The sequence below is a fragment of the Apus apus genome, chromosome Z, assembly GCF_020740795.1.
Source record: "Apus apus isolate bApuApu2 chromosome Z, bApuApu2.pri.cur, whole genome shotgun sequence".
Taxonomy (NCBI): Eukaryota; Metazoa; Chordata; class Aves; order Apodiformes; family Apodidae; genus Apus; species Apus apus.
The window spans coordinates 62,659,859-62,804,037 of record NC_067312.1 but is presented as its reverse complement, the minus strand read 5'-3'; the positions used below and the strand labels follow the sequence as shown (position 1 = coordinate 62,804,037).

The 144,179-nt window shown below is 37.5% G+C and overlaps 1 protein-coding gene across 5 annotated transcripts; it reads right to left on the bottom strand.

The window, feature by feature from the left end:
• Positions 1–55,206: 55,206 nt before the first annotated feature.
• CSNK1G3 (casein kinase 1 gamma 3) lies at positions 55,207–126,327 on the bottom strand. Of its 5 annotated transcripts, XM_051642111.1 has the most exons (15): positions 126,118–126,327; positions 104,838–105,254; positions 101,070–101,110; positions 93,735–93,804; positions 86,475–86,623; positions 84,942–85,176; positions 75,833–75,918; positions 75,617–75,701; positions 70,359–70,507; positions 69,279–69,374; positions 68,532–68,627; positions 61,557–61,663; positions 61,159–61,182; positions 56,620–56,712; positions 55,304–55,347 (listed from the first exon to the last, which is right to left on the bottom strand). In XM_051642111.1, the coding sequence occupies exons 2-14, from the start codon at positions 105,013–105,015 to the stop codon at positions 56,655–56,657; spliced, it is 1,374 nt and encodes a 457-aa protein (XP_051498071.1). In that variant the 5' UTR covers positions 105,016–105,254; positions 126,118–126,327; the 3' UTR covers positions 55,304–55,347; positions 56,620–56,654. The 5 variants fall into 5 exon arrangements, with proteins under 5 accessions (XP_051498072.1, XP_051498073.1, XP_051498071.1 ...); XM_051642112.1 differs by lacking the exon at positions 56,620–56,712 and having other exon boundaries at positions 55,207–55,347; positions 126,118–126,326; XM_051642113.1 differs by lacking the exons at positions 56,620–56,712; positions 61,159–61,182 and having other exon boundaries at positions 55,207–55,347; positions 126,118–126,325.
• Positions 126,328–144,179: the final 17,852 nt, after the last annotated feature.

The window sequence follows — 144,179 nt, the reverse complement described above, 5'->3', positions numbered from 1 at the left end:
TCAAGCAAAACATCCTGCACTTGGGTTGGGGGAATCCTCAGAATCAGTACAGACTGGTGTATGAAGGTGTCCTGGTTTGAGCCAGGATGAAGCCAATTATGTTTTTAACATTTTTTTTTTTCTTCAGTGAACTCCTTTTAAGCAGCACACGTTTTCCAGCTACTGGACTGATAACACTTAATGTTTATAGTTATATGCCAAGAGACCAAGGACACTTTGCTCTGCTTGTTAAATCTACTGCTTTGGACAATAAAGCAGCAGAAGAGTCTTATCTACAACCCTCCTCTAGGGAGGAGCAGACAAGATAGATGGAAAACCTAGCCAAAGAGAGTATTCCAACCCATATCTAAAGTCAGGGATTATAGAAGTCAAGCCCATTCCTCTTTCTTCCTCTCCCTTCTCTTCCATTCATGGCCAGCACCTGGGGAGAACTCTGTCCATCCATAACCATTGATCCCCAGGCCCATGCATTCCTGACCCTCATCACTCTGCCCTCAGCTCCTGTCTGCTCTGCCGCTCTTTCCGGCAGCTCCGGGACATTTTCGGACTGCTCACAGCTCAGGAGATGCTGTGAGAGCTGCTGGGGGTGGAGGGAGGCAATAAGGTTTTGCACATTCCTGAACATACTTGTATATAATAGTTCATATTTTCTTTTATTAGTAGTATTTAATTAAAGCTGTCTAGTTTAATTTTAAATCCAGAAAGTCTTTCTTCTTGCTCTCTCTCTCCTTTCCCTAGCTGGGTGGGAGGGGGAGGGGATCAAGAGCAGTGTTGTAGCTGGTTTAATCGCTGATCCTGAGTCAAACCATGACAGAAGGGATTGAGAGAAGAGAAGGAGAAGGGCTTGAGTACACCAGTGGACAAAATATTGGACATAAGCCAGCAACGTGTGCTTGCAGCTGGGAAAGCCAACCATAATCTGGGGTACATAAAAAGAAGCATGACCAACAGGTAGAGGAAGGTGATTCTTCCCCTTCTACTCTGCTCTTGTAAGACCCCACCAGGAGTACTGGCTCCAAGTCTGGGGCCTACAGTACAAGAGACACTTGAACCTGTTAGAGTGGGTCCAGAGTAGGGCCACAAAAATAAGCAGATGGCTGGAATATCTCTCCCATGAAGACAGGCTGAAAAAGTTTGGTATGTTCAGCCTGGAGAAGAGAAGGCTCTGGAGAGACTTTATTGTAGCCTTTCAATACATAAAGGAGGCCTATAAGAAATAAGGAGAAAGACTTTTTACCTAGGCCTGTAGTGACAGAACAAGGGATAACACTTTTAAGCTGAAAGAGGATAGATTTAAATTAGATGTAAGGAAGATTTTTTTTTTTAATGTGGGCATGACAAGACCCTGGAACAAGTTGCCTAAGGAAGTTGTGGATGCGCTATCACTGGAAGTGTTCAAAATCAGGTTGAAAGGGGCTTTGCACAACCTGATCTAGTGAAAGGTTTCCATACCCATGTCCAGCGGGTTGGACTAGATCTTGTTTGGACATCCCTTTAAACATAAAGCATTTTGTGGTTCTATGAGTTTCCTAGATATCTTCAGATCTGCTTTATGAAAGTCACAGTTAACAACTGGGAAGCTCAAGTCACTCACAGGGGCAAGGGCAACAGATTTAGAGGGTTAATTCACTCTAGACGAGTACATCAGTGTCATCCTCCTGGCTGGGTGATCTATAGCAGGATCCCAGAAGATCTGCTTTATTAGCTTTTCCCCTAATCCTCATTGAGAGACTCTCAACCATAACTTCCCCAACTGCAAGCACTATGCAGCCCTACCCTTCCTTTACACACAGGGCTACCCCCTCTGACTCACCTGTCCTGCCTGTGTCTCCAGAAGAGCCTATAACCCTATACAAGACCCTTTCCACCAGGCCTTGCTTAGGCCAACATAGTCATAGCACTGGGACTGAGATGAAACTTCCAGTTCCTCTTGCTTGAGTCAGGTCTCAGCCTGACCTTGGCTAGGGGCTTCTACTGCTGTGCCACAAGCAGGTAAATCCATAGCTGAGGACAGCTTTGCCTGTACTCTCAGCCTGGAGGAGTCCAGCAAAGTCCTTCCCTGCTAGGACCTGGGGAGACCCCTTCAGCACAGGGATCAGGGACTCCTTCTGCAAGCCACGCTCCCTTCCTATGACAGACACCATCATCCAAGGATTTGCCAAGACTGAATCTTTGTAGTCATTGCCTGATCCCCTTGTCCTGCTCACAGAACCATAGAATCACAGAATCATTTAGGTTGGAAAAGACTCTTGAGATTGAGTCCAACAGTAAGCCTAACACTGCCAAGTCTGCTGCTAAACCATGTCCCTAAGCACCAAAACATAAAGCTCAGTGCTTGGCCCGGGAGCATAGGAAACACCCTGTCCTGCCTCACACCTCCCCAGAATCAGCTTCCCAAACAATGACCACAGCTGGGCTTCTGCATTAGACAGCAGCCAGAGCCTCTGGCACATGAAGGGCTGCTACACTTCAGTGCAACACTTCCAGCAACAGAGCACAGGACGTGCCACTGCACTGAACCTTCATGCTGTGGACACAGACGAGACCTTGGTCCTTGGGAAGAAAAGCTGTTCTGAGAAGGCAGGCCTGCCCCTTTCCTGACTGTCACCTTGAACCAGGTGGCACAGATGGGGTCAGACTCATGTTTATGGGGGATGTCCCTTGTCATCATTGCACAAAAAACATCCTGAGTGCTTGAAGACAGAGAAGTCATGGGGATGTCTCTTACATGTTTCCCTCTCTACTCCCCTGCAAGCTGTGAGTGGCACAGGAGCAGGGACTGTCTCAGGGCAGAGTTGGAAGTGTGGAGGAGAAAGAGGATGAGAATCTGACGTGGAGTAGGGCTTTGCCCATTCCCCTTGTGCACCATACAAATATCTAAGCAGACCTGAATGGGAAGAAGTACAGCCATGTGTAACATTAGCTGACCAGAGTTTTTTTGCTTTCCTCTCTAGTATGGACAATGGCACCTTGCCAGAACTCCTCTGAGCCATTTTTTTGTGTACTTCAGGTTGGAAAGGACAAAAAATAGGGATATATTCTCTGGATCCACAATCACAAGTATTCATTGAATAGGAAAATACAGAGATGACAGATGTGACTTCAGTCCATATATCTTGTATCCATATCACATCCATGAATGTGTACCACCTTCCCAGCAAGGTAAATCAGTAGCATCCTATCCACTTACCCACTTCAAGTGATCATGTCCATGTCACATCCTTAACTGTGAGAACCAAGTCTTCTCTTCCTACCTCTACTCCCAATCCTTGTCTTGTTTTTCATTTTTTTAATAAATTCCAGTTTTAAAAAAAAAAAAAAGTTTCTGTAAAAACAACTGGGAAACACTTTAAAAGTGCTTATGCGAAGTGGGAGTCTCCCACAGTCATGTTTGTTTTTATAAAGTACTTTTCACTCAGAAAGTCAGATGATGTAACGACTGTTCCCTGTTCTTTCTGTAGGGAAACATAAGTCATTTTCTCCATTATTTATAAAATGATAGAATGACCTGCAGACATACAATTCATACAATGAAGTAAATTCAGAATTCAGTGCTCAGCAACTACTACCATCTGGTAAATTTTCACTTGCACTTTTCCTGAGCTGCTGCTGAACACATCACCATTCCAAAGAGGGTGCTTTGTTCAAAGTGCTGACTTGCAGCATTTCCAGTTTTATGCTGGGCAGGGAAAATATAAATACACTCCATTCCCTCATCTTTCTATAGTCCTCAGACTTCCATTTGTGACTGTTCATAGTGTTCTTGAAAATGGGGCATAAGTGCTGGCTGAAAAATAAATGTCTTAAGTGAAGTCAGATAATTCTTTATGACATAAGAGCAGGATCTAATGCAGAGTAGTCAGAGGCTTCACTAAAAATGGAGCCCCACAGTAAAGGGATATGCAACACTGATAGCACCAGGATCTGCAGCTTACTGGCTAGATTAGAGAGCCATTATCCCTTAAGGCAACGGCCCACTGTTGTTTTGTTTCCCTAAAGGTTTTCCAGCATTGACCACAGCACAGGATATTAAAATTACGAATAAAGGCTGCCAAATAAAGCAGACTAGCTCAGAGTATGTTGTTAGCCATAGGTATTTTTTACCCATGTGTCAGCCTAACTGGCAACTAGAGCTGTGTCCTTTCTCTTCCAGTGTTGCAGAGAAAAAGTCACTGCCAATACAATGACAGAGCATTTATCATTATTATTTCTGGTCATCTTTCTTTCTACAGTACAAAGACTCATTACTTCAGATACCTGAATATGTATTTCATGACTATACATTTTTTGATCAGAAATCATGGTACTCAAGGCTACCAATCTACAGAGACTAATTATCTTTCCATTTTCTTTTACCTATTTCAGGAAAAAAATACAGCCAGATTGCACTGTGATCTTGCACCACAGGAGCCCCAGTGGCAGCAAACATTGCAGTCTGGAACCCATGGCAGATAATCACATATTCATTTCCACACCCACAGTAGAAAGTGGACTACCTCAGTCAAACATATTTCAATGCCTGGTGACTGAACAGAAAATAGGTAACTGAAGATGATTAGAAGTTTGGAGAAGTACAAATCAGCTGTGTTATAAATGGCCTCTTCTGATTACCGGGAAGAAAATCTCACTGGGTAAGAATGAGTACAACTGTAACATTCAGATAACCAACACCAAATATCTGAATTAGCATTTCTTTAGTTTTGTTTTGTTTTGTTTTGTTTTCTCTTCCCTCCTCCTTTTCAAGGAGGAAGAGCTATGAAGCAGCTGTACAGGAGGGTAATCACTGTCAGGACAAAACACTTTTCCTTCCATTTAGTATAATGAGGAATATATAACACTTTCTGTCTGGGACACTGCCATAATGCTAGAAGCGTTACAGTTGTAAATGCAGTTCATATATATTTAGCTATGTATTTATGCTTCTGCTAAACCTGTAACCTCAGCTTTAAGTAAGCTTGTTAGGAGCAACCAGTTAAATCTTTGCTAGAATAAATCACTAGTTGCCAGTTTACTACCATTGCACAGACACTTCCCCTAGATATGTTACTTGGAAAATGGTAGCAGAATTGATTAATGCAACAGGAATCCCAGACCAGAAAAAGTACTCTGAAACTAAAACTGCATTGGTCATAAACCTGTGAATCCCTAAGGTCTTTCTCCCCAAAATTTATTTTCAGTCTTTTATCCAAGAACAGTATTAGCTCTGGTCTAATCCTGGAAATTAACATCTCTGAGATGTTTATAATATAATTTTTTGAGGTCATTCAGACATCTGCTGTGACAGTCTGATTTAAAATACGAATTTCAGAAACAGAGTTTTTTAAAAAATAAATAAAACTTCTGTTTCACTAACTTGGCAGCTGAGGTACACAGCTCTGTTCCTGGGTTATGTGAAAGTCCTTGTAGTAGGCCAGATCAACAGGGAACTACCATTGTGCTGTTGTCAACATCTTTCACTTTGATCTGGGTCTTACTGACTCACTTTCTATGTGCCCTTCAGAGGCAAAAAACGTGTTCAGTGTTAAAGGACTAGACAGCTTTCTAGAGGTCATTTAAGGCATCTTTCTAACCAAGAAGCAATGACGCATTTTGTGTTCAAGCTCAGCTGGATGATGCAGTGTAGAAACGCTGCACACCATGCAAAATGCAAACACTGAATGCTTGTCTCTATAGGCTGATGGGTCTCTGTGGTATAGAAGGGAAGTAGAGCACTGGAGTCGATATGCCACAGTCTTGCTAAATCCTGTAATGAATGTAGAATACAACAGTATAAGATTAGATAAAACAGGTAGATGAGAAAACATGAGCTGATTTCACTTGGATTGCCAAACATATAGGAACAACACAGGAAACAAGCAATGTCTAGCCAGTTAGGAGCAGCTTCTGCTTTCCATCTCGGTGAAAAATGCAATGACAGCAAAGTTACACCTGGTTAAATGTCAGATGGATCTGTAAAAATAGCTTAGCAAGAAGAGGAGGTAGGTTATACAAAAAATTTCATTAAGCAAACAAGGCATATTTTCATTATGCATAATTTACCTTTATACTGTGTAGAAATGCATATAAACATGTTAGCACACAACCACCCACAGATCTGTCAGTTTGTGCTGGAGTTTTATCTTCTGATGCTGCACAAAGGAGAAAATGATACAACTTCCCACACACAGAATGGACTCTTAGCTGTCCTGCAGACTGCCTGAGCTCCTGTTTATCAAAAACTTCCTACAGTTAATCATACCAGATCTGACATGTTTTGAAATTCCTCCCTAACCTATGATTTTTTAAGATATGGATATACTCAAGGTAACCTAAAACAAGGCAAAAGGGTATTGACTGAATTACAGCTCTGCAGCCAGTTTGCTTATTTGAAAAACAAATTCAGAGAACTTTAAGTCATCATTTTCCCTTTGCATTTCTTTGTTCTCCATTAAGCAGATGGAAAATGTTGACACCCCCAGCACAGCAGGACATGGAGCTGTTAGACTGAATGCAGAGGAGGACCATAAAGACGGTAAGAGGGCTGGAGCACCTCTGCTACAAAGACAGACTGAGAGAGTTAAGCTTGTTCAGCTCAGGGAGAACTTACAGTAGCCTTCCAGTACCCTAAGTGGCTAAAGGAAAGATGGGGTGGGGCTTTTTAAAAGGGTGTGTAGTGGTAGACGAGAGGTAACAGTTTCATGGTTTTCTACCCATAAAAGAGGGTAGATTTATATCAGATATTAGGATGAAATTCTCCAGTTTGAGGGTAGTAAGACACTGGAACAGGTTGCCCAGGGAAGTTGTGGAAGCCCCGTCAAGGCCAGGCTGGATGGGATTTTGAGCAACCTGGTCTAGTGGGAGGTGTCCCTGCCCATGCAGGAGGGTTGAAATGCCGTGATCTTTAAGGTCCCTTCCAACCTAACCCAAACTTCATACAATTGACCTTCACAAAGAGCAAACATTTACTTTGAACTGCAGTTATCCAAGTTTAAGTGGAAAGAACAAGTGGTATGAGAGAGAAAACACTAAACAATTTCTAAATCAGCTTTCACCAAACTGAAGATTGCTTCCCATTCCTGCATAGTGAGGGTCATTTAAATGTAAAAATATCATATTAAAGAACAGAATGTTACAACATGATGGTACAACTAAGTACATTATTAAAAAAAAAAATCTTAGCTGAGGTATCAGGTATCCTCACATCAGGACTTTTTGCAGTGCTGCCCTTCAAACAGAGCTGAAACTCAATAAAACTTTGACACTGAAAACAGCACACAGTGGTTTCTGCTGAGAGTGCATTATGCTCACCATTTTGGACCTACAATCACTGTCCATGAATTTACAGGTGAATTTCAAGTGTTATTTTATCTATACATTTTGGAATGTTTATCAGCACCTCAGAACAAACCTATTTTTTTCTGTTTCCATTTGGCATACCTTTCCAATAAGGTAAGTAGTACTTTACAATTTCTACAAGAGGAGTTAGGAGCCTTTCATTTGTTTTTGTTTGTTTAAATAAAACTCTGTTGATTAATTTCTTTGCAATAGTGCTTCATTACTGGTGTCTTCAAAAAAGCCACCCTGTTAGGATGCTGAAAATCCCACCTTTCAGGCTATCAAGGATCAAATGGAATAACTCAGCAAAGTGTAGCACTGATGTATTTGTCAGCTGATAAAGATGTTGCTTGAGAGATTAAAAAAAAAAACAAAACAACAACAAGTTGTGGTGGTAATAAATAAAATAATTATAAAGCCTAACGTGTAAGTTCAATGTTGTCTTCCATTACACAAAACGCATGATACCATTCATTAAAACTATAAGCAATAAAAAAGCTCTCTTACAATCGTCTTTGAAAAAAATGAAAGTCTGCTGCTCATTAAAGATGCACATATAGAGTATGAAAATGGAAAGCTATTAGTTCATATGACATTATAATATCTTTCAAAGTACATAATCAGAAATGCATTTTGTATGGAAATAAAATATCTACATTCAAGGCTCATTGCCTGTAAGAAAAAATTTCCTCTGTAAGAAAAAATATTTATGCCTACAGTCTTTCACCTCTCCTCCTCCCACAAATAAAAAGACCACCTGAAATAATTTGTCCAACAGTAAAAAAATGCAATGAGTCACAAACCAGGTTTCAGTAGAATGCATTTTTAAATGGCTGAGTTATAAAGCCCTTGAAATCAAGTTTTAGAATGGAATGCTAATAGACCCTTACCTTTAATGGCTCTTCCAAGTGCTTCTAGAGCAGGCATTACTTACAATGTCGTAAAGTGAAGTCTAAAACACTATAGAATTTTCTCAAGGCAGATAAGCAGGTGTTTGAAAGGGCAGCACTATTTAAACCTCACTGATTTATGGGACATACTGCATGAAAGGCAAATAAGTTTTATGGAAGCTTACCACAGAATCTCCAGACTTTAGCGGACACAGTACCACCATTGTCTGAAGATGACCACTACATATTAATTTCCACATTGTAATATTTAAGCTCCTGCATTTTGTACATGTTACCAATAGTGAAATATATGCCACACCTCACAGGGTAGGGCTCTTTTTTACTGGTATATACTTTTCATAGATTATTGCATGTAATAAAATCCATTGCTCAGCTACTTCATCATACACTGTAGTGAGTTACCTGGTACTTAGATCTCTTACTGTTATTCTAGCAACACCATTTCTAATGTCATTAGGAACTGAGCCACTTCCCTCGGATTTCTTTGAGCAGAATTAAAAGCAGAAGATACATGGAAGTTTATCTGCCCTATTACCCAGTGGTCAAAATCATCATCCTGTAAGTCATTTCTCTATCAGAAAAACAACCAATAAGCCATCAAGCAACTGAAATAATTGATTAGCATTTTCTACTTGTTGTTAACACACACACACACAAACCAGTAACCTGGCTATAGGATGCAGTGTTAATGCTTTAGTGAGAGTACTTCCCTCCAGGCAAGAAACAAACAAAAAAAATCAAGCAAAAAAGCCACTATTAGTTCTCTACAATAAACTCTGTTAAATAAAAATATTAGGAGAGGAAAAGACCATTACTGCTTAGGCTGTAGTTAATGCTACAATACTTGATATGGAAACTTATTTCCACTTTCTTTACAAAGAACCAAAGCAACAAGCTCTTGCTGCACACTCCCCTTATATTTCTGGTGCTACATGAGAGAATGCCATCTGATCCACACTGGTACATGTGCTAGATATATATTAACTGAAAAGTTCAGAGAGAAAAAGAACTAGATTATGATCTAAGCCAATTTTCCTTCAAAGTAAATATGAGTGCATTTCTTATTTCTTTTTTTTTCTTTCTTTTTTTTAAAAATCAACTTAACTGTATATTGATACAATTTTAAGAAACCTAGACAAGGTCATGTGAGAATTGCAAAGAATATGCATGAATATAGGCCAGATACCTAGTACACAGGAGTTACACTGAAAATCACAACACATTCTTTACTCCCTTTTGACCCATTACTGATTGACTTTATACACTACTAGACAATGGGCAGCTTACACAGTATTAGCACAGGTAAAATGTAGATAATATGTACACATGCAGCAACTATATTTACTTTAATACTATAATCAAACCGTGTTTTTCAGTTAGAGCCTGCAAGTCAAATTTCAGATTTCTCTCACATATATGATATTACCTGGGAAATATTTGTGCAAGCAGAGAGATAAGAATCACAGGAAGTAGGACATCCTGCCTAACTGTTGCAAGCCAATGCCAGGGACTTCTGGTGCTGCAGCAGGGTCTCCTCCCGGGCAGGCAGAGAGCCTCAGGCCTGCAGATCTTGCCCTCTTTTATAGATCAGAAATCATTGTTCGAGTAAAGTACCACTATTCAGATTAGCCAATTAGCACTGGCAAGGTAAGTACTCTGTCAGGGGCATCTTTTACCTGTTGTCCATTTTTCTGCCAGTTATCATAACCCTTATGCTCTTCTCTTGTGGACTTGCCTGGTAGAGCAAGGGGCCTGTTCCACTCTGTCCTTGGCTAAATCAGCAAAAAGACGCTGATCTTGCTTTGCTGGCTTGAAAGGCATTTTGTTTAGTCTTATATGGGGGGAGAGAAGATGGACCATTCCCCACACCTTACTTAACAATATTTAATGAACTGCTATACAAAGAACATACAGTTTAAGTCTATCACGAAACTCTAATTATAGCCTTCATTTTGTTTGATGAGGTCACCACCAACTATGCTTTGTCATAAGCAAAGTTCAGCACTAGCAGATATACAATAAATCTAAGGTTCCTTGATTACTATTTTTTATTCATCAGTACAGAAAATAAAACTAAAAAAAGCAGCCCTCAGAGTAATTATCGTCTTTTGATATTGGGCTGAACATTCTTCCCATAACCTTCCTTATTTGACATACTGACTTGGTGGCCATAAAGAAACATTCCTGATTTGTGTTAAACTCCCCTGTTCTCCAGGTACCATGTAATGCACCTGAAGGTTATACAGAGAAATGTTTAAAATTCTTCTGCAAGGCTGAAACCTAAGACTACAATAGATGTAGACAAAAGTAAACTGATGAGAGTTAAGAACTGAGATAGTGCTTCAGTGTTGTTTTCCTTCATGACCCAATGTACAGGTCATTCACATGAACATAGTTTTTTTCTTTTTTTTACAAATTAAAAGAATTATAAGTCCATGGTTGGGATCCAAAGGAAGATCTGTTAACAAATGCCGAGTTTTCTGGACCTTACTGTGAAGAATAATTTCAGATAAAACAACTGTAAAACTATAAAGAAGTCTATGTTTTATTGTTGGGGTTTTTTTTGCCTATGTAGCTGGAGAGGTTGCAAGCTTACTCAGATCTTTTATCACAAGCAATCTGATCTTCGTCCGTAGCATAACAGCAAGGAAGCAATCTTTGAGCTTTTTTAGGTTTCACTGTGGGTTTTTTTCTGATTTATTTTCTTCCCAACTTCTCAATACTTTTTTTCTCATCAGTCCTGAAAAAATACATTTCCTTTTTGTAACAATGAAGGGTAAGGAAGGCAGAAGCAAGAACAGAAGTTCTTTTGCACTGACCTAGAGAAAGAGTCACAATAATGTTAACATTACAGATCCTTTAAAAGGTGATCAAACAACCATCCAGAGCACAGAGGTTTGATACAATCATGAGTTGTTGTACTGCTACTCTGCTCTTCTTTTCCATCCTTTTTTTCATGTCAGCCGGAAACAGAAATCACGTGATTGTAACCCTCTGAACACATCAGTAAGTTATAGTCTGGTTCTTTTCAGTCTCCCACTGGTTCAAGAGACAGGAACCAATAGAAAGGATAGTTCAAAGATCTTATGAGTGACTGCAACAAATCCAGAATCCTTGAGGTGGTTGTTGGATACCCTGCACCAACAATCTTAACACAGTTGCAATATCCTTCAGGATTTTCACATTCTTGACAGAATTTAAGAATAAATCTTCTTTATTTTCCCTCTGAGTGAACAAGTGAAAACTGAGAGAGGAGGAATCTAGAGTGTGGTTACTCATCCTTAGGGGGTATAAAATTCCCTTTGTTATTTGCCCCTCCTACCCCTCCTGCCAGCTTGGCATTTTAGGGTTTAGACAAATCATAAATAGAAAGTAGTCTCTAAACTCAAAGAAAACGAGTTTTTTTCTGCTTCGTCTGCATAGTTTTAATACAAGTAAACATTGTTCTATCAACAAAGCATACGTCCTTGTGGCAACCCTCAATATCTTCTCTAATCCTTCACTCTTCCTTCTCTTACCTCTGACACATAGTAAACACCCATAACGCATTTTGTCTGCAGAGGAGCAAAATCCATAGCAACCTTTACATCCCAACACATTCACTTTACCAGTAACTCGGCTGCAGTATTTTGCTTATTTCAACTATGTTTAAGAAAATATTTTGAGCGTAGAAGAGCTGCATAATACCTCAAAGAGATTGTTGTAAGAGTTCATTGGGAAAATTTTCATCTGAGTTTTATTCACAAAATGTCAGAGTGTTCTGCCAATTATCATAGCAGATCAGCAGAAAGCTCTTTAGCACAGGTGTGTTCAGGACTGGAAATTGTTAGAAAAAATTACTGTTTAACAGCTTATGGCCCTTTTAAAGCCAAAATGGTCTCTAACATTTTCAAGATCCTTTTCAAAATACCTGTATATTTCTTATAGAGGCACTTTGCCACAGATCTGATGAGCTGAAAATCAATGCAAATAACATTGTGTAATGTTTCTGCTTCTAAAGAGTACTTTATCTTATGGGTTCTCATTTATTGTACTCATACATTTGACAGTCAGATAGTATAATCTTTAATCACACCTTTTATAATCAAATATATAGGGATGTTGGAGTACTGTGATGGGGACATATTCCTTCAAAAGCAGAAGTCCAACAATCTTATTTTAGTTCATTTTAACACACCATTCCCACTGACTTATTGGCAGTTCTAAGAGTTACCACAGCACTGCTTAATTAAATGTGTGGTTTCTGACGTTTATTTATAGTATACTAAACCCAAAATCAGGCTGGGTGGTAAGAGTTTTAGACCACCTGAGACGTCTTTAAATGTGCAGCACATGTTTAACTGCATCAAGACCAGCAATAATGCCAAATATGCAGTCATCACACTATTGGCTGATTACCCTTTGAAGTTATAGATTCATGTCAGGAAAATATTTTTTCCATGTGTCCCTTCAAAAAATAAAAATTATTTGTTGTAAGTCTTTTTATCAGTTAAATGATGAAGAAATATTTTGAAAGACAACAGCAATTTTTAAAGCAAGGTCATTTCTTCACAGTAAATTCACTGACTTTCTGAAATTAATTCAGAATTTTTTCTTTCATTCTCTTCTTTGCCTTGCATGAAACAAGAACTGTATATTTAGTGTGAGACAGCATTGATTGTTTGTTTAGTTTTATCAATGTGTAGCTGATAGTTTCAGATGTGATTCATGCTGAAAATATTTTAGAAAAACTATACTCATTTTGGAAATTTTCTTTCAAGAAGCACTTCCAAAGTATCTGAATGGTATTTTATATTGGTAATGAGGTGACAGAGTAAGCAACACCACTGGGACAAATCAGTCTCTCTTCCTCTAATATACTGTCATTTGAAGTGAAGGACACCCTTTGTCCCCTGTCCAGCAAAGCGCTTAAACATTTGTGGTCTCCTTGAATTCAATAGTATTATTCATGGGCCCAAAGAGAAACATGTTTAAGTGCTTTGGTGGATCAGTGTTGTAGAGCAAGGGCAGCAAAGCAAACCTAACACAGAGAGTCTCTAGTGCTGGAAATGCTGCAATAATAATAGTATAGGTTTTCAGGAATAATGGCTTTTGAATTTTTAAAAATAAATTTGAATGCAAAGGAAATTGTGGAATAAATCACTTTGCTATTAAAAATAATTGAAATAAAAGGAATATTATGATAAAAAATTAAAAATTTAAAATTATAATATGTTTAAAAGCAGAGAAAACAACATTGAAAAGTTAAGTGTGCTTGCTTGTCTTTGTTAGACAAGATGAAAAGAAGGAAAAGCATATTCATTAAGGACATTAATTCAATAAATCTGTGGGATTTACTTTCGTTTGTTAGTTTGTGTGTTTATTTTTTTTAATTTAGCTTAATTTTAGGAATGTAATCACAGAAGACAATAATGAAGGCCAAATCAGAATAACCTCAGAGGTAAAGAACTGTCTAAACTCATGTTTTTCATGCAAGACAGTTATAGTCACTACTATTATCAGAGAAACAGAGATTACATTAGTGCATCTGTGAGAACTGCTCTTAAAAAAAAATCCTGTACTTTTCGTACAAGAACCTTATTTTTAATCAAATACACTTTAATCTTCAAGCAGGAAGCCAATTTTCTATTGCAAATGTTTTTACAAAGTAATGGAATGTGTAGTCATGCATCAGCAGTTGAATCCTGAGATTCAGTTTATTCATGCTAGGCAGGAAAAAGCTTTTGGGTGCAAGCATACACTATATTACAGGGGGAAGCACTTAAATACATGAGGAGGCCATGCATTTTATTTCAGGAGACTGAAATACGTCTTGCTACATGGGGCTTTGATGTTATTCATATGCTAACAATATACCATTTCCTCCAAGTGCTCAATACATTGGAATAAAAAGATATAATTTGCTGACATTGTGCTGAACACTTCCTGTCCAGAATACTGATCTATTGTCATTCAGCTTCCAAGGCTAATCCACCCAAAACAGCTCTCAACATAACCTTTGAATTATTCTTTTAACACTTTAAAATTCCAGTTAAAATAATTTACCATTTTACAGAATAAAATGATGAAACAAAGACCATAACTGTATTTTCACTCAGCTTCTAAAATGCAGTTCTAGTGCCCCAGGGACTCCTTTCATCTATTGTAAGTGCTGGCATATGATGTGATTGTTAACATAGCTGGCCACCAGATGAAATGAATTATCTAAACTGCCAAGGTTCCTACTTTCATTCCAATTTAAACATCAGTTTAGCACAGAAACTGAAGAGTATTATGAAAGCTTTAATATGAACCATTTCAGACATGAAAAAGAAATAGAAGGATTTTTCAAACAACCAAACCAAACAAATACATAATACATTGAACCTGAAGATGAGATGGAAAATGATCAGTGTGCAAAGGTATGTCTGCCTAGCTCCCCATGTTGATAAATCACTGCAGTACACTCTGGGAACCTTGCAAAAAATGAATTTTCTCACTCTGATCAGTGTCATACCCACTAGGCTTGTGAGTCCTTTAATACAGCAACTCTCTTTACACAGCACAATGCAGTTGCCTCATAACTAAGGTACTGAGGCATCATTAGACAGAAAAACCACATGCAGTATTAATCAGCTTTCCATGCACTATGAAGATGTTCTAGTCTCAAAGCATGTGAGAAAATTCTCTGAACAGAAGTTCTGGGGCAAATGAGAGAAAGACCCACAACTTCATGGATTTATGTGACTAGCCAGTGGTTTAAAAGGAATGGCTAGTGTGAAGATGTGTTTGGTTGTAGACAGTTTGCTTGGAGAACAAAAATAAATTAAATCAAAAAAGGTAAGCCGTAAGTCTCATACCGCTTCCTCCAGTGTACTCCAAAGTACTACTTGGAGTACTCCTGCAGAGTGCTACAAAACATGTTAACATGAGAAGAAGCTGTTTCTAATGAGGCTAATCACAAATCCAAGCTTATTGCCTACTAGAATAAATTACCTTTAGCCACTTAGTGGAAAGAAAAGTTCTTTCTGCCTTATACTTGAACAATAAAAGTTTACCAGTGAATAAGACTAAAAAATTACCAAAGGGAAGGACAGCCTTTGAAGGAAATGGAAATATGGTTGCTGAGTTCAGGCATTAATGAGACTACACTGGATTTACTTTACCCATTTTGGTCAATACATTATAAAAATAATAAGAAGATTGAAAATGCTCCTATATTTATTCAAGAATTTGAGGATACAAGTTGGCCTCTAAAATTAAGGGGAAAAGAAACAAGTGAAAAAATTCATAAGAATACTTAGAGCCAGCAATAGGGCACAGTGATATCCTATACTATGTATCATCTATTTCTGCTACTTATTGTAAAAGATATAAACAAATTAGACATGTTACTGTTTTGGCTTTCTTATCAATGTGTTTCCTCCTCACTTCACACTCTTAATGAACTAGTTAGTATTTTACCATTAGTTTGCACACACATAAAATTCCACAGAGATGGAATAAAATTGTAGTGTTCTTAATACAGTCTTCATTCTTTGTGCACTTCCATCCTGCTTTGTCTGAATTCCAAGCTTGTATGAATTACTTTTTTTAGTAATTTTTTTTCTTTGTTGTTTGGTTTTTGTTTGTTTGTTGTGTTTGGGTTTTTTTGTTATTGTTGTTGGTAGTGCTGGTGGTTTGGGGTTTTTTGTTTGTTTGGGTTTTTTTAAGGGAAAGTGAAGTCACACAAAACTGGGACCAGTGTTGTTTAATACCTTCATTAATGATATTGACAGTGGCACTGAAAACACCCTCAGCAAGTTTGCTGGTGACACCAAGCTGGGTGGTGTGGTCTATATGCCAGAGGGATGGGATGCCATCCAGAGGGACCTGGACAAGCTAGAGAAGTGGACCCAGGTGAACCTCATGAGGTTCAACAAGGCCAAGTGCAGGGTCCTGCACCTCGGTTGGGACAACCAGAGATATTAATACAGGCTGGGGGAAGATACACTGAAGAGCAGCTCTGTGGAAAAAGACCTGGGGATAGTAGTGGATCAAAAGCTGGACATGAGCAACTAATGTGCAATTGCAGCCCAGAAGGTCAACTGCATCCTGGGCTGCATCAAAAGAAATGTGGCCAGCAGATCAAGAGAGGTGATTCTGTCCCTCTACTCTGCCCTGGTGAGATCTCATCTGGAGTGCTGTGTCCAGCTCTGGAGCCCCCAACATAAGAAGGAGGTGGACCTGTTGGAGTATGTCCAGAGGAGGGAAACAAAATTCAGCAGAGAGTCAGAGCACCTCCCTTACGAAGACAGGCAGAGGAAGTTGAGGTTGTTCAGCGCGAAGAAGAGAAGACTCTGGGAGGACCTTATAGCAACCTTCAGATACCTGAAAAGAGCCTATAAGAAGGTTGAGGAAGACCTGTTTATTACAGCATGTAATGATAGGACAAAGGGTAATGGTTTAAAGCTAGAGAAGGGTAAATTGAGGTTGGACATTAGGAAAATGTTCTTTTATATGGGGGTGGTGGATCACTGGAATTGGTTGCCTAGAGAAGAGGGGGGGGCACATCCCTGGAGACATTGAAGATCAGGCTTGATGAGGCTCTGAGCAATCTCTTCTGGTGTGAGATGTCCCTGCTTATTTTAGGGGGGTTGGACTAGATGACCTTTAGAGGTCCCTTCCAACCCAAGACATACCATGATTCTATGATTCTATGAAACAAGCACATTTTCTGGACATGCAAATACAACACAAGCAATACTTGTCAAGTGTGGAAAGGTAGGTACAACCAAAATACATATAAAAGTACAAAAGATGCTTCCTCTCTTGCACTGCTTTTTAACTTTCTGAACTTGGACATTCTGCTAAAGGATCAAGACCATTTATAGTAGTTCCAAAATGCTGACTTTGTTAATGCACAGACCTCAGCAGGACAAGGAGTGTAGAGAATGATTGATTGAAATTCAGAACATCTTACAAAATGATTTGTTTGACATAGCCAGCAGGGACCTCTTGTTTGTTGAACTTATTACTCATTCATGTATTCATGAAAAAAAATACAATAAAAGCATAATCCCTCCATAGTGCCTGAATGATCACATTGAAATGAACCCAGAGCTTTGCAGTGCTAAGCAAGGTCTTTATTTTGCAACAGAACAGTTTTATATTGCATTATCATTAGCTGAGCCTGGATTTTACATTATGAATCAGCAAGGGAAATTTAACTTGCATCATAATGTAAGGTTATGCTAAAAATCAGATATTAAAAATACACACGTATAATAGCAACTGTTCATGTGACTTTTTAATTTTCTTCTTCCTAAATGATTTACCAATTACAGTGATAAAAGTAACTAAGACTGTGAATCTTTTTGCATTTTGACAACTATAATGTAAGTGAAAAGATATATAGAAACAACAAATAGTCTTTGGTGATTTCAAAGAACTTCTTAGAGTAAACCAGTGCTACAGGAAAAAACATCTGTTATTTGAAAAGTATTACTGAAAATATATAAATCACAGAATCACAGAATCTTAGGGGTTGGAAGGGACCTCGAAAGATCACCTAGTCCAACCCCCTGCCAGAGCAGGGTCACCCAGAGCACATCACACAGGAACGTGTCCAGGGACGTTTTGAATGTCTCCAGTGAAGGAGACTCCACAACCTCTCTGGGCAGCCTGTTTCAGGGCTCTGTCATTCTCACAGGAAAGAAGTTTTTTCTGGTGTTTACATAGAATCTCCTATGTTCCAATTTGCACCCGTTGCCCCTTGTCCTGTCACTGGGTATCACTGAAAACAGCCTGGCTCTGTCCTCCAGACACTCGCCTTTTACCTATTTGTAAACATTGATGAGGTCACCCCTCAGTCTCCTCCAAGCTCCAACCTTGCTCCCTCAGCCTTTTCTTGTAAGGGAGATGTTCCACTCCCTTCATCATCTTTGTGGCTCTGTGCTGGACTCTTTCAAGCAGTTCACTGTTCTTGAACTGAGGGGCCCAAATCAGATTGTGAAAACACTGAGAAAATAAAGGACAACATTTTAAGGAAAAAGTTCTTATCATAATCCCTAGCACTGAACAGTGCTTACATTCACAAATGTGAATGGGATATAAATAATTTTACTGTACTGTAAGACACCATACAATGCTTGATTTTCCATTCCTTAATAAATTTCTCTGCTTTTTTGGATGTTTCTATTCAGCTTGCTCTAGTACTATATTGTATATTAACATCCTGTCTTATCTTGAAGACAAATATATTTACACACTGGGGGCATCAGGTTTTACTTTTGTAATTTCCATAATTTGTTATTTATTTTCAACTACTTGGTAAGGCACTGTTATTGTATCTGACCTTGCTGTTGAACTAAACCAAGAAGGCTTTTAGAAATCATTTTAATTAGTTGTTTCTGCTTGCTTCAAAAAGAATCTCCCCTCTTCTCTGCTAAATGCTTATAATTTGTAATCGAAGAATAAGGAGTCCTTCTTGACTTTGAAAAGTCTGGGTCAGCCTTCCATTGAATATTTTATCAGTTTCTATCAACCAGACCGAAAAGTTGAAAAAGCCTTCAGTTAACATGGTATCTCTGACTGCACTTAAAATAATTAGTTTTTCTAAGGGATGGAGAAAATAATTAGGCCCAATTCAGCCTTCTAAAGCTAAGGCTAACCAGAAGGGTTATCTGTCTTATTTCTCAATATGAAAGTTCCAGGCCTCCTACTTAGCTGACACCTACACTCTTTGCCTTCCAAACAACCTGCTTTCCCTTTCATTAATCTCTATTCCTACTCCTTCAATCAGACAAAAGACTTTAGTCTGTAAAGGTTGTCTGGTTGTTACTTTCACTGTTTGCAAAGAATGTTGATGGATATCAAAAAATTTAAGAATTTTTTAGGAAGAGAAGTCTTCTGCTTCCTGTTCCTGTGATTTAAGAATAGGAATTTTGCATAATGTCATCTGAACTAAGGGAAAAGGTCCAGTGTAATCTCTGAGTTGATGCGCTTTGACACAGTAGGACAACCAAGCCTGTAGTAAGGAAAGGTTTCAGCCTTTCTAAGTATATAGCACATTACTACTTGATCAGAGAGTCACTTATGGTCAGCTTCAAAATAACATCAACAAGATTCTAACACCATGCACAATTTCACTGTGTTTTGTAAAGTGTTGGGGTTTTTTGCTTGAAATTTTTAAAATATTTCTGTTTATCTACAGTCAATGCCACAACCTGTTACTCCTGGTATGCACTTTGCTGTAGACCTGCTGTTACTACTGGTATGCACTTTGTTGTGTTCATACACAGAAAGATGAATATTGATACCTCGAAGACAATAGTGTTATTTTCTAGATAATGGTGAAACAGATTTTAAAATAAAATTTTATTCAACTGGGAAAGAGTGCCAATTTGTTATCAGCTTGTCATCACTTCACCAGCTACTTCAGAAATAAAGTAACTATTTTTGCATTCTTTTCTTTTCCATGTTATTAATAGTTTGAGCTATAAATCAACAGGAAGTCTAAAAATATTACAAGCAACTATACACCAGTTAACAAGACATTCTGCTAACAACTCATTTAACAATAAAGCTTCCGATGCTTCAGGGACATGCAAAAATGTCATTTCATATGCAATATCAACATTACTTCAAATGGTGACTGTGATTTGGGTCAAATTGGAAATTTTCAGAAAAATAAATCAGGTTAACAAGCTCATAAATTGCAGAGCTTAAATTAAAAGGACATTATTTCAGACAAGTAAGAATTGGAAAGTGCTTGCACTAGAATTAAATGGTCAGAAAATGGGAAACAATTTCATTTTCAGAAACATAATTATAGCCTCCTAGGAGAATCTCCTAACAGAACACAAGTGCTTTGCATGATGAGATGGGAGAACCTTTCTTCAGTTCAGCAGTAAAATAAACACCTAAAAAAGTGGCCTCCCCTTCCACTTCTTTTCAGAGATAAGGGGTCTACAAAAAATTGACGAGTTGACAAGTGCCTCTGTATTCTCCTGTCTGTTCTGAGCACGTTGAGGACTCCATTTAATGCTTTGCTAATCTTACAGTAGTTTCAATTAGAAAAATTTAATTTCAGTTATCAACTTTCAGTCTTATGACAAGGTCTTTTTTTTCCAAATCAAGGATACGAAGTTTTCAGGCTAGTCTATACCATGCAAAAAACTATGCTGACGGTATAGCCTACTGTATCTGTAAGGCAGACAATGCTGCTAGGCAGAGATGGTACCTCTGTTTACAAAAGTATAACTGTATTCACGTTGACGAGGATTAACTGGTTAAGTAGTACTGATTAAATAGTATTTATGGCAGCTTTACAGCTTTCAAGACTTTGATTAGCTCACCTGTGTTTACATAACACCACACTGAATTATACATCATAACTTTCCAGAGCCTTTCTACCAGTCCTTCCCCTCAACCAAAGCTCTTGCAACCAGAAGCTACCCAGATGCTTTATCTGGAGGAATCATCTCCTTTCACTCTAAGGCTGCTGAAGCAAGATTTTTGAAGTATAACTCTCTTAAAATCTGGATCCCTCTCTCCTGTCTTAAAGGATGTCCAATATCCATGAGGTAATCACGTGCAAGCTTGTCATCTTCCAAAGAAAATAACCTCCCCCAAAAAAATGAATCTTACTTTCAACTTCACACTGAAGTTGTTTCTAATCCCTGCCTATGGAAAGCTCCAGCTCTTCTCTTGTACCTCACACTCTGTGGTCTTCTTGCTTTCACTTTCACTTTTACTTAATCTAACTAAAGCTACCTTGACTTAATCAGCCTCTACTTCTTAATAATCTATACTAAATATTGCATAAATCCTTTTGCTAATCCATCTTCAATGGTTATTGTATACAATTTCCTGTATCAAATGCTAACACAGTTCTGCTATGACAGCTAGGAACAAGCAACAGGACCAAATCCCAGACAGTAACTGTCACCTATAGGAACCCTCCTAAGGGACACTTTAAAGGCCTTCCTTCCCTCAGACTCTTGATAGAATCTAATTCTTGCATGCCTTTTATTCACAAAATTTATCTGACCTCCCACCATCCTAGTCAGGAAACACCGAGCTGAACCTGCTCTAGCAGAGACTGCTAGATATTTACTGAGAAGGACCACGCATACTGTGACAGCAGCTCAGGAAAACAGCAGAAGTGTGTCTTCTGCTACACTGAAGGCCTGATCAATGGTCAGTTTAAGTCACTGGGAGCCAGTGGGTTTCAAAATCTTGCTCATCCATACTAGGAAAAAAAATACAATTACCCTGTTTAGCATACAGTCATTCATTATATACATAGATTTGCACTCATTATCCACTCCCTATTTAAACATTACTAAATCTCAAAACTTGTTAGAAAATCATTCATAAAAAGTTTTCCATTGACCTTAACACAGAGAGATTAACATTGAAATGTTTGAGAGCAGTAGTCTTTCCTGCTCACGCCCAAGTGTTTTGCTAGCTGATTTCAACAGGGTGTCAAAATGCCTGTGATTAAACAAGTGAAAGCTCTTGTTCTCACATGAAGTTCATTTTAAGATCAAGGCATCAGTCAGTGCAGCTTTAGCAATGGCAATTTTATTGTAGCATGCAAATATCCAAAATGTTACCATGGAACTGAATTAAAAAGACTTTGACAGTCAATTTTTATTATAATAGTTACATGGTCATGACTTAAACTCCACAAATGGTAATTTTCATACACATATTTGAATTAAAGATTTATATGCATTGAGGACAAGTTGTGGTTAGCATTGTAATACCAGTGCAGGCCATTCAGGATATAATTTGCCTCTGTATTCTCACAAATATTTTTCTTGGTTGTTTGTTTTGGTTTTTTTAACCTAGTCAGGTGTCATTCAAAAGGGTAAACTCCTGTCTTTGGAGATAAAAAAACTTAAGGAAATTGCTTTCAATCTGATCCTGAGCAATCAAACATTCAGCTGTTCGATATTTCAGAACATCATCACTACCAATTAGAATTGGCTTTTGTGAAGTAGTTTTTTAAACTGCAGTCAAATAATAGCACAATCTCCCTGTGAGTTGATTTTGGAGTAAAACAGAAGAAAGAGAAAATGAATGGAACAGGATTACCCAAAGACATTTTAAAATATAGGTTTTGTTATTATATTAGAAAGAAAAACAATAACATGTAATTTAATTTTATTTCCTGAATGGTTGGAGAAGCAAGAAGGAGGAGAAAAGAGTGAAATAGCAGACTAAGCAAAATAAACCTCTTTGTAGCAGATATTTCTGAGTGGTTTATCAGGACATACCAAAATACACTTTCTAGTGGTCAGAACCAAATATAATAGCTATGCCAGAGGTAGAGTAGATTTGTGGATTCTGATACGAAAACAAGCATCCGGAATACTCACTTTAGCAGAACAAGTGCAGCCCTAGAATCACACAATCATAGAATGGTTTGGGTTGGAAGGGACCTTAAAGATCAACTACTTCCAACCTCCCTGCCATAGGCAGGGACACCTCCCACTAGACCAGGTTGCTCAAAGTCCTATCCAGCCTGACTTTGAACACTTCCAGGAAGGGGGCATCCACAACTTCTCTGGGCAATTCGCTCCAGGGTGTCACCACTTTCATAAGGAAGAATTTCTTCCTAAAGTCTAACTTAAATTTACACTCTTTCAGTTTAAAGCCATCACCCCTTGTCCTATCACTCCATGCTCTTGTAAAAGGTTCCTATCCACCTTTCCTGTAGGCCTCTGCAGGTGCTGGAAGGCTGCTATAAGGTCTCTCCACAACCCTCTTCCCTGCAGGTTGCACAACTGGAACTCTCCCAGGCCATCCTCACCATCCTTTGATCATGTTTGTGTCCCTCCTCTGGATTCGCTCCCACAACTCCATAGCCTTTTGTGCTGGGGGCTTCTGAACTGGATGCAGTACTCCAGCTGGGTCATCTCATAAGAGTAGAGTGGGAGAATCACCTCCCTTGATCTACTGGCCACACTTCTGAATTAGCTGTGTGTATAAAACACATCACTGGTGTCATGTAATGATACCACTGGTAACTATGATTCCTGGTGATCTTTGATGAGATGAGGGTGATTAGGCTTGAGAGCTCTTTGAGAGGATAAGTCATAAGCACAGTCTTGTTTCTTCTACAGTTTTCCTTACTTGTGCCTGACTTTTTCATGTTACTTGCCACTCTCCTACCCCTTTACATCCTCAGGGGGAGTATAATCTGTTCCTGATACTGCTTATTTGGTGGTGAGGGGGTGTCTTATAGTTATTCTCGTGTATTTGGCAGGAAGTCCTGTGAATTTGTAGTCTCTTATGTTTTTATTATCCTTTGCAATTTGCCTCCTACATGCAACTTTTACCCTTTGGTGGTCACATGATTCATACTTCCGTAAAATAGTTAACAATTGGGTATGGCTCTGCCATCACAGTGTTGCAAAATGCTTACAGACTGGTTTTGGTTACGCTACTTCAATACACTTATATCATAGAATAATAGAATCATAGGGGTTGGAAGGGACCTCTGAGGATCATCAAGTTCAACCCCCCTGCTGCAGCAGGAACATCTAGGGTAGATCACACAGGAACATGTTCAGACAGGTCTTGAAAGTCTCCAGAAAAGGAGACTTCACATCTCTGGGCAGCCTGTTCCAGTGATCCATCAACCTTACAGCAAAGAAGTTTTTCCTCATGTTGAGGTGGAACTTCCTGTGTTGTAGCTTGATATCGTTTCCCCTTGTCCTATCACAAGGCACCACTGAAAAGAGACAGGCCCATTATTGACACCCACCCTTCAGATATTTGTAGACATTAATAAGGTCCCCTCTTAGTCTCTTAGTCTTCTCTTCTCAAGACTAAACTGCCCCAGGTCTCTCAGCCTTTCCTTGTATGACAGATGTTCCAGTCCCTTAATCATCTTTATAGCCCTGCCTTGGCCTCTTTCCAGTATATCCCTGTCCCTCTTGAACTGGGGAGCCCAGAATTGGACACAGTACTCCAGATGTGGTCTCACTAGAGCAGAGTAGAAGGAGAGGAGAACCTCCCTCCTGGACACATTCTTCTTAATACATCCCAGGATACTGTTGGTTCTCTTGGCCACAAGGGCACATTGCTCTCCCGTGGATAACTTGTTGTCCACCAGGACCGCAACATACTTCTCCATGGGCCTGCTTTCTAGCAGGTCAGTCCCTAGTCTATACTGGTGTATGGTGTTTTTTCTCCCCAGGTGCAGAGATCTATGCTCATTCTTGTTGAACCTCATTAGGTTCATCTTTGCCCAGCTCTCCGGTCTGTCCAGATGTCACTGAATGGCTGCACAGTCTTAAGGTGTATCAGCTAATCTTCCCAGATTTGCGTCATCAGCAAACTTGCTGAGGATACACTTTGTCCCCTCATCCCGGTCATTGATGAAGACGTTAAAGAAGACTGGGTCCAGTATTGACCACTGGGGAACACCACTAGTCACAGGTCTCCAACTGGTCTCTGCACCATTGATCACAATCCTCTGGGCTCTACTGTTCAGCCTGTTCTTGATCCATCTCACTGTCTGCTCTTCTAACTCACACTTACTGAGCTTATCCACAAGGATGTTATGAGAGACAGTGTCAAAAGCCTTACTGAAGTTGAGGAAGACTACATCCACTGTTCTCCCCCATCTATTCATGCTGTCACTCCATCATAGAAGGCTATCAGATTAGTCAGACACAATCTTCCTACAATGAATCCATACTGGCTACTCCTGATAACCTTCTTTTCTTCCATGTGTTTAGAAATGACCTCTAGAATTACCTGCTCTATCATCTTTCCAGGGATGGAGATGGGGCTGACCAGTCTGTAGCTACCTGGGTCCCGTTTCTTGCCCTTCTTGAAGACTGGAATGACATTAGTTATCCTCTAGTCCTCAGGCATCTCTCCTATTTTCCTGTTTCACTTCTGCCAGCTCCATCAGAACACATGGGTGCATCTCATCAGGGACCATGGATTTGTAGATGTCCAGTTTCCTTAACTGATCTTCAACCCAATTTTCCTCAATCAAGATAAAGTCTTCCTCACTCCTCACCTCTTCTGTGGTCTGGAAGGTTTGAGAATGCTGAGGGTCAGCCTTAATGGTAAAGACAGAAGCTAAGAAGGCATTAAGTAAATCCGCTTTCTCCATGTCCTCCATCACCAAGTCACTAGCTTCATTCAGCAGTGTGCCCAATTTTCCTCTGGTCTTCTTTTTATCTCCAATGTACTCGAAGAAGCCTTTCTTGTTGTCTTTGACTTCCCTTGCCAGTTTTCATTCTAAGGAGGTGTTATCTTTCCTTGTTGCAGCCCTATGCCCTCTGACCACATTATTGTATTCATCCCAAATGGTCAACCCCTTCTTCCATGAACTATAAAATTATTTCTTTCACTTAAGTTTGTTCAGAAGTTCCCTACTCAGGCATGCAGGTCTCCTGGCTCTCTTACTTGTTTTCTTACTCTTCGGGACATTTTGATCTTGACTTTGGATGAGGTGGTGCTTGAATATTAACCAACTCTCCTGGGCCCCCTTTCCTTCCAGTACCCTATCCCATTGGATTTCTCCAAGCAATTTATTGAGAAAGTCAAAGTTAGCACATCTGAAATCCAGGGTTTTAACCCTGCTAGATGCTCGGTACCGGCTGCACATGATTCTGAAATCTACCATCTCATGGTCACTACAAACAAGGTTTTAATGTCTTCTACCAGTCCCTCTTTGTTTGTCAAACTAGGTCTAGAAGTACACCTCTCCCTGTTGATTCCTCCACCTCCTGAGTCAAAAAGTTATCATCAATGCACTGGAGGAACCTCCTGGACTGCACTTGCCTGGCTGTGTGGTCTTCCCAGCAGATATCAGGGTGATTGAAGTCCCTCTTGAGGACCAAGGTCTGCGATCATGAGGCAACTCGCAGCTTTCTGTAGAAGGCCTCAACAACATTCTCATCCTGATCAGGTGGCCTGTAATAAACACCCCAAACCATGTCCCTCATATTAGCCTGCCGCTTAATCTTGACACATAGGGTCTCAATCTGCTCTTCATCTGCCCCCAGAGACAGCTCAATACGTTCCAGTTGCTCTCTAACATAAAGAGCAATTCCACCCCCTCACCTTGTTGGCCTATCTTTCCTAAAAAGGACATAATGATTCATGACAACATTCCAGTCACGTGAGCTATCCCAACATGTCTCAATGATTGCAATGAGACCATGGCTGTGCAACCGCACACAGTTGTCTAGTTCTTCCTGTTTATTCCCCATGCTGTGTGCATTAGTGTATAAGCATTTCAGAGAGGGAAAAATACTAGCATGCTGCCCCACAAGTGCTGAGCCACAACACTCAGACATCTCTCTAAGATGCCCAGCTGTATTCCCAATCCCCTTCGAATCTGGTTTAAAGCTCTCTGGATGAGCCCTGGTAACTCTTATCCTTTTGTTGCCCCCAGGCTCACTTCCAGTGGGCCTGGTTTTAACCCCTACCCTCTTCAAACCTAGTTTAAAGCCCTCTCAATGAGCCCCACTAACCTCCGGTCAAGAATCTTTTCCCCCTTGTTGATAGTTCTAAATCATTTTTTGCTAGCAGAACTGGTGCCATGTAAACATCTCCATGACCAAAAAACCCAAAGTACATGCAGCAGCATTAGCCTTTAAGCCATTCATTAATCAGCTATGTTTTCCTAACCCTTTCAGCTTTTCCTACCACTGAAGGAACTGAGGAAAAGACCACCTGTGCTTCTGATCCCACAAGAATTTGGCCCAGTTCTCTGAAACCCCTTTTCATCATCCTAGGACTTGCCTTGGTAACCTCATCAGTGCCCACCTTCATGACCACTAGTGGGTAGTAATCAGAGGGCCACACCAGGCGTGGATGATTCTTGGTAGCGTTGTTAATCCAGGCCCCAGGGAGGCAGCAGACCTCCCTGTGGGGTGGTTCTGGCTGGCATATGGAGCCCTCAGTTCCCTTCAAAAGATAATTTTCCACAACAATGACCTTCCTTTTATTCTTAAGAGTGTCCTGGTTTGAACCAAGATGAAGCCAATTTTCCTTTTACTGATTTATTTTTTTTCCTTCTGCAAGCTTTCTTTTAACTAGCAGCAAGTTTTCCAGCTAGTGGACTTGTAACACTGGAATGTTCATGTTACTGCTGAGACTCCATGATCCCTTCTTAGCTCTGCCACCACAGAGGCTACTGAGGCAGAAGAATCGTATCTGTAACTAGACAGACAGCAAAATTGGCCAGAGATATTCCATTCCATATATCTACAAAAACTCAGAGGAAGGTCAGAGATCACAGAAGACAACTTCTTTCTTGCTTCTTCTTCCCTTCTCTTCTGTCCATGGTTGGCATCCAGGCAGGACTCTGTCCGTCCATCACTGTTGACCCCCAGGCTGGAACTCTCCTGATCCTCACCACTCTGCACTCTCTCCAGCAGCTCCAGGACATTTCGGGACTGCTCACAGCTCAGAAGATGCCATGGGAGTTGCTGGGGCTGGGAGGAGGCAATAGGGGTTTGCACATTCCTGAGCACATTTGTATATAATTGTACATATTTTCTTTTATCATTAGTGTTTAATTAAAGCTGTGTTGTTTAGTTTTCAAGCCAAAGTCTCTCTCTCTCATTCTCTATCTCCCTCCCTACCTGGGGGAGAGGATCAAGAGCATTGTTGTCTCTTCTTTAATTGCCGATCCTGAGTAAATCCATGACACAGAGGCAGTCCTAATGCATGCCGCTTACTGCCTTAGCTTTATCAGTAGTCTCAGTTATCTGGTTTTACAGTTTGTTTTGTTCTGTTAGGGCACTTTTGAAGGTGTGGGAGGCCAGGACGGGGTTCCTCTGCTGCCCTGAGCAGGGGCCCGCTTCCAGTTCCCCTCTTCTCTCAAGTCCCCTACTTCTGCCTGGTGACAAGAGGGCAGAGGATCCTCTACTTTTTGTGGAGCCTCCACCTTGTGGCTCTGTATCAAGGATGTCAGGGTGTTACTCCACCAACCTCTCTTTCACACTCCCAGATTCTCCTTAATCTTTCCACCTCCTCTTTCAGCTCAGCCACTAGGCTGAGTAAGCACTCATCTGGTCACCGTGTACGCAGGTGTTCTCTCTGCTATCCTCTGATATGAGTGACAGGCTGAGGCATTCTCTGCAGCCAGACATGGACATCTGCATCTTTGAGAGGGACCTCTGTCTGGGTTGCCACAACCCTTCTAGCAATGGTTTTTGCTCAAGTGAATACCATGGTTAGGTCCTCTTCTGGGGGACGATGACCATGAGTTAGTATTAATTATACCCTGGTCAGTACATTTATTTCTACATGACAGGCCTCTGTTTTGGCTGCAATTAGGTGTTTTGCACTGTCCCTGTGCCTGCTGTGGAACTTACAGGCTTCTCAAAACAAAGCAAAAGCCTCCCCGTATTAGCTATTCAAACTGCATAAAACCTTTCTGGCAAAGGAGGTTCAGGGCAGTAGAAACAGGGTCAGTAGAAACCTCCAACTTCTGGCCTTCTGCCTTGCCATATTTCATACAGTTTAGCAAGACAAATAACAAATGGTCTTGCTTTATGTTAATTATATTTGTCTATAAATGTAAGTTATTTTATTTAGAAATGTAATAATAAACCACATTAACAAAATAACATAAGCATTTCTCCAAACAACATTATGTGAAGGAATCTTATTTTTAGGGACTAAAATGCATGTGATACAGGTTGAGGAGTAAAACCATGTGCAATTCAAACAAATATTCACAAATAATCTATTTTTGCAACTTAACATAAGTTTATTTGTTATTGTTTTAATTGTTTTATTTGGATTGAGTTTTTAAAATATTGTTACTTGTGGTATACCCTCTCCACTAATACTTCAAGATGAGATACTTTGGACCCTAAACATAAGCAGCAACTACTCTCTTGGACAAACAATCAAAGTACACTGAAATGAAAGCAGCAAATTGCTTATTTTGTGCCTTCTGCCATCAACATGACATATACTTGGACAACATAATACACTCATGTTCGTGCTAGAATAGCATGATGGTGTATATTAGTAGCAAGATTCTTTCTGAGAAAGTGGGGTTTTTTTGTAGTTGTTTGAAGATTCCAAATTGCTTACATAATTTCTTGGACGAGTACTATGTCAATTCAGATTTTTATATTCACCTGGAAAACCTAACATATGAAAAGAAAAAAAACCCATAAACCATACAACACCATTACCATTACACATTATGCCTCTGCAAAGCAAAAAATGCCTGTAGTAAAAAGCACCACACTGATTTAAACTCTGCTGTCAAAATTTGCTTCTTTTAGGCCCTAAGGACCAATAGACTCTTACAGGGAAGCAAATCTGGGTCATACAGACAGGCAAAGCTCCTACTACTGATTATTCACAGTCAGGTCCCCAGGAACTCTTACTGCATTTCATATTTTTTCAATTTGAAAGAATGTACTAATCTTGAAACCTCCTTTTTCCCAGAAATGTAATCCATCAATAAAAAAGAAACATCAGCAAAAAAAACCCAAAACCCTGCAGAACTGATATTTGCCTCTGATTTTCCCTTAAGTGTTCAATAAATTAATATATGACTATCCAGCTCAAAAATCATTATCCAACCGTATTGTCCATAATCAGAAAATAATATTCATTGATGTAAAACTAAGTTCAGAGCCTCTGTAGCTAGGCAGAGCTGTGACAGCCATGTTTTTCACAGCCTCCTTTTCCTAATTGCATTTGTATTTTTGTTTCTGGATCAAGCAAATCATACAAGGGAACCAAGTCTGACAGTTATGTTACTGTTACAGTACTTAACCATTCTCTTTTTTTTGCTGTTTTTCCCATCTCCTCGAACTGCACAATGAAAAGTGGTGTCTTAAAAAGTTACTCTTTTACTGAAGTGAGAGAAAAAAAGAGAGGGCTGAAAAAGAAGTAACACTGGCTCAGGAGAAGTGAGAAATTTAGAGACTTGGTTCAGAGACTTGCAGGTGTTGACATATTCCCATCAATGCTATTGTGGTGCACTATCTTTATTCCCCTATCTTTATGATTAACATCCATGTTTACAGTACATAAAAGCAACAGCTTTTGAAAAGCTACTCAAATAACAAGGAGGACAGCAGAGCATATATTTGCAATAAGAATTGTTTTTCAAGTCAAAATATTTTTAACAGATCTCAAAAGAACATCATCGATACATCTGATTTGTACAGAAAAATAACAACTGATTGAAGATTTACTACATTTCACTCATATTACAGCATGTAAAATTTCATTTCTCTACCTAATCTCTTCCTTCATTTCTTTTCACTACCTGTGACCATACTATAAAATATTCAAGAATTTCCCATTATCTAAACATTCAAAACAAGGTTAAAATCATACCTGTGCACCAAGACAGTTAGGTATTTGGATGTAGTTCAGTTTGTCTTCCAGATAGGGACTATATCTGCTTGTGAATTCCTAAATAGTGTTTATATTTTTCCAAGGATACAGTCTTTATTCAACCTTCTCTAACTGTGTGAGAATTACTTGCAGAGACTTCTTTTGAGATATTCATCTGAGTATATCGGGTAGAATGTCATAAAACTTCTAAAACATTATAAAGAGCAGATCCTTCAGATTAGACCACATTCTTTTTCAATCAGATTGAAATGCAAGTAGAACAAGAGATGTCTCCTTACTGAAGATGCAGATGCAAATGCCTTAGATACTGATGCAAATGATAAACTACAAAGAAGGTTTTTCATGGTAACTCTACAACATTAGAACTTTAAATGGAGGGGAGGTGGTAAAGAGGGAAAAAAATGGATATGCTACTTGGATGTGACCATTTTTTTATGTGTATTAAGAGAGAATTTTAAATGGCCATCAGTTAACCTTAAGCTTAAAACCAAAAAGTAGCCCTGTAAAGACCAAAATTCTTGAGACTTTTTGCTTACAGTTTTCTCTGATTTTTCTTTACCAACAACCCTGGTCTTCCTTCCAGTCCCTATGTTTTAACTCCCACAGTAAGGAGGATGTGCTTGCTGAAGCTGGTGCCAAATGAAGGGGGAATGGTTGAGCTCTAAGTGCTGTACTGGACACTGCTCTTTTTTCACTGATTTTCAGGAACCTTGAATAAATGTAATTATCTTGGAGAAATCCAACTTTTTTTCAAAGTTGTTTGGAACTGACCAATTTTTTGATTGATCTACTTCTAGGTCTTTTATAACAGTCACTCATATATATCAAATGATACAGAAGTGTGGATATTAGCTTTTTTCCTCATCTGTTCTTGGTTTCTCAATTTGTTAGGGTGCTCAAATTACCTATGCTGGCACCTACTCTAAGATACAACTTTTGCTACTATTACTTGAAGGGATGAAGTTATTTATTTAGTTTGCACTGAGTTTTAGTTCAAAATCATTTTGAACTAAACATATTTCAAAAATCTATTTATAAGAAGCAGGATCATCTAAATCATAGAATCATAGCATTGTAGACTCACAGAATGGTTTGGGTTGGAAGGGACCTTAAAGGTCATCTAGTTTCAATCCCCCTGCATAGTCAGGGACACCTTTCACTAGACCAGGTTGCTCAAAGCCCATCCAACCTAAATATACAAGTAACACATTCCAACTGCATTATGTGCATGAAAAACAATGAAAAATACACTAGTTTGCGTAAGTGTATTCAGTTCAGGTGTTTATGCTTCAAAATACGTGTATAATACTGCATGTTCAGGTTTTCTTGACACATTTGTTATATTCAAAGGACTCATTTTTAAGAAATCTCAAGAGTAGCACTATATGGAGTACTGTTAACAGAAATAGTGTATTTAAGATGGAAAGAAAACAGGACAACACTAGGAAAAATTTTCATGAGAAAGGCGACAAATGTATCTCGATTTAAACTCTCTCTAAACTGGCAAATCTGAGAAACACGGCATCACATTTTCAAGCATAATCAATTAGACATACTTGAACACACCTACACAGTCATTCTAACCTTGTACATTTCAGTAGCAAGTGGACTGATTTGCTACCCGTTCTGTAGATTCAGGTGCATATTTACAGTCACAAAAATATATATTAAAAAAAGGCAACAAAATTGAACTATATCGACTCATCAGCTTCAGAAATTGCCAAATCCTTCAAGTAAACTAATTTCTTTTCAAAGATTTTACTGTGTTATGGTATTTTACTCTTCATAAGGAAAGCTTTCAATTTTATGAAAAGTACATGTTTTCCCTACCATGAACACATGCATTAAAATGCAAGGTTTTTATTATGAAAGCTATAGAAAAACATAAAAAATTAGCCTAACCAAAGTAAGCTAAAAAACCCCAAACATTTATTTGGGTATGACAGTTTAAAAGCTATGTTTGGGTCCAAACAAGTTTTATGGTCAGAGATTACCTCTTACATCAAAGGACATAAAAAATTACCAATACTCAACAAACACCGTGGGTTCCTTAACTTTTTGTACCCTAAACCTTTGTCAGCTCTCAAAATTGCTCATAATTTTTCTTTTTTACATGCAAATATTGGAAATGCAAGGTTATTTCCTAGGATGAACTGAAGCCTGCCCTTGAAGGCCAGCTGTACATACATGACCTTGAAGACTACTATCTTATTAAGAACGCCTACAAGAAAAGAAAAACAAGTTTAAAAAATAGTAACCATAAAAACATTAGGTACTGACCATGGTTTGAAACTGATTAAAAAATGTGTTCACATTTGGATTTGATAATACTGAAACCACAATACTGTAGGTCAAAGCTGCAGAACTGTTTTCAGATTTCAAGAGCTTCCTTTTGACTAGTTTTACCTGAGGTGAAATGATATAAGAATATTTTGGGGTTTCTGTTGATTTTGGCAATTAAATTAGTAATAAAAAAATAAGCACATTACACATCAAAGTACAATCAACAGCTACAAGGAACCCTATTAAACCTTCAAATTCAGTATCTACCCATTAAAATTCAGTTTTCCCAGAATAAACTGCTGAAATAGCAGCATGGAAAAGCCATTTCAGTACACACATGCAACTATTGCATAATAAGTTCAATTAATAAAAAAAAATGCCTGGTCTGAGGTATTATTTGTCTTTTGAGATACAATTACTTGTATCTCAGAATAACAAAGATGTTAGCAAAATATTTCGCTCATACCTTCCAAATTTCACTACTTTAAATTGCTCCAACTTAACCACATTTTAAACACAATAAAACTCAGCAACTATAATCTAAATAATACACTTACCACTCTTTTACTTATAAGCCTTGAAGCCTGAAAGTTACCATGGAAACAAATTCTATATTTCCACAAATTGAAAGAGCCAATTTAAAACAAACAAACAAAACAATGAAGTGAAACAAAAAAAAACCACACACACAAAAATAACTCATTGCTAACTACCCCTTATTCAATGTGTCAAGATGACAATGGCTGACCAGCTTGTAAGCAGTCAAGAATAATGACAGTGACACCCTCATTAATGAGTTAATTATTCGGGGATCCAAAGTAGCCTGATGTCAGAAGACCTTCTTAAAAAAAAAATAATAAAAAAAAGGATGCTGTTTCTTCCAAGAAGCATCTTTGCAGGGTATTTACTACATGTTAATGTGTGATAAGAGTGCCACTAAACCACAAATTAGCCTGTAACCCAAGTGGAGGCAGAACAGCTGGCTAAAGCTTCAAGAAGCATATCATCAAAGTGTTGCCTACATGAGAGAATTACAGAGAGATTTAATCTCTCACAGCTTTGGTTTCCTGCCTATAAATTGGAGATGGCAATGCTTGTAACTACAGATAATACTCGAGAAAGGTATTGCTTGTGTTTATCTACATGGTATTTAATCATGCAACACCACACAATTGCCATGTTGTGCTTTATTTATATTCTATAATGTTTATCTATGATCTTGAGCAACACAAAGACACTGCAACTCCTGAGGTCATCTCTCATGTCTATAGAGGTGAACAGATGCATCTCCTGATACCTATTTTATACCAAAGTCTGATAAATTTCAGATTATACATTATCTAAAAGCATCAAAACACAAGGGCTAGAAGCCATGAACATGCACTACTAGGGATCAGCTATCGTTGTTGGACCTAAGTCCATGGAATTTCTACTATTGGACAAATTGGAACTGGAATTCTTGGTTTTCCAGAAGTCCTTTTCTTATTCATAGGACATAAAAACAGTCACAAATGGTTCTGATATGGGAAGTTGATTGCAAAGTCTCCTGCTTCTGGGTGATACTACTCTCAAAATATCTAAGGCTGAGAGGCCATCTTCTTCCCATTCAGTTTGACATCAAATTTATCCTCTAAAATTTCATCATTCATTTTAACCTTGTTTAATCATTATATTGATCTTAAACATTGTGTCTTCTGAGAATGCCAACAAATGAAACAGTTCTGACAACAGCTTATGTCTTGAGGACACCTGTCAATTTTAAACCAGTTTCAAAGCACTAATGACACAGAAATACCTCAGACAGTAGCTGTTCTTAACCTAAACTGGATTTGAAAACACAATGTAGAACAGTTGTATTCAGGTTTTTCCACCTTTTTTTGAGTAGGTATTTCTGAGAGATCTCTGAAAAGTGGCAAGCCATTCATTAGGAATTTTGAACTCATACAACAGACTCACATACACTTAAAAAGTTTAAAATCAGGTATCATCTAGGAGTCAATATAAAATGCATTACATCTCTACCCTCATTACATAATAAAAAAATATAAAATATTTCTGCTTCTATTTTTTATTATTATTCTTTAATTCTCATAGTTTAGAAAGTTTCTTATTAAAAAAAAGTATTTTCTTCAGACTTAATTATAAAATAATAAAGCTGTGGAAAAGAAAGCAAGTAACTAAAGAATCTCTACATTTCTTTACTTAAAGTAAAATGTAAGCAATGTTACAGGGAATTAGTTTGTTTACTTTTAATTGTGATGAGACATAGACTAACTTTTTCCAGTTCTCTTAAAAAATAAATATGGCTACCATGGGAGTTGTTAAATCCTCAGTATTATTCCTCCATGCTGCTTCAATGAAAAAGTGAAATTATCTTTTAAAATTCAAACCACTCTTCTAAGTGGCACATAGTTAAATCAAAACTATTGTTAAATATAGATTTATTCTTCTTTTGTCCTAAAAAAAAAATTCCCTGATGAAAACCGATTAGGTATGTTATTTTTGCTATAAAAACGCAAATTGGCAAAAAATGCTACATGCTAGTTTTGGCTTTGTAAAGACCATTTATAATTTAAAAAAAAAAGTATCAATTTTCCTAGCACTGTCTGCACAGCATAAACATTCACTACTCTTTCTTAGAGTCCTCTTTCAGCATTTCAAGATGAGAAAAATCAGGTGTACATACCTCTCTAAGACATCCATCCTGTTTCAGATTTGCTGTTGTCTCTAGTCATTGAAGGAAAGTCAGTGACAGAGCTTGTAAGTAATAAGCATAATAAAAGAAAAAAGTAATAGATAAAGGAAAGAGGGGAGAGATGGGCAGGTTGGACTGAGCAACATGATCTAGGGTGAAGTGTCCCTGCACATGCAGGAGGGGTTGGAAGTAGATGATCTTCTACATCCCTTCCAAGTCACCCCATTCTATGGTTCTATGATTCTGACTGTGAGAGGGAATTGAATGTTTCTCCAGAGATGAAGCACAGAGGATGCTGATTAACTAATACCATCTAAACCAAAATATTTTTGGGGTGTTACATGTCAGCCAGAGCTTTAACAAGCAGAGTAACTTCATTTCTTTCTCTGTTAAAAAATATACAGTGATGATCATTGAAAAAAACAACAAAACAAACAAACAAAACCAACAAAAAACAGACCAAAAAAAAACCCACCAAAAAAAAACCCAAACCAAACAAAAAACATCACAGTCTCTGATTCAACTTTCTTTGTTTTATAAATCCTAGAAACCCCTCTGTATCTTGAGTCCATTCTCCTTATGTGGTTTGATCACCTCTAACCCTGTTCTCTTTCTGAGGCTGGAGCCTCAAAATCTATTTTTCTCTACATCTTTTGTCAAATAGAAAATTTTTTTTTCAAAATCTTCCATGATCTTTGCTTTTATAAAGTGACTACTGTATAACTTTGAAAGCATTGCTGCTTTTTGTAAAGTTTTTTTTCACATAGCAGTAGGGTTCACACACACTTGACCCAATATTAAATAGGATATACTTTAGCTATTCATTTCAAGCCATCCGTATTGTGCCCATTATCTGCCATGACAATTGTGTACTGTCTAGCAATTAGTATACATAAAAGTGTACAACACTATTTGTGGTTGAAGAATAATAATCTAGAGTTAACAAAATCTTTACTTTTCTAAGAAACAAATCTTTTCCATTTTTTTCCTAAAGTTACCTCACACTTCTTTTCATTTATAGTATCATCCCTAGTCTGCAACTTTATTGTGTTTCTTCAGAGTTTCCTTGATCTTTGCTTCAAGCTAATTTACTTTGCCTGTAGAAATCATGTTACTCTCCACTAACATAAACACGTTAATTTTACCACAATTTTTACCCAGAAACACTTTGCAGTTATTTCAAATAGCCAATTATAAGACATACTCTCATGCACAAGGAGTTAAACAATAAAGTTTCCATTTAGGATACTATAATCATAAGTTCTACTCTTGATTATCCTACTACCTGCCTAAAATTATTTCTTTGCAGAAAGAGCTTCCACAATTTAATATTTCCTTCCTTGGAAAAGCATCCACTAGGCAGAGTATACACACGTTTTAATCACTAAAAATATAATACCATTTGAAAAGAAATTGAATCAGAAAATTCTGTAGGAAAAAAATCAGATAACAAAATCTAACAAATATAAATACAGTTATAGATTGAACTGACTTTTTCTGTTGGTACCCTGTGAAATGTTTAACCATTGCCAGAATATTATCTTTGCCATTTTATTAATTTTATCTGCAGTGTTGTGTTCCCAGGCTACTACAAACACTGCACAAAGCCTTGTCTATAACATAAATAAGGTCTATATCTGGTTACCTAGCCATGACACAAACCATTTTCTATGAACAAAATGCAAAATTAAACATTAAAAAATTGCAAACCCTATGGAAAAGACAACTAAGGAGTTTTGCCAGTATATATATTATTTATATTTAACATCGATATTCTCCTGTCAAATTTTCAAGCAATGAAAGTGAACAATATTTAGGGTAATTTAATTTTGAATCTTATGCTAATTGTTAATGACCTTTGAACCTTGGAAGTAGTGCCACCATCCACATGGCAAATGTAATTATGGAATTTTATTTCCTATATGTTTTAAGCAATGGAACTGCTTTAATTGACACTGATATATATTTGTAATAACTTCTGTGTAAATTAAAAATCAATGCCAATTTTAGCTCCCTAGATAGTATTTTTATCGAACTAGTTACTTCTTTAGAACTGGAGACAAGAAGAAGCAAACATTTTGCAGAACGTACAATGTATGGTTTAAATCCCAGTGTAGTTTGCATGCACCTCATTTATGTTTAAACTTGTGTATCTCACACTTACATACACACAGACAAATCCCATCAGACCTAGGCTGCCTTCTGGAGTCTTTGCTTCCAGCTGATTTTTGACTGATTAAGCGTGCTTCACAATAACTAAATGGGATGGCATTGTACTATCTGTTATCAATGCTGCAGTGCACCATAGAGCTCCAAAACAGGAGTACACAAGAAACTAAAAGTAGCATTTATCACTTTATTTTTTTTTTAACTTTTTTTTTTTTTCAGTTTTTATAGGGCAATCTAGATTTATTAAACCATTCAACCTTGTTGTGTTTTCAAATAAATACTTTGCAAACACTGATAATTTGTTTCCTTCTTATTTATATTTTTTTTCTTTGTCACCAGACTTGCTGGTTAAATTCTGGAAAGCAAATTACATATATAAATATATAAAGGAAAGATACAACTTTCTATCAAGGAGGGTGGTTTTGTTTGATGTCAATAAAAATATCTTGCCATCTGGAAACAAGTATTCTTTACAAACTCAAATAAATTTCAGGCTAGGCTTTGAAATAGTCACAATAGCTACTATGAGGAGCGGAAGGTGTTTTTTGTGGCGTCAGCCCCAAAATTGTGTGAAATATTTTTCTATTGCCATAAAAATCACAGTAACTTATAATGTTTCGCTGAAAGTAAAAAGGATAGAGTATATTTTGAAATTACCTTCTACATTTAAATAGTCTTAACCATATAAACTGCGTACAAAATAAAGATGAATTGAGGAACAATGAAGAGATTAAGAATATGCACAGCTCAAAGGTCTTGCTCTCACACACAGCACAGGGCCACATTTGATCTCACAGTAGTTTATCCTGCTGTGACTATATAGACTTCACTATACTTCATCCTTTATATAAACACAAATACATACATAGAAAGCAAAGAGTTGCATAAATTTTACACTAGAAAAGAGAAAGAGATGGGAGATCTTAATTAGGAAGCACCCAGCTCTGTTCCAGTTCTGTTTGCAGAGGCTGTTTGTTCATATCATATTCCTTAGCAAGAAAGTTACTTTACATCATAACTGCAAAGCAGCAAAAACAGTACAATATTATAAAACATGAAAGCAATTTTTGCCTTTCAAAGAAATAGCATCTCTAACCTGTAATGGAAAATCACCCTAACCTAAATTAGCTGTTTAAATTAGAAGCATTAAACCATACAATTCCTTTATAATAATTTATTTTTGCTCCATGTCAAGTTGAGAACTCTCTTCTCTCTTGGATGCTTTCCTGGTCTAGTCACTCATCAGGATGTACACAGGACTCACGTTCAACAACGAGAAACATTTAACAGCCCTCTCGCTCCAGGCTCTTTTCAGCAAACTGGATTTGGGAAGACAGGAAACTAGCAAAAAAACAGACAACTTCAAAACATAATTGATTTCTGTTAGCTCACAAAAAGAACAGTTTTTATAATCCATTATTTAATTGTAAGGAACTTCTCATTAATCCCCTTTAAAAATATAAGAATGAGAAGAAAAAATTTCTAAGCTAGATTTTGTAAAGGCCACAGAGGCCCAAGCATAACCCAACACACCTGTAGTTATATTTTACTCACCAAACCTCGGACTTGTAATTTTCTCCTGATGTAGCCTAAAAGCACTTTATTATATTAAAGCTTATTGATGCCTGTAAGGCGCTTTTACCTACAGCCATTCCAAACGTAGTGAAATAATGCAACACTAATCTCTAAGACTTTTATTCCATAATAGATGTTTTTCTCACTAAATCAATTCAAAGGCTAATTGGGGTGGAAGGTGACTATCTCTAGTGGTTATAAATACATTTGCATTGCTATCAATCTTATACACGACCGATGTTTAACGAGGCTGAACAAAAGCTCAGCCCAGACTTAGAACAGCAAAACTCGGTCAAACATGCAGTCAATGCTGCCATCAAGTGTCAAAGCTCGCAGCTGCAGGACCCTCGCATCTCAGGCTGCCTCGCACACCTACCCAAGAGGAGGAGCACGACAAGATGTCAGGGGGGCGAGGTTATTTCGCTCAGCTCCATATCTGCCCTGTGGATTCCAACGCCGGAGCAGATCCTGCAGCAAGCCGATATTGTTTACCCAAGTTCCCTCCGTTCTTTTGAGCTCCTGAAGCTCAACGTGTTACCAGCTGCCACAGGTCAGGGGTGTAACAAAAAGCAGCAAACATCCCGTGACTATTTAAACCACAGAAGCCTCACCTCAAGGTCTAGACAGGCCAGAAAACGTTATTGATTCCTTTGATCTATCTTGGGCCATGTCTATATCCACACAGTCTAAGTCTTTCAAAGCAGTCACAAGTACATTTCATCCTCCTGGCCAATGAAGAGTCTCTTGTGATTTCCAAAATAGGCTTGCTCTCACACACAACCCAGAAAAAAAAGAAAGAAAAAAAAAAAAGGCAAACACTTAGCAGTTGTATTGGGCACATAATTTAAGGTGCTATATATAAGCCGCAATTTCCAGGTGTGAGAGACACAAGGACCCTCAATGCTCACCACATGACCATCTCCAAAAATTTACAAGCAAGGCTCTTAACAATATTCCTGAATAGGTAGAACAGGACATCCAAAACAAATAAATCCAGTTTACCTTCCAAAAAATCCCCAAGTTTGTCTGAAACAGGTCATAAGACTCTCTTCCTTAGACAACAAACAAATAAAAAACTGGGGGCTGAAGAATGTTTAAAAACATTTTTACAGCTCTTGCCTAATGAGAAATACAGAGCTATGAGAAAGAAAGCAGCTGTTCTTCCACCAGAAGAGTTATTTGAAGAAAGAACTATTTTGTTTACTTAGTTTGCCTGTAAAACAGTCAGATAATCTAAGTGAACTCAGTGACTCTTTCATCCATGCATAATTTCTGCATGCACAGCTTGCAATGAAGTCTATCTTCTTGAGGACAGGGTAATCTAAACCAACTGTTTTGCATACACCTGAAACTTTTACCCCTCAGCTAGACTGATAAAAGTATTATCCATGGAAGGATCATACCACATGAATGGCAAATATATGGAGTAAGCAGCCAATACAACCTTTATGAAGACACAGTGTAACTAGGTTCACTCCCCAGTTTTACAGCCAGAAAAAGCAGCCAATTGCTGATATGACAGAAGACTGGATTTACTGAAGCCAGATACTATGATTCAGGAATTTTGTTTTCATGTGCCTTAATGTTGCAGCAAACAGTTCATAAACTGCAAGTTATGATGTTAAGGCAACAGGCAAAAAATTTGAATTCTGTCCATTATTACTGAGGATTTGTACATATGTTGTCAGAAGACAGTATTTTCTCTGAAAATATTAATAGTGTAGCATGATTCATTACATTGCAAGTAAAAACAAGCTTGTCTCTCAATGAATACACAGGCTAAAACAAGTACTGAAATAGAAGTCAAAGCCTGAGGGAAAATAGCATCATGAAGAAAATGAACAGATTAAAGTTAGGATCAGTTAGAGACACAAATGCAGCATGGTAGTTAATAGCACTTTCTCTAACTACTGTGTCAATTTACACTGTTGTTTAAAAGGTATTAGGGGATACACTTGCCAGATGGTCAGAAAAAAATATATTTAAAAAGGTTTCTCTAAACTTAGGTAAAGAATTCAGGAGAAATGCAGAATTTAGGAGGCCGGCAGTTAAAAAGGGGAAGAAAATTACAAACAAAACCAAAATCCCCTCAAATGTGGTGTATTACCAGTTTCTTCATACAGTAGAACTAATGCACATTCTCAGAAGTTAAAATAAGAAAGACTAGGTTTTGGATAAGCAGTGTAAAACTAAGCTAGGAAGGTTAACAGCAAGATTTCCCAGTCATCAAGGGTATAAAGAGGTATGTGATAATTAATCCAGTGTAGAACATGGAAGTCAGTGTCAAACATGTTCTGGATACATGTAGATGTTTGTGTTCAGAAAGCTACTGGCAGCTTAAAAGAAGAAAAAGTAAAATTCACTGAGGTTATTAAACTGATAAATATTGCTTGTGACTGAGAAAGTTCCTGAACTATGGAATGCTAAGAGAGGTGATTACTGGGCTAAGCACTACTAAAGCTTTAATTTTCTCATATTATTTTTTAAGTATCTGATAGTTATGACTATCTGACCGTGACTCTGCTAAATATACATTCAGACTGCTGTAACATTGCTGTTCTTGTACTGTGACTTTCAAAACTTTATCTGTTTTCACTCTTAACATGAATTAAGCATATTTTGAATAAATACATTCGAAAAAAGTCACAAAAAATTATTAGAAATTTCCTTGTAATCACCTGTGCTGAGATTGCTTATCACTGATGATGAGCCATCTTTGTTTCAATACACTTCATTAAAAGCTTCACAGATGTTAGGTCAGACAACCTTCTATCTTCACATGAAACACTGACTAGAAGTGTTCTGCTGAGTTTCTATGCAAACTAATCTACTGCCTTTAGCTCTGCACCTTCTTTCATAGGTTATGATGGCTCACTGCTGCACTGTACTTACATTAGTGTGCTTGCTAAAGGTAAGGTATTAACAAGCACTAATAATTTACTTACACTAATAAGGACTGTTTAAATTTAAATCACTAAAACACTTCAGCAAAGTTCAGTGAGTGTGCATTTTAAAGTTGAAAATTATAATCACTGGTTCTTTTTCTATGCATTTTTTAATTTTGTTTTGATGTAAGAGCCACATTCATGTTTTAAAATAAACAGGTTTTGTTGCATGGAAAGATCATCCACATAAAAGCAGATGCAGTTTTTCTGCAGAATGAGGCCCTAGTTTGTATCACATTTTATCCAGCAGAAATGCCTTAGTTTTGTTACCGTGTATTAAAACAAAACTGGAGTCTTTTCAACCCAACAGCTTTCCTTAAAAGACTCTTATAGGTAAGTTTGACCTTTACATTATGAATTTCATTTCATTGTAAGCTCTTACATTTATAGTACTGCTTAAAATGAAGTCTCACTGAAATGTGACCTGGCAATTTCTGTCTACATTTACACACGTTAAGCTTTCTGCTGAACAGCAATCAGGCTTAAAGTGTAGTATAGTCAATGTAGAAATAGTATTTCTACATATTGCAGACAATGAAGGTCACACCAGCTTCACATAAAATGAAATGTAATTTTTCATGTTTTTCAATTGTGGCATACATTTGAAATTTCTTGTTACAATCCCTTGTAACACAGTGTTTGCCAAAATTGCATTTTAGCCCAACTCCCTTTCTCTCTTTTAAGTAAGGCATATAGTTTATTATCAGCACTTCCCCACCTCAGGATAAAAATACCAAATACACAGATTCAAAACATACTGAGCAATACAGTTGAGAAAAAACCCAGATCAAAACAACTAACCTCAGCCCTGTCTGTCCCCCATGCATTCTTATCCCATTGGAAAAATAATTTTACCTTCATAGAGTATGCATTCAACGAAAGGATCCCAAAGAGGTCTGTACGCTGTTAAGCTTCATGTTCTTATTGAACCAGATCAATAAAAATATCTGCACAAGTCTAGTTCTATGATGACAGATGTGGTTGTGCTCTAATTCAGCTTTCTGGACACTAGTACCTCAGCATACAATAGTCTTAAAAAATTACTGGAAGACTGACAATTTTAAATGCATTTTTCTAGTTAAAAACATCAGTTGCTTTTTTAATTAAGCAGATAAATATATTGATAAATATGCAGATATCATTAGTTGTATTCTGTAAGTATGCTTCTATTTTCACAAAAAATGCTCTATTGTACAATTTAATACAATGTAATTTCAACAAGTTGTAAAATATACAAATATTTATAAGCTAGTTCTAAAAAAACCCACATTTATAGCCTTTTTTGTAGACTAGTTACATGAGACTCCTACTGAACAGTCATAGGGTGTCACCAATTACAGAATTATTGAACATATTGAACACAAGATCAGTAATTAGGTTGGGGTTTTGTGTGTTTGCATTTTGGTTTTTTTAAGCAAAATATTTTAGCAAGAAAATGGAGCACATTCTGAAGCACTTGCTCCATTCCTGGTTACAGTTCCCAATAAACCATATTTTATTTGGAAATACCTAACAATTTTAGTCACAAAGCTCATACAGTAAAAATTTTCAAATGTCCACTCTATGTGGCAGCATTGCAGCACAGTTGAAATGCTAGTTTTGTATTGACAAAATGAGTACAAGATATTTTGGCTCAGAGCTCCTTCACTCCCTCAAAAGCTCCATGACAGTAATTCTAGACAGCCCAACTTCTGTCTCACAATCCTTACCCCTTACTCCTTCCTTCCCACACTGAATTAACTCTGGAAATATACCTGCTATGCAGTTAGCTTGGGAAAGAGAGGGAAATATTTATATGAGTGTCTGGTGAAGGTGGTTGTACAAATGCTTACTGTAAAGGAGTTACACATACAATGATGGGGACCAGCTGAGGCAGATAATGTATTTGTGAAAATACAGAACTCAATAGTAACAACTTCAACATTAACAGCAATCCAACCAAAGCATGTCAGCTGTATCCAATGGAATTCAGTTATGTCAATTTAATAAACTGTAGTACACTGACCAAAGAAAAGACATTACATGGAGATGGGGGTGGGGTCATTATTTTGGCAGCAGAGACACAAATTGCAACTAGTTACAGAACAGTATTGCCCATTATTGCACTTATATGCAATCTATAATTATGATAATTGAAAATGTAACTCACAATCCTGAATGCATAGTACTTTCAGCCCATACTCATCTTTTAAGCTATAAGCTCCAGTACAAAATCCCTCAAAAGCTGCATCTAAAAACCTGCTAGCACACTAACCATGAAACTCAATGCTAATACTGACTCATACATCCAAGATATAGATATTCACAGTTTTGTAAGTTCTTTGTAGACTTCAATATTGAGATGCAGTATTACAGAATGGTTATAGTGTGCACCAAACAGGACTAGACAAACAGACACAAGACAAAACAGTTTAGCTGCTACTGGCATGTATCTTGGCAAGGTTAAACTTTGCCTCATGGACCAAATTCAACACAGGCATTAGTATAGTAACTCTTCTTTAGACTGTGTCACTCCAAAATTATTTCCCTTTGGAATAATGCGGACCACTGAGTTCTATATGCTATTCTTTGCATAAATGACCTGATGTATAGCAATTCCAACATGAAATCAGGTATCATTGTGAAGTACCTCTGATATGCTCTCTGTATTGAAAATATAGCAGTTGCATATGACTCTTAGAAGAACTTCTATTGTACTTTTTAGTTTGCTAATAAGTCATCTAAGTTCATTTATGAAGGAAGTGCCACAAAGAAAATCTTCCCTGCCAGAGGTCTGAATAAAATTATCTTAATCAGAACACAAAATTATCGATCAACAGAAATCAGTCTAAAATGGTTGACCTTTCATAGCACTCCTAAAAATACAGTACTGAATTGGCTTAGTTTCTTGAATCATTCAAATGAACACCAGAAAATATTGTGTTGTTTTGTAAAGTACATATATAAGGATTGTGGGTTTTTTCTTCTTTTAAATATCTCAAAGTCTAGTGGGCTTTTAACCCACTGCCTTTTAATTTTTCCTCTCATATTCCTTTACACAGAGTATGCTTAACTCAGTAAGTTTCATACAACGACCACATCAAAGCATAGGGAAGGAGTTTCAGCTTTGAAGGACCAATAACTTTGTGTTATGTGTACACAGGTGTTAAGTTTAAAATCTGGCTTTCATCACAAAGTGTTGGATGCACTCATCTCTAAAGTGTGGCAGCAGTGTAGGAGAGGAATCAATTTGTAGTCCCTATTATAAAGTCAGGACTTTCTAAGATACTGGAACCATGAAATATAATTCAGATCCCAGAACTGACACACACTGTAGCTACCAATTTATCTACTACACAGACAAGATGTACTGTTAATTAGGTAAAACTTCCAGATATAAATTTTATATGTTTATGATTAATAAAGATATTTAACTATCAGATTTACTAAAATTGTCTCAATGCATCATTACACATTCTCATTAGGTTAAAGAAAAAGCTGAACTGTTAAGTCGTGCAGTGCTTGTAGTGAATACAGAACACACAGCAAGTACTAATTCAAGAATATGGCTTCCTCACTGAGGCTCAACTCTTCTTCAGAATGTCATTTTGGCTGGGGAACAGTCTTAAGACTAATCCATGTGGTCTGTATTTGTTTATTATATTTTATAAATACTACTCTTTACAAAAAATGAGGAGTTCATATCTCTGTTAGGAGAGTTTTGTACTCTAGCAATCTTAGCATTAAAACCATTAATCTGATTTTCACTAATAATAGGACAAACGAATCTAAAAAGGTTCTATGCTACTTATTATTCAATCCTTTATTCACTACTGTTCTCTAACAGCTCAAAGATTAAATGGGTCACTTCCACGCTGATCAAATTAAGTTCATATAAGCAACTGCTAACTTTTGAACTGACCAAACTGATCAATGAAGCAAATCAGAGTAACAGCAAAAGTAAGCAGAAAATACTGTGCACATTTTAACTATAAATATCCATTTTGCTTTAATACAGGCATAAACAATTTAAAGCAACACTGAAATAAAATAACACATTTTAATAGGAACTTTCTTAAGTTATGCCAAAAATTGATTCAAGTAAAGTCAGATGAGCATACTGTTGGTCTCCATTGAGTTGATTTAATTATCCATAGCTATAAAGTAAAACATATTAATATTACTCAAAAATATTTTATTTAAAATATATTTTTAAAAACCATTCTTTATACAACGGTCCTCTGAGCAAACTAGAGGTTTATACCAAGACCTGGTAACAATCACTGAACTGTTCTCTTTGGAAGTTCTAGCTTGTTAGTTGTTACAACTACCTACAAAATGTATCAGATTTGTGAGCACTGACAAAAAAACCTCCACAGATTGAGTACCTTGTAGTAAAAATGAAACTCCATGACACTAAAGAAAAACCTTTGTATTGCCCATCTGTAGAGAGAATTTTACATTGTGTTAATATATTTGCTAAAAGGAAATATCTGGCAGATTGAGAGTTTTCTCAAAACTGGCAGCTGTTTTTCTAAAAGGCATTTGGTAATTGCTTTGTAAAACAATATGGCTTTTATAAAATCTGACATCTCACCTGTCATTTTGATGTCAAAATACTTTTTCTCAATAGTTATTGCAATTGTTTCAAAAGTTACAGCATATATTCTTAAAAGGTGAACTAAAATAAAAAAAGATACAAAACCAAAATAATCAAGCATGTAAAGTATATGCATAGCTCCTAAAAGAATAACTACAAGATATCTGAAAAGACAATGCAAAATTAGTTTATCATTAATATAAATGTCCCAGAATTGAGACTGGACGCTTCCATTTCTCTTTTCAGGAGACCTAGCTAGCTGCTATTGCAAACAGGAAATTAAGAACCCCATAAGCACAGACTCTGAACCATCAGCTGTGAAACAGAACTTTGAGCCCTAAATTTCACAGAACCATAGAATTGTTTGGGTTGGAAAGATGACCTAGACCATCTCCCTCATGAAGGGTGGGAACATTTTTCACCAGATCAGGTTGCCTAAAGTCCGGTCCAACCTGGCATTGAACACTTCCAGCGAAAGGACATCCACAACTTCCCTGGGCCACCTGTTCCAGTGTCTCACCACCCTCTCACCAAAGAATTTCTTCCTAATGCCTAGCCTAAATCTACCCTCTTCTAGTTGAAAGCTATTACCCCTTGTCCTATGACTACAATGTCCTTGTAAAAAGTCCGTTCCCAGCTTTTCTGTAGCCCCTTCAAGGTACTGGAAGGCCACTGTAAGATCTCCCTGGAGCCTTGTCTTCTCCAGGTTGAAGAACCCTAACTCTTAGGCCTGTCTTGTTCACATTTCCCCAATTTAAAGACAAGATTGTCTTACAGGGCAGTGTCAAATGCTTTGCACAAGTCCAGGTAGAAGACATCTGTTGCTCTTCCATTACCCACCAACACTGTAACCCCATCATAGAAGGCCACCAAGTTTGTTAGGGATGATTTGCCCTTAGTAAAGCCATGTTGGCATGCTATCTTATCACTAGAGGCTTTGGTGAGAAGTCCGTTTCCATATTTTTTACAAGTGCACTGTATATAATGCAAGGCCTCAACAAGTTATGCACTTTCTCCTCTTGAGGCTGAACAACCCCAAGTCTCTCAGTCCTTCTTCATAGCAGAGGTCGTCATCACCTTTCTTCTCCTGCTTTTTTTCTTCCTTCTTCTTTGTACTTACACAGGGATCAGAGTAAATAATTTATACAGAGATGGGGGAAATTGAGCCAGGATCAGGTTGGAGTGATTTGCAGAGGGATCAAAGAAAATAATCAAGAAGGTCGTTTCATTGACTCACAAGATTTAGAATGGACCCCTTGCTTTCTAAGCTCCTCAGAGAGGTGTCTAGGTGTGGCTGAATCCAGACTTAGTCTCATACTTGGTTTATGACTAAAGGATTTAGATGTAGGGATTTTACTGTAGTGTTTTAACAAATAATTATGGGTCTGGTGAGATAATGGAATATCAGTAATTTGAGATTGCCTAACACTATTATAATGAATCACAAAACTGAATTACATGATTTCTAGCAACACTTAGTAATCAACATTATAATCAAGTATAGAGGTTGAATGAAAGATTTAACAAAGTTCCTGAGCTAAACTGTGCTCACACACACAACATAGAGATGCAGACCTTAACCTATATTAAGATGTTAAATTTTGGTACCTAATGACCATTGAACTGCACAAAAAGAAGTCACAATAAAATATCACTGTGATACATCTGTGAGGCAGAATTATAGTAAATTACTATAATTTAATCTATTTTCAGTAAAATGAGAAGCAGTGGACTACTTTTTTCCAATGGATTGACCAACTTCCTTCATGGGGTGGCAGCATTCTGCTGCAATCCCAGAGAGCCTCAAAGGGCCTCATTGCAGTATCAATATTAATTTCATAATATAATTACCAGATTTTGGTCCGTACTTTTCCACAATGGCCACAATTTTAATTAGTTCTCCTTTGACAATTTTCTGAGTGGGCTTGTGGTCCAAGCAGGAGGGTTCTCCGGTATGTTTCCCAGACAAGAGAGATCCAGGTGTGGTTAGGGAGTGCCTGATTACCCCAGATCACTGTATTTGCACTAGGACAAGAAGGCACCAAATTGTTCCAACCTGCTGCTCCAGTAAGTAAGGTCAGAAAGTGCAAGATTGTGTCAGTCTACTGCACTTGCTATTGAAACAAGAACCATGCTGGGCCCACCACCCTTGTAACTAAAGCAAGAACAATGTTGGCTGGTGTTGACACTACAATGTGGCTCAGTGACCAGGCGCTCTGCACCACCACACCTTCCTAAACCCCTTCCTCTTACTGGGAGGAGAGAAGACTACCTTTGCTCCTGATCATTTTAACATTATTCCAAGAGATGAACAGTGTCTTTGGACAGTTCTAAGTTTCTTCATCACAATACCATTGGAGCCTATGTAGAATAGTAGGAGCAGATGGTAGGTAGTCTGTGGGGTTCATGAAGCTTAGCAGCCTCTCGGTGACACTGTGAAGCCAAGCTCCTGATGCGCAGCTGACTTCCCTAGAGAAGTTGTTTGGACAGCAAATGGATGATTTGGTGCCTCTCAGTAAGGACTCTTCAATTACTAATACTTCACATGCTTGTCTGGTGGCATTGGTTCTAACATGTAGATCTCCTCTCATTCCCAGATGCAGTGCTGCCTGCTGAGCTATTCCGGTAACACAGCTTCTTGTTTGAAAAGTACCAGCTAGGAATACTCCCAGCTATGATATCCACTGCTGCCTTCAGGTCCTAGGGGGAATTCCAGATGCTGGAGCCCCATCCAAACTATGGTCTGGACAGTCATTTGGTCCTTGGGAGTTGTAAGTAGAGACAATAGCATTGGTGATAGGCAGTAGACCTTCTGTCTGAGTTTCAGACTCAGCCTTTCAACTGTGGCAGGTGGAGATAATTTTTTTGTCAGCAGGACACAGTCTCCTTGTAGTTCTCAAGAAAATGGCCCACCTACTTATAAAATGATAATTCTTTTGAAGTATGTCAACCTTCTAAGCCTAATCCTCCCAGAGACCTCAAAATTCTGGGTAGGCTTGAACAGCCACCAGTTACTTTGAGTGACTAATGTGGCTGCAGCCTAAGCCCATGAGGAGAACAGGATCATCATCTGTTTCTGCTCTGAACAAGCTTATTGAAGCAACAGACTCAACTTCTCTCCCTCCAGAATGGGACAAAAGGAGAAAATTAGGAGACAAAGCCCAACTAGAACTTAATCCAGCTACTGCTGTAGAAGACAATAAAAAAATGTTTATATAAATCCACGAACAACAAAAGGAGGGTTACAGGGAACCTTCATCCTTTACTGGATATGGGAAGCTGGTGGAAGTTCTCCCCAAGCCACATTCCATCATGTATCAGCAGTCTTGACCAACTCGGGAAGTCCCAGTTGACTGGAGGTTAACAAATATGATGTCCAACTAGAAGGACCAGAAGGAGGCTTGTAGTTCCCTGGATCCTATCAGTCTGCCTAGGATGCTGGCCCCTAGGCAGTCCCTTTGCTCAGGGCCAGGGACTGTTCTTGCCCTTGGTGGCCATGCACTGGATAAAGCTTAGACAACCTGCTGAGCTCCCTCCCTGTGATCCTATGCAGGCTCCCAGTGTCACCACAGGATGACCAAGAATCAGGTCCCTGCCTGGCCTTGGCTAGGGGCTTCTACTGCTGTGCCACAAGCAGGTAAATCCATAGCTGAGGACAGCTTTGCCTGTGCTCTCAGCCTGGAGGAGTCCAGCAAAGTCCTTCCGTGCTAGGACCTGGGGAGACCCCTTCAGCACAGGGATCAGGGACTCCTTCTGCAAGCCACGCTCCCTTCCTATGACAGACACCATCATCCAAGGATTTGTCAAGACTATGAATCTTTGTAGTCATTGCCTGATCCCCTTGTCCTGCTCACGGAACCATAGAATCACAGAATCATTTAGGTTGGAAAAGACTCTTGAGATTGAGTCCAACAGTAAGCCTAACACTGCCAAGTCTGCTGCTAAACCATGTCCCTAAGCACCAAAACATAAAGCTCAGTGCTTGGCCCGGGAGCATAGGAAACACCCTGTCCTGCCTCACACCTCCCCAGAATCAGCTTCCCAAACAATGACCACAGCTGGGCTTCTGCAGGAGACAGCAGCCAGAGCCTCTGGCACATGGAGGGCTGCTACACTTCAGTGCAACACTTCCAGCAACAGAGCACAGGACGTGCCACTGCACTGAACCTTCATGCTGTGGACACAGACGAGACCTTGGTCCTTGGGAAGAAAAGCTGTTCTGAGAAGGCAGGCCTGCCCCTTTCCTGACTGTCACCTTGAACCAGGTGGCACAGATGGAGTTAGGCTCATTTTTGTTCAGGCTCCCACTTCACTCCATTGCATAAACACCTCTTTGAGATGGCCTTCGACAAGAAGACACATAAGTCCTTCTCAGTTCACAAAGAACAAGTCCAGCAGTGTGCCTTCCTCCCTAGTTGGCTCCCTCACCAGCTGTGTCAGTTTTCTTCCACACACTTCAGGAACCTCCTAGACTGTTTCCACTGCATTTTATATCCAGCAGACATCTGGGAAGTTGAAGTCTCCAATAAGGACAAGGGCTAGTGACTGAGACTTATCCCAGCTCCACAGAGAGTATTTAATCTGCTTCTTCACCCTGCTTGGGTGGTCCGTAACAAGACTTGCACCACGGCATCCACTTTGTTGGCTTTCTCCAACCCTCTTCCATAAACACTCAACAATTTCAACATCATTATCATTGTCATCATCATCAAGCTCTAGACAGTCAAAATACTTCCTAACATGCAGAGCTACTCCACTGTCTCCCCTTCCTTCCTAACCCTTCTGAAGAGTTTATAGTCATCTATTAAAGCACTCATACTCAATGTTCTTGAATGCTCTTGGGAGATCCAGAAGATTCAGCACTCTATTCACATTCAAAAGGCAGAAACCTTTCAGCACGCTATTTTCAGTTCAATGTCATGAACTTAGGGTGATTTTTCAAAGCCTGAAAGTAGTTAGAGCACAGTCCAGGGTTTAAAAACCCTGATTCAACTCTTTAATTCTCAAACTTTTTCAGAAATAAATAAAACACAGTTTATGAATCAACAAAAAACAAACTTGATAAAACAATCTTTACTTGCAATTGTTCTGTGGATCTGTAAGAGCACAAGCAAATGAAAGCATCTCCTTCTTAAGGAAAATGCTAGGGAACTTAACCAGACATCTAATAACTAGTTTTGCCTGGTAGTATTGTTCTCAAGTAAATATGAGCTTGTTTATATGGTATCACAGAATGGTTTTGGCTGGAAGGGACCTTAAAGATGATCTAGTTCCAACCTCCCTGCATGGGCATACTAGACCAGCCATTAGCCCTCGACCTCTCATTATAAATCCTTGTAAAAATTCCCTCCCCAGCTTTCCTGTAAGTCCCTTCAAGTACTGAGAGGCCACTGTAAGGTCTCAGTGGATCTTTGTCTTCTCCAGGTTGAAAAACCCCAACTCTCTAAGCCTGTCTTCATAGGAGAGGTGCTCCAGCCATCTGATAATTTTCATGTTCTCCTCCAGACTTGCTGCATCAGTTCCATTTCTTGCTTTTGCTGGGAGCTCCAGAACTGGACACAGTGCTACAGGTTGGCTCACAAAGAGTGGAGTAGAGGGGAAGAATCATCTCCCTTGACCTGCTGGCCACACTTTGTGTGATGCAGCTCAGGACACTGTAGGCTTTCTGGGCTGCAAGCACAGACGGCTGGCTCATGCTGAGCTTCTAATCAACCAACACTTTCACGTCCTTCTCCTCGAAGCTGCTTTCAATACTTTCTCCACCCAAATTGTATTTGTATCAAATGCTCTGTAGCACTCTGTAGCTAAGAAAAATAATCTTAAAAGGTTGTGACTGAAGAACTAATTAAAAATCTTCCTTTTCTAGATAACTACAAGGCAAATTAAAGATACATTTATTCCGTATGTCACAATGTTTTTAATGATTTTTATTCTAGGTGGCACGTACAGCATAGACTTTCATCCATGGAGACCCTGAGTAATTTCCCAGTTACAAATGTTCATTGAAGTCTCTTCACTCTATTGTTATCATTAGGTGTACTAAAGCATGTAACGATAACACCTATTAACTAAGCAAACATAACTATAACTGCTATGTTGAGGTAGCATTTCAAGTAACATGCTTTCAAATCCCTTGCTGCCCAAAATGATTAAAACTGTTCACAATTCTTAATAACAGCTTCCATTATTTCATCAAAGACTAGCAAATGGGAAAAAAAGGCAAATTAAAAAAAAACTATCTTTATTATTCTGTCTTACATTTAAACAGGGCTGTATTTCATTTTCAGACATCCAGCCAATGTTGACTTCACTAGTTCAGACATGAAAAAAGAGGATAAAAATGCACATCATATTGGCATAACCTGAACACACCCACATTAGTAGTGACAGCTCTGCTTTGCTAGAAGAAAACCTTCAGCATCAAAATCAAGCACTTAAGAAACATTGTTGAAAAGCCAGTGCCTAGATACTGGTAATTTAAACAACTATAGAGTTTTAGTATGTTCAAATATTTTAAGTCCTTAATATACACACGTTTCTGTTATGTGTATGGAGTTCAGCTCATACAAATACTGTACAGGTCAAAAACCTCTGAGAATAAAACTAGTCAAGTGTGTGAGAAATACACATGCCACACAAACTTACAAATCTTACAAAGCAACAAATTTGGTCAAATATTACAAAGAAGGATGTGTTCATATGAGAATGCTCAAATAACATCCTACGTTTTCAGCTCAAATAAAAACAAAGTACCTTCATGAGTTTGAGATAATCAGTAACAAACTGGTGGAGTGGTAACTTAGGACCTATTACACAGTATGTTTTTGTAGGCCAAGCTCAGGTTTGTTAAAACAGAAACTTATGATCATGAACAGTAATAATGACAAAGATCAAAGTATACATATGAGCATATAATGCAAATAATAAAACACACTTTTGACTGTTGAGGAAAAATAAATTAAAAAATACAACTGAAATCCTTGTAAATTAAATCATTAATTCAAAGGTGTGCATTTATTTTAACATACATTTGAAATGCTTCCACAAAACAAAAATAAATAAGTATGCCAAAAAGCATGTGTGGATAGAAAAAAATGCTAATTATCTCTAGAAGGATTATAAAAAATTGAGATAATCTGAGTTTTGGTCAAAAACATCTGTATAGTCACTTCCATATTTCAGACCTCTTCTTTAAGTATCTGGCAGCTAACCATGACAAAAGTACATCTCTGTCATTATGGCTTTAAAAGAAACATGTATTTTCTGAAGAAAATATAAAATGGGGTACCTTGTCTAAAGAACTGCTGGTTTGTTCATATTGCAGTCACTTAATTGGACCATACAGAAGTACCTGACACATCATTGCTATCCTGCTATAACAGTGACATTACACTGAAATCCAAGACATTTCCAGGAAAAAAAATAATAATCTTGGTAAGTTTTGGGTACTATGGGCCAGTATGCAGAGATAGGACAGGGCTAACCCACCTGCATTGCATTTGTTTTCTAAAATAACTGTAAAATAATTAACAAACAGATCCCCAACATTACATGGCACATCTATATTTTCAAGTTAAAGATGCAGTCAACCACCCATTAATTTAGCGAACGTATAGGCTTTTATACTGATTCCACTTCAATCACATTCACATTTATTCTTTTATAATTCATCTGTAGATCATCTTTGGAAGGTGTTTCTACTTCACTAACATTGCTGGAAGCACAACTTAAATTGTACAAAATTCTGTATTCTTTGCACAAGCACTCTTGCCATTTCCACTGTACTGAAATTCCATTGTAGGCATAATAAAATCAGGTCTCCATACTCAGAGGCTACTGGAAATACTTTCTGTTCAGTAGTACCCCAACACTATGGTACTACTGTCAACAGTTAAATCAGCCTCCTCAAGTATCTCTGGAAAGTGACTGCACCATGCTATTACAGACAAGGTTCAGTGCTGATACAATTTGACTAAACTATCACCAGTAACACTGAGAGAAAAGAAAATCACTGTAGGTATCAGAAAAGAAATCTTAAGATTTTATTATTTTTCTACAATGGCTGTGCACCTGTATTTTTCTTCCATGTTTTTAAGATACACTACTACGAACTCAAATAACAGTTTTATGACATCTGTGTTCAGCTTAGACACTGCAAATATTTCACAGGGCAGTAAAAATACCTTTCAAGTTTAGTTTTGCTGAAGATATTGTTCATTTGTACCATTTCATTGGTCCATTCCTTGGTGGTCAAAGAAGCACTCACATTTGACAAAATCTTAAAGCTTTCAGAATAGATGAATTGAAGAAACAGAAGATGGATGCAGGAGAACCATATCAAAGCACACAGGCATGATACTGCTCCTAAGAAGTCCTTAGAAAATGTGTGGCCATTACCGAGGTTGATTTTTGGGTTTTTTTAAGAGCACAAGAGAACAGTTGAACAAATGAGCAATTTCCCATGTTCTGCTTGGCTCTAGTCATTTGTGGCGCTGAATGGTTTTCCTTTTTCTCCGCTTGAAAAAACAGCAGCACCTGTAGGTGTGACACAAATTACAAACAATAAAAAAAAACAAATAATGAAACTAAACTATTTATTTGTTTCACTTTAAGTATGTAGTTTAGGCATAGCTAGCATCACAAAGAACACATTAAGCTCTGTTGCAGGTGATTGATTTATTAGTGGAAGAAACTAGAGCAGAGATATATTTACATACTTGAAGTTGTTTTATTTTAAAAAGTAATAGATGAAAAAAGCTGTAATAAATACAGCATTGTTTGAGGGTATCAAAAGTATACATTATAGGGTGACTTATAAATTTATTTTAACAATCAAGAATGTTCCATGACCCGAGTACTATTTCACATGAACTGGTAATATGCCAAATAGAAGCCTGAGCTTAAGATTTTGTCACCTGAACTGTGCACTTAAAACACTACTATTGTTAATAAAATAAAATAATATGAGCTTCCTTTGTCAACCAGAACTTGGAAAAAACTACCCCAAAGGTATTCCTCAAAGTATTTTAGATGAAAATGTTAATGAAAAATATAATTAAAGTTCTGATTCAGTGCTGTGATGACATTACTACAGTGAGAAATCACAGCTTTAAGTATATTAAAGTAAACTGACATACTCTCTTCTGGTTTATTGCATACTACATGAAGGAAATTAAAATTGACAAATACTGTGGATTTCTCTTAGCAAATAGAGACAATCTGAAAGTAACTGAAAAACACACTACAGAAGGAAATAGAATTAGGGGGAGTTAGACATAGATAATACAGAGGAGGACTGCAGAAGTCCAGGAAGTATTTTTGAAAATAAAGAGGAAGCAATGAAAACACAAAGAAAACTCTTTCATTTGCATGTAATGTTGATGTCTTATTTTAAGCAACTCCCAGCTCCTGGGTCTCCTGGAACACCTTTAAAATTAAATTTCCCCTTAGCAAATTATGTACAGTTTGCAATCAAAAGCAAACATGCAAGAACATATCTACCTCAACAGAGCCTGCCCCATGGAGTTCTGCAGTTTGGTTACTGAATTCTCACTTGCAGTGTTAAATATTCAACAGTCTTTCTTAAAACATGAAGTACAACAGAAGTGAATATATAGATGTACTATCAGTAAGTTCTTAAGTTCACCAAGCATTTTATGTCACTAAAATTCAAGAAGAATCTTCCTGATTTAGTTTGGAATATGGGAAATAGGGAAAGCATTTGAAAACCAGGGAGAACAAGGGTCTAAAAACAAGGTTCTAGAAGGGGTGAGAAAAACATTCAAAGTAAGGGGAAAAAGAAGTTACCTTCTCAAAATATCCAAGGACACCCTGTTGCTCAGTCACTGAAAAAGTAGCAGTGGGCATAGGCAGACCAGAGCTGCTCTGAGAGTTAGATAACTTTCAGCAGAAAAAAACATTGGTTATTTACAGAGAGGAAGCCTCAAACTAAAATTCAATAGGGGAAACTACATAGGTAAATATATTTACAGCTAGCAGAGATATCATACTATTTTAGTTAGCTTTAAAATACTTCTAAAAGAGACAGAACTCTTTCAGAAGGCTAGTAGCTACCAATTGCAACTGGAATTCCCCCATAACTACTAATACATTTTCCTTATCTGTCTGCAACCACTGAAGTCCATTATTACTTGAGCTTGGAATTTACATGCAGATGTATGGAGTCCAATTTAGTTGAATCCTTCTTTCACCCCAATCTTTTCCCAAGTATTTTATTCATGTATATACAACAAACATGTCAAACCAAAGAATTTTACAGTGGTTCCTCTGTTTCAACACGGATTAACCTATCATTCTATAAATAAGGAAATCCTCCTATGGACTATGATAGTAGATCCCTTTTGTAACTGTTTCAGATTAAAGGGCCTACAAGAAAACTTACAGAAAAGTTTTGTCTCGATTCATAGTTTTAGTATATAGAGAACACGATACATAAGTAATTGCACAAAGATGAAAGGGTGGCAGAAAATACTGAATTTTAACTCTTCACTGTTAGCTACATTTTGCTTATACTGAGTATGCCTCAAGAACAGCAGATCACACTCCTTAAATGTTCAGAACTGCTGGGATCCTCTGTGAAATTAAAAGACACTCGATCTTTTTGCTCTCCTTCCCAGAATATTTTTACCCATCCTTGCTGCAAATCCCGTACTGTCCTTTATTCCTTCTCAATAGTCTATTTAGTTTGCTTCTTCTCTATCAACCAGAGAAGAGCATTATATTCAAGAGTTCTATCCTGAACCAACATAAAACATTGGGGATTTTTTCATCTCCTGTTATTCTGGAGTTGCATAATACTATTACAAATACTGTAATTTCTATTAAGAGGTTTTGTGTTCTGTTTTGTTTATTAACTGTAAGAACTATTCAACTGATTCTAGTTCAGGGAAGTTCACTAAATGCTGAAGACTGATTTGGTGCACGAAAAAATCCCATATTTTTTATATATATATATAAAATGTGTTAAAGGAACTGAAAGCCTTGTAAATCACAGCACTGGCTAGGAAACTTACTGAAATGTGTATTTATCAGCCTAGAAGTGCTAGATGTATCAAACCTTCCAAGACAAAAAGAAATGTCATTTTAAAATATATGCACATGTGCATGGGAATAAGAGAGGTCAGACTACATTGCCTGAAAATAAACTATATGAAAGAAATGTAACCCTGAAATTCAGAGATCTATAGTGCATATTCTCTTGAAGAGTATAATTTATAATAAAAATGCAGACATGTTCTTAAGAATGTTGTCACTAGAGGGTGCCATTATCACTTTTATGTGTATATACATATATATTGCATTGCTTGACGCGATATTTAAAGCTACAGATGACACATTCTTAATGCGCATTAAACCACAAATTTATCATATTCAATATGTATGCAAAATGCATATTGAATAGGTATGCTTTGAAAATTCCTAACTCTAGGAAAGGAACTTCTCTTTAAAGAAAGCACTTAAGATAGCCTCTTCCTCTGTACAATATGAAACATTTCTACAGCACACATTATAAACCATTTTACAAAACAATCTAGTGTGTTCTTTCAAATATTATCTAAGGTAGCAATCTCAGCATTATGTTTATAAAGATTTATCCTACTTAAAACACTGATTCCTTTTTTCTGTTAAATATTCCTTCTATCACTTGAGCAGTCCCTTGGCACAACACACTAAAGCAACTTCAGCTCTCATTTGTGTTCAGAGAGCTGACTTTTTATATAGCACGTGGCAGCACTTTCTGCAGGATTAGTAACAGTGGCAAACAGAATGCAAGATCCAAAAAGGACAGATCTCATCATCTTTTCTTGCTTGTCCTTTTGGTTATCCAAGTTACACATGCCTCATAGAAGCAACTGTTCTCACTGCTAGCAAAGAGGAAAGTAAGTCTAATTGCTCAGTGATAACTGGCAGACCATCTGTCAAAGATAAGGTCTACAAGTGTCAGGGCAGAATGGTTAGGGTTACACCACAAGTAACAACTGAAATAGGACTGCAAGCTACTTTTAAAAAAAAGCCCAAAACAAACAAAAAACCAACCAAACAAACAACTGAAACCCCCCCCCGCCACCCCAATAACAACAACAAAAAAACAAACCAGCATAAACCAAAAAACACCAACCTAACCCATGCTTGCTGCACAGCAACACCTGAGTGAGCACGAAGATGACAAGACGTAAGATTTAGAAAATATTACTGCATGTGAGTACATAAGTAAGGAAGTGTTGGATAAATGTCTCAAAATGATAAAATGCTTACTGAAAAAATATTTATACTTTCTGATTTACAGAATACCACTGAAATGGTAACAGAAGATCTAATACTCAGCTAAACTGTATTTGTGTTCATAGTTAAAACAATATGGCACCCTTTAAACTTTTAAACAAAGATAAAGTCATGCTAAGCTTCTAACACTATGAAAACACCTAGAACAAAGAGAGAAGTGTTTCTAAATTATATTGAAGTTTGTCTCCTCAGAGTATGAGGAAATTTTACAAACATAAGATATCAACAAGATGTCAAAGTTGTTTGTATTTCCAGCTGGAGAAAAGAAGATGAAAGGGGTACAAAGTGAGAGTCTTTTGATAAAACAATGTCTCCTTAAAACTAAAAATGTCTACATCACAGATTTGAAAGATACTGATACTTGCATTTCCTTACATTCTTCAGCAGTGTAAAATCTGTAAATGGATGTTTAAAGGTCTCACGATATCTTTTGATATTAAGCTTTTAGCTATAATGTTCAAACATGTAAAATTACCTAAACCTTCTTTGTTACTGAGAAAAGACATATACCTATACACCGATGTCTGATATTGATGCTGGGGAGGGGATGTGAGTGGGGCCATGCATGTTTTTCATTAATAACTGCCAAAATATAAACCAACTTCAAGTCACAAAAAAATAGTGAATGAGGAAACTGCAGCTTAAATAGGCACGACTGGAAAACTAATTTGTGTATTTTGTATTGAAAAATTGAGATTAATCTAAAGAGCAGGATACCAAGACTAATTTGTCTGTAACAAAACCAGTAAAGACTAGGCCAAAAAGATCAAGGATTACCTATTTCCCACTGATTATTTATATCAGAGGAAATGAACTTCTACACTACAGCTTGGCTTCTGAGAATTCTCTAACTTTCTGTAGATTACTACACATAGGTTTAACTGTGCTAAGCACTACTGAAAATTTTATAATCGCCTGTGTGTTCATAAACTGGACAGAAGGAAGGTTATCACTGCACACAGGGAAGGGACAGGAAATTTCTGTGTGCAGCCTATCAGCTTCCTTGCTCTTTGGGGCCTTTTCTTTGTTCTAAATACATATAAGAACACTGAATTCTTGCCAGAAAAATAATACAGTACTCTGCAAGGATGGAAATAAAGAACTGCTCTTTTCAGTGACAACAGAAAGCTAGAGTAGAAGTGTGACAACAGATACCTCCATTCATAATTTTGAACTACATATGCACATAAATTCTACATATCAAAATCAGAACTTACAGATCACTTCAAGAAAAATTTATACTTAAAGACATTTCCCCTCACCTAAAAGTTAGGAAAACAGGCCCTACAAAACTTCCTGCTATTAAGGAATGCTTACTAAATTCTTCTGCTAATAAAGTATCCTTCATATTTGAGTGCCCCTATTTTAAGCTAGATCCATACCCTTGTAAAATCCTATTTCAAGCACAATTATAAAAGAAAACATGTTGAAAGTTATAAAGCTTTTAGCTATCAACAATATTTCTGTGCCATTGCAAGTCTGACTTTATTACTCAAATATATATGAATTAGTTGTCCATCCCATGTTAATAGATCTTAGTATTTTTCCCTTTCATTATACTACAAAGTTAACAAACACTTAAGTTTTGTTTTAGTAATTAGTTAGCAAGTTGTCAGAGACTAATATTCTGACAAATACTATGCTTACAGCAATAACTGGCAAAGTTCAAATATTTGCTAGCATTTATTACTTGTTCATGTGAGTTGCTTTCTAGATGATAAAATGCTAGCTGAATGCTGCAACATCTGAAAATAATGTTTTTCCCTTCTAAAACAGGAAAGAATAAATACTAACAATGATAAATAAAGTACACCACAGACTACATAAATTAAAACCAAGCAAGATTTGATGCAGGCAAAATAGCACCTGAAGGTGGTTCTTTGTCTGTAAAAACAGTAAGTTGTTTCACAATATTAAAACATGTTTTGTAATTTCCAAATGGACTTGTTATTTTAAACTTCTCTGAAATTAGTTTTAAACCAAATAAAAAGAACAAAGCCCCTGGCACTATTTCTGCCTGCCTTTCTGTGCTGTAGAACTCACCACATGTTCAACACTTTCTGGCAGCTATACAGGAAGAAAGTAATGGAAAACAGAGAATCAGAATAGGACACAGAGGAAGAATTTTACATCTTTCATACGTGAATTTTGGTAGTCAGTACACTCTCTTAAAAGAAATATTTCAAAATTAGTTGAAATCTCAAAAATGCATGCACTTCTCTATACCAGAAAGGTGGGTTATTGAGGGCTTAGCCTAAAAAAGTACAAGCTATGGAAAGTCTATTAATTAAATATTTAAAGCCAAATCTAAGTATAGCACTGCAGTTTCACCCCTAACAGTGGCTATTCATTTTAGACAGTATTTTTTTAATAACTATACAAGAAAAATTTTGAAGGAGCTGAGCACACAAGATCCAAAGAATATGAAAAGATGGACATACTTAGTTTCATCCATTACTTCTACTTCTGCAGGAGCTGTGATGGGTGCATTTGAACGGCCTGCAGTTGGGTCATCTGTATTCAGTTCTCCATTTGTTGAGCTTACTACCTGAAATCACCAGAAATAGCTGAAATTACACTAGTGTCGGACATACATTTGTCAATTCCAAAAGTTATAGTACATCCTTTAAAAACATTAATTTTTGTTAATTCCACAATTCTTTTTATTCCAATAATAGTATCTTTTCCTGGTTATATTCACATCCCTGTGCTCCTGCCACTCTTTCATATGCTCTAGCAGAACTGACACCTACATAACAGAAACAAAATGAGCAGACTAAGCAAAGCAATTCTATTGATCAAGTTTGCTGATATCTCTCATGTCTCCTCCAAGCCTTAAGGGAAGGCACTAACCCCTTTCCTGAGATTAATTCAGACAATCTTATCCTATCTTCTCTTCATCAGTGTATGCATTTAAGTTTCTTCATTGCCTTGTGTGGTCCAATTCAACTATATCTCAGAGAGTACTCACCAGAAGAGAACTAAGACATTCTGTAGACCTAAGAGTGTAAGTGGTGTTTCACTCTTAGAGCACCAGAACACTTAGAGCCATGAAAAAAAGCAATTCATCTTAATTCCCATGAATTTCCTCTCAAATTCCTTTGTAAATACTTAAGCCAACAAGACAACTCTGGTTCTCTGTGAATGTTTGTTTTTACTTTAAACTGAATAGAACCCAATATTCTCTCTCAGTTTCCATCAGCTTTCCTGCACAACAGATGGAGCTACTCCAGAAGCCTCTCCCTTTTACACCTCACAGAATCTGACAGAAAGATGGTTAATTGGAGATAGTGAAGTGCATAAGGGTGCTAACCCATCCCTTAAAAAGTATCAAGAGGTCTACTAGATACAAACTAGCAACAAACACTTAGCCAAGCCACATCACACAAAAATATCCTTATGCCCAAAGAACGTAAGAGACTGCAGAAAACATCTGCAAAACAATCAGCTACAGGAAAGTGGACCAATGGTAGTTCACAGCTCAAGATTCTTACTAGCTGTTGCCTGAAGATCAGAGGTTAAGGCAGAAGAAAGCAGAGGGAAGGAAAGTCATCATAACGTTACTATTCCTCTCACTCTTCCAAAGCTCTCCTCTTTATGTAGCAGTTACATTTCTATATTTATAACCAGAGGTAAATAGCCTTGAGCTATGTGTAACCTGAGCTAACACCCCTGCCTGCCAAAGGTTGCTTTGTGGTTCCTACTGTAACTCACAAAGTACGGAGCTTCAGGAGTTTGCTGAACCCAGGCTATTTTCCACACCATATGCCTAAATCTGGCAGTTTTCTTTTTTGAGTTTCACTAAAATAGGAACCACTGCCAAAAAACCACCACAGCCTAATACCAAAACAAGGAAAAAGTATGAGATTGCAAGAATCTAATTACTCAAATTTTGGTCAATATAACTGAAGGAATTCTGGGAGATGGGATTTGATTTATGTGATGACAGGCACAGCACTGGAGTTTCAACCAGGTGGCTTAAGCTTGGTTTTCGTATCACTAGGGATAGCAGAAGCACTTAACATTGAGTGACAGAAATAGGTAAAATTGTACCTTAAGAAATGATAAAATGGTGACTCAGGCATCTTAAACGCAACACCCTGGGTTAGTTTTTGGGGTGTTTTTTTTTGGGGGGGGTGTTTTTTTAGCTTGTTTTGGTCTGCCTTGGTTTTGTTGTTGTTTTCATTTGTTTTTTTAATTTGTTTTAACAAGTATCTTAATATTTGTTGTCATCACTGTCTATATTTACTGGAAAGAGGAAACAGTATGATCCCAATCATCTCATCAGGTATTTTACTCTATATGTACTTTAATTGCTTCTTCTGGAATATCCAATTGTAACTCAGAAGCAGAGCAGAAACCTACGGTGTTTGCATGGGAAGCATTTTTACTCAAATATCAAACATGTTGCCCAACTGCAGCACCTATGGAACTTTCCAATGGCTGTCTTCACACTTCTTTCCAAGGACTGCCTGTTCAATGGTTCACCTCTATCATCTGGACAGCAGATTCAAAAAAGCCATCAAACTCAAACACGTACACACTCCTAATTTTAACTGGAAAACACAAAAATAGATAACTGAAAATTCTACCTACATGAATAATCAAGTTATGAGAATTATTTTTCAATAGGTTAGAAGAAATTCATCTTTCCCTTCTGATCAATAAAAAAGGAGAAAGTGAAAACATTTTGACAGGAATAAAACTGTAACTATGCACATTTTGTAGTCTGCCTTCCTGCCACTGGTAGAGGAATTCTGTTTTGAAGAGGCAGGCATATCCACAAAAAATGGATATGCTACTCTGATTCAAGATTCATGGATGGTTTCTATCAGCTTTGGACAATAACTCTGTTCTGGTCTTTTGGAACCTCTTCTGGCAATTGTTAAAAGAACATCTGCAAGATTTCAGTAATTCATAAAACCAAAAAATCTCTTGGTTTATGATAGATTTGTTTTTTTGGTTTTGTTTTAAAGTAATCCCAATCTAAACTGACTTCAGGTTTAAAGAAGCAATAGTGATCATCTGCTTGGGTCAATGCACTGCTATAAGATAACCAAGTTTATTTCAAGATTTTCCAACAATTTTTTTTTTATTTTTTTTGCTTATAAAAAAGGAAGTGGAGAAAGTCCAACAAGCTATTTGATGACTCTTTTCTTGAAATCCTGCCAACTAACTTCAACACCAAACAATACTTCTTGACAGTGATCTCCTTTGGTGAGAGAAGTCTTCCTTTTCAAGGCAGTATTTGTTCTGAAGTGTTGGGTTTTTTTTATTCATGTCCAGGTTGAGACTGTTTTCCCTAAGAAACTTTGACACAAATTTTATAGAAATCCTTGCACCAGACAGGAGAAGGCTATCCTGCCTTGCTCTGCTTGATCTCTATCAAAGAGACAGAGACAAGGAGAGAAAAACTTCAGTCCTTCCCATATCCATACATCAGACACATCCACCAAACACATATCCAAATATGATCAAGTATAACTGCCTGTTGCCTGGCTTAGTTTGGATGGGAGGAAAAAGAGATTTGTATTTCTGGAAAAAGTTGTGATCTCTGAAATCAGTTAAAAGTGAACCAAAGGGAACTTGTAGTCCAAAAAAGAGCTATCAGTCACTCTTCTCCAGAATTTCAAAAGCACTGAGTTTCACTGTTGTCTACTACTGCTAAAAACAGCTCTAGGAATGGTCTCACTAAGATGAAAAACAGAAAAATATTTACCTCTAAAAAAACCCTAACAAATACTAATTTAAGAAACACAAGATACAGGCAGGAGTGTTTCAGTTTGAGTATCAATAAAGCTGCAAATGTATGACCTTACAATCAGAAATTCTGTACCTTGCCAAAATAGTCTATAATGTCAGAAGTTAGTCCCCTGTGACTTTAGTAAAATATTTCAAAATATGACCCAAAAATGAATTTGGTAAAAGAATGACAATCCAGGGTAAATGAAGCACTTTTAACACTTATACAGTCCTGATCCTAAAGCATATGAGCTCACGTTACACCAACTATTAGAGTTTTCTCTCTCAAGCTACATGCAAAACATCCTCAAAAACAATCACAACAGGTAGAAAGATACGGGAATGCAGCAAAACTGAATAATAAGTCACCTGGAAGACAGTGTATGCACTGAAGTTGTGGTACACCAAATTCTGTAGCCAGAATGTATCACAAATAAAACACAGACAAGATTCATCATAGTGGATTGACATAAAAAGCTTAATCTTCAGGAAAGGAGACAGAGGACATAAAACTAACAGTGCTCAAAACTTTTAATTTCCTTTCTCTACTTATGACTGGAGTTAGACTGGATTTCATCAGCAGCCTCATGAACATTGGGAGGCATAGTTAATCTCTTAGCAGATTTGTATACACTTGTTGAGTAAAAATGTGGATATCAAAGTTATGTTTTTGCACCTAAAAATTCTGTTAACAAAAGGTACATGGATGTTTTTCCAGAAGTATTAATAGGATTAGCCTACTGAAAGCTAGTATTTTAAACTGACTCAAATTAGAAGTGCTGCAATTTTGAAGATTAACTTAATATACTCACCTGAACACAAGCAGGCAATTAACCACTAAAATGAAAATTTATAACAGCTTTTAAGCAGTTTTTATCCTGGTTTAAATTTAGTTCCTTCAAGTTTAATCAGTTCTTGAAAAGTTTAATTTGAAAAGCACATACATAAAGAAACATATGCATTGCATTGGCTGTTTTTTGCTACCCTCTATATCATAAGGCAAACAAAATGTTGGACCCACTAATGAGACATAGTACTTGTGGAATTTATTAGTTCCCTAGACATATGGTCCATCAAAAGCTTGGTAAGGGCCAGTTGAAATATGACAAAGTCAAGCATGAGCAACAATTCCCCGAACAGCAACACTAAATCTTCAGGCTAGCCCCATGCTTTGATTTGGATTTGTATGTAATCTAATCTTTCACTTGCTTTGTTCAAAAATCAGACAGAAAGCCTCTCATAAAAAAAAATTTGCTGACTTTCATGCTTATAATCACAATAAGGAATTGCTACCATTTGAAAAAGACATAGAAAATAACACTTCATCTTACTACCAATTTTAGTAACTGAATTCTCCACTCTTCAAAAAATAGTCAGTCTTCATGCCTAAGCAATTAATTAGTGATACTACAGAATTATGTACTTTGCCTTGAAGAAGTTTCCATTTAAGACAAAGGAATCAAAAATATTTACACTACCTTTTTAATTCACAAAAGGTTATTAGAGAAATGGATTTGTTTCATTGAACACACTGCAATCTTGACTTCTTGAAGGACAGGTGTCCTGCAACTCAAATCCACTTACATCAAATATCTGACTTTTCAAAAAAGTTCCTAAGCACATCTCAAGACCTATGGCACTTCACTGGGAACTCTTTAACCTATCTTTTAATGAAACCTCACTTTAAAGAATTTCTAAATGGGAAAACAGAAAGTGAAACAGTAAGAGGAAACACACCAGCAAGCAAGCAACGAAAAAGAAAAAACAACCAACAAACAGGTTAGTCAGTCTTAATGCATAAGCAGTTTGCAGCTCATGTAGGGAAGGAAACAATTCAGTGCTACACAATAGACGTTTTTGGGAACTGAGGCATACTTGTAAAGACACAGGAAGTTATCGAGTGTATTGCTGGGTGGTACAAGCTTCTCTCTTAATAAAGCTACACTAACTGGAAAGACAGACTGCCACACTACAGCATTTTATCTTATTAGAATAAGATGTAAGCAAGGTAGGTGGAAGAAAGGATGTGAACTGTTTCTATAGATGCGTTCCCTATACAGCTCAACTGGACATGATTAAGCACTTGAATTTATCTCTAAGGCCTGTAGAGTCTGGAATAACTTAACTAAATAAAAACTTAACTAAATAAAAAAACTGAGTGTTTACTATTAGCTAACAAATATTTAAGAACAGAAAGTCTCCCATTTGAACATCTATACTATGACCACAAAATATATATACTATACACACCCCACAACATTCAGTCAGCTTGAATTTAACATGTCACAGTGAAGAATCACTAACACGTTTTAATAATCTTATACAAAAGGATGTGAGATTACATCAGCAGTATTACAGATGACAAATGGCAGTGACCTAAAAAACATCGTCACCAGTTTAAAATAAATTCTCTGCCAGATTTTCATATCTTGCTGAAAAATGGATAATTCAGCATAAACCTGATCCCAAAGATGAGCAATGACTTGCATATGCCACCAAAAAAAAAAAATAAATACACTTCAGTTTTGTATCTTAGACTCAATGTTGTTTTGAACCATTATCTATGGCACTTTCAGAACTTATCTTCTTGGGGACAATTACAAACCCAGCTAAACTAGCTAGCTACTCATCCAATTTAACAGCATGATTCAGGTAGCATCACTATACCAACAGGGTATTTGACAACAGCCAAGGGCCCAAACTTCAAAAGAAACCTGAAGATATTATGTAGTTTTTTAAGTGCCTTTAATGAGGAACCATGACCACTCCACATTAAAAAGTAATCCAAATAAACCAGCTTGAAAATACCCTACTGTACAACACATGATATTCAAAGACAGAGATCAAATGGCTACAGTTTTGCACACTGCCCTTTTTACATGGCAACTGTTTATAGCCTCAGCTTATCTAAGTGATCTGAACTTGGAATGTCCACATCCTTTGAGAAAAAAATGAAGGCCGTTACACTGACAGAAAGGAATACTACAGGTATTTCCCAGAAAACGCTGTCCCTGCCCCCAAAGGGTATTTAACAGATATTACAATGGAATAAAAACTCTTCCATCATTATATTTAACCTGAGGAAGAATAAAAGGTTTCTGAAGTGCTACAGTTGCCAAAACAGTGATAAGATACACAATTTTGAAAGTTCTATTAACAGGAATTTAACAAGTGAAAAACATTTTTCTAACCTGAAAAGTAAAAATAAAAGAGTTAAGAAGTGTAACAATTTTAGAAGAGACAATTTCAAATCCAATCTTGATTTCACATTACTATTCCGTTCTCCAAAGAATAAAAAACATGACTGGAATAACACCAAATACAGCAGATAGTGTTTTGTTGCTAATACAACTAAGTAATACATCAAAAGTCTAAACTTCAGTTGCTGCCACTGAAGTAAGTGTATATACCCTCAAAAAGAGAGGTAGTTCCATTGTTTTAGGCTTTCACTGAGAAACATGTAGCAGAAATTTCATGTACAAGAGTACCTATTGTTTTCTACATCTGTTTTAATTTCAGTTAGGCAACTGTGAGGTAGGGAATAACAGGAACATTCTGAACATTGCTGAAGAACAAGCTTAATATGAAAACAGGAATCACGTCATGCACTACAGAAAATTAGTATTATATAATGCAAATTTACTGATTAAGTCATGAAAAGAGGCAGAAAATACCTGTACTGAGCCACCATGTCTGTCAGCTGCTAGATGAGCCCTCAAATGATGTGGATTGGCTTGCTGTGAATCCCAAGCTGCCCTATGATCTGTTGACTATAATTTTTGAATGCATTAGGAATATATGCAAAAGAAATGAAAATTAAAAAAATAAACAATTCCTGCATTAATTATTATCTATTATTTTTTAAAAGCACTGAAGCACTAAATACTCAATTCGTATATAGTTTGTACATCAACATTATCTGCATACTTACACATGGAGAAGTACAGTAGCTAAACCCTCCAAATTTCTAGTAAGAAAAAGTCCACCAAAACAACCCTGTAACTTAGCTTAGGTAAATAAGACAGAGATCTAAATTCCTATGGTTTTTACCACCTTTGTCATTATCCTGTTGTTTTTTGTTTCATTGATTGTTTTTAAATTAAAACATTATACACACATGCTAGAACCTCAATACGTGATACAGCATATGGGTAACAGTCAAGTGTTTAAAAACAGAGAACTAAAATTTAAAGAAGTATCAGCAGAGAGAAAATCCACCACTGCTGCAAACTATGTTACATCATAGCAAAGAACAATCAACCTTAGAACACTAAGATATACAGGTGTAGAAATACATCAACAATTATCTATTTAAATTCTGAAGTAAATTTTATTTTGGAGTTCCAATAGAAGCAACAACATAGCACAAGCCGTTAGACAAAATACAAAGTAATGCTGATAATCTTACATGAGCAGTTTACCTGATTTTTGGACTGTTGCATTTTATCTCTGTGCTGATATGCTTCTCTGTTTGAAGAAAGTGCAGGGTCTGAATGTATTGAACCCACTGGAGTAGGCTACAAGTATAAATAATAATCAATATACAATATACAAATATAAATTATATATGTGGCAACTGGTAAAAAAAATAAATTTCTAAGTCATATGAGAAGTTTGTAATAGAAATTAATCTTTAAATCTGATAGCTTCCTGTAACTGAAAATTATCAAATTGAAGAAAAGGCATTACTAGATATTTACTAATACTGAAGAGAAAAAAAGGCAAACCAAGACTAGCACAATTTCATGAAGTAGCAATTAGCACCTAGGACATTCTGATGAGAGCCTGAAGAAAGGCTTAGTTTTTAATGCTAAACACTGAAAAAGATTTAGCAATAAAATACTAACATACTTTCACACACAAGGAAATTCAGGGTAAATTGTATAATCCAAAATTGTCCAACTTAAAAACAATACCCTCCCTGCTTACTAAAAATGAGCAAGAAAAAAATCTGAAGTGATGAAAAATTAATCTTTTACCCTTTCTTTAAAAAAGATAAATACAGTATTTCCTGTAACTTTAGATGCACTGTGATGAAAACTGATATTCTACATCATATTTCAATGCATATAAAGTATAGACAGTTTCACATACCAAACTGATAAATATCTGAATTATAGCTCAGATGCAAAGAAGTGACTGCTCAACATGTTAAAAATACTAGGAGCAAGAAAGTCCCCAAAGCAAGAAAATGCATGCAATAATGACATCAGCTGTAGATTTTTAAACTCCTTCAACTCAAAGATCAGTCTGAATTCCTACAACCTCATTTGGATTGAACAGAGATTTACTTTGATATTAAGAGTACATGTTTGGAAAGAGACTCAATTTGAAACTTCTCAATGCTTGAATATGCCTCTGAAAAAGGACTGGTAATAGCAGCTGCTCACAACTCCAATAACAGCCATGAGATGCACAGGTATTCTGAAATTCACAACTAGCTGGCTCAAAACCAATCACACTAAAACCCCATATGTTACTAATACCTTAATTGTACTCACCAGCTGTTTCCCAATCCAGTCATATTCATAATCAAACACATAGCCTTTCCGATCCAGTAAGTCTGTAAAGAGCTTTCTTAAGTAGTCATAGTCCGGCTTTTCAAAAAAATCTAGCCTTCTTACGTAACGTAGGTATGTAGCCATTTCCTCTATAATAATAAGAAATTTACATAATTGTCATACCTGTTCTAATGGCACTCAAAAAAAAGTAATTACATTTTACAGAAACTTCTGTCTCTCATCATAGAACCTGAACAGTTGTTCACCATGAATTTTCAGATAAGTTACTTAATAGTAATAGTATTCTTCAAGATATACGGCCATATTCTAAACACATCCTACCAAGTAACTCTCACACTATTTTCCCTTTACATTACCCATTGAGATCTTCTATTCAATCTTCCAATCCTGAGGCACAGTGCATCAAAGAAGTAGGGAGAAATGCCTCTACTTTTGTAAATTTTTTTCCCAATTATTTGTAGAAAGACGAGCCTAAGAAAAGGTAGAGAAGGGCATATACTAAAGCAGACAGCGGGTGGACTATGTCTCAGAGAACACCTGTTACTGGAATGTAACCTTCCTTTAAGAGAGTATCCACATATCCGTTCTAAAGTGGGCAACTGCAATTGTCCTAACAAAAAGCACTCAATATAGGCTGTTAAGCTGTGACTGTGGAAGGCTGCAACAGTGTTGAATGCTTCAGGCATCAAGTTACATGAAGGTGTTGAGCAGAAGTGGCAAATATCCTGAATAGAAATGCTAGAGAGAAGTACTAAGGTTACCTGAGCTCTTGTAGAATAACTTCTGACCAGTGTCAGTTTAGTATCGCTGTTTAAATACCATGTCAGCATACAAATGGAGACTCATTTGGGTAGGTGTTATATGGAAATTATAAGATTCTCCCAGTAGTGGAGACCAGGGAGATTTCTGAAAGGATCTGGACCTGTAAATATAAAAGGAAAGAGCTTTCCTAGTCATTAAAGGGTATGAAGTAACAGACTACATACTAGCAGTCAGAATTTTCTAGTTAAGACCAAAGCAGAGCATACAGAAGTCCCATTCTTGATAATGGGTTTAAGCCATGAAAGGCTTCCAAGACAGTAACTGTAAGGAATAAGCATCCTTATGGACAGAAAAATAAAAGAATCCAAGAGCTGAATGACAGAACCCATGAATATCTGAAGCACAAGCCTCAAATCCCATTGAGAAACTACTCAACACGTGTGATGACATTTGCAGTAACACCTTCAGGAATCAGTGAAATAAGAGGTATGTGGAAATACAACTCTCTAAGAACAAATGGTGAGAAGAAACTAGCTTTAACAAGCTTTCATAAAAGACCAAGTCCTTCCACTCCAGCAAGCACTGTAGGTGTCCTGGCTTGAGTTAGGATGAAGCTATTTTTTCTCTTACTGTTTTGTTGGTTTTTTTCTTTTCCTTTTCTTTCCAGTAAGCTTTCCTTTAACTAACAGCAAAGTGTCCCAGCTTGGGCTGACAACAGCTGGAATGTTTTTGTAACTGCTGGCTCTTCAAGGTCACATCTTTGCCCTGCCGGCTCAGACACTACGGGGAGATCTATGATCCTCACCATAGGAGGTTGAATTAGACAGACAGCAAAATTGGCCAGAGATATTCCATTCCATATCTCTAGGTAAGCTCAGAGGAAGGTCAGAGATCACAGAAGACAACTTCTTTCCTGCTTCTTCTTCCCTTCTCTTCCATCCATGGCCAGCATCCAGGGAGGACTCTGTCCATCCATCAACATCAACCCCCAGGCTGGAGCTCTCCTGACCCACATCACTCTGTGTCCTCTCCAGCAGCTCCAGGATTTTTCAGGACTGTTCACAGCGCAGGAGATGCTGTGGGAGTTGCTGGGGATCAGGGGTGGCAAGAGGCTTTTGCACATATCTAAACACATCTGTATATAATTGTATATATTTTATTTTATCATTAGTGTTTAATTAAAGCTGTGCAGTTTAGTTTCCAATCCAGCCAAATCTCTCTCTTTTTCTCTCTCTCCTTTCCTACCTGGGGGGGAGAGGCATGGGATCGAGAGCATTGTTGTCAAACTGAGTCAAACAGTGACAATAGGAAGGAACTGCAGTACTGGAAGAGTGAAGGGAGTAACAACCTAACCATACTGATATTTTGGTTTATTCAGACTACATGCATCCACTTCTTCCTGTCACGGGGGGTGGGGGGGCGGAAAAAAAAAAGGGTGTCAGGGATAGAGTACTACACAACTCCTCACAATCTGACAGGGATCAGAAGAAGCACTTGACTGGAGTCCTGGAACTTACACTCCTGGCAAACAAAGCTTTTAAATTCTAATTAGTTTCGGAACCCTTGTAGTTCATAGTGGGAAACCATCTACAGGCAAGGCATTCTGAGAAAACCAGTGACTCCTCACTCCCAAGCCAAAACCCATGTTCACGTGGTCCCAACATACAAGAGAAGGCACCTCTATACGACCTTGAAGTCAGGGGATGAATAAGGTTAAAAAAGCAGATGCCACCAGGACTCACTGATCCTATGAAGAGCATGAATGTCAGAAGCAGCACAAGGGTATCACTGCACACACTCCCCCTGGCACACTCATCACATGAGGTCTGGAAAAGCTGTCATTTTATGGTACAAACAAGGTACTGCAAGAAGTCTGTTTTCTGACCAAGCATGGCTAAGAAGTGCAGAGGCAGTGCTTAAGACTGAGCTCTGCCAAGCTAAACTCTGAGTTATAGCAGGATAGAACAAGGAAAAAGTGAAGGTTTGAGACCAGTTTGATAACAAGAAGTTGTAAGGCAGCATCATGTTGGCACTGCCAAGAATGCAACAGAGGACAACGGTGCTGAGACATCCCTAGTGACTCAGTTCTGACAAAAGTAGGGTATTAACCACTGTTTTAGGCACGAGCAGATGGAGCAGTGGATACAAAGAACTCCTTCACACCTAAGGTCCAGATAAGCAGACAAGAAAAACTCTTCAGCAATACTAGCCAAGGAGATCAGTGTTTAAAGAAAGCAAATAGAAACGTAGACACATTACTGAAGACCTCTTTAACTATACCTTCTCAATGTAAGACAGAACCCAAAGCATCCAAGGCAAATTTTCAGAGGTACAGAAGCTGGAACTGAGCTGTTTAATACAGCTGAATCTGTTACAACTGGCTGATCACCCTTATAATGAAGAAGAAACTCCAGAGTTTAAATCCTTGCTCATTATTTTATATAAGGCGCGAAACATCAGTAGTGTGGCACACTCAAAGATAGTACAACACCACAGAACAAGAGATGAAGTGTTTCACATGTGAACAAGAATGAAGTATCTTTCACCAATACTACTGAGTTCTCTTGGCTTATGGAACATCAACCAGCTAGCTCAGTCTGCATTCTGACTGAAAAGAACTGAAATTACAGTGGACATCCTCCTCACTCTATTCTACACCATCAGTGACAAGAGGGACAGGAAAAGGTAGAAAATCCTCAGACACCTGACATGGAAAAACTTCCACATATAATAAAATACTCATTAGGAAAATGTACATCTGTACTAACATAGCATTTTATCTTTTATGTCCATCAAGGACATATTTTTCCTTTTCCATTTTCAGATCTCATCCTGTGAACCAGCACATACTTAAATTTGGTGGAAATGATCAATTAGATCATTTATATATAAATATATATATATTTGTATATATATAGAGAGAGAGAGCTACTCATACATGATTATTTCCAAGAATTGCACCAAACATACAATAAATTAGTTATTGAAAGAATTCTAGCAACTACATAAAAATCAACACACAAGACAAGCAGGCATTACTGGATGCAGAAGATTTGTATTCCAGAACAGGTTTTATTCCCCACATTTAAACTTCTGTCAAGTCACTAAATGCACGTTCCAACATTTGCTCTAAATTCTGTAACAGACATCAATTTCACTTGATTTTATATATTTTTTTATACAGAGAAGAAATTTTATAATTGACTAATTTTTACCACAGAGCTGGGAAGAACTTGAAAAAGCCATCTAGCACACCACCCTGTCCCATAAGAAATTAGTTACAGCCTTGCCTATTTGGTTTGTTTTCACACAATTCCAGTGAAAGAAGCTCCATAGTTTCCCTGGGAATGACAATCCCTTCATGTTTTTCACTGTATTTGAAACACAAGAGTTCAAGTCTAAACTGTTTTGGCTTACATACACTACTTTGAGCTAGTTGCTGTGGATGTAGTAAACCTACTCCTCTCATGTTTGTAGCAGCCAAAAGGTACAGGAGAACTTCCTTCCCTCATAATATTGACTAAATCAATCTTCATTCCTACAATCTTTTGCAACAGGTCTAGCAAACACGGCATATTAGCACTCCCACGTCTTTATGAGCTAACCTTAACATAGGATACAGCAGTAATCTGTCAGGATCCTTTAATTCTAACCCCACTGTTGAGCCTACAAATTTCAAGCTTATCATTTGCAAGTTTAATAAACATTTGTAATTACACAAAGCACTCACAAATACTGAACAAATCCCCTATAGATCTCTGCAGAGTATCATTTCATATTTCAGATTTGGCAACAATGTACATAACTATTTCAAACTGTTTTACACTCCTCTTGCCATGCTCTTAATATTACTTGTGAGGATATTTAGAAAGTACTAAGACTTCATGACAGAACATATCTGCCTCCTGTCCACAAGGCCTGCTGTGGAGACAGTGTTTTTTCATAAGAGGAAATTAAATCAGTTTATCGCTAACTATTCTCAACAAATGTACTTTGCTTATCAGTGATATTGTGATTACTTTTCAAGCTGTCTATTTTTATTTTGGCAAAATGGTGTCCCTGTTAGGACAGCCCCTTATCCCAAGCTGATTAGCACAACTTTTAAAAAATGCTGTATTTGCTTCTCTTTATTTTCCAATACCTCACTGATTTTGCATGCACTCACAGAGAATTAGCAGTAACACCTGAAAACACCTGCAAGTTACTTGAAATATTATTTCAAGCTGCTTCTAATAACGCTTGGTTTAAAACGGGATATGGTACCAGATTTCAGCTGAAAAGCCTTGCAAGATTTTGTGAGAAGATGCATTAGAGCTTACCACTGCTTCAAAGGATAATTCTTGTATCTATTACCATAGTACATAACACATGTATTTGGAAGCATTATTTTATTGATTTTTAAAATCAGATCTTAATTATCTATGCCAGTTTCATTGTCTAAATCAAAACACACTTTTCTTAACAACAGACATTACCTGGGAGGTTTTCACACAATACTTCTATAGGCGTTGTTCGTTTTGTGTCTCCAATTTTTTGGTAACGTTCTTTTAATGTATCAGCCTATGACCCAAGAACAAAACAAGCTTCTGAAGTTATACGGCTTGCAGACAAACTTTCAAAAAGAAAAAGATCATGGCAATAAAAGCTGATGATCTGAAAGTAGGATAGAGTAAGATATTAAAAACCACTACCTTTAAACCTTGCCATGGAAGGCTTCCTCTGAGAAAATACATAAACATATGACCTAAAGCTTCCAAATCATCTCTTCTACTTTGCTCTGAAACAAAATTCACATATTATTAGAACATCCAATCTGCATGATTTCACATTTAAAAGGTTGTCTTCCAAATTATGTAAAAATAATTGGGAGGTATAAAGTACTTGAAATCAAGCTGAGTATATGGGGGGCTTCTTGTGTGCTACTGACAGCATCAAGCTAAAACAACAAAAAGAAGGTGCACACTGCAGGTATATTCTCCTTAAGCGGCACTTCAAGTAAATTATCTTACTGTAAAAAGTGATCTTATTTTAAAATATATTTTGACCCTTTATTGAATTTTAACCCCAAATTTTTGACCCATTAGTTGTGAACTTGAAATAATCTCTTAAAATTTTAATTGAACTAATTTTTCTCTATAAAATCATGGAAAAGATGGTATGTTTCTCAGGGAATCCTTATGGAATTTTGAGTAAGCCAAAAGTAGACTGAAGAAGGCTCAGAAATCTCATTATTTTATCAGAAAGCACCATGGATAGGCACATCCATACAGCCAGCTCTCAAGTCTAGTTGACTTAAAAGCTAAGTTACAGAAGACAACGTCTGGCAGGGCTGCAATTTTTCATCTGTAGCAGAGCAGTGGCAGTCCTTCAAAAAGTTTGCAGAGTTTAAAGAAAAAGGACAGGAACAAGCAAAATACAGTGTATTTAAAGTTCAAAATTTTCAGAGTACATTCCATATTATTTTTAAATAAAAAACATTACTCTTAGGAAACCTGGATATAATAGAGAATATCAAAAGTCTTTAAATTACTAGCAGAAAATATATTTTTACATTTTCATCTAAGTACACTCTGTATTGCTTTTGAAACAACTGTTACATGGTGTATTCTGTTTTGTAGTAACAGGTAGTATTTAACTTGGTTTTCTGCCTTGTGTCAGGGAGGAAATAAAAACTATTAATATTGTGTCTACTCAGTATTTTCAGAGAGACAGAATCACTATGCTTGGAGAAGAGAAATGGAGCATAAAAGTAAACATTTGTTAGATTTTCAACACAGGAAAGTAAACAAAGCCAATCTGTCTTTGATCTGATCAACACAAAAACTACCACAAGTATGCTGCATCTGAAAAACAATTATTATTTTTTATATAAAAAGAAAATTTTACTTACTACTCTGTTTTCTGTCCTTATCTTCTCATTTGAACAGAGTAAACATACTAGCAAATAAATATGAAAATACCAAACAGACATAGGGTAATTCAGAGCATGGGCAACATCTAGCCCCACAGTCACTTCTCCTTCATTTCCATGTTTCCAATTCCCTTGTCAACATTCTTGTTGTGTCTACTCCTTCCCTCTTGTTGTTCACTGTTGTCACTTTTCTCAGTCACTGCCCTCCAAACAATCTGGTCTTATCTGAATTTCTCAGTGAATCCTGCAACATCCCATTTGTTGACCATTTGCTATCCTCATGCAAGCATGAATGTTAAGAAAGCAGGAATAAGCAGCAGAGTTCTGCCTGACAGGGTTCAGTAGATGAAAAAAACGCTGACACCAGATGCTACAGAAATCCCGTGCTCTTTATGACATAAGGTGGACACCAAGATAATGAGTATTAATGAGCACTCATGAAAAATTATTTATGCAATGCAGCATGTGTCCTATGGAAGACACAACAGAGGTAAGATGGTAGCAAAGCATATAAAAACATTACAAGCATGCCACAGATGGCCCATCTACGGGCAACACTAAGGTATGGCCTGTACCTTGGAAAGTTCTATTTGGTCTTTGTTAAGGGACAATAATTCCTCTCTTTTGCATTAATTTCTATAGATTATGCTAATGAAAAATTAACATCTTATCCTTTTTAAAAACAAAACAAAAAATATTAATTGTGACAATTGCTCCTTCACTGAGAGTAATTTCTATGGAAGGACAAACTTTTAATCTTTACCCTGAAATAATTTCTAATTAAAAAAGAAAAAAAAGTTCCTCTTAAGAAAAAAACCTCTACTTTCTTTAGGATAGTTCTGTGGGAGCTGCTTCTAGGACACAACACTTAAATTCACAATGCCCCTAAGAATCTGCTACGGGGAAGGATTTTTTGTTAGTTTTAATTTTGGGGGGGATGGGATTGTTATTAGGAATCCATTTCAGTTCTTCACTGATTGTTTTGGAATAATTAAAAAACAACCTTTCCTATGGATGCGGTTCTTCAAGTTAACCCGAGAAACAGAAAACGCAAAGTCTTTATTGCTATGGCTGGAATAAGCATCTCTGAAAACTGGAAAAAAAATTGCAGTAGACTAGCTGGAACACCAAAGGTTTTCAAGTATAAGCTGGGGTTAGGGCTGCTGATGTGCACTGATCCTAGTGCATGAAAATTTAATGAGAGTGAGAGGATCTGTTGCCTAAAAAATAATACAATCATAAGAAGACAAACATAATAGGCTTTAGGGCAGAAGGCCTCCTATCTAGGAGGTCACCTGAAGCTAGCTAAATTACTAAGAAACTAATACCTGTTATTTAGTTCACAAGCTATAGACAAATTAATTCTCTCAATTCAAATAGGTTGATTTGAATAAGAAACAGAACCTCATTCATCAGGCTATCTCCAGAAATTCGTATTTTTTTTAGCAAACACAGTAAAGTAACAAAAAACAGAGGTCAAACAACAGACATTGAGTCTTCAGTAAGCATCCATTATAAACACTGCATTCCCCTCCAAAGAGGGACACTACTTGCTGAAACAGCAGAAACAGACTATTTATTTGGATCAGGAAACAGCATTAGGTACCTGGATGATTACACTGTTTGATACACAGACTCGTTACTGTAATCACAACATAGATGAAAAGTGACAACCTACATATCCTAAACTGTCAGTCTATAAAGTTTAGGGAAAATAAATGTCAAAGTTACCACCTAGAGTTTGTAGTCTTACTCAAAATTATATGATTCCATACAACAACAGAATTTAAGGGAAAGAACAGCATCTCTTACTGAACAAAATAATGAATCCTGAAGTTACTGATTTTGGTTGTTAAAGTTGCATGCCAGTTTTATCAGAAACACACATTGTATGCCATACTGTTGTGTTAAAAATAATGTGGACTTCCACAAAAAAAATTAATCCTGTTTTCAATTATACCTTCAATTAAGGGAGTGAAGATTTATTTAGCTCAGTTTTAATTAGAAGCATTGTTTCATATTGTTATGGATTTATAAGATTAGGTTACATAGAAAAACGTACATATCTAGGGCAGCTAGTCCCACCCTTGAGGTCCAGTCGATTCAGTCAATTCAGTGGGAACAAGAACTTCCCATGGGGTTTCCAGGTCTGGAAAAGGACTTAATCCTGCACAACTGGCTCAGCGGCAAATAAAAGTTACTCGGACTCTGGGAATGCCATAACCACAAAGAACAGCCTGTAACTGCAGAAAACATTTTTCTTGGAGTTTTTCTAGAAAAAGTCCACCATTCAGGCTAATGCAATTTAAGCTTTGAACATGTATTGTTCTTACTATAAGACATGTCTTCAAATTGATCCAGTGTAGAATTATTTTTTTCTGGTTTAGGTTACAAAAGAGTCTGGACCTTAGAAAACTGATTTTAAATCTAGAACATAAGACAGCTCTGATAACAGAGTAGTAGATCTACTGTAACTGTGCAGGGGGGAGGGGTGGTTTTGTTTGAAGATAAATACTGTTTGAATACATTTACCTCATTTAGCCTTTCAGCTAGCATTAAAGAGCAGAGATGTTTCATTGCCAAAAGAGTCTCAGGCTTTTATAGCAAGATAAGTAATCTTTGCCTCTTCAATAATTAAGCACACACAAAAACCAAACCAAACACAAACAAAAAAACCCCACAAACAAACAAACAAAAAAGCAACCAAGGATACTGGTTGTTCCCCAGACACCATTAGAGATAGTTACATTACAGCAGCAGCAAATTCATGTGGCTACACTTTCTACAGCTAAGTAAGTTAGACATCAGTTCAACACACTGTTTTTCTGAATGGAAATGCCAAAACAATTACCAATTTAGATATCCAGCAAATACAGAAATTTGTAGGACTTCTTAGAGATACAGGTTTCTGTCTTCCTTAGCTCCCAATCAGAATCTACATTCTCTGGGATCTCTCTCTGTCCCTTCCTGAAAATGGAAGGGGACTGATAAAGATGCATGGAAAAATTCTATCCCCAAAAGAAACTACCTTATAGAAGCAAGGGCACCAGGTACATGCTGATAAGGGCTGCAGAATACTTTTATTTCCTTCAAATAGCTACGTGAATAAAGTCACACTATTTTTCACATAGACAAAATACCTTCTACTCCAGATATCAAATTCCAGCTTGGGACAAAACTACCAGAAACTCTTGATCAAACATATGTTTCTGGAAAAAAAAAAGATCATTTAAATAAATGGCTAAATGATGCTCAGTAACTGTACATCACTTTCTGTATATACCGCAAAAGACTGAGCCTTAGTAATTTTGTACAAGTTTGGACTACACATATGCAAACATTTCAAGTTTTTCTAGTTACTATGCCCTTGTTATGAAAGTCTTGAACACTATGGATCCTCAAATGTTCCTTTGATGAAAGGACAACATACTTCCTTATTTGTACTTACTAACACATAACAAAATACGGTTCAATAAACACATACAGGAAATCAACCTAAGAGAAGATGAACCTGACAGCCTCCCTCTACTGACAAAACATTCATTATTTATAAGGGTCAGCTGACACTTTGGATAGTTAATAAACAGTAATACAAGCATTAGTTTTGCTATCCAATTGTTCAGGTTCCTAAAAAAACTATGTACAGACCAAAAATATTGCACTAAAATTCATCTTAATAGCAGTCTTTTTAGTGGTGAATGTATCCTAGATGCCACTGTCTCTGCAACCAAAGGGACAATTGGAGCTTCAGTGTTCTGTACATCCCACTGCACATATTTAAGAAATATTAGGTTTTCAGAGGGCAGACACAGAACATGAAGGGAAAAAAACCACAAAAACCAAACACATAAAGGAGAGGCTATGAGAAAGCCTAATTCATACTGTTCATAGTTTGTTAGACCTAACAGATCATGACCAATAGTTCTCTGTAACTCAAAAATGCCTGCAAATCAACCAGGTCAAGAAGAATCATTGCTGTGAGTTTGAACTGAAGCAGAGTTACTACATGAGGTTGTGTTCCTTTGTGTAGTTAAGCAACATCACTGCAAAGATTTCAGAAAAGCATTCTAAACCTTTTCCATCTACATTTAAGAATTATCTATATATTTTAACATCTACTATGAGAAGGAGACTTACTACAGTGAAATGAGACAAGCTACTGAAAAGAATATTAGATTTGTCACAGCTACCTTGGCTAGAAATGTCAGTATTACTGCACCTATCCCTCTTCCTCTCCACTTTGCATCAGTCTTAAGTATTCAAAATACTATTAGAAAATACAATTATTGACATTATTGTTCATTAAATGAAAAATATTAAAGATCTTTTGCTCTGATATGGCTGAATGACAATGCCATTGCAATCTTGGCAAAGAACAATAAATCTAGCAAACATGACAAGATTACAGCAGTTCAATTACTTTTAATTGTTATTTTACTATATAACTGCATACAGAATTAATGTCAGCTTCATAAGAATGCCTTTTTGATGGATAAGTGGGGTAGGTGGTCTTTCATTATTTAAATTACCTGGAATATGCTATTACACTGTTTTAATTAAGAGACTACTTCTTACCAAGAATTTCAAAACCCACTGACATCAGTGATAACAAGTCTTAGGAGTCTTTACAAATTTGTCATAATTGTGGTCATAACTAGAAAAATCTTGTTGCACTCTATAATACAGCAGTGTTTACTAAAGACAGGATTCACCTTCCACTTTCGAACACTGAAAGAACTGCTAAAATAAAGCTAGCATACTGTATTCAATTTCTAATGCGGGGAAAAGGCCAAAATGTTTCTCTAGTGGGATCACCTCCCAGAGGGACTGATTCTTGAGAATGACGATACATCCAAGGACACCCAGCTGTGGCCAGGCAAGGGTGAGAGATATTAACTCTTTCACTGTCTTTATTAGCAAACTTAATGTTAAGTAATCTTCATTATTAAGACCGTATAATCTTTTAAAGGTGCTAATTAATATTCTAGGCCTAATATAACATTTGATAATAAGTTGCTGGCAGTTTAGTGGTTAACCTTTGTTGTTTGATTTAATTATAAGTGGCAAAATTCACTGGTAATATACCCTTTGCAACCAAACTGCACTTCTGTTCTTATCTCCCAATTTCTCTACACTTTTGCTGTACTTATGCCTCTCATCCAGAATAATTAAAACCCCCAACATTATATGCAGTAACTCTGCATTTATGTCTTGTCTGTCATCCATCACATCTGGGACAATTACATGACAAGTAAACTTAGTATGCTGATTAACATCTTTACACATTATAGTTTTAGTCTTAAAAAATAAAAGCAAACTCGGTGACTCTTTCACAGCTGTTTTGTTACATGTAAGCTCACTTGCTAAACTTAGCCAAGCAAGTTGTAATCCAGAAGGCTCAGAGAGTTGAGTCTCAATTGCTTTTTGCAAGATTTGGTTATATTCCAGATATTATGTTTCTTAGACAAAAAATATTGTTGAAATTTGGGCATTCCTGATGTAGCAGTACAAAAAATTACACCAGTGTTTTACTCAGCAGAAACCAACTCAAGTATATTTTATTTAATTAATTCTTTACTTTCTACAGAAGAAATTCCCAAAAACTGGAAAGCTGGGTACAAGAGCCCAATCTCTCACCTTTAAAACAGGAAGGAAGTATTTTTTTACCTTATTTTCAGAACTTCCTCTAAAAGCAAGCATACAATGAAGGTAACCACCCTATGAAGAGTTCCAGGATGCAGGATTGCTATTGTAACTTTAAAAGCAACTCAAAAGGCTGGCTCCAAATTGAGTTATTAGATACAAAGGCAAGATAGTTAGAAATTGAACAGCACTTTCTCCATTCTCCTAAGAAAATTTACAGAATGTAAAATTTAAATCAAATTTAGAGGTACAGTACCCAAATGTAAATCTTATCAAATTATTGAGATCACCTTTCAGCAACTTCTGTGAGTTCTGAAAATTTATTTCTCATAATTTGGGGACCTTATAGGCACTGTTAATCTCACCTATGGATATGTAACATAGCCAGAGTTACACTTGCTTTTTTCTCTCTACTTAACAGAAAAAATTGAGGCTGTTTTAGGAATCTGTGTGGAGAGAGCAAGATCAACTCACGACAAAATCTGGAACAAATGGCAGAAGTGGTTTGCATGGCATGAAATTAAATCCTTCAGCTTTTGCTAGTGAAGAAATAAAGCAGTCAGAGGATGCAGAGAAGAAAGACAGCTGGAATACAATTTACAACTAATTTTAAATTATAAACTAATGTTTGACCATGTGAAATAAATACCCTTAAGAAATGTCAACACAGAAAAACATTTTCGTAATCAGTTAAATATTCCTGTTTAAGTCTTCCTCCTATCTCTTTTGAAAATATGCAGCTGAAACAGGCAGAAGAGCATCATATTAAGTAACAAATTTTTTTGTCTATAGACAAGGTAACCAAATTCTGTTTTAAAGGAGGCATAAAGTCTGAACACACATACGTAATTACTATCCTTTAAAAGAAATCTACTATGACTTCTCTATAAAAAAATACATTAAATTGAACTACATTTCTGGAGCATGTAAAAAGAAGAAGCTGGTGAAGGTCTAAAGAGTGTTACAAGGAGCAGCTGAGGGAACTGGGTTTTTTTTAGCCTGGAGGAGAAAAGGAGGCTGACAGGAGACCCTCTACAACTATGAGACAGGAGGCTGTAGTGAGGTAGATGTTGATCTTTTCTCCCAAGTTACAAGTGGTAGGACAAAAGAAAATGGCCTCAGGTTGTGCCAGAGGAGGTTTAGACTGGATATTAGGAAAAACTGTGTTGTCAGGCATTCTTTATTTGCAACAGGTTGAGCAGGCTGCTCAGGGAAGTAGTCAAGTCATCATCCCTGGAGGTATTTAAGGGACTTTTAGAGGTTCTGTATAGGGGTAGTTTAGCAATGGATTTGGCAGTGCTAACAGTTAGACTTCATCATCTTAAGGGTCTTTTCCAGCCTAAATTATTCCATTATTCTACACATTAACATAATTTAATTAGCTACAAGGTACTATGGTCTGATTTTTTATATAAAATAAATACCTTATTACTATCTGTAAAACATGAATGACTTCTTATTTGCCATATTAACCTAAAGTATATTTGAACCATAAGTATCGTGCAACATTAATGACCAGTTTAAAGAGTGGCCGAATTAGAGATTACGATACAACGATATATGACTAGTTTACACAAATTCAAAGGTGTCAACCCTGTTTTCAGTAGAAAACCTCTATATAAATAGAATAAACAAAGACTGCTTTGATTGCTCATGCACCTTTTCACAGCTAAATGTATTCATTCAATAATAACAACTTAGCTCTCTTTATGTATCCTGTCATTTCTTTAGGTCATCATATTTACAACACTAACATAATCTTTAACTACTCTGACAAAGCTTTATTAACAGTACAAATATTAAAAAATAATCAATAAATCAGCACCAAATATAAGCTACTTTTATTCCATTACATAATGCATATTTCAAAGGGATGAAAAAACTGGTGAAGTAGTTTTAAGAAACTGTGTTGCTCAAATCTTTTCACTTCAGTATTCTACTAAGCACATTTACTTCCTGCCCACCCCACTCCGCCATGGTATGCTTCTAATATGAAGATGTTATGACACAAAAAGATACATTTTATCTTTTTTTTTTTTAATGGGTATATAACAAACAGCTATTTGCTGAGACATGACTATGATGATTAGAGACCCAGAGAACCTACTCCCATAAATAGTATTTCCAGAAGGACCAACTAAAATTCTGCAGCATACAGAAAACATAGAACAAGAAAAATCAAAACTTGAAAACAAGATTTCAAATTATTGACAGCTGTTGTTTCTGCACTTAAAAAACATACGTACCTTTTCCTAAATGTGTATTTATACTCATGTATCTAGCTGTTCCCGTAAGGCTCTTGTGTTCTCGATATGGTATGTGCTTCTTTGTTTCTGGATCTACATACTCCTTTGCCAAACCAAAATCTATAATATGAATAATTTGCTGAGTTTTGTTTCCAGGTCGACCTATTAGAAAGTTCTCAGGTTTTACATCTCTGTATATCAAGTTCTTTGAATGGACATATTCCATACGAGAAATCTAACAAAAGGATAAAAGGACAAAGTTTAGCTTCATGTTGCCACATTAAATTGTGGTAGAAGCTAAATACATTACATTGACTTTATATTTAGAGGAAATCACCCCACCTACTGCCTTAAAAACCAAAGAGCTAATGCTCTTAACAAAGTATCTCCCAGTTTAAGTCAATGAAAATTTTACACATTCCCTAAGTATATACACTACATCATATGTTGAAAACTTTCACATAGGACATAAGACATGAATCAGCATATAATGGAAGTTGTCCTCTTTAATCACAGCTGGCACCAACTTTATGCACACTAAAACTATAACCAGAAATTACATAAACAAGCAGTGAGCATCAAAGTTCCATGTAGATCTATTCCATATTACGGGTATAAACAAGAGAAGCATGGCAAGTTCACCACAATGCTTACAACTTCCATTCTAGCTGGATCACATTCTATCAAAACATATATTCAGAAAGGAATAGCAAGTATTAAACAAGGATGATCTTTGAATCTATGACGATTTAAGCATATTTTTTAAAAGAACTTTGTTATTTTGCTGTCAATATGCTGAATGTGTCTCTAGGTCTACAGCTGCAGGCTTGTTATCCAATTACAGTTGTGTTTTAAACAGCCATTTTTACCCTTCATGGGTAAAAGTATCACTACCTATTTAGGGAAATGGAGGTTCAATATCATTAACATTTTATAAGGACTTACTGAAAACACATTGTATCAAGCTAAACACGCAAAGCTTTGCTTTTCTCTTTCCACTTCCACTGACCCTTGGCTGGGAACCAAATCACAAAGTCTTCTAAACAAGATAAAAATTCTTCATTTAATAATTTTGTGCTAATTTAGTATTTCTGGAAGCATTTGGGGGACTTTTGGTTTGTCTGACTGCTTGCTTTCCAAGAACGCTCAGGAAAAATATTTATGCTATTCAGAAGTCCCATCACCCAACTGCTTTAATGGATTAAAATAACTTTTATTTTATTAAGATTTTCTTTTTAACTGAGTATGTTAAACTACAATTTGAGATTTCAGGTTGTGATTACAGAAACTCATAAGACACAATGAAACTACAGTCCTGCAACGATTCTTGAAACACTAGAACAAATTAAACAGAGGTTACATAAGAAAATCTTCCTGCTGTAACTGTATCACAGGCTCTTCAGAAGCTACCAACAATCAACCAAAGTAAAACACAGGAAGTGCAAATCTTTTAAGTGAAGTAAGCATTTAATTTCATTGAAGACTGATTTAGTTATTGTAAGGAACACTCAAATTAACATCTATTCTACTTACCAACTGTATGGCTATCATAAGAACGGTTTTAAGAGAAAATGTCCTACCACACAAGTCAAATAAATCTTCCAGACTAGGTCCGAGTAGTTCTAGCACCATAGCATTATATTTACCACATGGGCCAAAATAGTAAACCTGAGGTATTCCATCTGTAAAATGAAGATATAAATTAATTAGAAGGGGGATAAGTAAGATTAATTAATATATCAGTAACTTTCATACTCAATTTCAAGTTGAACTGAAGTTAAAAATATATTTTTCATACAACTGCAACGACCAAACCTCATGAAAACTACAGATAAAAGATACAACAAGAATAATGAAGGCAGCACAAATGTCATTACATATTTTTTGAATAATAAGTTTGCCTTGTGAAAGATTTTAAAAAATTACAAAAAATAAAAATCAGAACTTATCTCTTAGTTAAACTGAAGATATGAAGAGAGGTTTAAATAAACTTTTTTTAAAAAAACTACGCATTTAAATTAAGGTTATGATAAACCTATATTCAGGAATAAAATCACCTTATTATTTATAGAAATAATTTTTAAAACCAAAATAGATCAATTTATGCTCAAGTTTAATGAGACATTAAGTCAACTCTTAGATGCATCACCCCAATTCAAGTATCATGGATGACAACTTGTTATAGTCATCATCTGTCAGTATTTTTTTTTCAAATACAAGCATTTTCTACTGAAATTTGCTCTTTTGGACTAGAAGGTTTCTTTTGTCTTCTATTCCTCCATCATTTTTCTTTCTGTTTACATAGCACACACAAGATTTTTCTTAAATGTGAGTTAGTCCACTAAAACTCTAACCATAGTAGAAGTCTCAGATTTTGGTGGGGTTTTTTTTATTTATTCTAGTACTTTTATTCTAGTAAAGTGTATGGTAGAGACCTATTAATTCAAACCATATGAAGGACAAGGATTTTTTTAAACGTAACTGTTAGAGCAGATTATAAAGGGAATTTTTCTAAGTCTCAGCTGGAACCTTTGATAAAGATTCATCCTGATTTCACTTTGAAAGTATTACAGCAGACAGCACTCTTAAATTCTTAAATTCTTTCAAAAATTGATGTCCAAAAGGAATCCATCTCTTAAATACTCTGTAAATAGGTATAAAGCATATCCACCTAGGAGTCCTCATTCAGTTAGATGGTTGCATCACATATGCTATGCACAGGAGAGATCCTGGTGAAAAAGTGGAAATGCAGAGATGATGACAGTAGTACACTTGTTTGTTTTTTTGGCTTACTGCAGTTTATGTGTACCTGGTTAAGTTGCTTTATGGATTATATTGTCTAGTTTCCACTAAGCTACCCCTCACAAAATGGAAAAGCAACTTAACATGATTCATACAAAGAAACCACATACTGAACATAATGCTAGCACAAGCAAACAAGAAAACAGCAGAACTGACACGTCTACTCCTTGTATGAGCTTCATTTAAGAAGTAATTTATTGAACAGCTACATACAGACTATCACCACCTTGTGTATATCAGATAAGAACAGTCCATAAAGTATTCCACAGAAACTATAATGCTGTGATAAAAACTGTACATAATTAAAATATAAACATCTAAAATACTATCAAAATCATCACAAAATATCAAATAAGGGGCACACATCCTTCAATCAATGTTTCCACAACTGTATACATTGCAACACCTCCAGTATTTTACTATTAGTAATTCAGACATACTTTGCTTTGTATTCAGAGAGTAGAAAAGGAGAAACAAATGTTTTCTCCTATTCCCAGTTTCTTAGCACTGAGTAATGAGCTACTGAATAGAACCACCTCTGTCATCTGTCAAGACTAGTTTATCATTCAAATGCTTTAGTCCACAATGCTTAGGTACATGATGTCCAGAAAGTTTTTAAAGCTGACATGTCTTACTTCCTCTATAATGATGACAAGGTCAAAATATAAGAATAAAGGAAACGTAATTGGCAGATTACAACTCCTATTTCCCAAACGTCTTTAAAATATATAAAATCAAGGAGAAGTTACTGCTAATTCATGACAGTTATTCACATCAGTTGCTGTCTTTTTCAAGAACCTTAGCATCAAACCTGATTTAAGCCTGAGGCTACATGCCGTTTACTACAATTATCTAATGCACTACACATAATGACTAGCATGACAGATGACAGATCATCATAGAATGATTAGAGTTGGAAGGGACCTTAAAGATTACCTAGTTCCAAACCCCCCCTGCATGGACAGGGACACCTCCCACTAGATCAGGTTGCACTCATTCTAGAAATGAAATCATATTCTAAAATCTGAAGATCCAGTAAATTATTACTCCTTTAATTAAGTACTGGGAACATTAATATGTTTGCAGATATATCACATTTTGGAACTCATTTTAAACCCTCCTAATTTCCATGATTTTTATTCTATAACAAGAGTAAGTGCATGACATCAATCCCAATATACTTTGAAAAAACATAATAGGCTATTTATTTTAGATTGTTTCTATAAGATCTATGAACAAAAATTATCCCTTGTCATATTAATCTACCTACAATTTACTTCTATCACTACAATCAAGCAGACTTGTTATTGAGATATTTATTTATATGATAGAATATAAGTCTAATAAATAAATTACAATCTACGAACTGAGAAAGGACTTAAGAGATTATAATATAGTGATTATAACATTGTCTTGGGTAAAGTTACAGCAGAGCACAGCCGCTGATACACTGTGATGAAACATGCTGTGCTGCATTTCTTTCCACAGGCTGAAGTGAAAGGCAAGGTGACCCAAGGGATGAGCTAGAGGTCACCTCCATTGCCCACACAAAAGATAGCCTTCCTTTCAGTGTCAGTGCCTGCCTCGTGCATTCTCTATACTGAATAGAGTTGTATAACATTGAGAAGAACACTGGACATTCAAATCTCACACACTGTCAAGCAGGTTTGAACTGAAATCTGATGAAGAACCAACCTACAGGTAAAAGCACTCAATATTGAAGTACTAAACTTGATTATTGGCCTTCCATCCATCAAACACCTTTTCAACACTGAAGGCCTACACAACAAGAAGACCTACAGGTAAGCTGGGGAGGGACTTTTTACAAGGGCTTGTAGTGAGAGGAAAAGGGGCAACAGTTTTAAACTGAAAGAAGAGGGATTTAGGTTAAAGATCAGGCAGAAATTCTTTAGTGTGAGGGTGGTGAGACACTGAAACAGGCTGTCAAGAGAACTTGTGGAAGCTCCATCCCTGGAAGCATTCAAGGCCAGGCTGGATGGGGCTCTGAGCAGCCTGATCTAGTGGGAGGTGTCCCTGCCCATGCAGGGGAGTTGGAACGTGATGATCTTTAAGGTCCCTTCCAACTCTAACCATTCTATGACTCTATGATAATCCACAGCTGAACAAACCTTTGTTGCTTTCAAGAATCACCTCAAATCAAAAGCTAAGATATAATAATGGATACCCGTTGTTGTTACTATAGCACGCATGTGTAGCAATCTATTTTTAGTAGAATGGAGCATTCCAAACATGAGCTCTGCTAAGGCATGTTAAGCAGAAGAAGCTACGTACTATTCTTTGGTTCTGTTTATCAGATGAGTAAGTTCAAAAGAGTCCTCATTCATTTGTAAAGACTCCCAGTTATTATGACTAATGACCCACAGATTTTGAATCACAGAATCACAGAATATTAGGGGTTGCAGGGACCTCATTATTAAGAGAAGTTAGAAAAATCAGATGGTAAAAGCTGTATAGTTTTTATGTTCTTTAATGTGTAACAATACATAACTACTTTAATATGTACACAGACTCCTTACTGCAAAAGGGAATTGAACTATACTGTAAACACCTACCCAAAGAAATAAAGCATTTTACAAGTTTCCAACCATAAATTTTTAAATTGAAAAAATCCTACATGGAAAAAAAGTCTTAGCTTTACAGCTCAAAACTCAAATAGAGCCAGCAGTTACTAATTTCCAGCCCCTGTTCTTAGTCTCTCCTAGTAGGAAATCAAACTGAATGTAGCTGCAGTTAAATTACAGACATAGCACAGAATATACATCTACAGCTCATCTTGTTACCATGAGGAGAATAATAGTTATTTTATACGTCCTACAATGGGAGTCTTCTGCCACCTGCACAATAAAGATACGCTTCCTTCCATTTACTTGCCCTCTGACCAAAGTACAACCAATGCCCATAAAGCAATACTACCTATATATGAATACAACTGGCACAGGGTTTTTACTATCTGTGTAGGAAGGATTAGCTGGTTTCTGAATGTATCACTCGGTCCTTGAACTTCCTACCACTGTTTTCCAACTACTAACAGGACAAAAGTTCTCAAATCTACACTTGACAGCAAATACGGACGTCATGAAAAATCACCAATGCAAAACGAATTGCCTCAAATTACCTGAGGACAAAAATTCTATAATTCTGCAAGCTTGTTTTTTTTTCTAAAGAATCTTAGGCTGCGTAACTTCTTGGGCTTGAAGGCTCAACTCTTGCAAAGATGCAAAAAGGGAGAGTGCTGCAGAAAGACTAGCAATCAGTATTTTTTCTTCAACAAGGTAACACTGAAAGCAATAAAGTGACTACAACCAATGTGGTTACAAAGACTGCATGATATCCAAAATAAAGCAGACTAACTTTGACTCACTATAGAATCCCAAAACGAATAATTGTCTCAAAAACAGCCACCCTGACAAACTGGACATTGTGCTTGGGTGTGGTCCTCATTCGATAAGCCACCTGGATGCTGCTCTCACAAGGACAGCCCCTCATTCATTAAACACCCTGATACACACTGTTCTCGCGAGGAGAGCCTTTGGCAGCCATGATGATAAACAGACACTGTGCTTATTTGACAAGGAACAGTGGCTGGCAAGAGAAGCCCCATGAAGGCAGTGTCATCTTACAAAAGACCACTTTCCTGTTTAAGAACAGAGCACACACATGAGAATAAAGGCCACTGCTCCATCAACCTGATTCAGGGGAGCCAAGTGATCACCTGGATCCTCATGCCCCACTGACTCATTTCCAGTACATTTCCTGAATCTAACACGAAGTCTGCACAGAGTAGGCCAAACCTCACCCAGAGAGGCAGAGCCAGGTGCTATAAAAGAGGGAGACTCCAAATGCTTGGGGTGCACACCCACCATCCAAGGACCAGAACATCATGCTGAGATCATCGCTGGATCCAAGGGTGATGGTATCTTTCCTATTCCCCTTAATCTCTCCCTCTTCTTATCTTTCTCCCTTCCCCTCTCTCTCTCTCTCTCTGTTTCTAACCTTATTCTCAGCACATAAAAGTGACATAATTTCTAATTTAGCTAAGTTTTTTCCAGTTGTAACCTGTTGTTTTGAGAGTACCATTTTGCTAAGTTCTGCTGTTGCTTTGAGAGTGATATTGTTGTGTGCTTTTTGACAAGCTTTAGAACCTTACTAACTTTTACGTAGAGTATTATTTTGCATAAGCCTCCTGTGTCATGGTCTCACTCTTAAGAGTACTGCACGGAGAATTCCAGATATTAATCTCTTTGAATGGATTGTTAAAAGGGATTAACTAGGAGAGGAGGATTTGACCCAGCTGCACCTAGGGTGCTCTCTGAGAAGGAGTTTAGAAAGCAAGGGTGTCCAGTCCAAATCTCCCTGGGTTGACATCCTCTGCGGAACGCTACCCATGCCTACTTTGTGGAAGCACTGTCATATCTCACAAGGTGGGTACGACATTTCCCTACATTCTTACATTAAGCACAGTCTGCCAATCTTATTCAGTAAACAAAGTTAGATTTGTTAAGATATTTTTCTTAATAAATATTCCCATAAGGGTTCATACCTCTGAGAAGCATAGCCTATTTACTAAAATTCACAATTTTAGGTAGTTACACCTTGGTTTTCACAGTTGGGTACCATTTCTAACATGGGCTGTCGTGTCTCATTAATTAAGAGTTCCGCTTTCCATTTATTAGCTATTTCACAATGCTAGTCTAGCACACGCTGAATATTTACAACTACTTACAAAAAACACAGACACTATAGAATCACAGAGTCATTGAATAAGGTCCCTTCCAACCCAAACCAAAGATCATCTAGTTCCAACCTCCCTGCCATGGGCAGGGCAACCTCCCAGTAAACCAGGTTGTTCTAAGTCCTGTCCAGCCTGGCCTTGAACACTTCCAGAGAGGGACATCCACAACTTCCCTGGGCAACCTGTGCCATTGTTGCACCAAACCCTCATAGTGAAGAATGTCTTCCTAATATCTCACCTAAATCTACCCTCTTTTAAGCTTCTAACCATTCCCACTCACAGCATTTTACTGTAGTTTAAGCATAACTTTAAAATTACTGTTACAAATGCCAAGGTGCCTTTGATAGGAAATAAGCCAAAATATGAGTGTGAGTGTAGAAAACAACTACTAGCAGTCCATTTTATAGAATAATTTTCTACATTAGTAAATAAAATTGAAAAAGTAACTAACTACTTGACTTATGAAACACTATTCTACAAATTCTAGGAACATTTTCAATGAAAAGATACCACAAGATTTTTTGCTAGGGCATAACTGTTTTAGGGAAGATTTGTACTTTTCACAGTTAAGAAGCTTCATATCTTGCTAACTGACGACACAGAGTCTTGGGAAAGGCATAAAAGTAAGCGAAGTTTTAGATATCGTTTACTCCTAAAAGCAAAAGGTGATAATTGGATAATCAAGGAAGCTATCATAAGAGTATTTCTGGGTGTCAAAGCACCAAGGGGAGCAAAACGAGAAAATAAAATCTTAAAACACATTTAAAGTTAATTTTTTTAAGTATTTTGGAGGCTTAAATCTAGTAAGTGGAACTATATAGTTTATCAATGGAAGTGAAGTAAAATAAAACTGAGACTGAAGCTATTTAGACATCATAGCAACTTCAAATAAAAATACGTGAACAGTAGATTAGCAATTTGGTGATTTATAGCTTTTATTAAAAGAGAATATACTGCTAGTACTCGAAGATGGTTTAGTTCAGGTACACCCATATGCACACAAATTCTGTGATATTTACAATTTACTAAATAGTCTTAGGATTTCACAGACAAAGCACAGAACAAAAAAAGTCTTACAATAATAGAAAAAATTATACATTAATGCACTGACTTCTTTTTTCCTGCTCTAAGCAACCAGGGGCATTTTATTAAATTGTTTTATACCTCTTAATCAGAAAAATTCAGTGAAAAATTTATCTGGATTACATTACAGTAAAATATAAGACACTGCTTTTTACCTCCAGATCCTAGCTGCTTGTAGAATCTGTATTCCAAATGTAGCTGTGGTGCTCTCGACTTCATTGGCTCCTGATTTAAAAACAAAAACAACATTTAAAACGAAGCCTCTCTGCTAAAGCCTAAAAACTAACTAACACACTAAGCTACTACCAGCCAACCCAACTCTACTGCTTCTAAGCCAGTTCAGAAGTTTGAATGTTTCTTTCAAAAGTACGGGTGAACAGAAACTTGAAAGACTAGAGCATATAGTGACATTTATATCTTGTATTGATCCATAGGACTGTGGTCCAACATGCAAACCCACTTACAGACCCACAAGGAAACAGCTGAAAAATAATCTGTCTCTCCAATGCACGTGGGTGATGTGTCTTGCAGCACTCAAAAGGTGGCACTGGTATGCAGCTTAACAGATCAAAAAGACTGGCAACAAACCTGCTGTACACCACAGTTGTATCTTTTCTAAAAAAATATCAATTTAAAAAAACAACTTTTCTCCTAGAATCTTGACAAAAAAATACCAAATCCTTGTACCAAATACTAACAGTTTAGCAAAAATCAAGTGACACCACTCTATACTATAAATCCAAAGCAACAACAAAAAAAAGCACTAAAATCAGGTTTTAGTTCATTTTTTTCTTTTTGCAACATAATTTAGAAAGTTAATAAAATCGTAGTTCTGTGTTCTACATACTAAGGAGATATGGTATCATAGAATAAAGTGACAGGAGAGCAAGCAGAGGAACACAAAAGCAGCCTAAATTAAAGTCCTAACTTCTTGAGTCTTTTCCATTGCAAAGTAACAGGACTTCATTGTAAGACTGATTTCCTAGAGCGTCTTTTAGGAGCTATGTCTGGTTTCTTGCAATATGTATCACCTTCCAAAGCATCAGTGATAATTTGGACTTTTAACTGTGTGTCCTTCCTACACAAACTACTCCAACTAGAATTCCAGCACAAAATTGGTAAGATTGTTAATATACTTATAACTAGTAACTGATTCTGCTGAATCTCAATTTTCAACAGGAGTTTTGTGGAGTGCTTATCTCTTTCCTTGAACCATCTTCTTCAGAAACTAACAGTTTATTAACCAATGTTGTTTCCCAGTGGTACATCCAAGCTATAGAAACCATAAGCTAATGTGCAATCATGAGAAACTTAACTCTTTCTTCCTCTCCCCATCTCCTTCCAATATTCAGATGGTTCAAACTGCTGCTATCACTATTGCCAAAGTATCTTTACAGATTTGATTTTGCCAGGATACCAAAGGTTGAGGACCAAAAGTAAAAAAGAGACCAATGTAACAGTTTCTACAAAATCCATACAGAATTTAATATATCCTTTTTATGGTCCAGAGCATTCATGAGAATTTATCCTAGCCAAACACTGGAATTCTTTGAAGACAAGTGAGCAAGAACTTTCTAAAACAGAAAGATGGTGATCCTTCACAAACTGAATTAGTAAGCAAGACAAAATGGGTCACCAAAAGTTCCTGCTCACAGTTTATGAGGGGAACTCATGATATTTATTGCCAGGTAACAGATCAGTGCAACAATCCACATTTAGTACTCAGCTTTTAGAAGTGTAAGTAAATCTATTATGAAGCATGGTACTGAAACATCTTAACCTTTCACAAAACCACACAAAGTTAGCTACCAGTTTGACTGCAGTAGAATTATACAAGTCTGGTGGTTACAAAATAAACCATTATCTATGTAGTCTCTAAAGCTTGTAATTCTGCCTAATTAGAGGAAAATATTTTAGTCCATAGAATTCTGCACACCTGCTGAACGTAGTAAGACAAGACAATGGCTTGTAAGCAGTTTGATTTTGTTCAGTTTTATGGTTTTGCCTTAAATGATAGTATATTAACTTAATCACCACTCAGTGCTGTATGATACTCCCATAACAAGGATGAAAAATAGTTTTTATGTATTACATTTATATACTCAGACTCAAAAAAATATCCTAGAAAAAGAAACAGCTTTCATTTTTATTTCTTTTTACATACACAGCTACACTTTTTCAAATTAATGTCGTTTTTTTCAGTCATCAGCAGGAAACAGTTCTGATAAGCCTCCAAAAACCACAGGTTCTCAAACAGTCAAGCAAGACTACTTGGCAACTGCACCAGCCAAATACTGAAATTAAACACTGTCTAATACAGAGATAAATACTTTTATATAAGTATTACTACTTGCATGTGGTAATATGCACGTGTAGTCCATTTATTGACTGTGTTCTGGAATTGCCTTATTTTTGTAAGGAGCTTAGGTATTTTCCTGACTGTTTAGTAACTCCAAAAATACAAGAAAATATTTTGTTCAATAAAACTTGAGAGGGCAAGTACAATAAGCTCTTTACATAAAATCTGGTTTGTTCCTACACATCCCACTTTGCAGTATGCAGTTAACTACTGTTAAATGAGAAAAGACAGATAAGGATATATCAATATATTATGATGGAAGATTACATTGATATACAACAGTGAAGAATACACCACTGTAACTATATTTTTATGAGTAGGTATATAAACCATATTCAAGAATAAAAAAGAAATAGCAAATCATGGTTCCTTCTGCTTTTATTAGTATTTTAGTACCATTCAGCATTGAAAAATAAGCTTGGGAACTCATAAGTGTTCAAGGACTAATAGTGTATACCCAGTAGAGACAGACCAGGCTTTTGGCACCCACCAAAGTGGATGTGGGTACCCAGAGGGTGCTCCCACAGAAGCAGGTGGCTATCCAGATCACAGACTGTTGAGAATGCCACAGCCTTTTACTGATAATGGGGTGAAGCTCTGACCATGGCTGTGTCTGGTGCGAGCAAGCTGATGACCTGCTCTGCCAGGTGGCACAGCTGCAGGATAAAGTGATGGGTTTCAGGGACATGAGCAGACTGAGAAGTATCAGGGAGAGCGAGAGGGAGTTAGATGAGTGTTTTCAGAGCCTGCTCTCCACAAAAAAAGCTTGTGAGGCAAACTTTATTAGTGGAGCACATGATTCCTTATTGTCTCAGCAAGCTCCCCAGACTTCCAGAGCTAACTTGAAGCAAAGACAATGGGAACAGGTCCCTGTCCAATGACACAAACAGGGCAAGCATGTCCCCTTGAGAACTTCACCTCCTTTGGTACCCTTGCAGAACACGTACGAGGCCCTGCAGGAAGAAACAGCTGGTAGCAGTGAGGATAGCGGAGAGGTAGAAGATCCCATGCCCTCTTGTCACCAGGCAGGAAGGGAACTAGGTGAGGATAGGGAGGAATAGAAGCAGGTCCCTGCTCAGGGTAGCAGGAGAGTCTCCTCCAGACCTCTCCTGCCTTCCCAGGTGCCCTCACAGAACAGATACAGGCCTCTGGAGATAAAGGACCACAGAAATGAGGATGCTGAGAAAGCCCCATCCAGGGAGTCACCAAAACATCCAGCTCCATGCATTAAGACAGCTTCCATAAAGAGAAAGACAAGGGTGATTATTATAGGAGATTCCTTTCTGAGGGGAACTGAGAGTCATATGTGAAAGCCAGACCCTTCCCATAAGGAGGTCTGCTGCCTCCCTAGGGTCTGGGTTAGGAATATAACCAGGAAACTTCCTGGTCTGATATGACCCTCAGATTACTACCCTCTTTTGATCTTTCAGGTAGGCAGTGAATAGGTAGAAAGAAGTCCAAAGGTAATGAAGAAACATTTCAGGGCCTTGGGACAATCACCTCCCTTGACCAGCTGGCAACACTCTGCTTGATGCACCCCAGAACACAGTCATCCCTCCTGGCTGCCAGGACACACTGCTGGCTCATATTCAGTTTGCCGTCAACCAGGACCCCCAGGTTCCTCAGCACCACTCTGCTCTCCAGCCACTCATTCCCTAGTCTGTACTGATCACCAGGATAGCCCTGTCCCAGGTGCAGAATCTGGCTCTTGCCCTTGTTAAACTTCATGTGGTTGGTGACTGCCCATCTCTCTAACCTGCCAAGGTCTCTCTCTACAGCGCCTGCCTGCCCTGAAGGAGTCAATGGCTCCTCCCAGCTTTACATCATTAGCAAACTTGCTTAGAATTCCTTTGAGTCTTACATCCAAGTCATTGATGAAGACATTGAAGAAGACTGGGCCTAGCCCTCTGGAACCCCACTAGTGACCAGTCACCAGCCTCATGTTACCCCATGCACTGTCACTCTTTGTGCTTGACCTGTGAACCAGCTGCTTACCCACTGTATGGTTTGCTTTACCAGCTGCATGCTGGACATTTTGTCCAGCAGGATACTGTGAGAGATAGTATCAAAAGCCATGCTGAAGTCCATACATACCTCATTGACTGGCTTCCCTTGATCAACTAGGTGGGTTACCTTGTCATAAAAGGAAATGAGGTTTGACAAGCAGGACTTTTTCCTTGTGCTGGCTGTGACTGATGGCTGTATTGTCCTCCAGCTGTTTTTCAATAACTCCCAGAATAATCTTTTCTATAATTTTACCAGGCACTGAGGTTAAGACTGACTGGCCTGTAGATTCCAGGGTCCTCCTTCTTGCCCTTCTTGAATATTGGAACAACATTAGCCAGTTTCCAGTCAACTGGGATCTCTCCAGATTCCCAGGACCTCCCAAAAATCATCAAGAGAGGCCCAGAAATGACACCAGCCAGCTCGCTGAGGATTCTCGGATGGATCCCAACAGGCCCCACGGACTTGTAGGGATCTAACTGTAGCAGCAAATCCCACACAAGTTCAGGGTCAGCTAAGAATTGATCCTTGTTTAAGTCATGGTCCTCCAGTTCTGGGCACTGAGACTCCCTTGGTCCATCACCAGTGCTGAAGACAGAGGCAAAGAATGCATTAAATACCTCTGCTTTGTCTATATCCCTGTTGGTGAAGTGACCATCCTTAGCTTGTAAAGGACCCATGTTGTTTCTACACTGCCTTTTTCTGTTCATGTATTTGAAAAAACTCATTTTATCATCCCCCACGGTTCTGGCCAGTTTCAGCTCCAGCTGAGCTTTGACCACTCGAATTTTCTCCCTACAGGGCTTAGCAGCATCTTTATATTCTTCCTACATCACCTAACCTAGCTTCCACTGGGTCTACACCTTCCTTTTTTGCCTAACCTGCAAGAGTAGATCCCTGGTCAGCCAAGCTGGGCTTCTGCTTCATCTGCTTGGCTTCTGACATTTTGGGATTGCCTGCTCCTGTACCTTCAGGACATGATGTTTAAAGAGTGAGCAGCACACATGAACCCCAGCATCTGCAAAAACATTTTCCCAGGGGACTTGACTCAGAAGCTCCCTGAGCAGCCTGAAGTCTGCTCTCTTCATGTCCAGTGTTGACGTTTTACAGGCAGTTCTCCTCTTGTCCACAGAGATTTTAAACTTAATTGCCTCATGGTTACTGTGGCCAAAACAACCTCCAATCTCCACTCACACGATCCTCTCTGTTGACAAGCAGCAGATGGGGGAGGGCATTCCTCTAAGTTGGCTCCTTTACACCCTGTTCCATAAAGCTGTCATCCAGGTGGCTTAGAAATGTCCTGGCCCAAGTTGTGCTAGATGTATGTTGCTCCCAGTTGATTTCTGAGTGGCTGACTTGGAAGCATGAAAAGGTGATGTTAAGGACCCTGAGGGGGCCCAGGGGGCAGGACAGAGAGGGGTCAGTGTTTCCTCCCACTCCCTGTTATAACCAATAAAAGCTGGGAGGGCAGGAAAGTCCACCCCTTCCTGCTTCCTTCTTCCTTTCTGCCTTCCTGTGCTCAGACCTCTTGGAGAGAGGCTGGTGCTCTTTGTCCTTACCTTGCCACATGCTCTGCAGGGATCTGACTCCATCAGTTCCTGGGAGGAGCTCTGGCCCCTTTTCCCTAGTTGACTCGGCCACAACCAACTTTCAAACCCATTGAAATTGGGTTTTGCATATATTTGTGCATTTTTCATTATTATACATGTCTTACTATCCCTTCCCTGTTCTAGTAAACCTGCAAGTTTCAACTTCCAACCTTGAAGTCCCTCCCCTCCTTCTCCCCCTTTTATCTTCCCCTGGGAGGGTAGGGGAGGAGTAACAGAGGGCAGATCTGTTCTGTGTTTTAGTTTGCTGTGATCACTAAACCAAGACAAGTAGTTACAAATATAAGAATAACAGTTCTATGAAAACACACACATCAGATTTAAAAGTTCTCTTGCTCTACATCAACAAGTAATTTGTGCTTAGGAAAATAAAAATCACTATCTTGCAGACTATTTCTGAATGCACATTGTAGTAAACAGGCCTCACCTAGTGGAATTCTCGTGTCACAGGTTTTACCGGAGACACAAAATAAATTCACTGTATTTTAAACCAAAATTAATTTAATCTGGTATAACATACACTATAAAACCACAAAATATATATATATAAACTGCAAACTATACATATAATGTATGTATATAACATACGCTATAACCCTCAAAACAACATCAGATGTTGCTCTTTCAAACCGTAACTTGGATGTTTCAAAATCTGTAACTACTACTGAAGCAGAACTTTTTCTAAGCAAGGACAGTTACACAAATATTTTAGGAGTTTACTATATACATCAGTAATGCTTTTTAGATTGCCCATCCAAAGCCATGTATTTCATTTTCCACAGTTCACCTTTCACTTTATGGAACCAGAAATTCTCCATACTATGCTGTGAAAAACATTCAGTCCTACTACAGTAACAAGAGATTACTGGAAGTCCTAAACTTTTACAATTACAAATAGCAAAAAAAAATTATTTCATCTTGAGATACTTTGATTACAATAACAGTTATTTACCGAGAAGTTAAAAGTATCTACAAGCAAAAACCATGTAGTAAAATGGGTAGTTCTATTGAAAGACTCAGAAAAACCAGAATGGCATAGTAACAAAATACCCACTTTTATAATGTTTGTAAGTGAAGGAAACATTTTACACATCATTGCAAACAGATGTGCAAATACCAGTGATTACAGACAAATAACAGATTAGGATGAGAATAAGGGTGTTAAAATACAGGCAGTCTGCAGAATTTCTGGAGCTTCTTTGTAGTCACCTGATGTCAGATTCACATTAAGTTGGGTGCCCCTCTAATTGTTGCACAAAAAAAAGGAATCTATTAGAAAGTATGCTGAGCATATCCTTGAAGCTGCAGTCAATCATCATCAACTTTATAAACACAGATTCAGCTCTGAGAAAAGTGACCACTATTAATACTGGTTTTATTCAATATGTCCAAAGCATATAACTAAACCTATCAATAATTGCTTTCTTGTAGTCAGTTGAAAACATACAAAGCTATTAAGGATACTACTTAAGGAAATCAGACCATTATATATTAATACTTTAAAAAAATAATTAACTTACCAGCTTAATTGCCACATATTCATTTGTGTATAAATTTTTTCCTTGAAAAAAGAACAAAAACAAGAACGTGAGACTAGCTTTTCTATTCAATAAAAATGCCACTTAAACCTCAAGGAAGTCTTTGAAACATTTTTGATCTAAGGTGCAAGGTGTTCTGGTAGTGACTTAAAATGATGTGACTATAATAGTCTGATACCATACTTTAAAGATAACTTTGCTCTTGAACGCTGTAAGGAGTGGCATTTTCACAGATACAGAGTTTCAGCTATTTCACCAAGCTTGCAAAAATTTTTATACACTAGAAAAACTTGAAAATTGGTAAATTACTTTAAGTGGAATACTCTGTATTCATGTGTATGGCCGAAAACAATTTAGAATTTATTTTAAATTATATGATTTTGGAACATCAGACATTAATCCAAGCTAGACTTGACCAGGAGTACTTCTTTTCCTCAATTCTGTAATTTACTAAGCTTAAAGTTAGGATAAACAGGGTATGGATATTACAGAGTTAAAACATTTACACCACTAGGAAAAAGCATCTGCTGCTTTAAAAGTTATTCCATAACTGGGTAAGTATATTTCAACAAGCATTACTTCAAATTGTATGCAATGACTAATAAATCAAACAAGCTTTATAGGTGTAAAACTAAAAAATAGCAGATAAAGGAAAAAGTAAGTTTTCACTTCCATCACTTTACATTTCTCTGCAGTCTTCAAATCAGTTTAGTGTGCATTATTTTTAATTACAATCATACATTTTTCTCTGTAGTATTACTCAGGTCTAAACTTCCCATGTTTGGCTCAGTTTTGTTAAAGAAATCAAACAGGGAAAAAACATGGATCAAAACAGAAACAGTGTTACATTCTCTAGTCAAAGACCGTGATCTCAGCTTTCATCTTAATTTTTAAAAACAGAGTACTCTCGCAAAGCTGAAAAAAAAATGTATTTAAATCATGTGCCTATTAGGGGAATCAACATTTCAAAATGCCAGTTACCTGAATGCTATACAATAATAAACACAAAAAAGTATGGGCAGCATGCCCACTAAAAAATGGATAATTCCAACACCTATCCATGGACTAGAGTAGAAATCCTGGCATCTTAAACAGTTAGAGAGCTTTCTTATTATAACTTGACAAAAAATTGTAAGTTGCTTCAGTCTATTTGTATGCCTTTACAATCTAGAAAACATTAAAAGAAACTCTTGCAGGGGCCGTGCTCTTTCAGTCTATTAAAAATATAAATCAGCTACTGGAATAGCTAACAAATCCAGTTACAGTTAAATGACTGGATATTGAACTTCAGTATCCCAACGCATTAATGACAGGCTTATCATTCTGAAGAAACAGAAGACACAACTTTCCATGTAGTGATTCAAGACAATTGTCTCTTTAAAATACAGAAGACACTAGCTTTGACACCACTGTAAGTCTATATCTAAGCACAGAACAGGTATTGTGTAATGTATCACATGCAGGTGCAACAAGATTTCTTTTACTACCCCATCAATTTATCTTAATTATAACTCAAAAGAAGTTTCAGATTAACAGCTCAATATTCAAAACAGTTCAGCCTCTACAAGCTCGTGGCTGCACATCACAAAACACTTTTTGCTACATATGGCCAATTTACAATATTTGATCCACAAGCCACTACAATGTCAATTCCTTCGTTCTCAGGTGGAAGAATTACAATGGTTACCAATATGTAATTTTATCTCCTTTTTAAGTCCTGAATTTTGTCTGATTTTTTATTTCCTGAAGAGCAATTTTGCCACTAACAACTCTATTCCTCCTTTTGAGTCTTGAAGATATAACCCTAAGAAACCATGCTCAAAATATATTTTATTTTGAGGAAACATATATAGAACAAATTAAGTGCTTGTGTACATCTTTGCAGGAGGGATATGCACTTTAAGTTACTTGCTACCATAGTACTGCAAATGCAAAAATAATAAATTTAAATCAGAAGCTGTAACACCAATCCTAACTCCTTCTTTCAGTAACTTAAACATTTAAAACATCTTACTCCACAAATAATAAATAAGGACTCAAAATATTTGCTATAAATGCAAAAAAAAAAAACCTGATGTTTAAAAAACCCACAATCCTGCACTTGACCTGGTGGCTGTTGCAAGACAGTACACTACACTTTTATTTTCCTCCTTTCTTCTACTTGTTTCTCCCTTTTTATTTCAGTACTATAGGATTTCAAGTCTTAACTTTTACATTTTACTTAGAATTGAACAGAATACTTCACTTTACCTGCCACAAGCAAATTAGTTAAAGTTACTGTTATTTAATAAGTTATTTATCTGAAGCAGATAATCAACTCTGTACATTGTGATCACTCCAAGATAACAGACAGATAATTTATTAGTTTCCAGTTGCCTTCAGTAGTAAATGTGACAGTACTTATACAAATTTTATTTAGTTCATGGAGAGGTTTAGAAGAAAAATTATCATTCCAAGCCAGTTTGGAAAAGTTTAGGACACGCTGAAGACAGAACTTCAGCTTGACTTGTGAACTGCAGAGGCACAAGATAATACCATAAAGGTCAAAGTACATTTATCTTAACTACTATTAATAGGAATAACAAGGGTATCTCTTATTAAATTGCATTAAATTCAGTATCCTCAGAGCTCAAGAAATGTTATCCTTTATTCTTCCACAGCAGTAATACGCTAAGCTTGTTTACATTCTGACTCAAACAAGGTAAGGCCACCCAGAAATCCCTGTATTAAAAACATTGTCTGAAGGACAATTAGTAGTACTTCTACCAGAGGCAGAAGATAAACAGAAACACACCTAGGCAGCCCTTCCTACTCCCAAATAACCTACTTTTGAACCTATCTCTCTTTAAACCTCAAAGCAGGGCATTAACTCAAGCCTTCCAGGAATACTGTAAAAAATTCTTGCCACTGTCAAGTTGTATTTGTTAACACAAAGAATTCCCATATTCTGAAAACCCTGGCTAATCATGCTGTAAGTACAGAGATACAAATCCACAAAACTAAATATATACTCTTCCAAAAGCACACACCCAACATTAAGTGCCTACTTTAACAAATGGTAAAACTTCCAACTTCACTGCCCAAATTCCTTCAAAATTTCACAGGTCCTTCTGTCCCTTCATAATTTGATTTTCAACCATTTGTTCAGCACGGAATTAAGTGACTGAATTATCCACATCTCAGATCCTCTCTACAGAGGAAGTCTCACTGCCCCTGTCTAACAGCATCTCACTGTTTGGCCTCACTACACCATGGCTGATGGAAAAAAAACCAAGAAATCCAAGAGCTTGCTGCTATTAAAAACACTTCAGTGCTTGCTACAATGGCTCCAAGAGATCTTCAAGACCACACGGGCTGGACCTACAAGAGAAGGATGTGCTTCATGTAGACTTAGCCACAAATACATCTGAATAAACTGCTTCAGGAAGCCAGGAAAGCTAGCAAAACACAATAATCATGAAGCAATTTACAACATCTTGAAGAGGCAACCGATTGAATTTAGGCTAGCACTGAACAGAGAGAGAAAATATTTTTAGTCTCAGTATATTTCTTGCTATGAGGATTCTTAATATGCAATATAGCTTGCACTGGCCAAGGTCAAGAGAAGATGTGCATGGCATATTTAATCTATCTGAAACTTGGAAGTAGTTTGAATAGCTGTATGGTGTGTTCATGTAGACATTTTCATGCCTAGACTGCATACAATGGCCCTGAATAATGTACACTGATATAAAGAAACAAGGATCTTACCTAAACGTAGTTCTCCAAAGTTACCGCATCCAATTTTTTTGCCTACTCTGAAGTTAGGGCCAACCATTAACACTCCAGAATTTGAAGAACCAGTTCCACGTGGATTATGGCCTGACTTCCCACTAGGCCGTGTCATTTTTTCATCTGCCTTGTCCTTGTCTTTCTTTTTATTATCCATGTCAAGTTTATGGTACTCCACTTTGATTTCTTCCTCTTTTTGAAAATCAGTATAAGCAAACTCCAGTTGGACAATGTGAGAAGGAAAACATCACCGGTGAAGAGCCCAGCCGGTTACTGTCAGAAAGCAGTCTACAGCAACACATTCATCCCATTCACAAAACCTTGGTAGTATCTGTAGCAAAAATATATCTCCAGGATGCACAACACCAGTAATATTTACTAGGATTCACAGGAATTCTGTTAAAGAAAAACACAGTTATTCAATACAGTACAATTCTTGTATAAGACTACCTCTCCTCAACTAGGCATACAATTAATCTGTAACTAATTATATTTGCTTTACAGATCCTCTACCCAAAGCACTACTGTAAGGTTAAAGCCTCCAATTCTAGCATATAATGGCAAGACATACCGGCATGGCTGAAGCAAGCTTAAAAATCTCAATGCTGAAAAAAAATCTCACTCCTTTAAACGCGCTTCCTGACTAGGCAGACACACTTACAATTGACATTTAGATACTCACTGCATATGATGCCAGCTCTGCAAAAGAAAAGATTTCATTTCTGTGTGGGTTTTTTTTTCCTAGTAGTATCTATTGATCTAACAGTTACTGAAGTTGTAAAAAGATACTCAAAATTATTCCATTATCTTTTCTGAATTATAATTTCTGACATTCAGAATTTATAAACTCATGGCAAGGGCAGTTCAGCTCTTTCAGTAACTACTAGAGTCTGAAAAATAAAATATATTTACTTATTCTTCCATGCCCCATTTAATTGCATCATAAATTTCCTTCCTCACATCCCTCATCCACCATTTATCATCATTGCTCATACATTAATTCCACCATGGAGTTCAGTAAAAACATAATGTTAGCTTACTACTGTAAAAAAGAATGACAAGAAAGCTTTCTTTTCTCTTGCTCATAAGAACTGCAGGTATTTTTTTCTATTTGACAACAACAGTTTAAAAGCCCAAATTCCAATGACAACTGGCTATGATATAGCCAAAACTTCAGGTTGAGTTAAACATCTGTTCAAGATTATTTTGCTAAACATTTGCTTCAATGCTGGAAATACACTCCCAAAAAGTAGAAGAAAACATCCTCTGGAAAAATAATGTATATCATGCTACAGCCTATTTTAAACACTTTGAACTGAAGACATTTTCATTTCTTAAACCCATTTGTCATAAAGTAATATTACTACTCACATCACAGCTTATTACAACATTTTAAAAACCAAAGAGCCACTAGAATAAAAATATCAAAGAATATTAACAACAGCCTGAACAACTGCATTTGCTGAATCATGGATACTTGTAGCATGGATGTAACTACGTTATATTTAAAAATCACTAACCAACAAGTTGGCTAACCAGTCACCTGAACACTGAAGCACACAGAAATCTGTTTGGTGTAGAAACATATATACACAACGCAACTAAGCACAATGTACTACTGCCATCACCAAGGAGTAAAAAAGCAGACAGTTACAAACACAACGCTTCGGTAATCTCAGTAGCAGTGGAAGCCCAAATTTTCTAGCACTGTTCTCCATATATTGAAATCTTCATACTATCAAGTGCTGAAAAATGTAACTTGGAACAGTAGAAGGCTAGAAAGGCACTAGGCTAGTAGTTCATCCCAATGATACCAACGGGCTCCACAATAAAACTTCTCATGATTACTTAACACCCCCACAGCCTCAGACACTGAAAATGTCTTGTAATACAACACTGATCACTTAAATACAAAATCAATTACCTTCTAAGCATTTGTAATACATAAGTTAATATATTAATTGAAACAGCCAATTTGGAACAGAATCCTGTCAAAGAAAACATTGCCAGTATTTAATTTCCATCTTCGAAATTTCAGCAGGTAACTTTTAATTAGTTCCAGAAACGGAGCTAATTTATGAGAAATCTCTTATTCCCTTTTTTACATCACTTGCAAGGTGCCCACCTAGTCAGTTACTCTCTCTCCTTCCTCAAAAAAAACAACAAAAAAACCTACAACCAATAGGAAGAAAGTAAGATAAAAAAGTTCACCAATCAAGATCAAGACAGGGAGATGTGTCAATTACAGTCACAAGCAAAAGAGATTTGACTGGGACAAAACTAATTTATCACCAATTAAAATAGGGTAAGATGATAAGAAACAAAGATAAAAACACTTTTCCTCTACCCTCCTTCTTCCCAGGCTCAACTTCATTCCTTCACTTCCCATTCATCTACCTCCTTCCCTCCCCCAAGCACAGAGGGACAGGGAACAGGGGTCATGATCAGTCCATAGCAGCTCCTCTCTGCTGCTCTTTCCTCCTCATGTTCCCCTGCTCCAGCATGGGATCCCTCCCAAGGGAGACAGTTCTTCTCACACTGCTCCATTGTGGGTACACAACACCAGGCACAGCTCTTCAGGAACAGACTGATTCAGCATGGGTCCCCAGTGGGTCACAGGCCCTGCCTGCTCCTGCATGGGCTCCTCTCCACAGGCAACAGCTCCTGCAAAGAGCCTGCTCTGGCATGGGCTTTCCACAGGCTGCAGCTTACTTCAGGGCACATCCACCTGCTGTGGTCCGGAATCCTCCACGAGACTGCACTGTGGATATCTACTGCAGCCCATTCAGAATCATGCTGGAGGGGGAAAATTTGCATTACCATGGTCATTTCCATGGGCTGTAGGGGATTTTCAGCCTGGAGCACCTTCTCCCCCTCCATCTTCACCAACCTTGGTATCTACAGGGCTGTTTCTCTCATGGCTGCTGCACAGCCTTTTTTAACTTGTTCTTAAACATGTTTTCCGCAGGCACCACCATCTTCTCTGCTACATTCAGATGTGTTCTTCAGTGTGTCCAGCACAGGGCACCCCAACCTCTCCTCAGAGGCCACCACAGCCCCTCTGCCAGCACCTGGGCACAGCCAGCTAGTGCATTTACAAAAGCAACACTAATGTCCTTTGGGTTTGTGAAATTCCAATCACTATAGGCAACAGCTTTTTTAGAGTAGCAAGTGCTTCCAGGTGAAATAGCCTACCAGATACTTTTCAATTTACAGAACCACTGCCTCCAAAACTTTTGTATCCGCATACAGACCTACCACAAGCTGTCCGAAGGATGTCATTTTAAAAACTGAGAATGCAATACTAGAAAAAAGTTATAATGCAGTCAAGGATAAAGACAAGTTTGAGTATAAGCTTCAGTATTTATCAGATAAGATTAGTTTTGTAAATGCTATTAGCATTTTGGACATAAAACAAAAAGCAGGAAAACAAGCTAATACACCCTAATAAAATACTTGAGTGAAATCCCTTTTATATTTTCTTACATTGCTTAAGTAATGCTTCATTGAGTGTTCTATTGAAATCTAATACATCTATTATATGGTTACTTATGCCCTTCCCTCTTCCACTGCTGAATCAGCAGATATTCTGATATTCCAGTTACATTACAGGCATGTTTTTTTTTAATACAAACTGAGATTAGCACCTTTTATCAGATTCCTGCTAAACAAACATCAGAAGCACTGTACATTTTTCACGCACTACGTCAGAAGACACACAAGCATTCCTGCCACAGTTTCTCCAGGATACAAGTGTTCTCTTATAACATTTCCTAATAAAATAATCTGCATCTAATTTGAAAAAAGGAGAGCACTTAAAATTTTCTTCACATTGAAGTTCCTGTACAAAATGTTATTAAGTATTTTCCTTAGAAATACAAAAGCCATTAATGGTTTTGTTTACTTTCACTGCACTTACCTATGACAAAGTCACATTGTTGATGGTGGTATCCTTCTTCACCATAATCCTCACAGTCTTGAGGAAAAGCACTAAAAGATATAGATAGATAGATAGATTAGATAGATAGATTAGATAGATAGATTAGATAGATAGATTAGATAGATAGATTAGATAGATAGATTAGATAGATAGATTAGATAGATAGATTAGATAGATAGATTAGATAGATAGATTAGATAGATAGATTAGATAGATAGATTAGATAGTTAGATTAGATAGATAGATTAGATAGATAGATTAGATAGATAGATTAGATAGATAGATTAGATAGATAGATTAGATAGATAGATTAGATAGATAGATTAGATAGATAGATTAGATAGATAGATTAGATAGATAGATTAGATAGATAGATTAGATAGATAGATTAGATAGATAGATTAGATAGATAGATTAGATAGATAGATTAGATAGATAGATTAGATAGATAGATTAGATAGATAGATTAGATAGATAGATTAGATAGATAGATTAGATAGATAGATTAGATAGATAGATTAGATAGATAGATTAGATAGATAGATTAGATAGATAGATTAGATAGATAGATTAGATAGATAGATTAGATAGATAGATTAGATAGATAGATTAGATAGATAGATTAGATAGATAGATTAGATAGATAGATTAGATAGATAGATTAGATAGATAGATTAGATAGATAGATTAGATAGATAGATTAGATAGATAGATTAGATAGATAGATTAGATAGATAGATTAGATAGATAGATTAGATAGATAGATTAGATAGATAGATTAGATAGATAGATTAGATAGATAGATTAGATAGATAGATTAGATAGATAGATAGATAGATAGATAGATAGATAGATAGATAATGTAGTACTTGCAATTACTGAGATATGTAAAAACTTCTGACTTAGAATGTAAGCAATTACAAGTTACAGGAATTGCATTAGTTTTCCTAGACTGTTAACAAGGTTCCAGCAGATTTTTTTCTAAGAGTCAACACAATTTGTAGGGCTTAGAAGTTAGACACCCACAAATGTCTGCACCATCTTAAATTAAAAAAAAACAAACAACACATACAGCGTAAACATTCTAAATGATCTGCATAATCCTTCTCATGCCATGTTCTAGTAATATGGGCTATATTATTCTCACATGCAATCTGCCTGAAAAAGGTGCCATCTTCGTTTTTATTTCACAGCTTCATTTTCTGTTTCACTTTAATTTCTCATCTCTGCCTACATAAAGGAGCACACGTGACCCATACACTTCAGCCAAACAGCAGGGAATAATGTTAGGATTTAAATAAGCACTCTTGCTCAAAAAATACACTATTAAATATCAGCATAATGGTACACATCACCAAAGCTAAGTCAACAAAGCAATGTTACAGGAGTGACACAACTACTTATGAAGTATGAAGAGGCAGAGAAGGCAAACAAAGCTATGAAAAAAAGTAAAAATTATACTACAAAGCAGTAATTAGATCTTCATTAGAAGTTAAATCTAGTTTGGATTCACCAACACATCTGGTAGGGCTAAACTGCTAAATCTAGAACTACAGCAGCAACTCCCACCTCAGGAATGTTGCTTAGTTCTCTGTTCCATTAAATGAACATGCTGTAATACACCTATATGCATTTTCACTTCCAAATGTTTGTGCACTTGACCTACCAACTTCAGTAATGTTCTTCCTGCATTATAACAGGTGATTAAAAGACTTCTTCAACAAAGCCAAGCCAAGGACTAAACCAGTCATTCCCTAAAGACCTATACTGTCTAAAGCTTAGATGACCAACCTTGTGGTATTCGATAAGTATTTCTCCAAAGGGACATTTTTACTTTACAGAATATGTTTACACATTGATGATTTTCACATACATCTTGCTTACTATTAAGGACAAAGATTCCAACAGAAAATTCAGCGTGTTTGAAATGTTCGTTGTCTGTTGCATAAAATTCTACCTAAAAAGCCACTGAAGGAGTTTTAATGGAACTATACAAGTGTGTAGATGAAAATGATCCTTCTATTCACCTATCTATTCACCTATCACCTAGTCAACCTATTTTTTATTTAAATTCATGTTGTGTAGTTGTATAACACTGAGGAACTCAGAACACTGGAAACTCTGTAAGAATTCATACAGAAGCAGACGTTAAGTATTTGCCTAAGCATCAAAAGAAAACTGTTTAAAGGCACTGAAGAAAAAAAACCTAATATATATACATGGCAAATAAATGGGTGAGTTAGAAAAACACTCAGGCTCTGTCTTTCATTCCATTACACACTCAGTATATTCAACAGCTTTGCTCCAATTTTTCCAAGTTCACACATTATCCAAAATAACAGATTATGTATTAAGCAAACATATGCCACTACATAAAATCCGTGAAGCAAAACTATCTCCACCTAAGCCTACACTGGAGAAATTCTCCTTTAAATCCTTTTAATCTTTTATTCCTTGATTCAGAACCCCAGACCTAGTAGAGCAATGCAACACCAACTATAAGAAAAAAGAACTATGCACAGCCACAAAAATCTTATCAGATCTTCTCATCATATTTGTATTAAAGTTATCCTTTTTTAAGTGTGCTGGAAACAACTCCTTGTTCTTTAGGTTCACAGACTCACAGAATGTTAGGGGTTGGAAGGGATCTCCAAAGACCATTAAGTCCAACCCCTCTGCTGCAGCAGGACATGAATTAGATCTCCCCTCAGTCTTCTCTATAGACTGAAAAGCCTCAGGTCTCTTAACCTTTCCTCATACGGCAGGTGTTTCAATCCCTTAATCATCCTCATAGCCCTCTGTTGGATTCTCTCAAATAGATGCCTGTCCCTCTTGAACTGGGAAGCCCAGGACTGGACACAACACTCCAAGTGAGGTCTCATCAGGGCCAAGCAGAGGGGGAGGAGAACCTCCCTCAATCTGCTGGACACACTTTTCCTAATGCATCCCAAGATACTGTTGGCCTTCTTGGCCACAAGGGCACACTGTTGTCCCATGGATAACTTGTTGTCTATCGGGACTCCAAGGTCCTCTCCACAGAGCTGCTCTCTAGCAGATCACCTCCTAGCCTGTATTGGTGCATTCCGTTGTTCCTTCCCAGGTGCAAGACTCTGCATTTGCTCTTGTTGAACCTCATTAGGTTCCTCTCTGCCCAGCTCTCCAGCCTGCCCAAAACTTGCTGAATGGCTGCACAGCCTTCAGATGCATCAGCCAATCCTCCCAGCTTTGTGTCATCAGCAAACTTGCTAAGACACTCTGTCCCTTCATCAAGGTCATTGATAAAGATGCTGAACAGAACTGGACCCAGCAATGATTTCTGAGGGACTCCACTAGTTACAGGTCTCCAGCTAGACTCTGCACCACTGATCACCACTCTTTAGGCTCTGTTGTGTAGCCAGTTCCTAACCCATCTCACTATGCATTCTTCTATCCCACATATCCTGAGCTTGCTCACAAGGATGTTATGGGAGACTGTCTCAAGAGTCTTGCTAAGGTCAAGATAGAATACAACCACTGGGCTCCCTGTATCTATCCATTTAGTCACAACATCATAGAAGGCTATCAGATGAGTTAAGCGTGACTTCCCCTTGGTAAATCCATGCTGACTACTCCTAATAACCTTCTTCTTTTCCATGTGCTTCAGGATGACTTCCAAAATGGACTACTCCCATCATTTTTCCAGGGATGGAGGTGAGGCTGACTGGTCTGTAATTTCCTGGATCTTCCTTCTTGCCCATTTTCAAGACTGGAGTGACCCTGGTTTTCCTCCAGTCCTCAGGCACCTCTCCTGTTTGCTATGATCTTTCAAAAATGATGGGAGTGGTAGGGTGATAACATCAGCCAGCTCTCTCAGCACTCTTGGGTGCATCCCATCAGGGCCCATGGACTTGTGTATATTCAATTTGCATAAATGATCTCTAACCCAATCTTCATTGACTAGTGGAGAGTCTTCCCTCCTCCAGGCTTCCTCTCCTATATCCAGGGTCTGAAGTTCCTAAGGGCTGGTCTTAGTAAAGACTGAAGCAAAGAAGGTATTCAGAAATTCTGCCTTCTCTGCATCCTCTGTTACCACGGCTCCCACCTCATTCAGCAGTGGACCCATATTTTCCCTATTCCTTTTAGTACTGATGTATTTGAAGCAGCTCTTTTGTTCACTTTTACTTCCTCTGCCAGTTGAAGTTCTAAGAGGGCTTTGGCCTCTCGTTGCCTTCCTACTTACCCTGACAATGTCCCTATAGTTCTCCCAAGTGAGAAGTCCCTTCTTCCAAGAACTGTAAATGTCTTTCTTCCACAAGACTTTCTTCAGAAGATTTTTCTTATCCCTGCAGGTTGTTTACCACCTCTGCCCGATTTTCTACTCAAAGGAATGCACCTATCTTGGACTTGGAGGAAGTGGTATTTAAAAATTGACCAGCTTTCCTGGGCTTCCTTTCCTTCCAGAGTCTTAGCCCGTGGGATTCCTGCAAGTAGGTCTATGAAGAGTCCAAAGTTAGCCCTGTGGAAGTCCAAGGTTGTAATCCTACTTATTGCTCTGCTTCTTCCTCGTAAAATACAAAACTCCACGTCATGGTCACTGTCCCCAAGGCTATTCCTAACCTTAAGGACCCCAACCAGACTTACTTTATTTGTTAATACAAGGTCCAGCAGGGCACCTCTCCTCATTGGTTCCTCCACTATCTGCATTAGAAAGTTATCATTGATGCACAGCAAGAGCCTTTTGGACTGAGCATGCTTTGCTGTGTGGACTTTCCAGCAGATACCAGGGTGACTGAAGTCACCCGTAAGTACTGGGGAGTGTGACCTAGAGGCTACTTCCAGGTGGCTGTAGAAGGCCTCATCAACACCTTCTTGGGTTAGTGGTTCATAGTAGAAACTCACAACAATTTCACCTTCAAATGCATGAACCACTACCAACGATCATACTCACCCAAACAAGTTTCTTTCACATCTACTGCTAATGTGAAGTCCCAAAGCATTTTAGATATTCCTAGATTACAGATATATATATAAATATATGCAACTCTCAGCCTCAGTTGAAAATGTTAACATTATCCAGCTAATACTACCAGAGACTATATGCCACATTACAAGAATCTACTCTACAGCAATAAAGACTTTACTAGACCCTATCACCCTTAATTACAAGATCCTGTATCACCACCATTACCAGTACACTAACATTTTTATCCATTTTTAGCACAAGAGCTAGGGAGGAAAATAAAAGATTCTATTAAACAAGAAGAAAAACAGTAAAGAAACACCTCTGGCCCACGCAAAAGGCATTTGAAAATCCATCCAAACTTCTATCATTTTTATACATCTTCAGTTTTTCTCATCCCTCAAGCTTCTTTGTTCACATACTTCTACTCCCCAAGGTCCCACAGGTTTTGGACACTGATCTAGCAGCAAAGCTGGTCCTCGCAACTTCTAGAAGGGTGCAGAGAATTTTTCTGGTGTCTCTCTCCCAGATTTCCAAGAGCCTGCCTCCAACATTACCTACAGTTTTTACAGAATAATTCACTTACTACGTGAACACTAAGCTCTGATTTCAGATGGAGAACAGCCATGTTCAATTGCCAACATGCATTTGAATGTTAAAAATACATTTAGACCACAGAGTAACACAGAATTGTATTCAGTAAACTCCTTTAGAAGTATGTAACGATAGAAAAATAGCAATCCATACTGCAAATCTGAAATCAAGCACTGAATGAGAGTTCCATTGTGAGGTAATCAATACACAATTCAAATATGTAATCAACTATATCCACTATTGTTTGTATGCCTCAGGAAAATATTAAGCAGTTATTTCTAGCCTAGATCTAAGATGTCTGCACCATTTTCATTCATTTGCATATACATATCTCCATGCAACAGATGACGCTTGTGAATCTTCAGATCCACAGAAAAAAGGTTCACAAGCGAGGAGCCCTTGAAAGCTTAGGACAGAAGTTTCTAACTTCTAAAAACTCATGGGATACAATCTGAAATGGAAAATAACTCAAAATTTACATATGATTTAGTAAGATTCATTGTTTACTTAAAATGAAAAAAAAATCCACTCTTTAATCATTACATGTTAAATTATTTTCAATTTATGACCACAAAATAAATTAAAACTTTCACATGATCTTCATGTGACCCAAAAAAGTAGAGTTACTATTCCAACAACCTATATTACAGATAAATGTGTAAAGATTTTTAGTACAAATAGATACTTACAACAGTGGTAACACACCCCTTCAATGGTTGTTTCTTTTTATACCTAATTTGAGCCTGAAAACTAATATCGTATACAAACTCAAATGCAACCAATCTAATCTGGACTTAAGGATATTCCTTTATCCTTTTCTAGATTTCAGAATCAGATAAAAAGCCAAATCTTTAGCAGCTCAGTCAAAACTAAAAATGACACTGCTGGCATATTCAGTATGTAGAACTCTCCATAGATGCTACAAACTCATGTCATGAGCTTTGAAAAACAAACAAACAAAAACATTTCCAAACAAACTTATCCTGACACAATTTCTCTGCCCAGCTATCAATAACCTGTGCCAAGATTGCTCATTACTGTATCATTTTATATTTCTTAGAAGGTGTTCTCTAAATGTAACTTAAACATAATGAAAACTTAACCATCAGTAATTAATTTTGTTCACAAAAACATAACTCACTTGAAATACATTGGGATCTTGTTTTACTTTTGGAACTCTAAAGCAGATTAATTTTCTAGTTTAAAAAATATTTTAACATAAAAACCAAATACAGCTCAACATTATCTGCTCTTTCCTTTCTACTACACCAAGATTCTTCATACTTTCAGATGTGAGTTGATTCATCTAAGAATGTTTATTCTCCCAATTCTTAGATACTTATCATTCTGACTTCAGCCCGAAACAACTACTTTGGAAGCACTGTAAAAGGAACATGCAAATCTGCTGAAGCAGTACCATTCTCCCCCCCAAAAGCAGTAGTATTTTGCAGCAGAACTACATCAAGAAACAAGGATAAACTTTTTCAGTTTCACCTAAGAAGACTAATGTCTACATGAATAAGATGAGAAACATACAGAACACACGAGAAGTGAAGATGCACCTGAACCAAGTCTTCAGCAGCATCCACATTTGGGCCAAAAACCACTGTTCCACTTTCTTTCCCACACAGCTTGCCTTTCAAAATACTGAAGACCAAATCTTGTATTTGCTTTAGTTATTCCACAAAGTATTCAATATATAAATGAGTTGGCAATTGTTCCCATATTTCCGCAGCAAAGATGAAAAGCAAGCAAACTACTTGATCACATCCTGATCACACCCTTCACACTTATGATACACGTTTTTATTTAAGAAAACAGAATACCTTTATGTCAAAGGCAAATGAAATCTCCTTATAAAAGATCATACAGGAGCTCAGCTGTGCAGTTTGTTTCTTGGTATACATGGCCTCAAAACACTTTGATTTTGTGTTCTTCAGCAAGCACTCCAAGTCAACTAACAGTTCCCAAGTGCACTTAGATTTGTTTGCATTACCAGCAAGCCCAACTATGAAGTGTTTGTATCTCAAGTACCCTCTTCTACATTACCACCTCTGTCTTTTCTACTTAAAAGTTTTCCACAGACTTTTCTATTCACTTTCTGTTAATACCTCAGACAACTGTACTGTTCAGACAGCATCCAGTCTTCTTCTGCTTCTACCTTCTGTAATATCAACTCATTCTAGATTAACAGAACAGCTTTGAAGAGCAAAACGATAATGTAATTTATGAATTTTGGCATGCAAATGAATTAATAAACATTCGTGAAAGTTATTTTTTTTAAAATCTACTTCTTTACTTTCAGAGGTTTTTAAGACTCCCCCCATGCAACATTAAGTTTTATGTAACGGAATGAAAGTCTACATCCATAGTTTCAGTCCACAAACTAACACAAACAAGATTCACACAAATAAGCAGCCTAATTGAAAATGTCAAGGTAAGTCTGAGTGACTTGAGTAAAAATTTACACAGCCAAGCCTTCTAAAAAGTCAGGTTTTCCTGTCAAGTGTTACATATATATATACATCCAAAACTGCACGTCCCTTTTACAGAATCAACTGTCACATATTCTTCTCAGTTAACATATTTAGTTTAAGATTCTAGGATGAGCTTTTAAATTTGCATATATGTAACTACTCCCCTAGGGAAATTTCATCAGCAAGCTACTTATGGTCATGTATAATCCTTCTTTAATACACAAAATCTAACAATAGCTTTAATTATTAACACATTTAATTAAATCTTCCTTTGTACAAAACTTGCAAAAAAATATACCTTCCCTTTGTTCAAGCTTGCTTAAATAAAGTCCATTCTAGTTAAGCTATTGTAATTTTTCTTGTACCAAGGTCCAAAGTCCTATGAAAAAATCTGATGGCTACCAATATCCAAACTTCAGTATCTGATCTGTACATTTCATTTTGTCACTTGAAAGACTACTACCTAACCACCAATGATGAAGCCTTCTCCACCACCCAACTGCCAGTTCTGGTAAAACAGTCACAAGAGAAGACTTTTACAGTACTCAGGGTCACTGTGAATCAATACAAACTTTTTCTGCAGATGATAGATTGGGCTAATTACATAACAATTAAGATCCCCAAGCAATCTCTTCGTTTTTGTAAACTTAAGAATTGCACCAACTGAAGACTGCTATTTTCTGTTCAGTGCATTAACATTTATTTTTTTCTCACTGACCTAGGAGAAAACTTTGGCCCTAATCCACAAACTGCACTCCATTACAGGCTTTCACCACAAAATCCCAACTTCACTTGAAGATTCCATGGGAGTGAATGCATTTACCTGGTTAAAAGCCTCCTGCACATATCCTGCTTACAGGATCACACAATCAGCATTTTAGAGTAACAGCTGAAAGTCAGTTTTCAGAAAGGAGTGGTGTAACACAACAAATCACTACAAAAAAATTTAATACTGACACTTTTACAGCTTATTTACTGAAGAGCAGAGAAAGCAGATAACTTAGGTAAGCAGCATTCCAGTAACTTGTTTTTTCACTTCAAACACCAACTCCTCACATACTTAAAGGGCTATATTGTCCACAGCTGACAGAAAGCTAATGCTGAGCTAGCTAATAGTACATAATGGATGCTTCAGTTTTTCTACAGCAAGCATTGCACCATCAGCACTCAACTGTTATAGCAGAATAACTGAAATGTATAGATTAGCTTAAAGCTAGGCTAAAGAAACAGTAAAGTTGAACACATCTAAAATTTAGAAAAATATAATGCTATCCTGGATTTTTTTTATCTAACACCATAAATAAGTCTGAAGATAAAATTAAACACACCAGTGCTATGTGGAAAAACAAATAAATAAATAAAAATATTTCTAAGAGTCCAAAATGCACTAACTCTGTTTTTAGGTTAGAATTTGATAGGATGAAGTACACAGTGTGCTCTAGCATTCCACAGAGATCGTGAAGTGCAGTTTTAAAACTAAGAAGTCTGTTTAATTCAGAGTCCTATTCCTCTTTGCCCTTATATTTAATTATACGGTCACATTCTCCTGTAAGTACTTACAGAGGTGTCAAATTCAAGTTAAATTATTTTAACTCTGGAATTTTTCAACTTACACTTGCAGTCACATCAGATATTAACTACTGTGCTACACTCCTGAAAAGCAAACCTAGAAAATAACATCACATGCTTATGCCAGACAGATCATTATTTGATCCCACAAGACAGTAATCTATTACCAGTACTGCTGAATATTAATCCGTCTTGTGAGGCCTTTCCTCCAGAGGCATATACTTCAGTTTCACAGGCTTTTACAACAGAGAACTACTGAGAATGTTTTGGTACCTCTGCCTTTCCTTATTCTGACCTTACCAAAAAATAATTTGCCCTTTCAGCTTCTCCTGAATCATTCGGGCTTTTTTTTCTCCTATAACTATCCTCCTGCTTTAGTCCAACCTACACAACGGTACTAAACCATAGCTCCAAGCATTCTCTTCCATACATGGCCAGTACAGCTACACACACCAGGATCTGAGAGGTGAGAAATACTCCTTCATCCCCCAGCTCAGAAAGCCCAAGTCACAGCCCTCAACACCCACTCTCTGTTGAAGTCATGCATGTCCTCCTTTTCCTCGGTACAAGAATACAAAGCAGAAAAATCACAGGCTGGAAAGTCACTCTGTGTTGAATTCCAGTGACTGTCAGCACAGTGATGTCCCATTAACATGACAAAGCAGGTTCCAGAAAAGTCCTGCTCCATTCATGCAGCCCAGGCATGAAGAGAGTCAGGACTTAATTTTGCAGAATTTCTTCCAAACTGTCAGCTCTATTGGACCATTAAAAATGGTGTTTCTAAAAGTCTTAGACCTCAGCAAAACCTAAGTAAGAATTATGAGTTTGCTAAATCACTCCACCAAATCTCTAGCACACACTTCAACAGTACCACAACATATCAGCAAGTTGGTTAGTTGAGTGAGCTTTTATTCGGTTTGGTTTTGCTTTTTTTCTCCCCCCATATTGGTAGAACTCAGCTTATACTTATTTTCCACATCAGCCCAGTAGTTTAATCCAAACTATTCCTTTTTCTTCTTGAGGCAGAAATGAATATACAAGACTTCAGACCTAAATTGACAGTATTTTTTGCCACTGAAAATACACAACCTTACAACAGATGTTAACCAGAGGTGTTCTGCCAACTCTGCACACAAGGAAGACACACAATACAGGAAACAATCTCCATAGTTTCGCAACTATGAATTTGACAAAGTTTTCTAACAATAGGCTACATGGTAATCAAATTATTGTGCTGTGTTAATAGTCTTCATAATTAGATATGTGCTTTCTACGGCAATGAATTCCAATTACGTTAGTATCAGATGTACTTGCAACTCTCCTCATATGCATGGCTTTCACTGCAATGTCTACCTAGATTTTCTTCATTAAAATGAGACTATAGCATTATACTCTCAAAAAGGCTTCTATAAAGTTTTCTTCTCACTTTATAAGTTTTATATGGAGTAAAATGTTTAGATAAAATAGCCCTCAGACACCATTAGAATCATGCTTGCCACTCTCCTATTGAACACTTCAGATGTATAGTGACATGAATTTAAAGAAATAAAACTTAGCCACAATTAAATTCTGAAATTCATAATTAGTCAGCTAATATAAATCATATTTAAACCAACTACTTCCTATGAGACTTAAGAGGAAAACAACAAGTTTCCCAAAGTTTTACACATAACCAAACAACACTGAATATGAAATTGTTGGATGCATATCAGAAGTTCTGAGAACAAAATAGCTTTTGTTACTGGCAGTAACTAAAACCACTATTCTAACGCACTAAAATTAGGAAAATGCCTGATTGATATGGGCACTATGTAGTAAACTCTTAACTTACTACTCAGGGAGACTAAGATGCAGACAGACAAAGCAAATTATTCCTCAAAAGCAACAATGTTAGCTAAAGCTAGCTCTCTACAGAAACACCCATACACACTCATCACAGCAGTTTCTGCTTTTTGGCTATCCTCCATGTTTCTACACTATTCCCAGGCCTCCCTCCGTTACATCTGGAGCTCTCTTTGCAAAATCCCTAGTTTCTTCCCACAGTGAAACTCCTACCTTCACTTTTCACTCAGCAAAGACAGAAGAACGCTTGCTCAGTAATACAAATTGGAAGCTGAACAGCTCTCAAGCTAGTATCACACAGACCAGATAATGACCCTCATTCACCGTGGATAGTTAACAAGTATCTACTCCATCTACATTGTTTTTTATGAAGCTTATAGGAACATACTTTCAGAGGCATAAAAATTTTTCAGAACCCAGAGTTTGCAGGGCACCAGTAAGAAAATACTAGCGGTCAAGGTTCATGTGAAACATTTCCCATGAGCCATATGAAAATCATGTCCCTAACTGCAATCTCTCCAGTATTACTTTATCTTCCGAAGACACCTGCCGAATTTAGGATATCTGTATTTACGTGGGCGTTACCTACATTTAAGCTGACATCAATAGTATCAGTACTATATTAAATTAATTACATACTTTATTTTTATAGTGGAACTCCTCTATAGCAACTCTGACCATAAAAGCAGGAGAAACATGAAAAGCCTTTCATGTCTTTATATACAGAAATGCAAGCTGCTCTAAGTTCAAATATAAGGACCTAACATAGAAAATGTTTAGTGCTTTAAATACAGAAAGGTATTCAAGGGTTTTTTCTACACATAACACAATTTTTAAATATTACTTTCTTCTAGGCTGCAAAGGTGTGCCCTACCCTGGACTAAATGACAAATTCCAGCATCACAAAGGTAACCTGCAAGAAAGCTGATACTTCTGAAGAACAAGTGTTTTTCTGTAAAAATACAGCCCATGCAGCCTTCCAAACATAATGGATCAACATTTACTGGGTAATTAGCACCTCAAGACCAAAGACAAATTGAACCAAAAAGAACAGTTTTAAGGCTACAACACAGTCTAAGTCTAAAATTTTTATTGAAAAATTAAATTAGACAATGCAATGGGTCAGCACAGCTCTCTTCTGCTGCAGGTACATGCTGCTCCTATTCCTTACTTTAAACCAGCAACAGCGTTCAAACACCCCTATAAAGCCCTTCCACCCCCTAAGCTAATAGAAAGTTCACACACTCAACAGAAACATGCTACTGAATAGAAGCTGAATCAACTCAGCAGAGGATACAAGAGGCAGATGAAAAGCAAGAGTGAAAGTACAAAACTGCACAGCCAGGAATAGGGCAGGGGAAGAAACAGCTGGTAACAGAGAGGACAACCTTCCAACAGCCTGTGACACCATTTCAATGGATGCAGTTTCACAGTAGGCTTAGTACACCTCTTAAAAAGACAGCACACCTGTTCCCAATGACCTCCACAGGCTAACCGCCACCTAAATATCACCATTAACTATGCTTCTGTTTGAAACTGTTTCACGTACTTTCTGCTGTTTTACATTGTTTGCTGAACACAGAGCCTCAAGACATATATCTCAAAAATTACACAATGAATAAATAACACAGTCTAAAAGGAATTGTGATAAATCACGCACTTAAAACTGGAATCAAGGCCTTGCTTGTCAAAAAATAACTACATATTTTTTTGTACTATAGAAAATTATCCTCCACTGTTACAGTCCAAATCCTATCTTAACAGAAAATAATGGTAATTTAAACATGTGTTTGATGAAGAGTATAAATTCCCACATAGGCAACTACATCCATGTATAATAATAATATATAGTAAATAACCTGTCTAGGAAAATTATGTTATATTACTAACATATTTTAGTTAAGTAAAAGTTATTAAAAACAGTCTTGCTATTTTAAAAGTTAAACAGGTTAGTAAGCTTACAGGGAAGATCAGAAAGCATAGGAACACACCCGTAATTGCATCGGTGATGTCCTACAGGAAGTCAGATTAAGTAATAAACCTACTTTAAGTAAGCAAATCTTACCTATGTGTCTGTCATGAACTTCTGTGACCTACAGTTACCCAAGAAAGATTTTCCAAAGACAGTTCTGACTCATCAATATGCTTCCTCTTCCATTCCTACCTCCAGTGCACAAGGCAGTGATAGGATGCTAGACATACAAAAAGTAAAAAAATTGTCATCTTCCCATACCTACAGGGTACACTTAATTTGCATAAGACAGCCCTCCTTCAGCAGCCAAAAGTGGGTATTTTCTATTTTGAATTAAAAAACATTCCTAAAATGTATGCTGAGTATTAACATATAGATACACTAAAGAAAATCAGATAAAGGAATAAACAGAAGACAAAAGAGTGCATGAGGGATAACTACAGTGAAATGTACTTGAACAGAAATGCTCTGTGCCATAGATGAAGGATAATGTCGTTCAATAAACACACTAGGATAATGCCAGTATTCTGAAAGTGTTGCATATTTAACATTTATAAATATATTCTCTGCATCCTTTCTCTTAAATTAATCCTTCTATGCATTCACTTAAGATAACAAACATATCATCTATTGAACACTAGAACTAAATATAACAGGTAAGCTAAATCTGACAAAAATAAATTAATCTGTATATTTTAACATAGCTGAGTACTTTTCTTCTTCTAAGAGCTTCAAAACTTCTTTGAAAGTAGTGCTTTGAGAAAGCTTTCCAAGAAACCAATATCCAAAACAATTCTACAGCACAGACTGGTGTGTAATGTCACCTCTTCTTCATTCTCCCTTCGCAGAAGAGGAGACATTAAATTATAAGTGGCTTACCTAAGGTCACAGGCAGGGACAGATGTTCCAGTTAGTGTCTTTATCTGTGATCATCAGCCTAGCTTTTAACTGCTTTCTTACTGGCCTGCTTTTATTTATGCAACTATTCAGCTAAAAACACTTTTATTCACTGAAATATTTCAGCTGAGACCCAGTGACAATGTCTAGGAAGCTACTCAGAACAAAGCTCAGAAAAACAAGGCCAGTAGCAGTAGTCTTGATTTCACTGCATTGATTATGCAGCAGCATTGAGGAAGCATTACAATGCCAGCATACCAAAAATTTAAAAAAAAAATAAAAATTAAGGATTGCCAGAAAGTATAGAACAACTAGATAAAAGTTACTTTTTTATCTTTTAATAGATGAGGGAAAATAATTATATAGAAGTCTCAAAATACTTTTTAAGCTAAAGGCCCAGAAGCAAACAACATCACAATTCTTATGCTTTTGCCTACCTTTGTCAGGGTACACTAGCTGCTCCTCGGGAATATATCACCCTGTTTTCATTGCCAAGTAATCCCCAAGTATCGTGATCAGTTTAAGATCATTTACGAACAGTCCACTCCTGAGAAGTACTGTCTCACTATTCACCTAAGCACTGTGTCAGCTCTTTTGCTCATACAACTACAAGTGGGGTACGCAGGATTGACTGAACAGTCTTGCAATGGGCTTTCAGACAGATCAGTGAGTTTATACTGTGAAGGAGCAGCACTCCAAACACTTTCACAATTTTGTTCTTCCTGTGGTCTGTGTGTGCCTTTCATTGAATCATTACTTCTGTGCATGCCATTCCAAAACAATCAGTTAAAAGTAAAATTAAAAACCTAAGAAACAAGAAGTAGCTGTATTTTTTGTTTACAACAGACTGAAAAAAAAACAACTGCTTAGTTGGTATGACTTTCTTAAGAAAAGTTAAGGACAGTTAATGCAGGTGATCTGTTGCTTGTAATTAAGATACTGCAGCAGCAAAGTAACCACTGCCACTTCCCTATCCCTTACATTTCATCTATTGCTGTTTCAAAGTCTTATGTAAACTAAATTCATCTTAAAGAGCAGGAGGCTTCCTAGTATTTCAATAAAACACAATTTTAAGACAAAAGTAAAAATGTTACACATATATGTAAATTTGATACTTGTAATGGAAGAACAACTTAGCATAGTCACTACAAAAGCACAAACAACCCTGTCTTCACAGGACACTTCTTCATGCAATTGGGATAGCAAGTTTTGATCCACTGAATCAGCTTTAAAATTGTATTTAATCTACTTACGACACTATCGAAAAGTGAAAAATCACCACAGGAAGTAAATACAGTTTTGTTAACTGAACATAAGTAAACTGGATGAGGAATAACATTTTTGCCAATTCAGTGACTTTTTTTTTTTTTTTTTAGGTAAGAACAACTTCAGAAAGGTTCTTAAGACAGGCCTGCAAGTCTTCCAAACAAAAGCAGCTGGATGTCCTAACTAAACTTGAGTTTCTTTACCTTGATCACACTGGGAAAAAATCTTACAGAAAACATGATGTATCACTGTATCAGAACTGGTATTTTAAGTTCTGAAATTAATTTACAAGAAAAAGTTACAATTCATTAAGCAAATAAATCAATTTGATTCAGAAGTACAGTAGCAAGACAAATTAGCTGAAAATAATTCTCAGTTGATTAAACAGTCTGCTGTTTGCCAGGTAATTTCTTTATTTTCAATAAAATATCACTTTTTCCCATTGCAAACACTGTTTCACTTGTTGAAAAATAAACCGACAAAAGGATCTTGAAGACATCTCCCAAAACACAGTTAACAAAGAAACCTCTACCTCATCTTTTCCCTCTAAAAGGAGAACTGCATTACTCACAGCTTGGATTTTTATGAACATAGCTCAGGATAAAACGCACCTGCTAGACATTTGTTAGTAACTAGAAAAGTTGTAAGTCTACAGTGTAGATTAATTTATCTCTTCAAGTAGTGGTAACCCAAGTAGCCACACTAAACATGCTTAACGGTGTGCTTCACTTCATCCTGCAGAAGAACATGCGAAATAATGGACAGTTTGTAGAGTATATCTTTATACCTAGGCAGTACTTACAAAAGATCCCACATACAAAATGCGCTAAGGAAAAAAAAAAAAAATAAATCTTATCTCATATTCCAGCTCCTTTTACACACAGCGGGTAACTTCAGCACCCGTTAAGGGTTTACCAGCAACAAGAGAAGCCTGAAAATAAGCCTGGCAAAAGTTTTGCAGCAAATCACCTGAAATATCTCTCTTAGAGGTTTTAATGAATCAGACTTAAAACCCCTATATTGACAGTCTGTTTGTAAATAACATTAAAAACAAAACAAAACACACAACCTACTTTTTTATTTATTTATTTACAAAGAAAACATTGGCAAGTCGGTTTGCCTGCAATCTGTCGGTCTGCTAACCAAGCCAATACAAACGCACTCCAGCTACTTGCTTCTACGTAACAGGAAAACAAATTTACTCACTTGTTCCTACAAAAAAAAAAAAAAGGCTCAATGCTCGATCGGACTTATCACCGCCAGCAGCTCCGACTCTGCGGTTAGTCAGCAAACCAAACAAGCCGCGAGCAACACCTCTTCAGGAGAGGGCAGCCGGAGGTCCCAAGGCGACAGCTCCTGCCACCCAGGAGAGAAGCTACAGGAAAGCGAGGGGCCCTTCCCCCGCCAGCTCCGCGCTGCCGGCCCCGCACGGCCCTTCCTACCGAGCGCCGCGTCCCGCCCGCCTCGCCCCGCGGAGGGGCGCGCAGCCGCCGGCGCCTCCCCCCGCCTACCTGGAGGGCAGCGGGCGGGGGAGGGGGGAATATCTCCCGCCGCTCCGAGCGATCCCGCCCCTGCAGCCGCCACCTGCGGCTGCCGCCGCGCACTGAAGGTGCGGGGCCCCGTCCCCCACCCCCCACACACACACACGCCGGTGCCACCGGAGGAGGGGAGAGGGAACCGGTTACAAGGCCTCGGCCCGAAAGAGTGCTGCGACTGCCGGGATCGACGCCTCCTCCGAAAGGCGGGCGGAGACAGCTACCTACCGGCTCCGCGGAGCAGCAGGAGCCGCTGCGGGGGAATTGGGGTGTTGCTGAGGGGAGCCGGCGCGGCACAGTCCGGCCGGCAGAGTCGGCGTCGAGCCCTTCACCTCTGAGCACTGCTCCCTGACCCTGCCCTGCCCTCCCACGGGAGCTCCGAGACGGGGCCAGCCGAGGAGAGCGCAGCCGGGGCGCTGCTGCCAGCCAGAGGGGAAGCAGCGGCGCCAGCGGCAGCCTTGAGCGCCCGCCCCTTCCCACGGCGGCAGCAGCCCCGGGAGGCCGGGCCGCGCCTCAGCCCGGATACGGAGGCGGTGTGGGCGGGGGGCGGGGGGAGCCCCGGCCGAGGGCGGGAGGAGCCGCCCGCCCGCGGCGCAGGAGATTGCCAGGGCCAGGGGCCAGTCGGGAGGCGGGAAGCGAAGGGCAGGCCCGGGAGGGGCGGGGCGCGCTGGAGGGCGGAGGAGATCGCCAAGGAGAGGGGGGCGGTGCGGGGCCGCCGTGCGGGGCTCCTCGGCTTTGAGGGCGGGTGAGGGTCACCCTGCGGCGGGAGGGCGGGGTGGTGCCGTATTGGAGGGGTGCGGTTGCGGGGCGGTGCGTGGGTGCGTTTTTGGCACCGGTAGGAGGCTAAATGCTCGGCCGCGGCAACTCCGCTGCTTCCGCTCAAAACTTAAGAGATGCGGTTCAAAGGAGGTGGCAGCGGGCTGGGTCCGGCTCGCCTCTCTCGCCTGAAGTAGGAGTAAAGGTAGCAAGTGCGAAAGGAGAGATTGCCCTGTGCCCGGCGCGACAGGTCTTCTTAATCCTCTGCTGGACACCCGTCCCCAAAATGACTGTATCGTTCTAGGTCGGACTGCTCACGTTTGGTAGTTTCTCAAAATGCTGTTGCCCGTCTTCTCCCCGCATCTGATGCGGACAGCGCCGCTTGTTTGGCTCTGTAGTTACACAGTTACACAGTGATAGCTCTATCCAGGCCTCCTGTATCCCTGCAGGAAACGGGGAAACTACAGCCCCACTCTCGCTTGATGGATGTGAAAACTACTATGTAATTGTTAAAAAATAGACCTATAAATGCTTTTTGCAAACAGAGGCTATCTTTAGGCCCTTTTTCTGTTCTCTGACCAAGGGAGAGTAGCTTTTAGGCCACTGTGCATCTAAGCTTTTCAGTAAAAGGTTATTTTTTTCATTCAAAAGCTTGAAAGTAGCTTTAAAAGTTTTATTAGCAGTGTGTTTTACAGTCATTATAACTATGGAGAAGAGAGAATGCAATGGGTAAATGCTGGAAATTGTGATGGATCTTCAGCATTGCTTGCCCAAAGCTTTACAGAAAGTTTGCATCTTTCTAGCACAATCTAGAAATCCTTGAAGAATAACTGAAAACATAGCTGCAAGAGAATTTAAGACATCATTAGCTCAGTTTTCTTTTCCTCAACTGTTTATTTCCTAGTCTCTGCATACATTTGATTACTTTTGCCAAAAAAGCCTCTGTAGGCAGTCTGGGCGATTGTTCCCATTAGGAAAGATTTTGTTGTCATCTTGTAACTTAAACCCGTTGATAATTGTCCTATATTCATGCTAAGGATTTTTTTGTGTGCTGGTATATAATGCTGACCTCAATAATGTCGTTGTTCATTCACAGAAATGTGTAATTCCTTGCTTACCAACTATAGGGCAGATTCACCTTCAGAACATGTAACTTTATTCTAGCAATTCCTCTAGGCTTGTCTAGCATGATGTGGGGTGCAGTCCTGGGACAATGGCAGTTAGAATTCCAGTCAGGCTGCAATATTGAAGAAAGTGGATAATTACTACATGTAAAATGTGTTTTGACTGTTAATCATTAAGAAAAACACAGACATACCATGCAATATGTCAAGTACATATAATAGGAAGGGAATGCTGTGGCTTCAACTTTCTAATGTGATGTACTTTGCAATGTACATGCATGGATGCTATTCCAAGTGAAGGAAAGTAGTTTCGGTGTTTAATCCTAGACTGAGCCTTATTGCCTTCATGGAATCCTTTGAAAATTCACAGAATCACAGAATCTTAGGGGTTGGAAGGGACCTCAAAAGATCATCTAGTCCAAGCCTCCTGTCAGAGCAGGATCACCCAGAGTACATCACACAGGAACCTGTCCAGGCAGGTTTTGAATGTCTCCAGCGAAGGAGACTCCACAGCCTCTCTGGGCAGCCTGTTCCAGTGCTCTGTCACTCTCACAGTAAAGAAGTTTTTTCTGATGCATACATGGAACCTCCCTATGTTCCAGTTTGCACCCATTGCCCCTTGTCCTATCACTAGAGATCACTGAAAATAGCCTGGCTCCATCCTCCTGACACTCACCTTTTACATATTTGTAAACATTGAAGAGCTTGCCCCTCAGTCTCCTCCAAGCTAAAGAGACCCAACTCCCTCAGCCTTTCCTCATAAGGGAGATGTTCCACTTCCTTCATCATCTTTGTGGCTCTGCACTGGACTCTTTGAAGCAGTTCCCTGTCCTTCTGAAACGGAGGGGCCCAGAACTGGACACAGTATTCCAGATGTGGCCTCACCAAGGCAGAATAGAATAGAATTCCTGCACACACAGCAAAATAACAGAGCTTTCCAGATACCATCCATGCCTTTTAACTTTGCAAAGCTTTTTATTTTTAAAAAGTACTTTATCGTCAAGTTGACAGGATATGTAATTCTCTGTACAATTTAAACTTTTATTTTCATATTAATCATTATGCACTGTGATTTCAACAGCTGTTTCCAAAAGCCTACAGAATTTCATTTATGCAATGTTTATTCTGATGAACAGATTCCTTCATGCCATATTAAAAATATTTAATTACCAGATACTAGTAAATAAAGAATTTACACTAAAAATTCCCAAAGGCATATATTCTGACTTTTAAATATTACAGTTCAGATTTCTCTTAACATCATAACATCTCTTTTAGTTTGTTAAGATATTTGTTCTTTTCACATATGTGGAAGGAATAATCATATGATTCCTCCTTCCATCCAATGTTTTAAACTCATTCTGTTCTAAATATTGGTCTGTCATATGACGTGAACCAGTCAAGCTCATTTAGAATGATTGCTCTTACTGTGGTATCTCAGTCACAGTCCTTTCAAATTTCTGCCATTCAGGATCCTGTACCTTAATCCATGTACCTAAGAAGATCTTAGCACCTAAAAATAGAGCTAAACAGGCCGTAATGTAAGCTGCTGCAGTAAATTAATTCAAATCCAAATTCTGTTTGACCCACCTTTAGCTTAAGTTTTTTGTTCTAGACTGAGTTACCAGTGTGTGTAACAATATTCCTGCAACATGAGCCAGGACTTAGCCAACTTTTAGCCTGATGGGGACAGACAGTGGAAGGAATCTGTTCCTGGCTGCTGTAAATGTATGCTTGCAAAAAGAGAAAACAAACAACACTGTGTACTTTTCATTTGTTCTAAAGTTCATGCAGTTTGGCAGCACACACTGTGAAGGAGAAAGCCTCACCTGGCTGGACTTAGACGTATGCATTGTAGATTGGGGTTGAGGTACACTTGTACATTCCAAAATTTCAGAACCACAAGGAGCCTTTAATAGTGCTCTTGTGAATGTAGAGAGCGCAGCAAGGAACCTAGCCTTGTTAACACCATGTGAGACAAGAGCAGGGCTTGCCATCTGCTGTGCATGACTGGGCCCAGCAAAGAGGCAAGGCCTCATGCGATTGCTGGTGTAGTGCTGTCATTGCTAATGATGGTAGCAGAAACATGCCCAGTTTGAGAATCCCTGTAATACATCATCCTCATACATCATCCAGCATTAAACAGAATGTCATTGCTTTAAATAAAAGAAAAAGTAAAAACAGGCTTTGGCTCTTTGTGTCATCTAACTCACATACAGATGTTGCGCTGCTCTCTCTCCGTAATGCCAAAGTTGATGATCGAGCTGACTTCTCAGCAGTTTGCTGTTCTGAATTTTTCTTCAGGACTCCCTGTAACTTGGAAGGAGTACTCTTGCATGACAGAGAGGTGTGAGAAAGTGCTCTCCTTAGGCTGATCCCTTCTGTATTAATGGACAACAATGAGCTTTTAAAAGCTGGTGGAAATCATAGTTGCAACAACAACAACAACAACAAAGTAGAAAGAGGACATGTAGATCTTCACTGGTGCTATGCCTCAATTGCATCAAAATCTATTTCAGTACAACTGGGGAATGAGACTATTCAATTCTAGAATGAAAACATGAGTCATGTCAAGGGAAAGGACAGAAAAGGCCACATGCATGGGAACCATGTGATGGTATAAAGAAACGCAGGCACTTTAACAAAACACTAAAATTCTCAAGTTTTAGATTGTGGGAAGTGATCTAAGGCTGTTTCACATACAGAGATAATTTGTATGTTTTAATTATTTAATCATAGACCCCCTTCAACCAAGGGTAAGCCATTTATGCAAGAGGTTGAACAGAAGTTACTTTTTCATTTAGGTAAAAGTTACACTCAAAGCTTTAAGTTTAGGGAAAATAAAAATGGATAGAAACATTTCTGTAAAAAATTTAAGAGATATTTGAAAAGGTTTTCTATCCCACAAGCACTTTCAAAGATAATCTTCCTAGTAATTCTTGAAAATAAAACTAAATCTGTGTATCAGAATATTTAGAAATGTATAGATTTTATTATAAAGCTGATGCTGAATTTCCTTTTAGTATTTCACGTGTAATGTATTTCATTTAAAGCTGATACAGACTTAAAAGTTGAGCTTTCTTTTATTAATATAAAGAGGTTTTTCCTTAGAGTCACTTTCTAGAGGAGTACAAACTTCCTCATATTCTCTTTACCCTATTTGCTATTTTTAGTGTGTTTTGGAAATATCTCCGTAACTCTGCAAGTCGAATTAAAAAAAAATAATAATATTGCTATGATATAAACATTTTCAATACTTTTCAGGCACTGCATCTTTGTGTTTGTTTTCCTCTATTAATGTAACACTCAGGGAGTACAAATAAACTATTCATGTGTTTCAAGCTATTCCACAGTGTTTCCAGTTCCTTTCATAACAGCAATTAGTCAACTTCCAGGGTTTTAAAAATGCTGCATTTGCTAATATATCATAAACTGCATGATAAATTGTACTTGGTTTCTATGCCAGCTACTAAATGATTCACTATCTGGCTTCATCGGTATTTGTAGTTCTTTCTAATCCCTTCCCTTAAAGAGGAGCAATGAATAGTCCATTCCCTGATTCTGTTTTTTTTACCCTTCTTACACCTAATACCCAGCCTATTAATCTTGTTCTCTAGTTTATTAATTGTTTTAATTCTACCTTAAAAAACCAATAGTGAATTAGTCACAAAGCACGGATTCTTATGACACAAAGTGAACTAACAAGCCAACACTTCTGCCATGCAAAATTTACATATTCCAACCATTGTCTAACTGCTGTTCCTCAGTAACTGACTCACCCAGTCTCTCCCCTAATAATTTCCAGAATAGGTTATGCAAATAACAAAGAAAAAAAAGGAAGGTTTATTAGAAACAGCTGGTAAAAATGCAGAATAAATTGTTTTTTCTATAGACACTTCTGCCTCCCTCTCACCCCTGTTGCTCCTTCTCACATGTCAGATTATGGCCTTCAGTGTTTTCTAAAGGAAATCCCACCACTGTCTGTATTCCATCTGCTTCCTATGAAACTCTCTCAGTCCGAGAGATAAGACAAAATGTTTCATAAATAGCACCAAGTTAATTTGTGTGCTACTGTATTGAGTATGGTCAAAAGTCACTAATATCGTAGGAGATAATTTAAATGGAAAGCATGTGGGGCAGCAAAGCTGTACTCACAAGAAGGGACACATTAGTTTGCTGAATCACTGCAGCTCTTTCCCAAAGCCAATTCTTTTTCCTTCAATGTCATGTAACATTACCAAGAATATCCTGTTACTTCTTAGGAGATTACATATTCAGTAATCTCTCTAAACCAGATTTCTTGCACACGTCAAGGGTTCCCTCCATTTTAACACAAAAGTCTCCTGCATGCCACCTTTCCTTAGGAATCTTTTGTAGTGTGTATCTGCCATTAATTCTGTGTATACCCTAATTTCGACTATTCAGGATCACAAGGGTTCCTTTTATCCTTTACTCTTGCATAGCAAAACCTATTCTGTTTGTGTTCCTTATTTACACCCTAGGAGTCATTTTCCAGGTTTGCTCTGTGGAGTCTGTGTACATTTCCATTTTGCCCTTTCTAGAAATATGGTTGTTTGATTAATTATTGAAAAATATGGATGTGCTTGAGTCTGTCATTCTGTTAAACAAGCAGAACAGATTCCACCAGCTTTCCATTTTCCCTTTTTTGGCTTTCTAATTGTCCACCCAATCAATATTGTTCTGCCAATTGACACTACAAAATCATTGTGAAATTGAGGAATTGGTCATATGCAGAGCTACATGGCAGAATTATGGCTGTGCTACCTAGGCCAAGTGGTTTTTGTATAGCAGAAGCTAAATCATTAACTGAAGATTTGTATCCCATTATACTGGGTCTTATGAAAAATAGACGGGAATGCATATTTCTTTTTAAAATGTTCAAGAAAAGCAAATCATATCCATCATCACCTGTCTTGCTTTGATATTGGAAATAACTAGTTTTACAGTTATAAAGTTCATATTCAGATTTGTATTGCTTTTGTTTGGTTTTCCAGATGCAAATATTGCACTGGTTCAATCACTATATTTTAAGTTTTCTCTGAAAGATGAGATGAATGAACTGTTATTCACAGACAGGAATTCAAGGCAGAACCTGGCCCTAAAAAAATAACTTTGCTGCTGACTTTCATTCAAAGGAGGTTCTCTTGGCTTTGTTTATGTTTCCATATACAATATTGATTTATTAAGAGTTTCTTCCACTGGTTCTGAATTAGAAAGCTTTGAACTTCTATTTTATTTGAGCAGTAACCCTTAAGAAGGGTATCTTTTTAAGATATGAATATTAAATTTCTGGAAATTGGGTTCAAAAGGATTTGGAGGGCAAAATAAGATTTCCTGCTCCATCCAGAAATAGAAACCATTTATACTGTCAGGTGGAGCATAACTGATGAGGTAGTAATTGCCTGGCTTCCTTAACATCATTGCCTCTTCATTAATTCAATAAAAATCTCTTTTTAAGGGCTCCTTATATGCTCTGTGTTACTGCTATTATATAATTTTCTCCTGGAACTCACTAATGATGTGCTGAAAACATGCCTCTTTCCACAGAAATTGTCTTCTTTATTCATGAAAAGTAATAGTATAGTCAGTAAAATGCTAAGCTCGAGGATGATTATCACTATAACAAGATCAAGGACACTTCGATGAACTGCTTTTCTGTGAAAATCCTTGCATTTGTAATCTACAAGTTCTGGCAGCTGCTATATTAAAAAAAAAATTGATTGTGTGGGAAGGGTAGAGAGATAAACACAATGTGAGCTTTTTTAAAAAAAAAAAAAAGTTGCTATACATAAATTATTATACTTTTTATATAAATGCCTTTTAGTATAAAGTATTACTTTAAGATTTTTTGTTTGTCAATCCAAAATAACATAAGCAAATTTCTAGTTCTAGGGATCACATTTTATCCTTAGTGATACTTACCTCTAAAGGTTGCAAAGATAAAATATATTCCGATTTGTATTCCTATATGAGCAAATGAGGCATTGAAATATAACTGTCCTGAAGCAGCTATTGGATCCCTTAATTGACTAGCTCATATATTTCTTAATTTTCCCTCTGCTTTCTGAAGACAAAGATGTGTCACTGCCCAGAAGTATCATCTCGTGCTTCCTATTTTCACCTGAAAAAAACTTGACTTTTACAAAACCTCCCCATTCAGCTAGGAAAATTATAAGATAAAATATAACTGCTTTGTATTCATAGCAATCCTATCTGAAGAAACACTAACAGAAAGATAACACCAGACAGATTTAAAGACATAGTGAGGGATTTGCACTGGAAACAGCAAGACCGGAAGCCTGCAGCATTTTCAGAAACAGGCCTTTGGCCTTTACATGAGAACACACGCAACCAGCATGACATAGTTGGTGTCCTGAAAGCAGAGTCCATCACTCGCTGTGCAGGAAGCCAACCCACACAGAGTTTAGGTATTTGCTTTAATATCCAGCTCTGTGCAGAAAAGGGAGAAAGGTGGTATTCCACAAAGCAAGCTCAGTTTCCTGAAATGCAAGTGGTACTTTTATACGAAAAACATGAGAAAGAACTTTAATATTATCCTATCATTCACACACAATTGAACTGATTTTTCCATTTAAACCAACAATATTCCTGGGCAACCTATTCCAGCACCTTCCACCCTCATGGTGAAGAATTTATTCCTGATGCCTAACCTAAATCACCCTTCTTTCAGTTTGAAACCATTATCCTTTGTCCTTTCGCTGTCCTCTCTGGTGAAAAGCCCCTCCCCAGCTTTCCTGCAGGCCCCCCCCCAGGTGCTGGAAGGCAGCTATCAGGTCTCCCCAGAGCCTTCACTTCACCAGGCTGAATAGCTCCAACTCTTTCAGCCTGTCTTCGTAGCAGAGCTGCTCCAGCCCTTTGATCATGTTCATGGCCCTTCTCTGGACCCTCTCCAACAGCTCCATGTCCTTCTTGTTTTGAGGGTGGCATTCTGGGAAGAGCTCCTTTCCATCCCTTCCATCTATCTTGCAGGTGTCTTGCAAGGCCTGTCTCAAGGCCACACTGTTGACTAATTGGGACATGTTTTTCTCTAACTGATATCTGGTTTTGTCTAATTATTACTGTTTCACTGTTATGTAAGCTCTAGTTTTATTCTGTATGTCACTTTTGTTCTCTTATGATTTTTTCCAAAAATTTTACTTACTTCAGTTAATAACTGACATTACAGCTATCTTGTTATTTGTTCAAAGGGCCCTGAACCATCAGTGTCCAAGGATTAATAAGAACATAGCAATCACATTTGAGACTGCCTCCACATACTTCCCTAGACACTGATTGCTTTCAGGTCAGGAAATTCCTTTGCTTTTTCTGTTTAGTAACCCTCTATATATTTCCTTTACACTACTAGTCCAGGCTTCATTTGAATGTCAAGATTTTGCATTGACAATATCCTGTGGTGAGGATGTTCACAGAAAATTTAGATGCTCTCTGAAGAATTCGCCTGTTTTGGACTCCTGGACTTGGCTCTTTTGTTCAAAGTTCTGCAGAATTTAGGCAGCCTGTGATTTTGCAACGTCTGCCAGTATCATCACTAAACTGTCTTTTTTTTTCCAGACTGAAAAATTCTACATTATTCAGTTGCTCCTTCTAAAGAAGCCTTTCCAAGCTTTGATCACCCTTGTTACCTTTCTCTGAATCTTTTCTAGTTCCAATACATCTTTTCTAAGATAAGGGTTATCAGAATGATCCCCCTGTTTTATTTCATATTGCTTTTCAAATAATTAATGACATCTACTTTTCTTTCTTTATAAGATGAAAAACTGAATGACAAGGCATTTATCTTAAGAAAACTGGTAAATCCTTCACATAAAGTTTAGCACCAGAAGCCAACTCACCACTGAAGATTCCTCTCTGAGCATCCAACTCAAAACAATTTACTCTCTTCAAAGAGTAAACAATTTACTCTTTCAAAACACTGCATTGAAGTTATTGGTTTTTTCTATTCAAGTCCCTAACTTTGTTTTTCCATGTGGAAAAAGAATACTCTGTGGTGTAGAACCCAAGCTGCATAAAGGCATTTAATTGCAGTTGCACTATGTGCCTTAATTTACACTCCATAGACAGCAGAACATAGAAGCTATCTAGCAGGATGTGGCTCTCTAAGGCCTTTGAAGTTGTTGAACTTGAGCAATAATGAAAATAAGTTTGAGGACAATAAAAATATAGGAAATATTCTCAGCTGGGAGGAGGGAGAGATGAGGGGAAGGAAATGTTTTAAAGGATCTGGACCAACATACTTTTGTTATGAGAAAAGCAGAGCTCATCTGTTCTTAGTATAGTTAATAAAAGGTTTGGCAGTATGAAATTTATGGATTCTACTTCTTTCCCTCAGAATCAGGAATGCCAAAAGAAAAAAAATAAAAGGAAGTTTAAGGATCTGACTTACCAAGGTATCACTGAAGTTCACAAAATCTAAACAAGGAACTACATGAATTAACGAGCAACCTAGACTGAATACTGTATGTTCCTGAATTAAATATAATGAACTATCCTTATGCCTGCAGAATTTCTCCAGACTTCAGAAGAAAGGTAATGAAGAAAAAAGCTTGTATTCTATCAGGAAATATTAATAGCTGCAAATAGATGCCCACGGAAAAAGAGTGGGATGAATTTAAATGACCACTCTGACCATGAAAATGTGTCAGATAACATCCTTCTGTTTTAATATTTTCTAATGTTTCCAGTATCCGTTTGTGTTATTCTCTCCTGGTGTGTGACATCCTCCAAGTTTTATGATCTCATCCCCTTTACAGCTGTTTATTCCTAACATAAATCCTGCAGAAATAATTTCACAATTTTCCATCCAGTTGTAGTTTTGGTAACATTTATAATTATCTGTCAATAATGCTGTATTTTTTCAGCAGTGTCAATTTAAATCTGCTGAGTTATCTTTCCACTGTAATTTCTCTTCTAGTATTTCTAACACAGTAATTTCATGGACTTGAATCTTGTAGAGATATAATTTGGAATCTATATAAAATTTATTACATGTTCCTATCAATCCATAGCCTTTAGCACTGCTTGTGATATATGCTACATTGTATATTGATAAATAAATATTTTCCATTTATCCTGATAGCTTTATTTCTGCTATTATTATTCAAATTACATAAACTTTCATACACTCTATACAAATTATTTTTCCATGGAGTGAATTTGCGATGATTTCAAAAGTTATGTGTTTCTTATTTTTCTCTGGAAAAGCTAGTGTAAGTGGAACAATAAGAATTTGTAGAACTATGAAGTCTTTTTTTTTCTTGCTATTCAGTTAATATGCTATCCATTCTCAGACAGCTGACGGTAAATATTTTTAGAGCAACTCTTAGTAGACTACTTTCTCAGTCATTCAGATCATTGTGACCAAAAAGACCCCAACAAAACAAACCCCAAACAGCTCAGCAATTGCAGCAAGGGGAAATATTTTTTTGTGTGTCCACACACAATATTGCCAAAATTAAATAGTGTTGCTTACCTGTTGTTTTTTCAACATTCAGTGAAACCAAACATTCTTCTTCTCTCCATCTGAACAGTACTAATATTTAAAGGAATAATATTCCCCCCTCAGCTTTGTATTCTTTTTAGAAAAGTATACCGGCATTTTATCCAGCTTTGTCTGACATTGCTTTTTCAATTCCAATATATTTGTTCCTTATCTTTCTGACCTGTACTCATATAATTTCTTAAAACCATAAACTAATTAAAACTTCAAATCATTAATTTTAAATTGTAAATACATGTATTGTAGGCATCTGTCAATTAGACAAAGTTAAATTAAAAAATAATGCTCTAAGAGGCCCTTAGAGATCGCAAATTCCATCTTCCTGTTTCAAGACTACACCACTACTGATTCAAGCAGATGCTTGTCTGATCTTCTCTTAAAATATTTGCAATGGCTATGTAGATGGGAATATAGGCCAAAAATCACTCTTCTATTTTGTACTATGTCAATCTATAAATTCTATACTATTAAAAAATTAGATCATGCTTTAACACTCTCTCAACAATACAAGCAAAGTTTTCAATCACTTTAAAACATGGTTTTAGATGTTATTTTAATTTACACTGTCAGATTATTCACTTAACATTTTACCATTTAAACCTTAAACAAGAAAAGGATAAGGACTAGAACATGCTAGAAATACTTTTTGAACTAGCAGCTAATGGAAGCTTCTAGAATTTGAAATAAATATAGTAAATTCTTAGATAAATGCTTCTTTTCAGGTGCAACCCATATTGATTTTCTGCAGAGAGATTTTTGGAGCTTGAAAATATTAACATACAGAAGGTATTAACTTGTGAATCCATACAGTACATTTTTTCACAGAGGTGGAATGATATGGAAGTAATATTCTTACAACTCTGCATATTACTTAAAATGTATGTCCTGGGAGCAGTTCCCATTACAATCTTGTTTTTCTGGTAGCATTCCTGTTTATCCCAATTGATTAATTCTATTTTTTCAAGGTTATTTAGAGGATGCAAAAGAAAAAATACAGGTATTGATACATTTTGCTTATCTGAAATTGTAAGTGAATATTATTGATTTTTACATATCACTATTAAATGTAATAGTGCTTAGTTTGAAGAAAGTGGCAAAACTAAAATCCTCATGTAAGTAGTACACTGAAGAGGTAGAAGAAAAAGTAAAATATTCCAAAAATAAACTATATCTTCATTAGTCACTAGAGATTGTTCAATTTAAGCAAAGGATTTAAATGTTTCTCTGATACTGCTATGAAAACAAGAGTAGAAGGAAAGAATCCAGGCTAGATCACTTTAAAAGCATTAGAATGCACTAGCAGGTCTAAGTCCGTAGATTTTCAAGTGTAAATTCTTTTGAGTGGGAAAAAGATGTAACGTAGGATATTGAGTAATACAATATTCTATAGTACCATAAGATTAAGCACTGTTATTTGCATGAAGTATTATTAAGTATTACTAAGTATTACTGTCAAAAGGGGCAGGGGAAAACTCTCTGGTTTCTGCATCCTTACAGACCAGCTTCATTGAAAACAAGTGTCTTTAGCTCCAAAGGCAATGTTAGGAACAAGCTCAATTTTCCTCTTTGGATATCTCAAGGGGCATTCACTCCATGCCCCTCAGTGTAGTGAACGTGTTTGATTCTGCCTTACTGGTGAGGGAAGATGTGCAAAACTAGGGAGGAGTGGTAAAGTTAATACGCACATGAGGGATTCGTATATTTGGAGCCCTCAATGTATAAATAAAAATAGCTCAATGGATGAGGCAAGCCATATACTTTTTTCTCCCCAAGTTCTTGTTGTCATGCTAAAAACACATGTTGTGCACAGCCACCAGTGGGCCCAGCAGAACTGTTTTCAGGCTCAGACAGGATCATATTGCCAGATTCTTTTAAACTAAAAATGCAAAGGTGATATATTAATGGTTATTCACTATGTGGTATTATCTCCCCTTTGAATCAGTTATAACTAGTGCTATAATGCAACACCTAATCTGGGTGACAGTATAAAATGTTTTGGATATTATGTTGTGTTACATTCTTAGAATAACATGTAAGATCAAATTAAGCCCATTAATAGTCACTAATAGTATTTGGGATCCTTTCATAAAAGCTGTAGAGCTAATAGTGAATGCTAATAACAAAATGCTACTTTGCTGAAAATAAAACTATCTTCCAAACACCTAAGATATATTTTTTCTTCAATAAATATTAAAAATATATATTTATACAATTTATTTTGTTATTTGCATGGCTTATTATGTTATTTGCATTGCAGACTTTACTGGTAAAATTCTCTCTGCAGTCCTAATCAGGAAAATACTAATTTTTCAAGATGAAAGATGCTCTAAAATGCCATTTCTGAAAATGTGACAGTACATAAGGCAAGTTGTGCTCCAAAGCTTCAGCCTTAAAGCTGGAGCTAAAATGGCAACAGTTCCAGCTTAAATCACTGGAGTCTCTGCTGATGACATTAATAGAACTAAGTACTTGTGATTTTACCTCAGACATTGAATTACCAACAAAACTTAGACACAATATACATTTCTTGGATGTTAATATTTTACACTTTCATTATACTAAAAAGTTGCCACAAAGATGATCAGAAAGCTGGAATACTTTTCCTGTGAAGACAGGCTGGGAAAGTTGGGGGTTGTTCAGCGTGGATAAAAGATGGCTCCAAGGAGACCTTCTAGTGGCTTTCCAGTACGTAAACGGGTCCTACAGGAAAGACGGGGAGACTTTTTACAAGGGCATGTACTGAAAGTCAAGAGGTAATGGTTTCAAACTGAAGGAGAATAGGCTTGGATTACATATAAGGAGGAAATTTTTTACAGTGAGGATGGTGAGACACTGGAGCAGGCTGCCCAGAGGAGTTGTGGATGGGACACTTCCCCATCCCTGTAAATGCTGAAGGACAGGTTGGATGGGGCTTTGAGGAACCTAGTCTAGTGGGAGTTGTCCCTGTCCATGCAGGAGGGTTTGAACTATATGATCTTTAAGGTCCCTTCCAACCCAAACCATGCTATGATTCTATGATTAGATGGGGCCCCATCACCCTGCTTGTCATGGTGCCATGGCCTGGCAATAAATCCAGGAAATTCCTGAATCACGTTGAAGACAACTTTTTGGTACAGCTACTAGAGGAGCAGAGAGGCAGGTGTTGATCTCTTTTATCTGGTGTTCAGTGACAGGACCCAAGGGAATGGCTTATTGTCAGAGGAAGGTCATGATGGATATTAGGAACAAGTTCTTCATTGAGAGTGGTCAAGCACCAGAACAAGCTCCCCAGGGAAATGTTAATGGCCCAAGGCATTTTGGTGTTTAAGATGAAGATGGTTATCTTTGTTGCCCTGTCGGGAACTGGACTCAGTGATCCTCATGGGTCCCTTCCAGCTAAGGATATTCTGTGATTCTATATCCTGTATTTAACTGTCTACTTTTAACTCTGTCACTATTTTACTGCTGGACCAGCAATTAAACGAATGGCAGATGCTCTCTATTTACCCGTATCCCTTCCCCTCTATGGAAGGGCAGAGAATATGGGAGAGAGACCAACAGTCTGGAAACTAAACTGCACATCTGTAATGAAATAGTAGTGACAAAAAGAAAAATAATTGAATATATAAAAGTATGTTAAAAAATTATCTAAAACCAGTATTATGCTCTCCTCCAATAATGCTCATCTCAGGAAAGTCCCTGGAAAGACTGGACTCATGTACCCAGCAGCAGATGGGAGCTGGATACAGGAACATAAAGATTCAGGAATGGGCAGATCAAGATAAAAGGCAAAGTGATGGAGTCCTCCCAGGATACCAGTCATGGATGGAGAAAGCTTCACAGTTGTGATCCCTCAGATTTATGTTGAGTATGATGCATGTGGGATGGAATATTTTGGTCAATTTGGGTCATCTGTCTGGTCCGTTCCACCCCACAGGAGAGTTACAGATGTGACCCCTTTCCTTCCTTGTGTTTTCGGAGCACAAGATCAGTCCTACAAGAAATCACTGACTGAAAAACATGCCATTAATGTCCACAAGGGATTTAGAAATTTAAAAAGCAGTTACATTGCAGCCTTCACTACAATTAGGAAAAAAAAAAAAAGCACAACAATATGTATGGCAGAGTATATGCTCTGTAGTATCTAGTGAACTTCACAATATGTTATAGTTGACACAAAAAGTAGCTTTTCAGAGACAATACTATGTTTTGCATAGTACACCATAATGGAATGTGGAAAAAGGATTAAATTCATGTTATTATCATTCCTATGCATCCCTGGACAAGTCATTCAATCCTTCTATTGCTCAGTCATCCATCTTCATAATGGGTTTAAAATCTAGTCTCTAACTCTGTTCATCTGGTCTACCTACTCATCTTGGCACAGAGCTACCAGTTACATAGACAGCTTGTGTAAGCAAATGTGTACTGCTTACTAGACGATAAACTCCCTGGGGTTTAGGCTATATTTTTCTGTGTATCACTTCCTATGATCTATACAGATCACCACAATGAAGTCATCCTTGCCTTAAGGATTGGCTTTAGCACATTTCCAGTATTCTGGTCTTCACAACTAGAACATTGATACTTGTTGGGTTTTTTTGTTTGGTTGGTTTTTTTGTTACATAGATGTTATATACATATTCTCCATTCTTTTCTTCATGCTAGTGAAGACTAGTCTCTAATGTTATCCCCTGTAAGGACTTACTATACATAGATAAAGGTATTTGAGAGAAGATCCTAGAATGTCACTTGCCCCCCTTGATTTTAGTGTTATAATCACCAGCATGTATTAGACATTCATTTGCATTTTTTTCTGTGTATCTGAGTGCCCCAGAATATTAGTGAATTTGTCAAGAATATTATGTTGTGAATCTTAGAAATCAGGTATTTATGGGAAAGAATATAATCCTTGATTTGGAAAGGTAACTGAGTGCCTGCAGGCTTTGATTAATGTCATTCCCCCGGGGCAAAAGAGCACTACTGCTTCATGTCACAAGTAGTTTACTAGGACTGCATAACTACACGTTTCCACTGCTTTCTCTCAAGTGAATGATGACAGGAAGACAGGAAATGGCCTGAAGCTGCACCAGGGGAGATTTAGACTAGATATTAGAAAGAATTTCTTTACCAAAAGAGTGGTTGGACAGTGGAACAGGCTGCCCAGGGAGGTGGTGGAGTCACCGTCTCTGGAAGTGTTTAAAAGAAATATAGATGTGGTGCTTAGGGACATGATTTAAGCACTGAACGGGTAGATTAGGTTATGGTAGGTGGATTTAGGTTATGGTTGGACTTGAGGATCTTCAAGATCCTTTCCAACCAGAATGATTCTATGATTTTATGATTCTATGATTTGCTAACTATTAGACCTACTGTGAATCTTCCTCTTCCCTCCTTATAATTAAATTTAAATTGTTGTGTGTGATAGAGAAATTGGGAAAGAAAGTCATTGCACTGAACATACTTATTCTCCTTTTCTTCTCTAGCATCTGAAGAATACTTAGTGTTTAACCTTTGACACAAACAAGCTGATTCAAACTTACGAGCAACAGAACAAGAGGAAATTGCCTAAGTAGTGCCAGGAGAGTTCCAGATTAAGGGTCTTTTCCAAACTAAATGATTCTTTTATTCTAATATTGTCTTCTCTTTTTGCCTGCTTCTCATACTCCTTAGCAATTAGCCTAAATCACAGATATGACTCTTCTGCTCTCAGTAGCATCCATGAGGCAACAGAGTAGAGCTTCCAGGAGCTTTACCACCAAATGGAGAAGTTCCTCTTCCTGGGTGCACCTCCCACAGATGTGCTCACTGCTGCCCTCCAGTACTGGCATAAGAGCAGTGAACGCCCTGCAGCCTGACATCGGGGCAGGCAAAGGCATAAGATGAGGTCCAACTAGGCAAGACTATGAAGGTGTAATAAAAAAAGTGTTCTCAGTGGTGATAGGTAGACTTGCTTGGAATCACACCAAGAAAAAACAATTTTCAAATAAAAAAAAAAGCTGCCTAGTCGGTTCCACACTTTTGTCATCTACTGTGATCATGCTCCCTCTCTAGCTAAAAAACCTCACTTTTTGGTGTCTGCCTCCAGGGCTGCATTAAAGTACCTACAATCTGGTTTGCAGAAGCTAACAGCGTTGGATATTTAAGAACTCTGGGCTGTAAATGCAGAGTTGTCATGCCAAATGCATTGTTATACAACAGAAGATGCCACAACAAAAGCTACCAGCCAGAACTAAACTTGAACAGATTAAACCCAGAAAGAAGAAAATGCATTTAACAGTGTTTCAGAGCCAGATAAACTCCTGCAAAAGGAATGGGCTTCTTCCTCTCCTGATGTTTGCAGATTGTGACCTAGTATCTTTCTGTGTTATGTGTTAGTATGTGTTACAAAAATATTTTGTTTCACCGCAAAAGTTTTGCTAGGCTACCTCACGAACTGAAGTTTGTAAACATGGAACTGGTTTATTCTGCCTCACAGTCAAGGCATACGCGTAACGCGGGGTGCCAGGGAACAGTGATTCGTATTATTGCTTGATTATTACTTCATATGGAAGGCAGACACCTTAAGAAATTATCTAAGTCCCTGACAAAGCTGCATTTTGCTGTAAGTAAATTCAGATTCTCCTGCCCTGCCACTCATCACAGTGGGAGAAAAATAATGGAATTTCGGTGTTTTAACAGACAGGAACTCTTTGAAGTACCTGGTACCGGTCGACTGGCAATGCAAAATCCTTGTGAAAACTGCAATGCCATATTTAGGTTTTTATTTACGTGTGTGAGGTTTTCGACCACTTTCCTTGACTCGATGGGGCGCCCCGTGCGCGTTTTACACCGCCCGCCCTACGGGCACCTGCCGATGCCCCGTTAGCCGACCCCGCGCCCGAGCCACCCCA

What these genes read in the sequence shown, in the direction of transcription:
- CSNK1G3 (XM_051642111.1), bottom strand. Translation starts at nt 105,015, where the DNA reads ATGGATAATAAAAAGAAAGACAAGGACAAGGCAGATGAAAAAATGACA. An exon ending in TTATGATAGCCATACAGTTG is followed by an intron (nt 85,177 to 86,474) that starts GTAAGTAGAATA and finishes TCCTTTTGTTAG; the next exon opens with ATTTCTCGTATGGAATATGT. An exon ending in GACATGGTGGCTCAGTACAG is followed by an intron (nt 61,664 to 68,531) that starts GTATTTTCTGCC and finishes TGGTGATTTCAG; the next exon opens with GTAGTAAGCTCAACAAATGG.